Raw genomic sequence first — 134,129 nt, forward strand, 5'->3', positions numbered from 1 at the left:
TGCCGCTTAAGTCACTGACTAATAAACTCGTCAGTGTGTATTTTTAGAATGTATAAGTAGTGATAAATGGACGCACATGCATCTTCTTTGTGAAGTTTGTGACATTTCTGAAAATTTCTGTAAAAAGAACCGACGCGAGGCGTTGAACTTGGCTACGTCTCTTGAGGAAATTTACCAGGGCAATTGACTATATATGTGACTAGAAAGTCACTAATACGGCAGAACTCCAAAAAAGGCAATGTTGCCGTTACGACGAGTACGTCCCGGGCCGCGTATGCTTGGGTCATGAATGACTCAAGCATACAATTTTAGCTAATTACACTTCATTAAGCGATCCGGAAAAAGCGTTCCTCCCAATCGCCCGCTTCGTTTCTTGCACAGTTTTCTTCCGTATATATAAGTATATTGTAGTGTCGAAAGCTTTTGACTCGGGACGAAATGCTAGGTTTTGAGTTTTATGTTTCTTCTTTTGGCCAAGGAACGCCTTGTGTATTTCTTGACATTAAAGATAATCGCTTTAGGCACCAATTAATTTATCATTTAAAATTTAGCTTCACCACATTTCCTACATCTTAAGAATAATTAGAAGCGTGCCGCCGTGGACCGGATTAATAATGTTCAGTTCTTCGGCGACTTTTCTCAAAGTTTCAGAATGTGGACTCCATGCGAGGACAGCGCAAAATAATACATGGACGTGGCAGACAAGACAGGCGTACTCGCCTACGTCTTATTTTGCGTTATTCTTAAGCACGATTCATTCATGGACCAACTAGCACAGCATCACGTATTTGTTCATTCGATAACTGTCTTCTGGAACGTCATAAACGCGAACATAAACTATTTCCTGCCTAGCGTTCCTATATACTAGCACCTATCCAGCAACCTGAGCAATATTCATGATGTAAAACACTGCCAAAATATTGGCAGTTTCGCCCGAAAGCTAGGCATAGAAAACAGTAGCGTAATGTTTAGCGTTGCGCTGAAGGCGTCTCGCAAAGCTTGCGTGATCAGAGCGCCGCCAACGGCGGTGCACAAGGCAAGACCGACGGAAAGCCATCGGCTTTCGTAAGCGCCCTAAGAAAAGATTGGATAAATTCACCTTGACGTTTACTGTCCGCAGTCCGTTCCCGGACACACCAGTGTATACACCACGGTGTAGTTGCACACAGCTGTTCATCATCATCATCATCATCATCATCATCATCATCATCATCATTATTATTATTATTATTATTATTATTATTATTATTATTATTATTATTATTATTATCGTCATCAACATCATCATCCTATTTTTATGTCCGCTGCAGAACGAAGGCCTCTCACAGTGATCTCCAATTACCGCTTTCTTGCACTAGTTTTTTCCAATTTGCCCCTGCAAATTTCCTATGTTCATCACCCCACCTGGTCGGGTGGTACGCTAATGTGTCACAACCTTCATGCCAGCAAAGGAATCGGCTACGGCAGAGCCGACTGAGCGCAGCGTGACGGTGCGACCACTTGGCTTCGTCGCTTTTGCAGACAAACGCACCGCCTGTCTCCGAAGACCTTCTGACGCTGCGCGCTGGGGCCGCGCTTGCGCGCCGATTTATACGGCGACAGCGCGACAACGCTGATGGTGAAGGGGCAAACGCGCTTCGAGCCAACAACTTCGAGCATCCGTATAACTGCTGTCGCAATAAAAGACATGTCATCGTCAACACGCTGCATGACGTCATACTGTGACACCGAGAGCAAACACCCAGCCCTCTACCATCAAACTTCCAACTCGCTTTACTAAACACTTTGCACGTGTCATTCAAACTTGCTAGTCCAATCATAAATTTTTCACGATGTAACACGATGACATGTTTCAAGTATCGCAATTTTCGTCAGTGCATGCTTCTGCTTTTGATTCACTATCTTGGAGTGTTCATTTGTGCATGTAGTGTCTGAAGAGGCTAAAGAAGACGCTGTGAAAACTACCCTTGGGGTAATGTGAGGGTTACGCGCGGAAGCCAGGATTTATTTGCTAAGCCGCTTTTATCTGGTTTCCCTCTGCAGGAAATACAGGGTGATGCGTCTGTAAGTAAACATTGTTAATTAATTTTCTACCTATTAATAAGTGCAGCCGAATGACAACGCTTCTGTCTTTGTCACATTTGCTAAGAAACTTGTTAGGTTTGCGCTTACGCTGTGCTATACATGCGCTTTTCTTCATCTGTGCATGCACCCGACAACACGTGGCCTGTGTGCACCGCGTCAACCGCTCTTCTGTATTTACACTGTGTTTCTACGGCGCACAAATTCTCAGAAATTAAATGCAAATTGTAGGATCAGTTCGAGAAATTGCGAACAGACATTTATAAAAGAATATATTGGTATAAGCATAGTGAATACGAGTGATGTAGATCGGTACTATAGGGCTCTCTTGCCCACTGCTTAAAAAAAAAACTATTTAACGTTTTATGTAAATTAGCTTAAAAGCGCACGCTGTCGCCATTAGCTTGTCTCAAGTGATTTCACTTTCCGTTTTTCCTGGACTGCAGGAAAAGGATGGCCAGAGAACCCGACGCTGTTTTGAAAGAGTGAGTGCGTTTTAAGCGTCCCTAAAAGGTCGCGCATCTCATTATAAAATACTTGCTTCGGTAAAAACGCACTTTTCTGGGGAGTCTATGAGCAACTCGCCGCTCCATGAAGGTTACTGCGCGGATATGTTTGAATAATGTTTTTGTTTAAGCAACTTAGCGTAATGCACCATCTTTTACGGTGCTTAAAAAATTTAACAGAAAGAGAGCAGACAGAGAAAGATGCTGCAGGCAGCTTTCTTTCTTTCTTTTTTCATTCTCTCTTCCTTTTTTGGTTAGTTTCTTTTACAACCAGGAAACATGGCGCATTATGCGGTATATACCAAATAGCCCGTCTGTCAGCTTTAAGCAAGCCAGAATATTCTAGAACAATTTATTGGTTGTTTCTGAGCCCAGTAGGATTCTCTGGAGAGTTGGCAGCAAGTGATCAAATCAAGGCTGCGACTGCGTTGCTATCGTTAGTAAGCAGCCAGCATAAAATAGTACGACTTTCTCTCACAGAGAAAGAAAAAGAAGGAAGAAAAACATGACCTTTGTTTGACATTTCGTATCCTTGACGGCCGGTCGGAAATATTTTCTTTCCGAGAAAAGTAGCACAGCAAGAGGACCAATGAAATACGAAACAACAAAGCCGCTAACGCTCTTGTAGGCTCTTCTTGTAACTCTTGTATGTCTTGTAGCTTCTGCTTGTATTATTCATACTACCTTGCAACGCACTATTGTAGATGATTACTTTCACTATTCAGTATGTGAACTAACAACAACAGTACTCACTACTGGGGGCACACCCCTTTCTGTGTTATCGCTCTCGCCACAGGACTATTGAAGAAAACTTGACAATTTTCCAACCGCTATTTACTCTAAATATGCCAGTGTGGGTCGAAGGTTGCTCACGCGCCAGTTATCTTCTAACTTCTGTTGTCACGCTGTCAATGGGACCTTGGATGAACCCCTAACAACAAGCGCACGCTATTACACTAATATTGGCATATTTTTCAAAACACCATGCAGATGGGTAGAGTAGATATCGATTGCTATTTTTTATGCAAATATTCATTGTCATCTTTACGAAGGACCGACGCCCTGGACTTTTTCACTGCATTAAGAAATTTAGCGGAATCATTGGACAGGTTATAGATGTGTGCATAAAGTCACTTTAAGGTATACTCATCCGCACACTTTCCTGGCATAACTTATAAGTTGTCAGTATATAAGGCCTTGTTCAAAGACATAAACATCCTGTGAATCTAAGGTTCGTCTAGAAAAAAAATATGTATTTCGAAAAGCAGAGGATATTTTGTTAGACTAGTATGTGTTTGCGTTAGTTGGTGTGGAGTATACAACACAGCGTGAACACACAATCACGAAGAAAACAATAAACCGTTGCCGTAATTTGTCTCACTATGGTCTTGTATAGCGGCTATAAATCAGCCCAGTATCCGTTCACATGATATCTGATGCGTGTGCCAACACCGCCAAAAAGTCAGTTGGCTAAATAAGTTTGACCAGCGCTAGCGAGTTCGCCCTGTGGACCGCGGTAATACAGAGCTAAAGACAAACACAAGCAAGACGTAGAAGTCGATGCAGCGTCCGTTCTGTCGTATGTTCCTTCCGTCTCGTTTTCGAGGTGGCAGTGAAGGAGTTAAATACATTTGAAAACTTGTTTGGAGTGACGTTTCTTGAAGGCACATATCAGTGCATTCGAGTTTTAGCCGACTTCTTTCTTTCAACGTTTGTTGAAGGCACATATCAGTGCATTGAAGTTTTAGCTGACTTCTTTCTTTCTTTCTTTCTTTCTTTCTTTCTTTCTTTCTTTCTTTCTTTCTTTCTTTCTTTCTTTCTTTCTTTCTTTCTTTCTTTCTTTCTTTCTTTCTTTCTTTCTTTCTTTCTTTCTTTCTTTCTTCCTTTCTTTCTTTCTTTCTTTCATGCGCGCGTAGTATCAGCCCCGCCATGATGCAGTCGCCGCTGTCCCTGAGCGATACGCAGCCGGCCAGCGTTCCCACAGACAAGAGCTCCTCCGTACAGCCCGGCTTGCAGCAGTCCCCGGCTAACGCGGGTCCTGCGGTAACGCAGTCGAGCCAAGCCAAGCCGGCGGTCGTGAGACACTCCGCATTGCGAGTGCACAGCGACGAACTGGCGCCCGAGTTCCGATAGACGCCCCACCGCCCAACTTGAACATACGCCCCAACTTGAACATAACGCTATTTCTCAATAACCTCAGCGCAGGTTACTTTTCTTACCTTTCTTAGCGAACAATTTCACTATTCGTACTAAATATTGCACGTTCAATTTCGGTTAGTATTAATCCTGAGGCCTTTTTTTTTTGTGTGTGTGTGTCCTTGCCTTTACTTCACAGAGACCCTTGACGCCCTCTACTGACTTAACGAAGTTACATTGCATAATATGGCCGCGTCAGCAAGGTATTTTTTTTTCTTAGAGTATAGTATTTTACTATACGTATTCAGGCTGGTGCATTTGCTGGTGACTCCGACATTCTCTGTCAGAGGTCCTGTAACATGTATATTCGCGACTGTGTTCATACCTGCCAACTTTTATCACTGTATCGTAGGATGCCCAATTTTTAGGACTCATTTTGGATTGACGCATTTGTACGAATATGTTTTACTACTTTTCACTTCCGTCCGAGTTCAGGGCAAGAAGTTATTTCTATAAAATACGAAACAATGTCACCTACCGATTTCTCTGGCCGTTCTTTTGGAACCATTCTGGAATATTCACATCTACCTACAGCAACGCGGTCTAAACGGTCTGTAACAGCAACCTTATTTTCATCCGTTGTTGCGTGAATGTTTCATGAATAAACTTCATTAGCATTTCAGTTTGCCTTTAGTGCAAATCATTCTTGCGGCGACTTTAAGGAGTACTCACATCACATTTTGCGACTTTATTTATTATTATTTGGTTATTTTTTACGTTAAATGAATGCCTCGGACCTGGAAACACTGAATAACTTACTAAATAGATTTGAGACGAACCTGTATCGGTTATCTTTTCCATATGTGTCGTGATATCGTGACAGTGAAGGCGGTCGTGTGGGAGCAGTGCATCGTGATGTGTTCAAAACAAAGTGGTTTCTTCGAAAATATAATATAGTAAATTGATAAGGCGCTCAGAGGCGTGACAGCATTCTTTATTAGTAATATTATTTGGTGTTAGGAAGGCCAGAAGCTTCATTTAACGCAAGAAGTCGAAAATGTCACGCACCAGTCCTTTAAAGCAGCGTGTCTGTTCACAGCGTTTCTAGAACACTCATCGATTTTTTTAAACAGTCGGCATCTTTATTGTAGCTTTTTTTTTCTCACTCAAATTTTACTTTTTAACACGAAAGTGTTTTATGCCGGGGTCCACGAAGACTTCACTGACGTATTTCCGTCACGGATATGACGTTCTTACAATGTACACGAACATAATACAAAGAAAGAAACCAGAAGAAAAAGTTCCACAAACATGCAAAATTTGGAAATCGAACCCACGACCTCTCGGTCCGCGACGATAGATCGCCGAGCGTTTAACCCATTGCGCCACAAACGCATTTGCAGAGAGCTACACAGACGCGCCTTATATATCTAACACTCCTCCGTGTACCCGCGCTCTTGCTCGGGGCGGTGCCGCCGCCTACGAGCAGAAAAGAGAAGTACTGCATTATGACACTAACGCGCACCGACAGTGAACGCTTCGGTGGTCTCAGCACTACGACGCCTCGATGCCAGCATTCGAAGGGACGCTGGCATCAAGAAGCACTACCAACGCCACCTAGGTGGCGTTCACCGTACTCAGCACAGCGGAGCGTGGCCTCCGCAATTAGCTCTGAAAATGTTTCTGAAGTTGATCGCGGAGGCTGCAATTACGACGCGCTGTACGAGCTGATTTGACTCGGTGACGATTCAGTTACGTGCTTTGTCTTGCGCGTTGTATTAGTGTGTCAGTTACGTGCTTCGTCTTTCGCGTTGTGCTAGCGTGTGCAGCGTAGTGCAGCTTCAATATGCACGACGGTTGCTCATGGTCATCGACGTTGGTAGTCGTGATGGAGGAGACGTGCCACCAGGCGTCAGCGTGGGTGCATCAACGCCTAAGGGCGCTTTAGCCACAAAACACCAATAGACATTATATATCAATGTGCAATAAACATTACACTACTTCTGTGAAGACACGTTTCACTTTCGTGTTCTATACCGATTCCTATATAAGAGGGATCAACCACATTTTTTTTTTACTTCGACCGCACTATTTTTCAACTATTCAGGTTGCCAGGTTTGTCAATGTGTGACACATTAGAGACCGAATATAGCTTTTCACTCATGTTCCTTCTTTTTTTTTCCTTTGGCTGGTTGCCTTCACTAATAATATGTATGTCCAATATTACAATTGGCTGACATTTTTCTATTAGGAAGAATTATAGCGCAATATCTTTCTGCGAATAGGGGCCTAGACTTCTGCGATGAGCAAACTGGACGGCGCGGCAGACGGAAACGTATACATAACGAGGGTATCAGCCGTGGACCGGAACGCATTTGCATCATCGTGCGAGATTCGAGAGTGGGGGATCTTTCTTCGCGAAAACGGACCGCCATTAAATGCGAAGCCATGCACGTTGCCTTCTCCGCGCGCGGCTTGCATGCCGCTCGGCAATCTAAAGAAGCGGCACGATTCGGTGAAGGCGCTCGTGTGTTCGTGTGTTCTCTTGCGAGGGGGGGGGGGGGGGGGGGGGGGGGGAGCGCATCTCCCGTGATTGCCTTCCTCTGCCAAATGGGGAACGACAGTTGGAGGAGCTAGCAGCAGCAGCAACTGCGACGCGACGTGATGCGCGCCCGGCGCCCGTGACTTGAACGGGGGAGCCTGAGTCAACACAACAGCTAGGACAGCGCGGCGAGCACAAAACTCTGAGGGACGGACCCCTTGGTGCAAACATGCGCTGAATCCGGCTCAGACAGAAAAGGGAGCCCCGTTTCAGGTCCAAGGACATTCGCGAAATAGCGAGTTAGGGGTTAAAGTGTTCTTGCCTTTGAACGTTGCCGGCGCTCGACGCTGTTTGTCCCCTGTTGCTGCCGAAAAAAATGATCTCGGTGACGATCTAAACCTCTGCAAATTGGGTTACGGGCGTGTGTCTGTCGTCTTTCGGTTATAATTTATATTTTATATGTATTCCTAACAACTACATACAGCAGGCACTTTGAGAGTTCACAAGCAGGGTAAACACCAAAAGCAAAACAAAATATTTGGACAAGTCTACCTGTATATACGTACGTTGAAGATATCCTACGAATTTGAAAAGTTGTACTCTGTTGATTTAGGAAGACCCGATATTTATCCACTTCGGCGACGATACCATGTCGGCGAAGGCGTTTTCTTTTAGGGGCGAAGCTCCTTAGGGTCTAGCCTTGTCCCTCGTCGTGCCGTCGTAGCCACGCTAGTACTCGCCGCTCCCGCTAGAGGCTTAGCTGTGCTCTCGTTCTCTTTCCCTCTTGTTCCCGACGCGCTCTCTTTCTCTCTCTCTCGTCCGTAGCTAGGGGCGCTGCGGTGCACAAGGGCGTAGGGAGCCTACATGCAAGCGCCGTTTTAGGGTGGTGACAACCTTTGTAAGCGTACTTGCCGCCGCCAGCTAAATTTGCGGGTAAAATTTTCCTGCCATATATAGCATGTGGGAATCAAAATGGCGAAAAGACCCGCCGACAGACCACGTTTCCCGCAACCGTTGGTGCCATGAAACTAATGCAATTTTTAAAATAAACTTTGGCATTAGCAGCCAGAGACCCATAGCGTGCCTGAGAGCAGTGCATGACACGTCTACGTTTTAGTTAAACAGGCTTTTAAGCACAGTTATTATTACAGCACACTTCGAAAAACACCCTTTATATCATGTGTACAACTGGAAGGCAACGACAATGTTTATTGCAGTTCACATTCTTGGCGTGAGAAAATACTACCACGAGCACGCCACCGTGCCTTATAACTTGTTGCTTTTTTATGCTGTGGAAAAAAATAAGTTGATGTGTTAAAATAAAAGGAAAAGGCAACTAGTATATTAAAGATATATGCAGGTTTCGTGTGCGCATTGGGGATACTAAATCAAAGAAATTGAATAGATCGCGTGCCAAAATGGGTACACCAGAGCATGACAAAAAGAAAGCAGGAATGCGCCGCGTCTTCTAGCGAAATTGGGAATCAAAATGGCTACTCACCAAATTTGGCGGTAAATAGCGCTCAAAATTTCGGAGTTGTCACCACCCTAAAACGGCGCTTGCGTGTAGGCTCCCTACAAGGGCGTTCGTTCCCGACGCGCTATCTCTCTCTCATCCGTAGCTAGGGGCGCTGCGGTGCACAAGGGAGTTCATTCCCGACGCGCGCGCTCTCTCGTCCGGCTCAGCGCCAAACCGTGCTCCCTCAAGGGCTGCAGAAGATAGCGCCAACCTTTCCCTTTCCCTCAGAGAACCACTTATCGATCTCTCTCGTCCGTAGCTAGGGGCGCTGCGGTGCACAAGAGCGTTCGTTCCCGACGCGCGCTCTTTCTCTCTCGTCCGTAGCTGGTTTACCCGAATACGTTCGTTTCTCTTTCTCTCTCGTTCCCGACGCGCTCTCTCTCTCTCGTCCGTAGTTATATGGATGGAGAAAACTTTATTTCGTCAAAAAGCATGTGCGGACGATTCCGTGTTAGATGGCCATCAACCCATGGTTGACGGCGACCTGGGTGGCCCACTCCACGACGCTGGTCTGTACGACCGGGTCTGAGCTGGCCAACACGGCCTCCCACTGCTCGAGAGAAGGATCAGGCATAATATCCACCGGTGGCGACAATATGCTACATTCCCATATGATGTGGTCATAGGTTGCCAGTTCCTGGCACCATCTGCATTCCGGCTTAATCTCCTCCGGGTATATTTTGCTCAACACGTATGGATTGGGAAAAGACCTAGTCTGAAACCTTCTCCATATGCATTCCTGCGCCTTAGTCATCTTCTTGTCTGGGGGTGGGTAAATCCTCCGCTCCAGCTTATAGTGGTTTGTAATGTCGTGAAAGGACACCAGCCCATCTCTCGTGGACCTCCCTGGAACGACCAGCCCACCTGCTCGGCTGACGAAACCTCGAGCATTTATGTGAGCCGCCTCGTTCCCAGGATTCCCAGAGTGTGCTGGCACCCAGACAATTTCCACCTCCCTAGTCTCTCGTCTCGTGGCCCTATTCAGCAAATGTGCCGCCGTGACAGATATTCTGCCCCTTGCCAAATTTCGGATGGCTGTTTTTGAATCGCTGAGAATCAGGTCAGATTCAGTATTAGCTATAGCTAGCGCTATTGCCGCTTCCTCTGCAGTTTCTGAGGAGCGGGTTTTGACCAATCCAGAGGCGATCGAGCGTCCCCGTCCGTCCACCACCGCAATCACAAATGCGTCCTTGTCCTTGTACTCCGCAACGTCTACATAGACTGCCCCGTTGTACTTCCCGTACTTAGCATGTAAAGCTCTAGCTCTTGCCTTCCTGCGTTCCTCATGATGTATCGGATGCATATTTTTGGGCAAAGGCTTTATGTATAAGGTCTTGTGGAGTTCCCGCCGCACCTGAGTTTTCATGTCCCCGACAGGAGCCTTAACCCCAATACCGATCCTCTCCAATATGTCCCTGCCCGATTTAGTTTTCGAAAGCCTAGCGAGCTGCATCACCAAGTGTGCCTCCCGTAGTTCTTCCAGGGTGTTATGCACCCCTAATCTCAGCAGCCTTTCGGTAGGCGCATTGTTAGACAGCCCAAGGGCCGCCTTATACGCCTGCCTAATCATAGCATCCACCTTGCCTTTTTCCGTCGCGTCCAACTTCATATAAGGCGTCGCATAAACTATCCTACTGAGCACAAACGCCTGTACTAGCCTACACAATTCCTTTTCCTTCACCCCTCTTTTGCGATTGGCGATTCTCCTGATTAGTCTCACGGTGGCGTTGACCGTATTTTTAAGCCTTGCCAAAGCCTCCCTATTCTTCCTGTTAGTCTGCAGATACAGACCTAGAATCCTAATCGTTTGGGCCTCAGGGGCGCCGCGGTGCGCAAGGGCGTTCGTTCCCGACGCACGCTCTCTCTCTCTCATCCGTAGCTAGGGGCGCTGCGGTGCACAATAGCGTTCGTTCCCGACGCGCGCTCTTTCTCTCTCGTCCGTAGCTGGTTTACCCGAATACGTTCGTTTCTCTTTCTCTCTCGTTCCCGACGCGCTCTCTCTCTCTCGTCCGTAGTTATAGGGGCGCCGCGGTGCGCAAGGGCGTTCGTTCCCGACGCACGCGCTCTCTCTCTCATCCGTAGCTAGGGGCGCTGCGGTGCACAATAGCGTTCGTTCCCGACGCGCGCTCTTTCTCTCTCGTCCGTAGCTGGTTTACCCGAATACGTTCGTTTCTCTTTCTCTCTCGTTCCCGACGCGCTCTCTCTCTCTCGTCCGTAGTTATAGGGGCGCCGCGGTGCGCAAGGGCGTTCGTTCCCGACGCACGCGCTCTCTCTCTCATCCGTAGCTAGGGGCGCTGCGGTGCACAATAGCGTTCGTTCCCGACGCGCGCTCTTTCTCTCTCGTCCGTAGCTGGTTTACCCGAATACGTTCGTTTCTCTTTCTCTCTCGTTCCCGACGCGCTCTCTCTCTCTCGTCCGTAGTTATAGGGGCGCCGCGGTGCGCAAGGGCGTTCGTTCCCGACGCACGCGCTCTCTCTCTCATCCGTAGCTAGGGGCGCTGCGGTGCACAATAGCGTTCGTTCCCGACGCGCGCTCTTTCTCTCTCGTCCGTAGCTGGTTTACCCGAATACGTTCGTTTCTCTTTCTCTCTCGTTCCCGACGCGCTCTCTCTCTCTCGTCCGTAGTTATAGGGGCGCCGCGGTGCGCAAGGGCGTTCGTTCCCGACGCACGCGCTCTCTCTCTCATCCGTAGCTAGGGGCGCTGCGGTGCACAATAGCGTTCGTTCCCGACGCGCGCTCTTTCTCTCTCGTCCGTAGCTGGTTTACCCGAATACGTTCGTTTCTCTTTCTCTCTCGTTCCCGACGCGCTCTCTCTCTCTCGTCCGTAGTTATAGGGGCGCCGCGGTGCGCAAGGGCGTTCGTTCCCGACGCACGCGCTCTCTCTCTCATCCGTAGCTAGGGGCGCTGCGGTGCACAATAGCGTTCGTTCCCGACGCGCGCTCTTTCTCTCTCGTCCGTAGCTGGTTTACCCGAATACGTTCGTTTCTCTTTCTCTCTCGTTCCCGACGCGCGCTCTCTCTCTCGTCCGTAGTTATAGGGGCGCCGCGGTGCGCAAGGGCGTTCGTTCCCGACGCACGCGCTCTCTCTCTCATCCGTAGCTAGGGGCGCTGCGGTGCACAATAGCGTTCGTTCCCGACGCGCGCTCTTTCTCTCTCGTCCGTAGCTGGTTTACCCGAATACGTTCGTTTCTCTTTCTCTCTCGTTCCCGACGCGCTCTCTCTCTCGCGTCCGTAGTTATAGGGGCGCGCCGCGGTGCGCAAGGGCGTTGATGATAAGTGGTTCTTGAGGGAAAGGGAAAGGTTGGCGCTATCTTCTGCAGCCCTTGCGCAAGGGCGTTCGTTCCCGACGCACGCGCTCTCTCTCTCTCATCCGTAGCTAGGGGCGCTGCGGTGCACAATAGCGTTCGTTCCCAACGCGCGCTCGCTTTCTCTCTCGTCCGTAGCTCTGGTTTACCCGAATGATCCCCCGGTGCTTCTCCCACTCATAATCATTCACGTCGAGGTTATGCGGTGATCTTTTTTTACGCTTTGGCCATGTCTAGTCGTTGTAGCAATAAATATATTATTCAGAAGTGGTAGTGTGGTGCTGCGAAATAGGGACCATAAAAGTGAAATTTTGGTTTCTCCACATTTTGCGAGCCGCTCAAAACCATCAGCTCTGATTAGTATCAGCTCATAAGATTTGTATGTGAAGTTCTGAAATATATCTAATCTTGAGAAGGGCTCAAACGCCATCATCCAGTCATTTACAAAACTTCCGGTGGTTTTAGATCTTAAAGGATCCGTGGATAGCGCAACAGTCAGATGTGCTGTGCGCGCCATTTGAAGAATAGAACCTGATGTGGCATCAATCGTGAATGTGGATTTCTCGTTTGATTGTTCTGTGTATGACACTTGTCATGGCGTCATGTGGTCCGTGATGTAATTTTTTGCCATTAAACTAAGTTTGGGAATTCTTTCAGAAATTTTGTATATTTATTTTCAAGCCACAAGTGCAAAGAGCTTCAATTGCGTCGAAAGGCGCGTTGACACCGCGACCTTGGTTTCTCGTCTCGCTAATTAAAGTTTTCGTTAGCTATAGCGACAACCTCAGTGCATATTAGTTCTCGCGGATATGAATGTAAGACGTGCAAGCGCTCGTGGGCTCCTGTGCATCAGGACAAGCACGTGCAGACACAGCACTGCGCGATTGTCATGGCGCACGAAAATGTTTTCCTGCTCTGGGAATCTCGTCGATTTCTCTTTCGAAGAGCAGACGGCAGCAAGAAAGCACGAAGTGGGGGCCATATTTAGCTGGAAGAAGAGTTTCGGACTTCGTTGCGTTCAGAAAGAGAAACGAAGCGAGACATAGCCCGCGCGATGCGAATTCATGACAATGGCGAAGAAGCTCGACAAGCGGGAATTTCCGGCAGAAAAACGGAAACAAACGGCAGAGTGGCGGGAGCTCGGGCTCGAGCTCGACAAAGCTTCGCCGAACGAGGAACCGAGAGAGAACAGAAGGTGGTGGAGATGGTGGGGAGGAATGGGAAGGGAGGAAAGGCAGTGAGTCCCGTGGTTTGGATTCGCAGCGTGCCTTGCGGCTCTTTGATCGTCACCGCTGCGTTGTCGTCGCGTCCGTGGGCGAAGCCAGAGAGCCGCTTTTCGGCTACGTTTGCGGCGCGCAGCTCTCGCCGCCGCGCCTCTAATTTGTTCCGCGAGCGCGCGTGCGGAAGAATGGCTCCTCACTCGCGATGCCTTCTTTCTTGCTTGTTTTCTTTCCTTATTTCTTTCTTTCTCTCTTTCTTTCTTTCGATAAGGGACGCATTGTTGTTTTGTATGTCTTATTCAGGGAGGGAAAGCCGCCAGCTTGAGACGTCTGCGTTTACGCCCGCGTACGGTGAACCGTCATTATTCAAAAGGCTGCGTGTTCTTACTGTTTGCTGACGCCGCTGTTTTAGGAGATTATAGCATTCTGCCGGTGGGGAAAGATAGCTTTGTTCGGGCCCTCGCTGCAGATGTGGTGGGCTTGAGGCGGCAATATGTGTGCGTCTTTCCAATTCTGCAGGTTGGGGCAGGGTAAGCGCCGTTCTGAATCTATCGCGAGAATCTCAAAGTTTACTTTCTAGAACGCGTGCAACGTGTACGTTACTCATTGCTGGAATTACGGTGTGATTGACATATAGAGCCTTATTAATTGCAGCGCTCCATCGGAACAACAGCGGCGTTCACGTGATTGCGATATAAGTGCATCGCAACGATCGTTTTGGCACATTGCACTCACGTCTACCGCGTCGTTATAATGGCGAGAACGAGACGCTTCGCTAAAACGTGGATGAACTTGTTTCGGACGCCGTCGCACATGAATATATGCGCTGACTAGTTTCACTGTGATGGTGAGTTAGGGACTATGATATCGTAATGACTAACAAAGCGGGCCTTTTAACAGCGGAGCTGTTTAAGCTCTTGGTTAGGCCGCTTATAGTGCGAACAAAAACACTGCGCCTGGCGATGACGTCACCGCGCGTTGCCTAGCAACGCCTCGGACAGCTGGCGTGAGGCGTTGCTAGGCGACGCACGTGACGTCATCGCTCGGCGAGGTTACGACCCTCTCCCAGGTTACCCTCGCCACAGCGCAAGGCGCGGCCGACGTATCCGGCGTTCGTCGGCGCGCCCCAGCTGCAGCCGGCATCGAGATGCGGCATTTCGCGCGGGCCTCGGCACCCAGAATGGACCGCATCCGCGTCTCGTCGAGCAAGATGGGCTGGTGGAGTGCTGCGCATTCGCTGGACGTGGCGTCCCCGTGCCGAGCGCGCTCGCGCGTCAGCGCTACGTCGGACTATAAAGTGGCCTTTAGAAGAGTGCGCGCCGACGGCTAAGTTTGGCTAAGAACCAGCGAAGCCAAACCAAGTTAAGCAAAGGAAAGTTAAAGCTAGGGAAGGGCCACCAGCTTCGCTGTTTGCTCTGTCTACGCACCACTTAGTGCGAAGCTGCCCATTATTTATCAAACCCGGTGCTGTTGCACGAACGTTTCGCACTCTTCGCCTTTTACACCCAACTATAAAAAAACATTCACGTTCACCACAGCGTTGTCGCAGAGTTCCTGCGAAGCGCGGGACTCGTCCACCTAGCGCAGTACGTACATGCCATGAACTTAATACGCGCGTATAAATTAACGCTTGACTTATTCTTTGAGGCGCTACTCATGGATAGCAGCATAAATAGACCAAAAGACAGAGCTCACTCGGGCGAAATATAAATTAACAAGCCTGCTAATCAGCCTAATTGTGTCAACTTACCTGTCTTACTTTAGGATGAGGAAAAAATTGTTGTATAGTTTTTCGTGCACGCTAATGTCCATGACACTTGTACGGAAACCCCGAACTTAGTCCACCGGCTCGCTGATGGGTCCTTTATCCAGCAGGTGTATGGCATCATGCCCGACATAATCAGCTTTAACACATTCTTACGGTCACACATGTGTGCACCTACGTCACGGAAATATTTCTCGCCGCCACCGACTTGTCTTCAGTGACCCATACATGCCCGCCGCATGCACTTGCATCGTTGGTCAGGTTTGGCGTACGAGATTTGGTCGCTTCATCTAATCCTATATACACTAACCTAGCTTGATCCGACATGACAGAGGTACCGCGCCTCGCAAGAGCATAAAAGAGGGAAGACCAACCCGCTAAATCTAACAAAGCTTGAGTGCAAAAATACGATTTCAATATAAGCACAATGTTTAGGACGCGATGTAGTGAAATAGACAATGCCTGATTAGGTGCCGACTAGCAAATTAATTCGTCTCGGGCGTTCGAGTGGAGTAAGAAAACTACGATGGAATGAAGGGACGACCTGGCAAAGATTAGCTCGTGCGCCTTTTAAGGCATTAAAAAGAAAATATAGAGAGATGCACACGAACAGGAATTTAAGGCAAGAAACACGACCACATATTTAAATTCGTTGGAGCGGAAGTGTAATTACTGCCTAATGTTGCGAGCGGGCGAACGACCTTCGGAACAGATTTGTTCTCCGTGAAAGATTAAGAATGCAAATGGTTTTCCGCTGCCGAGAACAACTGGGGTGTGGTCTAAGCGTGTGCAATGATAAAAAAACACACACACACCCACACATCCTAATAAAGCCAAAACATTGCAAGCAAACAGCAGCGCATAAGAAATGCTCGAATGCCCAGCGGACTGCGCGCGACAGAGGGACCATTTCGCGTTTTAGTAGGATAAAAAAAAACGAAAAAAAAAAATAAACACGAAAAGGTTCCCGCTGAGACCATCTGAGCGTTACTTTGATATCGTGCCTAGCGAAGCGTCCTGGATACGACTGCGCTGTTTCTGTCATCTCCAGTGTACGTCCTGCCTTAATGCTGGCAAAAAGGACGGAAGAGACACTCACGCATATATATACGCAGAATTCGGCTTCTCAAAATGCGTATATAGCGGTGACTATAGTACAGCGTGCCGGAATAGTATAGGCCCGCAATAGCGTCTCTGAAAGATTCAACAAACGAGCTCGCCAGATGCGAAGCATATATATCTGCGACGGTCGTCTCGCGTATGCATATACGCCGAGCGCAGCGGAAACGGGGTATACAGCTCTGCGAATCGAAATGCGCGGGGGAAAACGAAATTTAACTCTGTTGTGCGCTCGGGCCTACTTTTATACGAGGGCGCGTTTTGCGCTAGCGCTTTATGACCTCGTTCATTGCTTCTTTTGACTCGCGTCTTGTCTGCTGCAATGCCGCTTTCGTGCGGCCCTCTTTTGGCTCATTTCGTGCCGGAGACGCTGGTATAGGCCGAAGTGGGCTGCTACTGATTCTGGCGACATGAGTTTTCGGCATGCGTTTTCTTCTTGCCAGAATATTCTTTCCCGCTTCATAACAGAACGACAAGGATCTCTGGTGCGTGCTAAAGCCATAGAAAGCCACTCACAGCGAATGAAAAGTCGCACACCCAGATCAAAGTAGATCTTCCTTGTAGGAACAGAACACACATGTAGACAGCTCTCAGTATTGCTTCTTAAATAATGACTCTCAGGTGACTAATAAAACAGGGCTGTGCGACGCGGGCTGATAGTTCACAGGGGAGGGTCCGCACTCTTTGTCAGCGTACAGCGATTACGCTGACCTTTTGCATTATTCTGCACTGTGATGTGCACGAAATTTTGTGAATATGGCGTGTAATTGGTGTCGCGCAAACGGTAGTCACGGGATCAATCTCGTGATTATAATCTCGTGCTCGTGATTTCGCAGACGACATTCGTACACGACGTGGTTATACACGTGCAATCGAATTGTCACGCTGATCGGCTTACTGCAGGCTGCACCTTCGACTTCAGTGCAATGCTGCGAAGCAGAAGTATAGGAGATTACCGACGCCTTTTAACGCGGACCCCGTGTCGCAGAAAATCCGGCGTCCGCAAACAATTAATAAAACAATGAAAAAAGGTCCTAGGGCCGTTACATTGAAAGACGACTTATATTGCCCCTGGAAAAATGTCTTCCCTGCAATGAATTTTTGTTTAAAAGTGAAGCTGACTTTAAGGGGATCGGTGTAAGCTTGGTCTTTGTAAGCTGGCTTTCCCACGTTTTGTGTTGCTGTGAATGAAGCCTACTTGCCGGATGCGAACGATGCGATGCGAACGGGTCCCGATAGCCGCTATGGCGTTCTACTCCTAAAGGGGAACCTTAAGCGCCCTGCAAGTTTTTTCTCCGGCCGAACATTCACCACTTTTCAAGCTGAAAACACGCAAGGAAAGTTGGCGGTGCATGCAAATACCACCTGCTTTCTTTTTTTACTTCGGGCAAACTTTTAAAAAGTCGTCTGCGACAGGTAGCGCTGTTCCACATTTTCAAGTGAACTTGTGGAAGAGCCGAAAGTTACGTGCCTAACAAACTCAATGTCCTCGTGGATAAATGAAGATGTTCACCATTAACGTTTTAATTATACAATTTAAGGGCCGTGTCGAAATTGCGCCATTGGGACTAGTGATGTCACTCTCGCTTAGCAGAAAGCTTAAGGCTAGCAGCACTTTCAAAATGTGTGGCCTTGAAATGCGTTGCAATATAGATTGGCGTTCCAGTAAACATTACCAAAAGCATGCGTCGAGTAGTTCCGGGCGGTCGTAACTGTAACGCGAATGTACTTTTGCGAAGATATTGGGAATCGATGTCGTGATAGTGGCGCTAGTCATGTCCTCACTACTTCCCAGCTTCAACTTCGCGATTGAATCGTTTTTCCCGAACTGAATGAAATTTTAATTAGTAAATTATTAGTAAGTTTATTAGCCACCTGGAACTTGCTATTTTCCCTGCCAGCATTGTCCGCGAGTTGAGGTAATCTGCCTAAGTGGACCGAATTTCGCTATTTGCTTCAAACGAATAAAAAAAATTGTTGAAACTGAAAAAAAAAGATTACATGATATACCGGGTGTTCAAAATTAAGCTTTACAGAATTTGTCAAAACCGCCTGTGGCAGCTAGCATAATTCTTATCGTTGAGCTTATTGTAGCACGAGAAATCTAAACACATGTTCAACTAATCGACACATAACCGATATTGGACCATTTGTTTTGCATAGTTTGTGCGACAGCGTGTTACATGCCATAGTTCCGGATTACGGGTGTCATAGGTGACTGTTTTTTTCTGAGATTGGCAAGACTTTGCAGGCAGTGTCTTCTTTACACGTATCTTATACCAGCGAAAAAGCCTAAATTCATAAAGTGAAGGAACTTCAACTATGTCTAATTTCGGAAATAATTTGGCTATACGAGACAAATAAGGCATTTTGCAAACTAATCTAATAATTCGCTTTTTAATAGCAATAGCTTCGTAATACTAACATTTGTAGTTTCCCAAACAAGAGCACCCTAATTAAGAATAGAAGATAATGAGTTATATAGTAGTAGATTAACAAGTACCGGGAACGTTGCACAATTCCGCTGCAAGAAACTAATAGTGCGTGAAAGCTTGCCAACTAAGAAGTCAACGTTTGCATCCCATGACATAGTTTCAGAAAAATAGATGCCAAGAGTTCTGAAACACTGAACGTGTTCAACTTATCTGCCATTGATATGTGGACCACAGTTCTAGAGTAATGTTGGCATGATTTGCTAAATCAGCGGTGGAGTGACCAGACAAGAGGCTCGTATCATTAGCGTAAGTGATGTACTTCACCGTCTCATCAATGGTAATGATATCGTTGATATATAAAATAAACTTCGTCTGTGAAAGTTATTCCCGCTTAAACACATTTTGTCTCTGTAAAACCCTAGCCTGATAAGGGCTTTTACCATATAGGTCTTAAAGAAGCTCCAACACCACCTACTGCAAACGTCATCACTAGTGGCAGGTTTTCGACCCGCTGACAGGCGATCGAATTGGTTGACGCCATCGCAAAAAACAACGAAAGAACAAAGAGGTCGGTGCATGCCCACCTATAGGCAGCAACCTATCCTTAAATACAGCTAAAAAAATAAAAAAAAGGAAAGAAAGGGTCACTGCTCCGGGTTGCTCGCTATAACGATCAAGCCTTGCCTTTGGTGCCGCACAATAAAGGGGCAATTAATAGCTGGCCTGATCGCGCGTGCGCCCCCCTTCTCCATCGGTCCCTTGCCGCTGTTGATCAATCTTAATAGTAACAGCCTGGCATCGCTGCTGGGTTCGGTAAATGCCTCGCGAACGGTGGCGCTAACGGCCCCGCAGAAGATGTGAGTTACGGCCAGGCTAACGGTTTACTCGCAGAAAAAAAAAAAACTAATAGACAGGGAGGTTAGTATAGAGCGCAAGCCTACAAAGACGGCAGCGTGTTTTATAAGTGGAAAGCCACGCAGGGAGCTAACAGGCGGACACTATAAGGGGAGGAGACCGTGTAGGGTGAGAGAGAGAAGCGGGTTTTGGCTGCCCGTTCGCCGCTGCGCTGCCGCCGCCACCGCCGCAGCCTGGCCTGACTGGGCCGGCGCGATCGAAATCCCGCAGGCGAGCGAACGGGCATTCGCGCTCGCTGAGCGATTTATCTGGATCAACTTGACACCTCGCGATTTCTCACGGGAAATGGCGTTATTCCGCCGCCGCCGACGCCCCGCGCCCTCTGGCGACAACAGCGTTTTTTTTTTTTTTTTGGGGGGGGGGGGGGGGGGGAGGGGGAGGCGTAGAAGGGAGAACATCGGGCTTTCTTTCCTTGTACGTGTGCGTTTTTGTGGGCTCGTGTTTGGTGTACAAGCGTGGGAGCGCATGTTTCCATCATCACCGTGTTCGTGCTTTTTGTGCGAGGGAAAAGGTCACATTTCCCTGCCTGGCGAAAAAAAAAAAAAAACGAAGAGGGAGAAAGAGCGTTGAGCCCTAATGGCACGGAAATGTGCGGCTCTATTTGCGATATAAAGAGGACAACAGTTGCCTGACGCTGTGTTAAGTTATGAATCATATGTGGGACAAAGGTCACAGTGATAAGCGTTTTTTTTATTTTTATTTTTTGCTCTTTCTGGAGATCGCCATACTTTATTCTATTGAAGGAAAGGACACTATTGGCATTCATTCGTAAGTAGCACGAATCTATATAAGATGAAAAAGTATACAAATTTCTCAAAATTAAGGCTTCGCTCTTGAAAAAAAAAGAGTAATTGGTGGCGTATCCTCCCTTTAGAGATGATTTACGACCTTGTAACGCTACTAGCAATCAGTTTGATGGTTAGTGTGTAATTTTTGATGATATGTTTTATATAATGATTGTTATAAAAGTCGGTATATATCCAGTGAAACGTACCCAGTCACCCAAGTTGGCATCAAATAGATTTATAGATAATGGCACGTACGTACTGACCAAAGTTGGCGTCTAAAATGTTCAATAAAGAACAGCACATACCCATGTATCAAATAACCAGTGACCCAAGTTGGCGTGAAAGACATAACCAGTTGCACATATCCAGTGACCCAGGTTGGCCCAACGGTTGGTTTTGAACCCGGTTCCTTCAGCACAGCAGCCCAATGCGCAAACCATTTGACGTAATTACCCAAGTTCGCGAGGAAAATCTTATAGGCGTGGACAGACATAATTACCGCAAACTGGGAGAAGTTCGTAAGGAATGCCAGTAGCATTAATATTCGTACTGGTCCCGGGTTCAAGCACGAAATCAGTCTTTCCGGGGTGACCGCTTTATCGCCAGGACTAACCAGGGGAGGTATTCTGTAAGGGTCCACCTAGAGGACATGTCCATTTCGTCTGCTGCTGAAGTGCTGGTTGGCTGTAGTGCCTGGCGCCTGCGGACGCCCACCTCAGCCCAGCCAACCAGAACTTCAACTGCAGACGAAATGGACATGGCCTCCAGGTGGACCCTTACAGAATACCTCCCCAGGAGGCTAGCAGATGGCAGCGAGAGGCCGAATTAATCGACAACTCGAAGCGTAGGAGCATTGGATCAGCAAATGAGGGATCATATTCACGAAGGAATTCTTGCGTTAAAGTTGTTCTTAACGGCTGCCGGCGCGGAAGAATAGGTTGGCTGACGATGCGACCCGGCAGCGCAGACTTGCTCGCACGTCAAGGGCGCAGACTCCGGAGGTGGCGGACGAGCGAAAGGCGAAGCGTCAGTGACCTCTTCATGGATAACTTGGCGTATGACTGGGGCCAGATGTTGTGCCTGTGCTGACTCGGGCGTGCTCGATAAAATAGAGAGTTGTCCGGCGACCTCATCACGCACGAAATGCTTGATCTGAATCAACAGTGCATTCTGGTCTCCTAGAGTCAACGCCGCGATCAGGTCGTTCTGTTCCAGAGGGCGTCGAGTTTGGGCGCGTTGCTTGCGCTATTCGTCGAAACTCTGGCACAAGCTGACAACATCTGCGACGGTTTGTGGGTCTTTGGCCAATAACATTTGAAATGCGTCATCGGTTATTCCTTTCAGGGTTTGCTTGATCTTATCCGACTCGTGCATCGACGGGTTGATACGCTTACACAAGTCGACGACGTCTTCAATATAACTGGTGAAGTTCTCACCGGGTTGTTGAGCGCGTTCACGAAGTCGCTGTTCTGCGCGGAGCTTGCGTACCGCGGGGCGGCCGAAGATTTCTGAAAAAGTGGTCTTGAACGAGGCCCAGTTATGAATCTCCGCTTCGTGATTGCGGAACCAGAGACTGGCGACGCCGGTCAAGTAAAATATGACATTGGTCTGCCTAGTCGCATCGTCCCATTTGTTGACTGCGCTCACCTTCTGGTAAGTTGCCAACCAGTCCTCGACGTCTTGGTTGTCAGTCCCGCTGAATATCGGTGGATGACGCTGAGGCAGCACGTCGGGACAGACGGTGGGTTGAGTCTGAGAGGGACATTGGGTGGTGGTTTCTTCCGCCATCGCTGGCGCTGGAGGCAGGGTACGGCTTCGTAGTTCCAGGTTGCGAGACTAGGAGACGACCCAGCACCTCCACCAAACTGTAAAGGGGTGTATTTACAAGCAGGGGCTACGTAACAAAGGCCTTGGCCCAAGAGCGCTGGTCGCTGTCTCGCGCTCTCCGGACTGCCGGACGTCATCGTCCTCTCTCAATAGTTCGTGACCCTCTTCCCCACTACATTAAGATCAGATGCCAGCCAATTGTGAAGTTGGAATTATTATTAGGCGGCCAGTCAATGGCAAACAGCACTAACGAACGAAAATCTTTGTGAATTATGCTCCTTTATGTTCGCATATTATCTCCCTATATATAAAAAAAGGTTGAAAATCTGCTGTAGAAAAAATGTAGTTAGGAGGAATACCGTCGGTGTAGCCGTACATATCCACTTAGGAGAGAGCTATGATTTCATTACACTTGTTTACTTGAGGTGGATAGGAGTGCGTGACTCAATACTGTGCAGAAAATGTATCAGGACCCGTATTCACAAAAAGCTCTTACGCTGGAATACCGTATAGACTCGTGTAAGGGCCGCAGCCGTGTAAGAGCCGCACCTCCAACTTGGCAGCCCAAAATTTGGAGAAAAAAGGAAATAATTCTAACGGAGAAGCAATCGCGTTCGATGCCCCGACGCCGCGCGCGCGCGCATCGGCGAATTTTTGCACGCTGCGTACTTCCGCGTGCCGTTACTATATGGGGAGAGCCAATTAGTAGTGGCATCTAGTATATAGAGCTATCTAGTTACGGCTCGTACAGGGGACCGAACCAATAGGTTCGGTCCCGTGTAAGGGCCGCACCTTGTCAGAGTTGTGAAAAAAAAGTGCGGTATACGATAATTACCAAGTGCAAACCTCAGCTAATTCTGGTGGTGGACATATTAGCGAAAGTGGCCGGCCAGCCGTAAAGAACACTTGCGAACTAAAAGCTGCGTGAATTCGTCCCCAGCGCCCGTATTCACGAAGAGCTGTTGCGCCAGAATTGTTCGTAAGAGAAAATTACAGCCAATCCTGGTAACGTTAGCGAAGGTGACTTGGAGCCCGCAACTGTAAAAGTTGCGGGCGCCAAAGGCAAAATTTAAAAGTGAGAAGCGCGTTGTCTTAGCTATACGCGTAATGACACCGGGACGAGGTTTGTCTCAGTCGTAACCTGCCTCAGTACGTAGGTTTAAGGCAAGAAGAGGAAAAGAAATAAACGAAATACACGCTAAAGAAGCAACGGCAAGGCTTCTCGAAGCCAATTAAGTCTCTCAGTATACCGAGTGTTCAAAATTAAGCTTTATTGTTTTCTTAAAATTAGGCACTGGGAGGCACGCGAAGACCATCTGTGCAAATAACTTATGTGGCCAGAGGAACACAAAGTGAGGTGTTAATTATCGCTGTCAGCAGCCGAATTAATTAAATTGAATAAACTTCTTATTGACTGCAGTAAGTGTGTATGTTTGTATTCAAAAGTTAGAGGCACTCGTGTTTCTACACAGTTTCACTTGGAAGAATTTTTCTAGCATGTTTGTGCTCCGAGATATCCGACTCCAAATTTCAATCGTTGTTCGCATGATTACGCATGCAAGAGAGTGAGGATCGGCGCAAAGCTCCTTCCTGATGTGACGCGGCGTTTTGTCTGACAACAGGGCGGAGGCACAGGCAAAGGCGATAACTGTTCCCCTTCCCCTCTCGGCTGGCGAAATCAAGATATGACAGCGCGGTGTCAGCATTACGCACGCGCACTGCCCTCCGGCTTCTCCGCTCGCGCCATTATCTCGGCATGGCAGCTGCCGCCATCGTTACAGGCTGCGCGGTCGCGTGTTACGACAGCGGTTCAGGGTTCTTCGATTTTTTATTTCGCCAGCCGAGAGGGGAAGGGGTGCAGTTATCATCTTTGCCAATGCCTCCGCCCAGTTGTCAGAGAAAACGCCGCACGCAACAGCCGCGTCACATCAGAGAGGAGCTTTGCGCCGATCTAACTCTCTTGCATGCGTAATCATGCGAACGACAAATAAAATTCGGAGTCGTATATCTCGGAGCACAGACACGCCATAAGAATTCTTCCAACTGATACTGTGTAGAAACACAACTGCCTCTAACATTTCAATACAAGCATACCCACTTACTACAGTCAGTCAAGAAAAAGTTAATTCTTCAATTTTATTTAATTGGTCCTCACAAGGCTGACCAACTACCTCGAGGACCGCGACCTGCTCCCCCACACTATGTTGGGGTTCAGGAGAAACCTCTCTACGCAGGACGCGATGCTACAAATCAAACATCAGGTCATAAACAGCCCGACCAGGTCCACTAAGGCCATACTCGGCCTGGACCTGAAGAAGGCCTTTGACAACGTAACGCACGCAACCGTACTGGCCAAACTGCAGGAACTCGGCCTTGGCGAACGAACGTACAATTACGTTCGAGACTTTCGAACGAGTTTCTGACGAATAGAAAGGCCAAGCTTACTCTCGGGGAGCTTACTACCGAACAAATAGAGTTGGGTAGCGCCGGCACCCCGCAGGGATCGGTGATATCGCCCATGCTTTTCAACCTAGCTCTCGTGGGGTTGCCGCCCAAGCTAAACGAAATCGAAGGGCTCAATCACACCCTCTACGCCGACGACATTACGTTGTGGGTTACCGAGGGGTGCGACGGCCAGATAGAACACACGTTGCAACGTGCTATCGAGACGGTCGAACAATACTTGGAGAACACCGGACTGACCTGCTCCGCAGAAAAGTCTGAACTGTTAGTTTACAGACCTACGCGAAGAGGCCGCAAGCCGAACGGCGAGACGAACGACGAGAATCCCGGTAGGGACATACGACTAACGACGTCCGACGGGCGCCCCGTATCCAGGGTAGATAGCATGCGGGTTCTGGGCTTACACATCGCGGCCAACGGACATAATGGCGAGACCATCAGGAGACTGGAAGGCGCGGTTGCACAGACCGTCAGGTTACTCAGACGCATATCCAACAGACACAGCGGGATGAAAGAAGGTAGCATGATCAGACTAGTTCAGGCCTTCGTAATTAGCCGAATAACGTACGTGGCACCATACCTCAATTGGCACGTTGCGGAGAAGACAAAGATGGAATGCTTAATCAGAAAGGCTTACAAGCAGGCAATAGGGCTACCGATCAACACAAGCACGAACAGGTTACTGGATCTAGGTCTACATAATACGTTGGGGGAATTGATAGAGGCACAGAACATAGCGCAATACGAACGTCTTTCCAAGAGCAGGACGGGCAGATACATATTAGAAAAGTTAGGCATCGGGTATCACGCTCAACACGGCATCAAAGTCGACGTACCCAGCAGCCTCAGGGACAAGTTGGTCGTCCCTCCGCTACCAAAGAACATGCACCCGGAATATCACAGGGGTAGAAGAGAAAAGAGAGCGCAGGACGTACAGAGGAAGTACGGCAAATGTGAAGACGCGGTGTTCGTGGACGCGGCCAGGTACGCGCGCAGGCGCGCCTTCACGGCCGCGGTGGTAGATCACGAGAACACTTGCAAAACTAGTGTCACGGTACGCACGGTGCACGCGGAAACAGCGGAGGAGGTAGCCATCGCGCTAGCGGTGGCCACCACCGAGGCCGAAGTGATCATCAGCGACTCCCAGACGGCAATTCGCAACTACGCCAACGGCCGCATCTCCCCCGAGGCGTTACGAATACTACTCGCGGGCAAAACCGGGAATAAAGAAGTTTACATCGTATGGGCACCCGCCCACACCACATCACTCGCCGGCAACGAGGCGGCGCACGGGGCGGCTTGAGGGCTTACGGACCGAGCCGCCAACCACACTACCGCCGCCTCGGACACGACGTCTGGTGAGGGGTGGGAGTGGGAGGATCGCCTGACGAGTTTTAGAGATATAACGCAACACTACAGACTGGCGAGGTGCAAATTTCCGCCACCACACCAGAAACTGAACAAGAGACAGGCGGTCGCATGGCGACAGCTGCAGACAAGAACGTTTGTAAACCCGGTGATCTTGAATCTCTGTTACCCAGAGCTTTATTCGTCCAACCAATGCAAGTTTTGTGAGGCCAGGGCAACCCTGGAACACATGTTATGGGAGTGCAAACGAGGGGGGGGGGGGGGGGGGGGGGGGGGGGGGGGGGTTCCAGACGGGGACGCAGCCTCGAGCCGAACGCGCTGGGAGACTACGTTGCTCAGCTCCGCCCTCGAAGACCAACTCTGGGCCGTCCAGCGGGCCGAGGAAGCCGCCAGAGCTCAAGGGATCCTGGCCGACACCTAGGCAGGGGTATTCGCCCAAATCCCCGAATAACTCGCCGGATTATAAATAAAGTTATCATTCATTCATTCATTTTGGGCTGCTGACAGCGATAATTATCTCACTTTGTGGCCCCCTGACCACATAACTTATTTGCACAGGTGGCTTTCGCGTGCCTCCCAGTGCCTAATCTTAAGAAAACTATAAAGCTTAATTTTGACCACCCTGTATAATGGGTAACTGGCAGGACAAAATTCATAAAAAAAAGAAGGGACACACACGGCCCTCTTACATGTTACGTCCCTCGTTTTAAGCGTTGCTTATCATACATGATTCTGAATGACCAATTAGGCCCTGATTTCAGCTTTAGTGTAGTTTTAAAATTGCCCCTAGCTCCCGGAACAATACAGCGTTTAATTCATTAACCACTGTTCACTTGTTTTCACTCTGTCTACCTTAGCAAAGCTGGAAATGCGGTTTGTTAAATTTAGGGATTTGACGTCCCTAAACAGCTTACGTGCTGTATGGGAAACGCAGCAGTGGGTGGAGCCTCAGGATTATTTTCGGTCACCTAGGTTTCCTTATAATTAACGTCCACCCAAAACATGGTAAACGAGCATATTTGCGTTCAGCTTGTCGGGATTTGCGATAGCACCGTCAGCATCTCATGCACTGCACATGCCGACGGCTTCCACCGCGTGATCGTGGCGCTGCAACAAGTATGGCCAATCGCGCTGTCAACAGTCGGTGCAACATCACGCATGCGCAGCATTGCATTCACATTACAGCGAAGGCAGCAACAAGCGGGAGAACTGTGGATGGCCAGTGAGGAGTGTGCCATGCCTAGGTGAAGGCTAGTTGCCTATGTGTTTGAACATTTGCCCGAATATTGTTCCGAGTTCATCTAATTTCAAAGTGTAGTGACTAAATGTCGTTTCGTTGTGGCTAGGCCTCCTAATGCTTGCTATTGCGGCTACCAAAGTACGGCTCCGGTAACCCGATTGGAAGAGCGAAGACGCTTCAAGCTCCTTGGAGGAATCGAATACACGACCTCGTACGCAGCAGCGCAACGCCACTGATTGCCACCCTGGCGGGTGCGGGACCTTAGGCTCCAAGCATGCTCTGCTATTCATTGCGGAAACAAAAACATGTTAGGATGCCACAGAACTGTGTTGGCGCGCCTTCTCTACCCTTCTGTAATGACTCGCCATTCAGTGTAACCAAGGACGCGAGACTCGGGTGCACAAGCTCGAAAAGCCGGAATAATCGCAATTCTATTTTTATCGTATGTTTTCGACAATCTCACTACATAAATTTCCGGAACCCGAGCGGGGCTGTCAGGCAGAAGCACGCGCCGATGATCGCACGTGCGTGCATTAAAACACGCGAGAAAAAAAAACACGTCTCTCTCTCTCCCTAAATCAAGAAAGGAGGTGGTTATCTTCTGATTTCTTGTTATACAAGAAGGGGCTTGTCATCATCTTTGAGACGAAATTCGTTTACATGTGATACTGCACGGCTGCTTACCTCATCGGCGCTGTCTTTGTCAGCGTGTCATCCGCTCAGGTGGATTAGATTCGGGCAGCGAGAGGCCGAAATCTGGGTCACACTTCGGCCGCGTCGTCCTCCGACGACGAGGGGAGCCGCACACGCGCGCTCGAGTTTACCTTCCCAGCTGGGAGCAGCTCTCCCTCAGCTTCCCTGAAAATGGCGCCTATAGAGCTGGCGGCGCCGGCTGTGGCGCCATCTAGCCTTTGCAGATGGAAACGCTCCCGTTTACCGATGTGCAAACCCAGCGCTGTCACACCCGCCTGCTCTTCGCCGTACTCGAAGTTCTTTTCATTCGATTGCGTTTTCGGGCATGCCTGCCTGAAATCTTCGTCTTTATAAGGCTACCCTGGCGTCCTTCCCTACGTTCCGATTTTGTGTTGGCGCTTACACGATTGATCAGTTCCTTCTGGTTCTTCGAGACAGCCTGGCTTGTCTCGAAGTGCCGAGAAGGGAAGGCCTTGCGCGGTTCCAGGTTTTTTTTTTCTTTCAATTTTATTCCACCAAATACAGCACAAATATATAGTTCCCGAAACGTACAGAAGTCACCATTGCCGCGGTCAAGGTGCCTGCGCGGTAATGGGAGGAGGACAGGCTTTGCCTCGGCAGAGGGTGCACACGCGTTCCCTGTTGGGCGCTGAGTATGCCCTCCGGTGGGATCGTGGGCACTTGCCGACCTCCTGTTGCACGCAGGAGAGGCTAGGTCGCAGATTGGGACTGAACCGTGCAGCCAGGCTGTCTCGAAGTACCGGGAAGGGAAGGCCTTCCACGGTTCCACTTTTTTTATCGCGATAGCAATTATATGGACATTTCAAGCAGATTTCTGCCGTCGCCGTCGCCGTGAGGTTCCGTATAAAGTCCAAGCGCGATAAAATCGTCGCCGCGCGCCGTATGCGCGAGTGAAAGCGCGCGGGGGAAGCGCGCGGGGGCAGCTTCTACTCTGCCAACAACTGCGCTTGTACTTTGCCCGGCTACGGCGGCCGCCCGCACCGTCTATTAAAAGCGATCTCCGCACGGCTCTGACCTTTGTATGCGCTGTGCATTCGCCGCTCAGTTTCCGTTGAAGCGATAGACCGCACGAACCTTCGCTCACTGCGGCGGCTGCACTTGCTGCCAGCGTTTTGACAGTGGTTGTCTGCGGTCATCAAGTGTGATCTATTCATGTTTGCTTGTGCGCGCTGACACCACGCTTGTTAATTGAGTTAGTAAGCGAATGTGGCCATGTTTATGCAGCCGATAGAACTACCATCCCTACTCCGAATAGCTCTCTACTAATTTGCTATCGCAATTGATGCTTCGCCTTTCGGACGAAACTGCGACATTTTTTTTCTTTCAATTTCATTCCACCAAATACAGCACAAATATATAGTTCCGTACAGAAGTCACCATTGCCGCGGTCAAGGTGCTTCCGCGGGGATGCGAGGAGAACAGGCTTTGCCTGGGCAGAGGATGCTCCCGCGTTCAACCACGGCACTCTTTAATAGCACTAAAAGGTTTCAATCCGAAGAAGATAATCCTCTGAGTGCGTCAAATGCATTACAATTCTCAAGAACACCGGATAAATATTTGAACAAAAATTGCGTAACTATCTTGAGCAAGAATGACTACTCTGACAGACATAGTGAGAACAAAGCAAGCAAATTATCAGCTGTGAGGCATTGGTGCTCGGGCTCAGGTATTAGTAACTCTAGGCGTGTAGCACTGTAACGCAAGTGCTTTTATTACAGTAGCAAACATATACCGGGTGTTTCAGCGAACACTTTCAAAAATTTGTAAAGGTTGGCTGTGGCAGGTAGCACAATCTAGTTCATGAGCTGGTCTACTCGAAGAGGCGGACATTACTTGCACAAGAAATTGAAATGCATAATCGACTAAGTAACAAAAAGTAACTAATTAAGTTTCTAACTGATTACCTTATGGCCCATATTGCAATTTACAAATTCTAGCCGTGGAGTTCGCAAGGCGGATCCACTTGGAACGAATTCTCTGGATGACACCAATTTCGAGATATTAATTCCCGATCTTTGCGGAGAAATACATTGGCGTTTCAGTTATTTTCTAATGAAAACGTCCTTTTATGCACTACAGCACATAAGTAATTGGAATGCCAATGCATTTCTTCGCAAAGTTCGGGAATTAATATATCCAAACTGGTGTGATGGAATTAGGATTGGCTGAAACTTTATCTCACGAACAATTCTGGCCTACGAAAGCCCAATCTGTAACACTAACAGGCCACCGGTTATCTATCCTACTCATTACATGGCTTGCGCAACTCTATCCCTCGTAATGTCAATTAGAATATTGGCTAGCCCCGTTTGCTCTCTACTCAACACTGCTGCCTTCCAAATTTTTATTCGTATACGCCTAACATTTTTCGTTCCATCGCTCGTTTCGCGGTTAGCTTTTTCTGGAGCTTCTCCACTGAACTTTGAACACTGAAGTTTCGGCTCCTTATGTTAGTACCGGTTGAATGCAACGACAGTACATTATTCTTTTAAAATATAGCGGTAAGCTGCCGGTCATGATTTTGTAACGCCTGCCCTACGCGCTCCAACCTATATTTATTCTTTTGTAGACTTTAATTCTCGTGACCGGGTCCCCCGTAGCTAATTGACCTAAATAAACGTACTCTTGTAATAACTCTTGACTGACTGGCCGTTTAGGTATCCCCAGTTTCCATAACACACCTCTCTGTTGTTTGCGTGACGTAGAATATAGCCACATGGTAGAAGAAGGAGAAGTGTTAATCTTGGGCCATTTGACGTTTCCACGAAGCGAGCGCTCTCAACTTCGTACATCTCGCGCAGCTAGAAAAACTACGCGGTGTCAGGGGGTTTCCACGCAGCCCTTTCAGAGAAAGCTCTGCGCCGTTCTTGTATCGAGCTTTCATTGGGCGCAGTACATTGCTCGACGGCCGCGCATAATTCATGGCTGCCGCCGGCTGGTATCACGTTTAGGCGCCAGCTGTTCGATTTTGATTTGCTCGGCTGACTTAATGCCGACGCTGTCGCTTTTGCTTTTCAACGCGCCGCTTTTGGCGTTCTTTTTTTTTTTTTTTTTGGGGGGGGGGGGGGGGGGCTTTGAGAAGAAACTGTATGGGACGTTGTCTGGCACGATAAAGAACTGTTCCGCGACACTTGTCGTGCAAGGGCATGAACTTAATGGCCCGTAAAGGTTGCCTTCGTTCAAACTTGAAGTTCGGTGCGCTTTCAAGAAGGCAGAGTAAGAATGCCGGCGCCGCCGTCTCAGCTGTTTATTTTTTTTTCTTAGGTTATGCAATACCCTGGAGAGGGTGCGAGAAGTTGCATATTGGGAATTTCCGCTCCAATAATCGAGAAAGCAACGTAAGTGAACACATCTGTCAAACTGAAATGGTAGCAGAAGATTTGGGTTTTTTTATTTCCCCTCTCTTCGAAACAACGTAACAGATCATTGCACATTTGGGAAAGACAAATCGCTGACATCGGTATTGCAGTCATAACCAAACATCTTACCTTTTTGTGCTTGGGTTATATGCATGCAGCGCCGTCTTTATTTTGCTGCGTTCATTCAGAGCCGATCGAAGCCTGGCAGGACCCGGAGAAGGATGCCGTAGTTGCAGGCATTTATATTCTCGCGGATTTTGAAAACTCGTGAAATAAATTGAGAATTCCAAGCTGAACTCCCAGGATAATTTATTCACAAATTAAATTGTACACCGCGCGAAATGACGAGAAAGGTGTCATGGACAGATTTGTGAGAGGCAATGACGCTTTGTAAGCACCCTGGTGAACTGACACAAACACTGATAGAACGACGACGCTGTCGCTTTTTTTTTTCTCGTGCAATTATATTTAAGCGCCAGCGTGAAACATCTCGCAAAAGCAACTCCGCAGCAGAGGACTACTTTGCTGCTAAATCCGCTTAATGGCTCAATAACGCCCTCCCACTATCGGCAATAATTTCCCTGCCCCAGTTTTACAACCAAGCGCCATGTCATCTACAATGAAAGGAAAAAAAAAACTATAAAATAAATGTTTAGAACGAGTGCAGGTACAGCTGGGGCACATGAACAGCAGATACATGTTCAGCGTCAACCACAAATAGATTAGTAGATAGCTTATTCTGTCGATACATTCAACAACATGTGTAATAGATAAAGGGCAGAATCATGCGCGCATCAAATGCATCACCCCTGCTTACGTCTGGCACAGGCTTCGTTTCCATCCATCCGATGGCGCTTTGATGAATACCACGGCTGTAGTATAATGAGATGGATAAAAGGTACATTAAAGCCTGTACAACAATCCTTATTTTGGTCCAACCTTACGTACACATTCAAAAGGGAAAACTATAGATGTTATGAATGTTTGCTCCGGGTGTGTAATATTTTTACGGATTAGTACGCAAGGGTGTTGCCAGTCACTGTGCCCTACATTTCCCCTTCCTTTGCCACGATGGGGCTATAGTTAGCTGCTTGCTTTCATGCGTAACAGCAATTTGATAGCCAAACAAGCTTTGCTTTTCGTATATTTAGCGCGTACGTCTGAACTGCAGCAATATAAAGAAACGGCGGAAGCGAAAGGCAAGGCGCGTCTGTGCATTCCTAATATAGACGATAGAATAAATGCAATATATCTCCTTTTTCTTGCAAAAATACTTTGGCAGGCCAAGACTAAGTGGCTGGTCGGTTTGTACAAGCTTGGCGCAGCGTCTAAGCTAAAAACAGTAAGACTCCGACGGCCCATGATCATCATCACGAAGGGAATGTTTTCAGGCACACAAATCCGCGTTTTCAACTACGAGCGAGTTCATCGTCACTTTGAATGTCAACTGCGATGTTCTTGAAGGGGTCCTGCGACAATCTTGTTCGCACTTTCCTGCGGTTCGATCGTTCGTGATCTCTTTCGTGGATGAAATTTGGAATGGGTCGACGAAACCGCGAGTGTTGACACACGTCAAGTGTTTCTACATGTTGCTAACAGCTCTCACTTATCATTTCCCTCTGCCGCTTCTGCAAAGAGGCTTTCAAGGTAATTTATTCTCTTCGATGCCAAACAGGCGCACATACAAACAGGCTCGTCGTTGAAAATGAAGATGAAAACGTTACGATATAGTTGTATATGACTAGATAAGCGTTATTTCGGGAATTGCACGTCCTGATCCAAGTTCCCTACATATAGAGAGCAGCTGTGTCGGCGAAAAGTGTTGCAGAGCCTATTTCAGCATTTAACGTATAGGAGCTTAGTGGTGCATGCTCAAACAACTTTACCCTCGCAGCAAGAAGGAAAAAAAAATAAAGCCCCATCTCAGAACTATTGCGCATCACAAAACAAATAAGGATTTGTAGAAAGAATGATAAAGCTGTTCACTCATTGTCTTTCACCCACGGAGTTTGCTCAAGATTGCGAGGGCACTCCAGGTATTGCACACATTGCTTCACGCATTACTCTTAATTAATACGAGGGGGAATCAGGTCACCGAGAATGTTTGGAGACGCGGGCTAGATGATTTTTACCTCAGGTCGGACCCGAATTCACAAAAGCTTCTTACGCTAGAATTGTTCGTAAGAAAGAATTTCAGCCAATCCGGATGCAGGCCATTAATATCTAAGGCGGCCGGCCAATGGCAAAGAGCACTTACGAAAGAAAAGCTTTGTGAATCTGGCCCTTGTTTCTTTTTAAATAAGTTTTTGATATATCCTGCACGTTTATGCTCAAGCAGAGAATAGTCAGTTCAATACACTTATAATTTTTCTTTCTTGGCCACTATTGATCAGCAGCGCGTTCCTTGTAACTTCGGCTCGGAAAGCTCGGAAATACTTTTCTATCTTAGAAATACTAGAATCACTGGACCCTTTCAAGTGCTGAGTTTGACGAAGATTAACGCTCGCAAGTGGAGAGAACATCAGTGCGAAATTCCTGGCTCCCGCATGACATTTTGCCAGCGTATTCACGGCACACATTAAACAATTAAAAAAATATTCACCTCCCGTGTTCTAAGGAGTGGCAGATGTCAATTGTTACCTGGAGCGCCACGGCATGGTTTAGCATGCCGTAGTAGCACCGAAGTGCGTTTAAATCAACATTAGACGAACAAGAAATAACTGAGCCGGGTTTCAACGTTTCGGCAAAGGGCCTGACGATGACCAGGCCCGTTGTAAAAATGTTGCCTTCAAGCTTAGGGCTTTCGCTGTGCGCCAGACTGTGGATGTATTCCTGCGACCCTTTTGAGAATGCGTATAACTGCTCCTTCGTCTTCACTTCAGCGTTTGCGGGTACTGTCATTGGCTGGGCGAAGGTACAACGTGGCGAAGCCAGCTTTACAGGAAAGGAAGGCCGTAATTTAACCGAACCGCAAAAGATAGGGCAGGCTCGATGACGACAATGAGTAGAGGAGCAGCTCGCAATGATTATCCATCAGTTCATTTCCAATCGCAGAATCCAGCAGTTCGTTCGCGCGCACTGATGCTAACGTTAGCGAGGTTGGACCAGATCTCACCACTTCAAAGCCAAATTTTGTGCTTTAACCACGAACTTCCGCTCACTCTGGCTTGCAACCAAAGCAGATATTGCGAATGCACCTGGTAAGTCTTCAGACTCCCATTGGCCTCGTAACGCAGCTTTGACTTTGCGTTTGATTTTAGAATAGGTTCATGGAAGCTTATCTAAACATTTAGATATCGCTTGCTTCTTGTACCGAATGCTTAGTGAGACATCGACCTCTTGTTTGTGAGAATCTGTGCGTACATAGCTGGCAACGAAGCGCACTTATCTAAGCTCAACGGCTAGCTAACTAATTATGTAGGACAATGTAGCGGTGACGTCGTTAGTAAATGAGGTAAGCTTGCGGCAGTGGATTTATACCTGGACTTCACCCTCACATAGAGAAAAATGCACCTCCTCAACTTCGATATCATAAACCCTTTTGAATCATGATTAAACATTTGTGCTGGGATAGATTACATGTTGTTATCAACAGCTTTAGTGTCACAGTCATGCAAGTACACTAGTGAACCTGTAAGCTAGGAGCAACATGAACTAAATTATGCGAAATAAGGGGGCGGGGAGGGAGGTGTTAGGAAGGAATGTGACAAATGCCATTCGCTGGCTGTACGGTTTTTTTTTTCTCGTACATGAAAGACTCACCGAGGAATGTTTCGGAATGTAATATGTGAGGTTTATCATAGCTGTTTATCACGGTCAGCGGTTGACGTCTCCAGCTCACAACATATACAATGCTGACGGAAACAAGTTCCTTGAAGCAGAAGCAATATCGACACCTCTGATGATTCCGCACTAACGCTGAGAATTTTGAGCGTGCACGTCTAAAGATAGCGTGTGGTGACCAAGTCTGACCACAGTGACAGCAATTTTGAACCGGTTGTTTTCAAGAAACATCGACATATATTTTTTTTAAGTTTCTCATTTGGGAGCGCTCGTGAAGGCATACGGTGCCGGCTTTTGTTGCACACTTTAGTAACCAACAGACCAGTTATTCTGGTTAATTTCTCTGCATTTTATATCGTATTTCCACCCTTTATTTTTTCGCGTCTTCAGTAATTAACGATTTCATAGTCATTTAAGGGGAAAATGTTGAAATATAAACAAGAGTCAACTAGTCATTTCAGTATACCGCACGTCTTCGTATGTGAATGAGAGATAACAATACCGGATATACCATTTTCTAGATTTCCTGAGGCAAATACACCGGCTGTTTTAATGATATTTTTTTATGCCAGGTGAGTGGCGATGGCCTTGTTCGGCAACGCACTGTTAGCAGCGGCTGACATAAGCTAAAGTGTGAGACTCGTTAACAAGTTAAACAACAAGTTTTCACCAGTTTACATCCAATATAATTGCTCTAGGTTACATGTGTTGCGATTTTGCTATTTAATCCGGTTGATGCTCAAGACATGCCCGCTTAATTAGGATTCTACGAACAGTTTTGAGATTTCCGCTCCCGAAATCAGTTGCAATGTGCATTAACGTCCCCCGTTGCTTTATGCCTCATTGCGGAAGGAAGGAAATTTTTGTGGTAGAATAATTCACTGCGTGTCAATAGCCTTTTCTCTGCAAATTTAGGCACCCGAGCCGAACAGTAAGACTATGTGTTGCGCTTTCACGAAAACTTCAATGCTAAAAAATTAAGAACGTTCGCTTATGTCCGGTGTTTCAGGCAGATAATACGCTTTCCGCTCGGATGAGCAAACAATGGATTTGACTAAACTTCGCATTTTGTTTCAGAAACCACCTTGCAAGGCAGCGTTACGCCGTGATGTAACTATAAATAAGTTAATAAATCGGTGTATATACGACAACATATTCTACTGCTGAAAATATAGGAACCGATAACTTCTAAGGGAAGCGCATAATATAAAGGAAGTTTTGGGCATGTTCATTAATTTTGCCTTCTCGAACTCCGAAGGCAGAGACGCAGGTTGATTAGCCGACTCTAAAAAATATCTCAGGTTACTTTTACGCCACACAGATTCTGCGTTGTTACAAGCCCTACATTTAGAGACATCCCAGAGATGTCGACATATACTCCTAATCCCCATGGATTTAATGCTAAGTCTTCTTGGTCCCGGAAGATTAAACGCAGTCGGTTTTCTATTTTGTTCTTAATAAAACCCGGCTCGTACGACTTCCCACACATACCGGACACGTCTGCATCAAACACTATTCAGGAATGAAACATAGGAATTCAATGTCGTGCAGCTTAGGTTAGCTCGGTTTTCTCGCTTCGGGAGATTTTCTGGTCTTTCACATGCAGTTGGCAGGTTTTAAGACACCGAAGACGTTTCATGGCTTCGTTTTCTTTCCTTTTTTTCTGCTTCCTTTTTTCTGCTTTCGTGCGTTAAGCTTCCAAAGGAAACTTCGTTGTGATTAGTTTTCTCTACAATGTAGACAGTGATGTTCTACGCGGAAAAAAAAAACACATTCGGATTACACAGGCACACTCGAACATTCAGAAGCTGAAGGAAGAGATAATGATGTTTGCCTGAGCTCGCTGGATGCACATTGCGAGAAAGGAATCGAGTTATGACGAAGAACCGGCATCTGTTGTCTGTGCATTAGAGCAGGCCATTATAAATGGCACACTCTGCACTTTGTTACTTCTTTAGGATTACGAGCTGGACAAATTTGTTTTGTCAGACAAAAGGTACTTGTTATCAATATGAGTGAAATACTCCGCAGGAAAACGGTTATATCGAGAAAAAAAAACGGACTTGTATTTCAGGTAAATCAACTCAGGGAAGCCTTCAGTATCATTTTTTTCCTGATTTCTTCGTACGAGTGCTGCTGTCCTCAATTTAACCTACGTTTTACAGATTGCCAAACGAGATAATACTTTGCCTCACGCGCTTAGAACGGTGCTAAGGAAACGGTCCAGTGGAAAGTTATGTTCTCTTCCTTTCACCCAGGCACAGACCTACATAAGTTATATGCAAATGAGACCACAAGGACGCACTGATTGACACATTATAAGTGCTTAAATGACTGCGGGTAAGACGCAAGCACACCTAATTTGCCATTACTCCGTCGTATTAGATTGCGTCTAGAAGCCATGCCTGAAAATTAGTAGGACGGATTCCTCGAACAACATTGCACACACCGAACAATAACCAAAGTGCAGTAGCAAGCGCTGTTTTTTTTAACGCGATTAGCATTAGCCTACTACCCCTACTTTGCGGTATGTATCATGTGTCCTGGCATTTTACTCCGGTGGTCTTTCTAATATATCAATCTTAACTCTAAATAATATTTTGCATCCATTGAAAGGAAAATAATAAAAATTATTATAATAAAAGTATTAAAAAGAAAGACTTGAAAAGCTTTGGTACTGATCGGTATTGAACCTGGATCCTCGAGCACAAAGGCCCGATGGGTTTGCCGCTCAGCCGTGACTACGGGTAGTGCAACGAGGGATTAATCCTCAGTGGTGCGCGCCTAATCCTCCGAGATTAGGCGCACACCGGCGCCTAATCTCGGAGGCCACTCAGAAGGAGGGGGACTTCGCTCGCACGCTGCCAGATGCCGCAGCGTGTCCAAAGGAGCCCGGGTGCAGTGCACGGCGCATACATGACGCGCTTCGGCGGCGGCTCTTTCAGTTCTCTATATCAACCTTTAAGCCGGATCACGCGATAAAAAAACAATGGCGATGATGCTTGACGATGTGCACCAACAGTTGAATGCTAATCGCATTAACGACGATGAACGTCCGAGAAAGGTGGGTTAATTCTGCCTGAATATTTTTCGTACTTGCCTTCGGACACCCCGCATCCCCCCTCTCTCTCACGCCACACTTGTATTCGGAACATCTAGGAACATTATTGGCTTTGATCATACAGTATGTGCACGGAAATGACCAGGTGGACCCCGATGAACCCAAGTATGGTGATCAAACAATATTGTACATGAAGCACGTCAGAGCGCAGCGCTGTTTTTTTTTTGTATTTTTTGCAAGCGAAAGCAAGAATTGCGTGGACATACATTGTGATTTACCATCTTGGAGACAATGCTACACGGGGCGTACAAAAGAATTTCGAGAATTCGTCTCAGAATCCTTAGATGTTACTTCTTGAGACCGGGAGTTTCCACCAACGTACGAGGTAGTTCTCTTTTAAAGGAAACAACTCACCAGCGCTCAAGTGCTAATATCAGCCTAAATTTGGAGTGAATACCTACATAATCATCTGCAATTGACAGTTGTCTACGTTAGGATTCGTACTGGCTACTCTATTAACTTAGTTTATACAAACGAAGTTATATCGAATTGAATTGCGAATAAGGCAAGAATAATAAATCTCTCCTTGTTGGCAGTCGTTTGAATTATAAGTTTACTGACACCCAGTGGCGTTGTCCTGATTCTCATTTGGCAGTCACCTAGTTACGACACTTCGTCAATGCCAATGAGGTGTTTTTCTTGAAGGTGGCATGTCCTGTACCACTTTCTTCCACGAAGCGCTGGACGTTGTTCTCTTTTTTAGCACAAGAAGCACTTTGTGGCAACAAAACACAGCTAGCCTAAACGTAAGCGTTTTCACAGCTATGGGCCACCTCTTAATGGGGCGAAACTACTTGCACTTTATGAATCGCGGCAACCTGATGGCAAGTATATCGAGCTTTCAGGACAACAGGGCAGTGGTCAAGGCATCCTTGCGGGCGTTATTCACACCTCGCCCGTGAGAGGCCAATGGTCGATTGATTTTCCGGAAGGAACGCCCACGTCGCCTCGTGGTCATCCGTGCCGAGTCCGAACTCCTTCACACAGAGGACTGCAGTTGCGGAAAAGAAAAACACACCACCAAAAAGTTGAAATTTCTTATTTTCTCGTGGCTAACTATGGAGCTATGTGAACGAAATAGAATTTTATATCCGCATTTTTTAATTACGCTACAAATGAATTGCACTAAAAATTGTACTGCATTACATTCGGGGTTGAAATCTTGCCGCACCTGACCTCCAGATCCAGATTGCCAAAATCACGTTCGCAAAAATCGGCACGATAACTATAGTTTGGAAAGTATTTGAAAGCACGAACTGAGGATGCACAGTGAATTTGTAAGTAGAGTCGAGATCAGTACTAATTATTCCTGATTGGTGGACTCGAATCTTGCATGCTAATTAAATTTAGCAAGTACCTTTTTCATTGAACATGTCTCACTAAAGACTCCACCACGGCTTGGGGTATCCCAAATCAGTTTGGGGCATCCCTTTCATATCGCTTGATGTGGTACTTACATGTGCACCAAAAGATCACGCTACTCAAGGTGAACAATTGCTGATGGTGATGATTACACTGCTGTGGCACCTGGAAAAAAGTTAGCGCCCATTAGATATAGTTTGTGGCTACTGCATCAAATAGCTATACTGCCATTCCAATTTTTCTTATTATTTGAAACTTTATGCCACTTTTAGAATTGAGCTTTAATAAGAAGGAAAATAAAAACTATACTCTCGACCGCATTGCGAAGCAGTGACAGTAATAGCCTCTGAGTTATTCCACGCAGTAAGACTCGCACTGTTTCGCGTAGTATTACTTGTACAAAAACATTCCCAGCTGTAATCCTTTTCGTGAGTTCTTAGTGGGACACGTGTACTTATCACATCCCTTCATTTCAAGTTGAAATCAGTGAAACGAACTTTGCATGACGCATCCAGCGTTCATTAAAAGATGTCGACGGCATTTTCTTTTTCTGCAATAAGATTGTTAGCCATTGCCACCGTTCGCAAGTTCTTCTTAAGACACTGTTTGTCACTTAGTTCAGGGACTACACCAGATGTGCCGCCTGTACCATTGCTCGTCTAACGTCAGATGATTCAAGGATCTCCTGAATTCCTTTCAGCAACACTTATATACTATCGCATAAAAATGTACAATAAAACTAATAATATTTCTCGCAGTAACTCGTTCAACCGCGCCTAATTAGCGACTCATGCCTCCTATGACGAAGAAGTTTACCCCTTATTGCTGTAGACCACCGTTTCGACGCGGTATAGGGACCACGTCAGGACTTACGATGGGCTCTCAATGCACTGAGCAAATAGGTGTATCGATCGGTGTCAAAGTTCATGTAATAATTGCGCTTTTCCTTAGAACCTCAGTTTGCGAACATTCACGGCCATTATTCGAGCCACGCCCAGATTTCGTTGTATTAGGTTCGCGTGTTTACATGCGGCTTTGTAATGAGCATTGAGCAGATTTCCTTGTTGACACATGTCATTCACTCGAAGCTGGCCTTCCAAGATCTTTCGCACATGATTATAGTGTTTCAGGAAAAAAAAAGATGACATTTCGTGCGTCGCTGCATTAGTAATTAAGGACGAGGAATTGGCGTACCTTTGGAATGGGAATCCAAAATGGGGCTGCCGTTCATCGAGGCCAACGGCGCATATTTCTTCTTGTTCGCCGGAGAATCCACAGGCACCGTCTCCATGACGAGCTCCTCAGATTTGTCTGCGATCAGGGCGAAATTTGAAATTTAATCTGTCAGATTTAGAGCAGTGTAAAACGTTAAGTGCACGCGTATAATATAAGAAATAATGTTAGTGAACAAAGCGAAACATAACAAATTGAAACAAGAGACAACGAGATTATCTACAAGGCTAAGGCTGAATACAGAGCCGAATTCAAAAAGCTTTGGGTTCCTAAGAGGTGTTTCTTATTGGCCGGCTGCCCTGGCAAAAATATTTGCTATCATGACTGGCTATAGTGTCAAAGATTACGGATAAGTTTATGCACGCTAGCCTTGCTTAGCGATGAAAACTGGGCTTTTGAGACGGACTTCCGCGCATATAGCCGACTTGCTGCATTCTTTGCAGGCTCCGTGCGCTCTTAAAACCAGCTGATCATCTGAAATTATGGCTGTAGCCGCTGTACAACCTATTCTCAAGCGAACATTACTGCACTAATCGGCCGAGCTTTGCATGGTCACGTAGGTATACAGTTCCAGAACGTGCATTCGATGTAGCGAATGTTCGACCGCGCACTGCAAGCTGTAAACGCTGACAAGCAAGTGCGCAAAACGCGACAACTCGGTTAACCCTTTCAGACACCGATAAATTATGTTGACTGAAAACTTACTTTCACCGCATTTATTGCATATTCAGAATCATAAAAAGCATACAGCTGCAGAAGACACAAAGAATTTTCAATTCTGTGGTGAGTTTTGTCAAAAGTTTACAGAGCATAGACTCCATGAGAAAAATCACTGCAGGAACATTACATATGAGAAATCAACTATTTCATGTCTAGCAGGTTTGAAAAGCACCCATCCGGGCACTTGAATATTATGCCTGATGCAACACATTACGAAACACGATGAAAGGAGTGCACCCACTACATGCAACGACATACTCGCACCGAGCAAGTTCACACAACCGTCTACCTCCCCACTCGCTTTAGTACAACATTTTGAACCTGTTATACAAACTTGTAACACGATTCCCATCGCAACAATTTCAAGATGTATGCGACACATTATAAAGTACCATTACGTTCACCAATGCTACTGCTGCTGACGCACTTTCTTGGCGCACATAATTGGCGTACACTCTTGGCTTACACAGCGTCTTCAAGGGCTAAGGGGGCCCCCAACAACAGACAAATATATTAATATTACTCGACAATATTATTAGCGATACTTTCGAAACTTACGATTTGGAATGTCGTGGTCGTATCGGGATCTGCACGCGTTGTACAGCGGGCACCGCGACCAGAAGCAGCAGACGATCACCAGTATGGTGAGCGCGAAGCAGGTGAGCGTCACCGACACCGCAATGGCCGTCGCCAAGCTGAAACGAGAATGCAAGTTCGCTGAAAGTCGGGCTCTTGAACTCATGTGGTAGGGAATTGAGATGGCTGCATCACACAGGTAAGTCGGTCAGCTTTTAAGACATGTCCGCTCGTTATGCGACCCGTGAGACTGGACCCAGAAGAGGGATGTAGAACATCTGCAAACCCGACTAGCAATGCACTGGTGTTCAGAGCCTACCTTACGCACCGTGGCGCACGATTCTGTGGAAAACCAATACTTTTCGTGGAAGACTATAGGGGAAAGAATGCCTTGAATTTGGGTGGTTAAGTGTATAAATTAAATATAAAGCTGCGCAGTGCCCTGAGCCTAGGCAGCTTTATTTGTGCAATTACGACATGTGCCCTGGAGTAAGAGTTAGGAGTTAATAAGTGAATATTGTTTACAAGCTAGCTGATTAGTCATTATCCACCCGCCGCGGTGGCTTAGCGGCTATGGTGGTGCACTGCTATAAGCACGAGGTCACGGGATCAAATTCCGGCCGCGGCGGCCGCAATTCGATGGGGGCGAAATGCAAAAAGGTCCGCGTCCCGTGCAATCGCGGCACGTTAAGTATCTCCTGGTGGTCAAATTAATCCACTACGGCGTGCCTCATAACCAAATCTGGGTTTTGGCCCGTTAAAACCCAGAATTCAGTTCAATTAGTCATTATCGTGTTGTTAAGAAAAAATGTTTTTGTGCGTGAATAATATATGCGCCCGAAACAGTGAATTCCTTATTTATTATACCGCAGCGTTTTAATGTATAAATTGGCATATTCGCTGAAGCGCCGGAGTATTACGCGTCACTCACGTGTTGTCGATCTCATAGAACCACTTGTCGGGCGGGCAGCACTTGGAGGCCTCCGGGCCGCAGCACTCGGTGTAGTCCTCCGGAAAGTAGATGCCCGGGCAGTGGTAGTAGTAGCGCTTCCAGGTACCGTTGCGGACGCCAGTGCTGTCCGTGACCGTCTCTTGCTCCAAGTGGCTCACGCATGTCCTTGCAGCTGCGCGGCCAGACGACGCTTTCACTCAGCAGGACGGCAGTGGTTGTTGCAAGCTCTCAGTTCGTTTCATTTCTAATGAACCACACCAGCGGAAAAGCGAGGAACGATTAATTTTTAGTACCGGGGGTATGACTACAATTTCCTGATTTACTAATAAGTTGAACGTTGCCTATCATGGGAGCTAGTACCGTGCTTTCACTGTTACTTCGGTGGCTGCTGCTTATGGCGCGGCCGCGCGAGCCCTAACGTCACTAACTTCTTTTACTTGCGTTGGATCTGCATCATTTTATTGCGATATCAATCATATGGACACTCAAAGCGGATTTCTGCCGTCGGCGTCGCCGTCACCGTGAGGTTCCGTAATCTTCGCCGCGCGCCGTATGTGCGAGTTAAAGCGCGCGAGGGACGCTCGCTCCCTCCCTCCCTCCCTCACTCACTCACTCACTCACTCACTCACTCACTCACTCACTCACTCACTCACTCACTCACTCACTCACTCATCACTCACTCACTCACTCACCACTCACTCACTCACTCACTCACTCACTCACTCACTCACTCACTCACTCACTCACTCACTCACTCACTCACTCACTCACTCACTCACTCACTCACTCACTCACTCACTCACTCACTCACTCACTCACTCACTCACTCACTCACTCACTCCACTCACTCACTCACTCACTCACTCACTCACTCATCAATAATCACTCACCACTCACCACTCACTCACTCAATCACTCCTACTCACCACTCACTCAATCACTCACTCACTCACTCACTCAACTCAATCACTCACCTCACTCACTCACTCACTCACTCACTCACTCACTCACTCTTTTTAGGTTTTAGAGCAGGCTTCGCCGTTTAAACGCTAACTTAAAGGCGATGCACGCTTTACAGGAGCCAAAATCGGTTGCAGTTCGAAGCGAGCACTTTTATGAGTACTCATGATATCCATGCCGAAATAAAGAGGCAGAGTTGAGTTGGCATGGGCATGCCATAAAAAAGGTGAAGAAAATATCCCCCCCCCCCCCCTTCCCAGCACAAATGCCACTAAACATAACAAGACAAAAAAAAAGAAAAGAAAAGAAAAAAAACATGAATGAAAGATACAGAGGGTGATGTAGAGAGGTAAATGATACGTCAGCAAGCCGGTATAAGTTTCAATTAAGTGTAGAGGTTTGAAGGGTGACTGAATGGAACGATGTGCAAGAAGTGCTGGTAACCTAGTTGCAGCTGTTTATATGCCTCACATGTAAATCGTTTTTATAAAAGAACATCAACTATGCTACCAACTCTTACAGCGTCTGTTGCTTTAAATATCGTATTGCTTTTGAGAAAGGCAGGAGCGTCGCAGGCCCGTACCAAACGAAGGCATCTCAATGCTCGAACGATAACATCTCACGACGAACAAAACTTCGGCTCCGTTTCCTCCGAGACATTCGCGCTCCAGTTATCTGCAGCTACACATGTATAAGGGCAAAAGAACACGAACAAGACGGCGCTATTCTCTCTGGTCTTTATTATTTATTTTTTCTGTGAAGGGAGGGTGATCTCGTGTCGACCGCGGCTGTCCATTCTTGTCGTTGCGTGAGCGACTGAAGCGCAAACGAAAACATTTGGCCGATACTCCCTATTCAGTGGAGCGTCACGGACGCTATTGACCGAAAGCGACACAGTGATGGGGCGACCTCGCTCCGCAGGACGACGATGGAAACAGAAAATGGGACGTTGCCAGGAGAGAAATAGGGATACGAGCTTTCTCGCACTCCCTTTTCGACTTGCTTGTTTTGTTTCTATCTCTCTCTCTCTCTTTCTTTTTTTTTTTTGCGCATTGATGGGATTGACGCACGCAAGGACTGGGAGAAAAAAAAATGAAAGCAGAAATCCGCTCCCAAGAGAGTTAGGCCAGCGTCCACCAGTTGGCGCCACGGCACGCAACCGGCGCGCCCTCTGGAGATTGCTTGCTTAGTTAGACGCGGCCGTTGCAGGGGATTCCGCTCGAGTTGCTCTTATTTGTAGCGATGCGCATTTTTCTCCAAGCCGCCCATGCAAACAGAAATTGATTTCGTCGCGCATGTGTCTTTCCGGGTTGACTTTAGCGAAGAATTGGGAAGGAGAGGAGTTGTTATTCGGGCGATATTCTCTCTTCTTTAGCTGCAGACGGCAGTGGGAACATCGAGAGCCTTGGAGGTTCGAAACAAAACAAAACATTATAGAAAACGTTAGCGCTGGATATCATCAGCGTTTTCGCAGATGTCCGCTAGAACCACAAACTGGTCCATACCATACGCCATGTGTACAATTCCTGCTAGTGGACATCCGAAATTAAAGTTTACGCGTGTTCTGCATGAAATTTGTGGTCGGGTAGCGTATTACTGAAACATTGTTTGTCCATCACGCGCCTTATGCATTACCGCGTCTCTTGCACTTACGGTGATACGTTCATTCGGGTTAGTTTGAATGTGGCGTTCTTCTGTCTTTCTTGCTCTCTGTCATTTTCGATATTATTTGTCGTTTTATACTCCCTGTAAAATAGATACCAGAAAATATGCTATGCATTCTTCTCTGTTAATAATTGGTCGTCAAAAATTTCGCAGGTGTTCTTTCTTTTTTTCCGCAAATACGAAGCACGGGAGTGCGGCCGACGTTGCCTGACAGCATTTGTAACGTGCTGTTAATAACTTCATAGACAAAGTGATTTCTCGGATCCGTTCAAAGTACCACATAAACACTTTTTTTTCCCCCGCAGAGCAAGCGCGTGTTCCTACTGATTGGCTATATATGTATAACTGCAAATTTTAGTGACTTGGTCTGTTCAATATCTTTGGAAGCATGAGTGTCATGCCCGAGCTCCTGGTGTGCGCGCTGAACTGCGGTTATTTATAGTATCTGATGCTTGTTCTGGTACCGTCGAGACAAGCGCCCTATCGCCAGATATCGATTGCAAAAAAAGTCAATTATATGGGTTCTTAACCTGGCGGCTTCAAAGTACGTGATCTATAAGTTTCGTCGGAGACTGATAAGTGCTTACTACTTAGAGACAGAGAGCGGTGACCTGCTTACGACAGCATTACCGTACCAGAACAGTTGCCATGGGCACTTCGTCGAGGCTGGATGGAAAGAAGACGTTTTGTTCTTCAAACCTTCTCACTCCTTACCGCAGACTTTTGCAGGTAAGAGTGTTTTCAAATATATTTGGACTATGGCAACAAAGGACTGTCTTCTTTCAAATTTGATACCTATACAAAGAAAAAAAAAAGGGGGGGGGGGGGGGGAGCACGGAACACCACTTTAACCTCTCAATTTCACTTTATCGGTTTATCGCTTAAAAGTCGGTTTCAGTTAAGACCTCCCACCCGCAGAAGCTACGCTTAACAAATGCACAATCGCAAAATCCCAGTCGACAGTTCATGGACTGTTAGAGAAGCGCCCATTGAAGTTGTAAGAACGTCGGAAATGTAGTCTTGTAAACGCCCCATGCGAGAAAAAGAACCTCCGCTCCTACCGAAGAAGGCTTAAATCGAACAAAATTCCTCTGATACAAACGCTTAATCCCTGCACGTGCGCGCGTTTAAAGCTCTTAAGACACTGACTTCTCGCCCTTCGCTTCGAAGCAATCACTCGATAGTTTCCCGCAGTTCAAAGCGCGGCCTTAAACCGAGGCAGCGGCGGCTTTCGTCATCCTCCTCCTCTGTCTCTCTCTCTCTCTCTTATGCACTTTCTCGTCGCCGTCGAGCCAGGCTTGTCTGCCCTTCTCATGAATCAATAAATCGTCGCACGCGGGTTGACCCCGCGTTGACGACTGGCGAGACATCGACAGCGCAAGGAAAGGGCAGCGAGAAAAAGAATACATAAAAACATAAAATGAAGCGTCCCGCGTACGGCGCGCGTCCCGTCGCAGTTGTGTCGGCAGAGTGCGGCCCGTCCCGTCCCACGAGCCGCGCCGCGCAAGACCACGCCCCTGACAGAGCGGCCCACAGCGGCCCCCGGCGACAGTGCCTCCGCCGCAGCGACGCGGCGTCGATGCGGCTGGCGCCGGCCCGGCGCCAGGTGAACCACAGAAGGCCAGCCATCGATTCTTAGGGTTGCAACCCCCCCTTTCCCACTCCCCCACGAACCCACTACACGCTTCCTTCTTTCCATCTGTGTCTTTCTCTCTCTATCTCTTACTGTGAGTTCTATTCTATTCTGGGGCTGGTCCGCCCCTCTACAAACTTCCTGGGGAAGTTACGTGCATTGTCGTGCAAGACATTCCTGTGGTTATCGCGGAGTAAGAGAGGAAGCAGTTGACTGCCGGAATCGCCGTGCAACTTTGCTGCGCGACCTTTTCCCTGAATGGCGGCGTGCGTCAGTTTTGTTGTGGAGACTGCTTGTTTCCTGACGATGTTTCGAACTCGCATGTGTGCAGTGGCGGTAGACAAAATGAATGAATGAATGAATGAATGAATGAATGAATGAATGAATGAATGAATGAATGAATGCTTGTTTGTTTGTTTTTTCAAAGCGATGTATCAATGGCGCAAATAGGAAAAAGGGAGCAGTGCTTTGAAAATTAAAATACAATGTAAGGCGTGGTCACACAGGAGCAGAGCTTCATGTTTGCTTTTGTACTCTGGAAAAAAAAGAAAGAACGGCGAGCACAGTGGCAGAAGAGGAGAGAGAGAAAAAGAAAATTAGACTTACGCGAACACGCGGAACTAATCGCTCCACACAAAGGCGGTCGCTCAGGTCAATCGAACGACAAAAGATTTAGGATGTATTCACCGCTTGGAATGGGTCCTGTCTTTTCTGGCCAATCAATGAAAGCAATTGTGCAAAGAATTGGCGGGGCAGAGTCGGCGAACTTCTGTGTTTTTTTTTTCTCCTGCTTCCGCTTTGCCCCGCAGGTTTACACCAACTTCCAGGCCTATCTGTGACGTGACGTGACGTAATTTACGACGACGGAGGCAGCCGTCGGAAATTACGGCTTGCTATACAAGCTTCTATGGTGACCCACATTGAATGTATGCGCTCTCGGCCTTCCCCGATGACTCATGTCACGTGACACGCGGTCCTGCTGCTTACGCAGAAATGGCTCGAAGATTGCCTGGCGGATATTGACTGCGGACGCCGCCACTACGGAGATTAAGCTAACGTGCGAATTATTGTTGGTGCCTGGGGTCTGTCGAATCCGCGTCTTCTAGGCTTCGAGCGTTTCCTCTGTCTTCTCCATTAACCTTCTTATAGGGCAATGATTATTGTTTAGCTTCAATGAAGTGTTATTCGACTGCTTTCGGAACAGCGAGGAGAGAAAAGGCTTGTTTTCAATTTAAAGATAACTCACTCCTATTGACCGTTACTCCGCGAATATCTCTTAAATTCAGCAAAAGGTACACTATAAAGCGTAGTGATTTACTCATGTGCCAACTGTTACGCGACAGAATGAATTGTTGACTATTGGCGCATGACTGCTCTGATAAACTTTCCACGGAAAGCGCGAAACACAATCGAACAAAGTCCTATTCCTCATTAAAGAATGAAGAAACGATAAACAATTCGCCTTGGTGGTATCTGAAAGGGTATGTGTCAGATCAGAAAGAAAGTTTGCGACAAGTTTGTGACTTCCGTGGTGTTTGAAAGCTTTTCTCGATCGTAAAAGGGGGGAAAATCTATTTTTTAAAGCAAAGAATATTTTTTTTATTATTAAGAACAGCAGGTTCTTGATGGCGAATAAGGCGCCCACGTCTGATGAATCCTTTTCATGGCGACTGCTTATGGTAGTGCGTCATCGTCGTGTCATTTAACACAGTTCGCTGTGCCTTTCTAAAGCTACATCTTGTAGTTTACGGATTACGGGGTAACAGCAGCACGATTCTTTCCATCAATGCGGCGCGTTATTTTCAATCTGCGCCATGATGTTATGGCACGCCCTGAGCAGTTGTCGGCGTTTCGGAATTTTTCTGGTATGGTTGATGACGCTTCTAGGATTTCAAGTCCCAGAAACAAAAAGAAAAGAAAAGAAAAAGCAGAAGAAAGGTATGCTGGCGCCGTCACCTCCAGAGTTCCGTATTAGTTATCCATGACGTGATTAATTCTGACGTGTCATAGAGAGCAGGTAATTTATTTCCAATAATAAATGTATAACTGCAGTGTATAGGAAAATAAACGAATACTCAACTTCACAACTTCTGTCTACTTGCCGGTGCAAAAAAACAAAAAAAAAAAGAATTACCAAAATGTGCAACAGCGCCGTGAAAAAGTGACGTCAGGGGGGCGTAAACGTCTCGCAAGTTTTTGAAGCGAAATTTAAGACGGCACTCAATTTTGCTGAAAACTTGCGCAGATAGCGTGATGAACCAGTGATCTACCATCCCAATTTAATTTAGCATTCTTCTTTACCGTACTTTTCAAGTGGATTTAGCTCGCTCCATTCTCTAAGTACGTTGGCTCGAGAGATATAAAATGTGGGCGCAAAAAAAAAAAAAAAAAAAAAACTTCGAAAGACGACGCGTCGCATAGGATGTCGTGGGCGTCATTCATTAATGAAAACTGAGCACTCTGCTTTCTTTTGTTCCGCGCGCTCGCTTTTAGGTATTGCGTTTCCTGACCTCCTTCCTTCTCCACCTACCTTCCCATTCTTGACGTCTATGTTTTAGTTTTCACTATGGTGCAAGCCCGTAATTAATGCGTAATATTATATGCCGGTGGCTCGCTCATTTCAGCGCTCCGCCCTGATTTTGATTGTGGACATGTTCGCGATATGAAAGTAAGCAGAGCTTGAGAAAGGCCTAATTGGTGTAGCTTCATCTTTATACTACTTCGTGTGAGCTACCACTACTTTTCTGCTAACCTTTCGTGTCTCACCGTGCCGGCCACAGCGCAAAAAAGCGATGACGTTCAAAATGTTCACTTGATTCATACCTGCAGCAACTGTCTACTGCTTGCAGCAATCGTCCTCGACTGCTGTCTTTATGCGTCAGCGGTGGTGTTGATGTTTCGGGCCTGTGAACTCCACGTAAGCATAATGTTAAAATCAAATTAAGGTAAGTCAGTGCGGACTTCTGCTCACAACACAGACGGTCGAGGTATCAGCTACTGCTATAGTTTTGAACTGCGTAACTGCGCTCAGCTGATAGATAGATAGATAGATAGATAGATAGATAGATAGATAGATAGATAGATAGATAGATAGATAGATAGATAGATAGATAGATAGATAGATAGATAGATAGATAGATAGATAGATAGATAGATAGATAGATAGATAGATAGATAGATAGATAGATAGATAGATAGATAGATAGATAGATAGATAGATAGATAGATAGATAGATAGATAGATAGATAGATAGATAGATAGATAGATAGATAGATAGATAGATAGATAGATAGATAGATAGATAGATAGATAGATAGATAGATAGATAGATAGATAGATAGATAGATAGATAGATAGATAGATAGATAGATAGATAGATAGATAGATAGATAGATAGATAGATAGATAGATAGATAGATTCGTGAGGTTTAACTTCCAAAAGCAACGCTAGGACTATGACAGACACTGTAGGGGAGGTTTCCGGATTCATTTTGACCATCTGTAGATCTTTAACGTGCACTAAAATCTAAGTACACGAGTGTTTTTTGCATTTAATCTCCATCTAAATGTGGCCGCTGTGGCTTGGAATCGAACCCAAAACCTCGTTTTGAGTTCGGAAACGCCATAGCTAGTGTACCATCGCTGTGGGTGCTGGATTTTCTCGTTCATTTAAAAATGGAGATGGAAATACAATCTGGCGTTTGGGACGATTCCTAAGAGAGAAAACGAAAAAAAAAAAAGTGAGGTGTATAGAAACAGAAAAATAAAAATGCGTCAAAGCAAGTCAGAGCCATTTTCTATACAACCATTGCTTTGGAAACAGCAGAGGATTCAGGTATCAGAACGAAGGAAATCGGGTACGTCGTTTTCAAGAACTTTTCATAATAGAACTTCAATTTTCTTGAGCCGAGCAAGCTTTTATTAGTGCCTTTAATAGTGCGCGTCTCCCGGTATACCATTAGCTCAAGGCTCTTTTTGTTACGGACCGAAGTTCGCAAATGGAAACATTCTTTGCCTTTTAGCTGAACTTCCTGCTCTCGTATATCGCTATATACGAAGACCCAAGGTTTTCAATTTCCGAGCTGTCAATATCCCAGCTTTCTTCTTGCCTTTCCGAACTTTGGTAACCTAGTATGATAGTAAGAAAGAGTGATACAGAGATGTTCGGAGCTAGCTTTCTGGCCAAAATATCAGTACTTTTGTTATTACTTTCTTTAGCAATGTTTTGCAGGGATGGTGACCACGCGTGCTATGTGTGGTCGTCTAAATATTTATATAAGCACTCCTGGTCGAGCGAAATGAAAACTCCGCTGCATTCGCTTCCATCGTGACACCAGTATTCCGCGTTAGCGCTTACAAACGCCAAATTTTAAATTATGATTTGGCCGCGAGACCGTGCAAAACGCTCAGAGATACAATTTCGATGAGACTGTTGCAGATAAGGGGCCAGTATATATTCCCGAACCTTTTCTGACGTACGAGTAATGGCCACGTGATATATTGGCCTGCGGCATCTGATTTGTTACCCTGCACTGGGGAGGGGGGGGGGGATGGAGAAGCGGGAAGGAAAAGATTAGAAATAAGAAAAAAAATTATGCGCGAGCATACAAAACAGCGTTCACTGTGCATTCAAAAGTAGTCGTGAAGCCCTTTCATTTTTACAATGTGCAGTGGAGCCGTGGTAGCTCTTTTTGCGGATAATGGTTGAATCCATAGTTTAAGTCCCTTTCCCTACGGTGAACGCTTTGTCGTGCAGTCGGCTTAATGCAGCACGCAGACTGTCTTTCGTCATCAAAAGAAGGGCTGAAGATGGGGATGTGTACTGCGTTATAACATTAAAGTTCAATGGAATGTGCCAACTTGCGGCTCCACTATCTTGACCTTTTATTGAGCCTTCAAGCGACTAGCGTCTCGCAGCATCTACCTGCTGGTTTGAACACCCTTATATATGGCTAAAACAGCAATGCGAGTAATGCAGGCTGTGAAGACACGGCTGAGGACCGCTCTTGATTAGTGTAAAGCATTGCTACGGCATTTGTTTGCCATCATGAATTTGTTTCATAATCTTCATCTTTTTCCTTCATGAACAACTTCTGTCCCTATCTGTCCCACTTCCGTCTGAAGAGGAGTAAGTCAGAAGCATGTCTTTCACGCTGACCACTAAACCTTTCGAACATTGAACGTCTCTTTCTCTGTCTTCGACTACCGCTTAGTTTCTCTCCATGCGACGCCCCCTTTACTGGATCGCATGCGGCCGGCCGTGGCTTTTACAAACGCCTGCTGTTCTCGCACTGGCATGACGGACAGTGCCTCTTGCAAGTTTTGTGATTTAGACGAGACCACATAGTACATATTATGTTGGAAATTTCAATAGACACGAGGCGGTAGTGGTTGTCGTGAATTTTCTTTTTTTTTTATTTAATGAAGCAGCTTTCCGGGAAGTTGTCTGTTTAGTCTAGCAATTCAATTAAGTTCCTCTGGGGGGAAAAGGGGCGCGTCGGCACAAACCTGTCGTCCTCGGAGCTGTCGGTGGGTCCCAGGTGCGTGGTGGTGGAATGTCAGCAATTTGTTTATCCGTATACGTCGCGTTATTTCAGCAGCTCGTCGTCAGCGGTACCGTGTTTCTCGCGCAGCCGCTACGGGTCACCTGTGTTGACATTTCGTGTGTATATATAAGGTGCGACTTGCGGCCGCTGATGGGCTGCCGTTCGCCTGCCGGCGACCGGTCAGTTTTCTGCGGAAGCTTTGTTTACACAGGCCCTCACCGTCATTGCGTCGTTTGCCATCGGATGCGGCGCGGGCCCGGAGGACAGGTTTTGCCTTCGAAGGCTTGATCGATGTGAAAACAAACGATCGTTCGGCAAGAAACAAGCAAGTATAAGAGGAAGCATTAACAGTATAACAAGGAAATAGAGGTGAGAGGATGACAGAGAGAGAACGTTGCGCCATAATTACGTTAGAAGAGCGCCCCGACGATGCTGAAAAGCAAAACAACATACTTAAATTAAACTCGTGTAGAAGGGAGTGAGCAGGAGGAGGAGAAGGAGAGAAAGAGAGAAGGCAGGGATGTTAACCAGAGATGCGTCTGATTGGCTACCCTTCTCTGGGGGACGGGAAAGAGGGAATAAAGATGGGATAGAGAGAGGAGGGGGGAGGAAGGACACGGTGAGCTTGCGCACGCAAAATAAATAAATAAATAAATAAATAAATAAATAAATAAATAAATAAATAAATAAATAAATAAATAAATAAAGTGTGTTGCACAGGTCTGTGCATTTCGTGAAAGCGCGCTGACACTACACGTAACATGAAGTTAACAGAGCGCGAAGTCAAGAAAGCCATAATGGAAGTTAACTGTCGTTTTAATTCGTGGTGTAACTAATAAAAACTCGAGTCACTCGGTTACCTTTATTTGTCTTGCTCTAAACGCAGAATTAGGTGTAGTTTTGTGTGCTGTGCGAGCCTTGTCTGACATCTTTTTTTATGCGCAAGCGCATAGAAAAACTCATCTTCATCTCGTCTGTGGTCTTGTAAGTCTACAGCTGGACCTCACGGTTTTCTTTCTTTTTTTTTTTTTTTTTTTTTAGGTCGTATCAGTGCTTGCTTCACTGAAGTATCGCTGTGTGTTGGACATGTTGCGTTCTTGTATATTATGGACACTGGGGTACATAAGTGCTGAAATTTCCAGTTAGTAAACTGTTGATGTTTGCGCACTGTCTACGTCTTCTACTTGTCCTTGTCTGCTTAAGGTAAAATGTATTCCATGTTTCAGCGAACCTGTTACGTGTCTTCTTATTGCTTGTCCCCTCTATATCTCGGATCAAATTGGGAGCTTATGTGCTGTGTTAAGTTCTATATATATTAATGCTTCTCCACTCGTTTCGTGACGTTGCGTCCCGTACGTCATTATTCGCTCCCCTGATTTATTGAGTGAGAATGAATTTCGCACTGTGCGTGGAAAAGGCGTGAGTATCCTGTTTACGTCATAATGTGCGATGCGTGCATTATGCATCATAGAGGGCGAAAGAAACGCGATAGCCTACTTTTCGAAACGTTTTCGAAACGGCTTCAAAATACTGAACGAACTTGAATATCGATAGCATAGTTTTTTGATGGCTAGGAAGCCGCATCGAATTTGGCAAGAGCAGGTGATCGTTTGCACGGCTCCAATTTCTTGCATGCTAATGTTTAGCTTATTTTGTTACAGTACATTCTGTCGTCTTACTGCCTGACCGTATACTGAGCAGTGGTAGCACACTGGCTATCAATACATCCATCTTCAACACACCTGGCTAACACGTGTGGCATGAATGGACTTACATAACCCGCATTTAACCCATAGGGCTTCTTAGAAGTAAGCTATGACAGCTTGTTTGCTTACAGGGCAAGGAATTTTCAGGCAACTCCGGCAACTGAACCTACTAAGACAGTGGGGCAATGTTCAGCGCGCAGCCCTGGATCGATTCTTTCTGCAACCTTGCGTGTGGGTTTCTCCGTGGCATTGTGACACATACAGGTCGCTATTGATTAACAAACCAGCGATCCTGACTAGTGTAGCTGTTTGAATGGACGCAACCTGCGCGACCTCGTAGTCGTGCACGAACTAGCCGACATCACAGCTTGGCAAGTACTGCAATAAATAAAGACTGTATTGCCAAAGATTTCGGTTGCACTATCAAAGCGATGGATCACATTTAGAATTTCTGTTCATCGCATTAGATTCAAGATGAGTGAAAGCGATGGACTTGTAATAATTTAGAGTTAGCCCGTAGCAACAGAATAAGGAACGCGGACATGGTTTTTAACCCGGGGCAATCTTGAAGCCAAATCATTTCTTATGCGAAAAATCGGCGACGCGCTGCCCATTAACTGCCGCTGTCCCTATCTTCGGTTTATTCAGCCACTCAGTGGAGGTTTACGTTTCATGTAACCATGGAGACTGCAATATATTATTTTTCAAGTTTCCCACCGACGTCATGGATATGGAAGCGCACTGACACAGCAAAAATAAAAAAAAGGGGAGGGGGGGGGGACATTAAAGAGGAAGAAGGACACGTCAACACATATCACTCGGCGCTGTTTTCGATCGAGCTGAAGTTCAACGTTCTGTGTCGTGTCTTATTCTCTTTTTTTATTTTTTGTCCTATTTCGCCGCCCCACTACATCCACTTAAGAAGACTTCACTTACGTGGGTGTAAAGCTACTCCTAATCCAGTTGCCGGAAAATCTGCATCCGTACACGCTTTATTTTCAATGTCCTGCTTTTGGCGCTCTCGAAAACGAACTCTCAAAATGTGAATGAGAGCGCGCACACAGAAAGAAGGAAAGAAAGAAACAAATAAAGGTCACAGCCCTGGAGTGGATGGTGTTGGGAACAAGTTAACATGTTGAGAAAAAAAGCCAGAAAAAAGATTAAACTTGCCGTTGCACACAGAAACAAAAAAAGAAAGAAAGAAAGAAAGAAAAGGCAATACGAAAACTGCGAGGAGCCATAAAACGTCACATGGGTGAGAGGCGACTGAAGAAGTAAAGAAACACGCTATATAGGCTTGTTCGTTTGCGGAAGCATCTAGCCACCAGAGCGCGCGTCGCACGCCGGTCACGTCGGGAAGCGAGCGGCCACATATCGAACTCCGCCCCGGGTTCGTTCCTCTTTTCGATGCAAATGACGGACATGTTCCTGTCTCCGATGTGTCCAATGAGCCTTCCGCCCGCACGCGCCCCTCCTATCAGAGCGTGCTCGCGTGGCCGCGTGTCTTGTCCCTCGCAGGCTTCCGCCCTCGTTATCAGTGAGCGCCACGCTTGGCCTGCCAACGCGAAAGCCGCTTACATATACAGGCAGATCGTAACCCGAACGGAGACAGAGCCAACGGTAATAACGATTACGCGCGAGTCATTTGGAGGTGGTATTGCGTGCATTAAGACAGACGGCACAAACCCATAAGTTTACTGCATGGTGTGGAAGGTAAAAGGAATAAATGGTGCGTGTATACATGGGAGGAAGGGGCGATCAGTGTGAAAGAAAAGAAACTTGTTAGAAACAGCTAACCCCATCACAAATGGGAAGATATTTCGAAGAGAAATAAATAGATACTTCAGTCTCTGCAGGTATCACATTATTTGAATGTGTGGGTTTTTTTTTTTCATGACGCCGTTATATTCGACTCGCTTTTGTTGTCCTTATGTCACTAACAAACCTGTTTAAAGGCAACTTAGACTGCGTGAATGAAATTTTGAAAGGCGTCTTGCGCTACTATTCGGTTTACATTCGTACCGGCCATCCTTCGCGCGTAGACGATAGAATAAGGTAGGTACAATTGAGCAATCTTTTTCTCTCTTGCTCCACCCAAAATACTGAGTGAAACATTCAATATCTCCACCGGTTTAATGCTTCGTGGATACGAAGCGCGGATGTCGGTGCTTTACACCTTTGTTGATGATTGTAGAGGCCCGTGTGTGCGTTTTTGAAAGTGTTGTTTTTGTACCATTGTTTTTGTAGAATTAAAGATGGCCATCGACCAGCAAGCTCCTCTTCAACAGTAAACTAATGGCTTCTTCCATGCTATTCAGTTAGCTTATGAAAGGCACCCACCCTACACATCTTGGTTGATGATGGAAAAAGTCTAAGCACCAGAGCAACACCCGTCGTCACAAAAAAAAAAAAAAAAATAATAATAATAATAATAATAATAATAATAATAATAATAATAATAATAATAATAATAATAATAATAATAATAATAATAATAATAATAATAAGTCTTTGGCTTGCTGATGATTTCGGGGTAAGATCACTTGCAGTGGGCAATTTGGTATGTGCACCTGGCCTAGGACACTATAGGTAAATGTACATTCTTTGGCTAATCCTCAAGAACGGTGGCGCGCGCTTGCTGTCGAGAGCGCCCGTGAACGCTGTATTCGAGACGCGGCCGCTGAGCGGGCAAGAAATCGAACACGGAGTGAATGCCCGCGTTAGAAAGTTTTTTTTTTTTTTTTTTTTTTTGCGCGTTTTAATCATGGGAGACCTTTCCATCGAGAGTAAAGCAGACCGCAAAGTAAAAACTAAAAAGGAAAGGCATAATTCTGGATGTGGCGCCCTTGTCTGCGAGCGTAGACAAAGGCGCTGGACTACTGTAAAACTGAAAAAAAAAAGCGAATTCGAATTGAAGAGGAGGGTCCAACCTAGGGCACTTTTATTAATTATTTTTGGTCTTAAAATAAAATAGCGCGTTCTGAAATATTTCAGCTCACTTTTCTCAGTTTGCACTTTTTAGCCGAACAAAACCTTAGGAAAACCTACCATTGCCAAACTGCTTCGCCAGAACGTGCTTTCAAAGTAGTTTATGGGCTAAAATTTTCTCAGGAATAAGATGAAGTGCTTATTATATTTCGAAATATTTATTAACACAAGAAATTATGACATATCTGACATATAATGACAACGCAAATAATTGAACAGCCTCAAGTTAGTGACATTGTTACCGAAATGTAAAGAAGAACGTACACGTCATTGTCCTGCACTATAAGCCCCCTAGAAGGCATCTAACAAAAACAATGAGTGTGTCTTCCTTATTTCTGAAATGATAGTTTTCCTAAGGTGGCATGCCTAATTGGTTCGTATGACAGCCATCACTTATGTTCTATTTGATCTCTTTTAATAAAATTTAGAATGTGCACTTAAAAAAAAGGAGGTACCATAAACCTCTAATTTTTTTCAAATATCCATGGAACGGTTCAAAAGTTAATTTTCAGCCCCGCATCCCCCGTTAAGCTACAGAGAAGTGAAGAAGATGCCGGTAACAGAGAACTGAAGAAGTCGGCTACACAGAAGTGAAATATCTAGCGATACAGCGTGTGGCTACAAGGCTTCAATGCTAATAGCATTAACGTCGACATTCATAGTGAGATGGGTACTGTCGGAAGTTTTTCTCAAACACGGGAATCATCTAAAATTATGTTGCGCTTGATTTGTTAGTCGTTTCAGCGCCGATAAGTTGAGTTGCATTTCATGTATTTCTTTAACGTTTATAAACAAATTTTACTAATGAGACCCATTGCAATGTCAGCCGGACATTCATAGAATGTCCGGCGTGCCGTGGTATAGAACAACGCAGCTAACCTATTCAAACCTTTTTCAAACTTTATTTTCCGTGTGAAGATACTTGGGCTATGAAAGAAAGAAAGCTCAGTCGCCTCAAAGAACAAATTTAAAAAAAGGGGAGAGAACATTATTTTACAATGTTTGTACATATATGTCTGCGTTTCGAAACGGGCTAATCTAATTACCTTGCGGCCGAGACTTATCCAGATAAGACCAGGGTAAGGCGCTCGTAAAAGAAATACTCATGATAAAGTGCGAGACTGAATGAGTAAATCTTTACGCCATGATAGGACTACTGCGCGGCCAAAGCGGGGTGAAAAAAATTCATAATCTAATTTTCTTTCTCAATATTCTAGTGACCTCGTCAGTTCCACTTAATATCTTGGTTCTCGCTTCGTGCTTCGTGTATCACTTACGTTCAGGAGTGGCCGAGTCACATTAATTTTCAAATTTATATTCGAAAGCCTTGCGTTGCCCCGCGCGAAATAAGTGTTTTTTAATCCACTGAAATGCTTTGAAAAGTAAAGCAAAATATCGGAAGATGAGGGCATATTATGAACATTAAATATTCGTTAAAACAGCCTGATCACTCAGGCTGCTAAGTTTCTTTCCAGCGACTTCAGTATAGATTATAAATTTAAATGGCCATCATATTGACTAAAAGGGCTCAACAAGGAAAGCGGCGCAAATACGGAAAACGCGTTCGCGCCGTGGGCATAGCTTTATCCAGAGATTATACATATTAAACGTCCGTACAGCACCGTGGCAAAACTTGCTGTTATAATTGGAGGCCCCCTTACTTGAATAAATCCTTAAGCGACTCAAAAAACATGACATTACCGTGTTTTCTTATCGTTTAGAATAAGTGATATGAAATAACACTTCGCAAAATGTGCTGACAGTCCGAAAGCAAGAAAGATGTTTTGTTTATGTGCGGAAAGGCTTGGGCTCGTCCGAGAGCCGGCGAGAATACAGCAATTCCAAAGCCAACATGCATCTTGAAATAATGGAAATTGGAAAAGATAAAAGCAACAGCGAGAGATCATGGAAATAAAGTCTTCATTTGCGCATTACGCATTGCATATGAAAATAGGCTGATGATGATAAGATGTACACTTATCAACACTGCGTACAGTATCGCGTGCGGGTGAAACATAAGAATGCAAGGAAAGTCCGTATGCATCTTACGCGCGTTCTGGAAACTATGGTCGGGGAACTGGAAACTATAGTCGGCGTTCTGGAAACTATAGTGAAGTGACGAAGTTTTATGAAGTGACGAAGTAAACTTTGTCACTTCAAAATCGGACGCTAGAATGCCGCAGTACCAAAACGCAGGATACCGGAAAACGAATCCCGTCACCGGCACGCAAAATGCCGAAGGTAGACGAACACTAAACAGTGTATACAGATTTGGCATTTTTACGGTATAACATTAATTCGGTACAGTGCACAGCCTATAGCTTATAACTGATACGCGCCATAAGTGAATTTTATGCGTTCGCGTTCATGCGCTGCACCTAATACACGCGCAGTCCGTCTACAAAAGTACTCAGCACCAAACTCGAACATATCCCGAAGCGGACCTTTCGACGACTGAACATCAAGTACTCATCGGCTTTCCTTAACATTAAGTACGCTGAACGACGAAGACCCGCGTTGAGGCAGAATCCGAGCGATTCCACTCGCGAAGCCAAACGACCGTTCACGTGTCTCGTTTGACTCGGTGACACGTGACGCCAACGTCCGCGGTAAGGGTTGGTGTGTGTGTGTGTTTTTTTCCTTCGTACCGACGAGTTGCGGAAAAACGAAACCGAAGATAATAAATATAGGGGCAGAACGGTACGTCACTGTCTCGCCTGCGGATATATATTGTATGTCCTCTGTCCGTTTGCTCCCTCGACGCATTGCCCCTCCCTTATCGCCGCCGGGCGGTCGATGGTCTGAAAAGAACGTCTCTCGGCGTTTGTCGAAGCCCGTCGTGCGCGCGGAGGGGACCGCCGATGGCGTGATCGGCGCGGTCACGGAGAAACACGAAAGGCACTGAAGTCGCGAGCGTTGTCCTTTTCGGAGGCGATGACCCGGGTCTGTGCGCAAACGTAAAAAGGATTTTTATTTATTTATTATTATTTTTTTTTCGAATCGTTGCGGCTAGTTCTAAATGTACGTCGGCGCAAGACCGTTGACGACGTACGAACGGCTTTTCGAAATTATTCGTCTATGGGATTTCACTTACGTATCTGCGCTATACAGAGAGGCGACCGTGTACTTTGAGAAGCGTGGATTGCGTTTATAGCAGTGTCCAAACAGCGAATGTGGACCTCCATAACTTTTAACTGCGGGGTACCTGCGTGTTCGCAGTGATCGTGACGCGTCGCTTGCGAATCGGGAGGTTGGGTTTAATGGGTCGGATTGGCAGTGTGCATGGGTCAGATTGGCAGTGTGCTGGGTGGCGCATTGTTAAACAGCTAGCTGCGATTATAACAGCTACGTCATACCAACACCACCTCGATAGCACAAGGCCTGTTCAATCCGATAAATGACGTCATGGTATACCTGGCCCGAAATTGCCATTTCCAAGGCTGGTGTGACGAAAGCGGTGGCGTCAAAATCACCATGGCGTACTCGGGAGCATCGCCATTAGATTCTATACCAGTCGAACCAGTCAGCATGACGTCATGGATCGGAGTTAACAGGCCTTGTGCTATCTATGTGGTGTTGGTCACACCCGAGCCACGGTAGCGCTGCGCTGCTGAGTTAGAGGACGCGGGTTCGATCCCTGCCACGGTGGCCCCGCATTCCGACAGAGGCCGGACACGTACAAAAACGCTCGTGCATACCATGCATTTGGTGCACGGTAAAGAATCCCCGGTGTTCAACAGGTGGTCAACTTTGCTGTCAAAAATGCAATGTCACGCTTGTAACAGGCACGCCGTTCGTGACCAGAAAGTACCGGACGCGCAGAGTTAAGAGAATTAAAAACACGCAAGGTTGGATAGAGGATTATTGTTTGAGTGCAATGTGGTATAGGAGTTACATAGACGGGGATAAGTTGCCTCAGAAAGACTGGCCAACGTTTCGATAGGTGGACATATTGAAACGCTGGCGAGCCTTTCTGAGCCATCTAATCTCCGTGTGAAAACTGTGTAGCACAATGTGCTACTCCAGCTGTCTGCCCCCCTTCTTGAGTGTGGGGTCAAGGTAAGCTCCAAAGGGCGCAAACTGCTCTCGATATTGGCTTTTTTATACCCTGCAATTCTCAACGTATAATTGTTGCTACGCTGTGCTTGACACCTCTAAATTCTGACTTAAGCGCAGGACACCTAACACGCATCCCATAGTAGCGTTTTTGATACGCCGGCTGCAATATCGTAAGTTACGTATAACTCATAAAACAATGGCTAATTATTATTTAATTAATAATTAGGTTTTCACTCAGAACACATTTTTTTTACAAATGTTCTCTTTATGGCCAGAAATAAAGGCGAACAAGTTGCTGTAATTTTCCTTGATGCGGAACTATCTTTGGGTTTTAGAAACATAAACAACGTTTGCGGGAACTATACGTCTTTCAAAGCTTCGGACGTGACATTGTCGATGGCGCCCAGAACCCAAGTGCCTCGAATGGGCAATCATTGGTCATTTCTGCAGTTTCCTGTTTGTCAGGACGTCTGTAACGTGAATAAAACGGCACGTTTACAGCGCTCGGAGTAGACAAAGTGTGACTATAAGCTAGAAGGTTTTAAACATGCATGACATGCCGGAATGATCAAGGTGGAGCTCACGCGAAAGGATTGGGAGGCTTTCGAACCAGCTTTGAAACACCCGTTTCTAATCTTGCGGCAAGAGAAGAATTGGGTTTGAACGCGTCATTTAATTTTTTTACAAAGCCTTCACTATACCGTGCTTAACAAAGCTACCACGCTGAACACCAGTATAGTATGCAATTCCTAGCAGACTTCGGGACGATTATTGACCGTATTCAGTACCACAATTGTTACATGTTGTCTTAAGCAAGAAATTTAAAAGAAAATGCAGCTGGTTCTCAGTTCTTTAACATGAAAATTACGGATTATAGCACAATGTTTCTTTGTACGTCTGTGCGAGTAGTGTGTTACCAAGACAACTAGCCTCTTCATTTCGAATGCACTGTTCCTTAAGGAAGAGCTTCACATCGCGAGTTCCCATATAAATACAGTCAAATGACTTTATAACGAAGTGCTTCGGGCCTTCTAAACCATTCGTTATACAAGTCACTTCGTTGTGATTGTCGCGCACCACACAGCTCACAGTGGAACCGGGATTGATTTATTCCTTCGTTATACAGGTTATTTCGTTGTAGAGGCGCTCGATTTTGTTGTGTACATAAGAATAAAAAATTAAAACACACCGAATACTTTGAGCCGAGTTTTCATTTCGACCTTCAGTTTAAAATAACTCGTGTAAAATTTTAAAATTTACTGAACGTGGAGCAACAAAAGCACAAATCTTGAGCATTCGATAATGAAAACTTGTGTCTCAGCATATTATCAATCCCATCAATTAAGACATCCAAAGCGGACGAAATTTACATGCTTTCGCGAAATTTAGCATTAATTTGTGAGCAATGCTCTTGCAAAGCTTGTCCAATTTAACGATTTCCTATGTAACGATTTTAGTAACCTGAAAACCAACTCGTCGTATTTGTCCACTCTAGACACCATATAGTCTGTACATCTTACAGATTGCAATATCTATTTTTCGGAGCGGGGTTATGGAGTTGTACAATTAAGGCCTCATTTTTTTTTACAAATTGTCTGCAACATTGAAAAAATATTTCGGCTCAATATCAAGCATTTGCTTCGAACAGTCGATTACACTTAACGCTTTTTTTTTTTTTTGAGTGCTAGAAATTTCACTGAAATTGGCTCAGTTGTGTTGTAGCGAGTGAATTTCGGTACTTCATATGTACAGTCGCGAGCAAAAGTTTAAAGATCAAATGATGTCGCGAATTATTTCTTTCTTTTTTTTTACTTTGCAGGCCCGGGCATGCCGACTAAAATCAAATTATACAATCTACATGCACCTGTTAGATCAATGAATCGTATTGAATCAATTGTACATAGCGGAGCTGTACTGGAAGACATTGTTTATCTTTTTTTTTTTTTTTGCTCTTGCCATGGTGTCAGCACTTTTGCTCACGACATACTTGAACACAGATACCACAGGTGAACCCATGCCGACTGAAAGCAAGTGGTACAACCCACGTGCACGTTTTCTACCAATGCAACTAGAATATATATATATATATATATATATATATATATATATATATATATATATATATATATATATATATATATAAACAACAAAAGGCAGGTGAAACCGAGCGAAAGCTCAATTCTTTTCTAATTACTTGGTCTCAGCTAAGAACACCTGGCATTTGTGGCACACAAGTAAAAATAAATAATTGAAGTGACTCCGTAGACGTTTAGTCAGGTCATCGCCTGCAGAAGAGGCTGTAGGACCCGGCTCTCCAGAGTACTCCGGACACCTTATCAGGCGCACGCCGGCCAGTCCTTGTGTGGAGAGCGTGCGAACATAATTGGCTCTAACGAAGGTGCGGGGAATCCGCTTTGCGGCTGCATATTTGTTCTGGCTGCTCGCTTCCGGCTCGCTCAGCTCCACTCGAGCAGCAACCCTGCCGCCAGTTCTTACCGCGCTAACATATTGCGTTCTGCGCGCATGAGTGAAGACATCTGGCGTCATTCGCGCCACGTGCTGGAGCATGTCGGCTCTTCGGTCTTGCTGCAGCAGCTGCTGCTGACGCTCAGCCCGCAGAAATAAAGAAACAAAAGTAGATTCAATGAACGGTGTTTAGCGCGTACCGAGGTCTGTATAGTTCGGCAGTTTTCATACAAGCTTTCTTTATTTGTGGCTGGCATGTATACGTTAAGCACGAGGTCGCGGGATCAAATCCCGGCCGCGGCGGCCACATTTCGATGGGGGTGAAATGCAGAAACGCGCGTGTCCTGAGAATTGGAGGCGCACTAAAAATCCCCCCTCGTGGTCAAAATTAATCCGGAGTCCCCCACTATAGGGCGCGCCTCATAATCAAATCGTGGTTTTGGCACGTAAAACCCCAGAATTCAATTCAACGTTCATCTCGGCGTGTCTGTAGACGGTAGTGTTCGCAAATGGGATCCTTGAACGCAGTGAGCACTGTGATGTGTCGCGGTCATAGAGATGCAAAATTTCCGGAAATTTTGAGCCAATCGGAAAAAAAAACTGTTTTTTTTTCACGTTTTTTTTCCCGAAATTTTGGAAAAAAATGGAAAAGAACCAATTTTCTTGAGCATACGGTCAATAGTTTATTACCAAATGTCAAAAGCCATAACTCTCATTATGTAAATAACAGAAGTGAAATGCTTTCTGCCTTTTCACAAACGAATGCAGGGTTTAACAAATCGAAGACAAGCCAGAAGCATCACCGCGAACGCGTTCAGTTCTCTGTGAACGGGTGCGGCTTCTTAGAATTGTTACGGCAGTTAGAACAAAGAACACTGAAATGTCTCTTCTGTGGCTATTTCGTCGTGGCTTCGACTATGGAAACATGGATCAAGATGTCTCCGCGACCGTGAAGTGCATCCACTCTTCGGAAATTGGCCGTACCATTGCAGAATCTGCTTCCACACGGCTTCATATGTGGACTTCCGCCACAGGTTGCACAAGTGCACGAGGGAAAGTCAAAATTGAACAATAACGGGCACCAAAAGGGCACCAAAACATGAGAAACCACACCCGAATGACGAAGCCACGCTGACGCTGAGCTGACATTATGTGATATGGCGAGTGGTCAGCCGTCGTTTGGTGTTTCGGTATCATGTGCGACGTTTCGGTTTCGCGTTCTGCGTTTCGCTTTCACGTTCAACGCTGGGTGTTGCCTAAGTTTTATTTCTGCACGTTTTTCCCCGCGGAAATTTTGGCCAATTTTTCCAACTGCGCCGAAAAAAAACGAAAAAAAAACTGTTTTTTTCCCGGAATTTTCCCGTTTTTTTTCCGCACTACGCATCTCTAGTCGCGGATAGGGTCACAATATGCCCCTGAGGAGGAAGACGAAGAAGAAGTTGATAATAAACATGGAGTATCGCCTTAACCTCTGTCTAAGGCTATAACTTTACAAGCATATATTTGAGAGGCAAGATCATCGTCTGAAAGCGACACGCGGGCTAACATAGGCGGGCGTAGTTGAAAGGGTTAGTTTTGACGACACAGAGTTCTGAACCGTACCCATCAGTCCCAGCGCAGAAGCATTCTTGCATCGATCGCGCTCCCATAACTTATGTGGCCGGCTATCGGACCATGCTCTTCCTCCCCAGCAACAGAACGTCGTAGTCAGCGAGCCGCCACGATGGATGCGAAATTAAGGAAACACTTCACTAATGAACCTATTCACAGACTCGAGCCTAAACCCGCGCTATGTAAAAAGACAAGCAACGTCCTCACGGCCTTCGCCTTTCGTTTAGAGTATCGCCGAAGGTCTTTTACTGTTCTTGATCTGGCGCAGTATGTCTTGCTAGGGCAATTATCATCAGAGCGACGTCTGTAATTAAGCGAGCTCTCTCATTGACTGCGCTCATGTCTGTTACTTCACGCTTAACATGAAATGAAAGGATAGCGGCCAGTCACCAAGGCTAATCGGCGCGAACGAAACGCTCTGATTCAATTAACACTGATAAACAGGTAAGGCAGCCTTAATGACGTTTCTTTCCTCGGCTTATGTCTGCTTCTCTAGACACACAAGAAAAGAAAGAAATAAAAGTAACACTGCTATTCTAAACCATAGCCAACTCCTTGCTTGGCATAATAAAAACGTTGCCAGAAGACATTTCGAAAGTTCGTTTCTATGTAAATGTTTTTCGCCAGCTCGAGGACAGGCTTAGATAAAATCACAGCTTACGCTTGAGATTTGTTTGAAGATACGTGTTCTTTTTTTTCTGCTCATGATTGCCACGATGAACAGCAGACACAACGTTGACGGAAAGAAATTATAGATTCAGAAGTATGCTGTTATCGGTCCGAGCTGCGGAAGTCGACATTTGTGTCGAACGCAAGAATAATTGGTCATGACAGGAACTAAAACGCTGACGCACCTTGTGCTGCGGCTGAATCACTCCATCAACTTATTCGTATTCTCGTATTCATAAAAAAGCTATATTCTAGCATTGTTAGTAAGATCAAATGCCAGTCAGTCCTCATGCTGAACATATTAGCGAAAACAGCCAGCCAATGTCAAACAGTACTTACGAACTAAAAGCATAGTGACGTCAGCCCTAAATTCACACATGGAACTTTGTGAACGGCGAGTAATTTCGCAAATGTGCAGAATGGTGTGCCACTGGCGTATTCCTAACCAGCTACGCGAGGACTTAAGTGACTGAACAGACAGCACCTAGCGTTAGACCTCGCAAATCTACCAACCTCGCACGTCTACGTTCATTCATAATTAACCGTGTTTGGCCGGCTTGAGGAACACGGTGGGCGTGGCGTCGTAATAGTATAGATCACACGCCAATTGCAACCTCGTTTCACAGAACAGCCGCCCTCGGAACGAGCAACTAATTACTCGTGACGTCATTGCGATCGCGAACTCGCGATTGGATGAAACGTTTCAAGCTGTCGCGCGCACGGATCGTTCGCGGGGGCCGCGCTTTCGCGAAAAGCGCCCGTTTCGGCCGCGCGCGCTCGCTCGTGTCACAGTTAGCTCACCTTACCCCACATTCCGGACAAGTTCTTCCAGCGCGTTGGCGGGCGGCGTTTTCGGCGCGACCAGCCGCGCGACCAAATAACGGTTTCGTGCGCGAGTGTTACTCACCAGCAACTTGCAGGTAGCAGGCGGGAACGACGAGGTGCCTGAGAACGGCGCTTCCCTGCCGCGCGGTCCAGGCAGACATCTTGAACGCACTGTCGGGCGGCGCCACTCGGTCGCACATGTTGAGCCATCTGGTGGGGGGAAAGGGAAACTTCCCCTCCCCGCCCACGTCCCTTCCTTCCTCTCCACTCCCCCCCCTTTCTCACTGCAGGCCACGCGCTCCCCCAACTGACCCCTCCGCCTTTCCCGATTCTTTTTCTCTCTCACGGGATAGCGGCAAGTTTTCCTTTGTTCTCGCCCTTCCTGACTTCCTCCCTGTCTGCCTTCCCATCTCGACACTTGGGGAGCATTTGAGATCTGCGGCGGGGATCGGGGGCAACATTTGAGAGGGGGAGCTCCGATTTGCATCGGGAGCTGTCGGCCTGTAAAAATAAACATCTAGGTTAACGTATGAGGCGGTCTGCGACGCGGGTGGGGAAACTCTCATCAAGCGGCGGCAAACGATGCTGCCGGGATTTTGGGGGGAACTCGCTCGCCACCGCACCGACTGCTATCGGTCAAAGTTCACTCGGTGGAAGGAAGTCGTTACTTCGGATTCTCGCGTCGTGTGTTGCTTTGTTGCGTTATTTATCGCTTTCGTTTACGATCTCGCGGACGCTTGTTTGCTTTTCTTCTCGGATTTCGGTGGAGGTATTAAAGTTCACGAAGTGCTTGCGCGTCCTTGAAGAAAACTTTGTTTGTTGGAAACATTAAGTTGTTTATTTATTTATTCTCTTAACGCTCTCGTGAGGGTAGACAAGAAAATCAGAAAATATGGAGGGATCTCTGTATAGCGAAGTAACTACGAAGGAAACCTCTTATGTGATTGCCACTTATGTCAAAAAAGAGCTGCACAGTGCAAGGTCATATACCATGGATGGTAATAACTTTATTGAATTGTCCTGCAGTTTTGACGACCCGGGCTCAGGTCTCCCACGACGGGACGTCGAGATCTTGTCTCAGCGCCGCCTCGCGGGCCTGCTGGACAGCCCAGAGTTGGTCGCCGCGGTCGGAGCTGCGCAGAGCGGCGGCCCACCTCAGCGATAGGGTCTCGGAGTTTAATTCGTTTCTGTGTTGGGCGTTACATTCACATAGCATGCGTTTGAGTGTAGCTGTTTCCTGTTTGCATATCTTGCATGTGTGTTCTTTGTGTACTGCGGGGAATATCCGTTTGAGGTGAAACGGGTTCAGGAAGGTTTTTGTTTACAGTTGACGTAGGGCCACTGCTTGTGCCCTGTTTAGGTCTTTGTGTGGTGGTGGGAATGCTCTTCTGGCTTGTTGGTACATCTTTGTAATGGCGTTGTATGTGGTCAGTCTGTCTCGTTCGGTTCGGGGGTCTTCCCCAGAGGTCGGCCGGGTGTGGTCCGTCAGCTCTCGCGCTCTGCGGTGGGCTACCTCATTGAGGTTCGGGGGTGCCTGGTCAACCGTGTTGACGTGGGCGGGGAACCATACGATACAACTCAGGTGGTCCTTGGGGGTGCGTATTCTCTTAAGAATGTTGATGGATTTAGGGAAAATGCGTCCTTTGGCAAAGTTTCTCACCGCCGCCTTGGAGTCACTCAGGACGGTGTTGCAATCAACAATTTATCTATTTTTTCGTACCGCTGAGTTTAAGTGCAGAAGCAATGGACATCAATTGCAGACTCCGTTTTCAGAACGGATGCTCTAACGTTATAAATTTTATTGGTATTATGCTAACTCATGTAGTACTTTATACAGAAAACCTTCTTTAAGTACAGTGATTTTTTATGCGACGGTGCGTTTGTGCCTGGCATTGAAAGTGACTTGAGAAATTTGGAAAATACCGTATATGTTGATCGTAGTCATCTGTAAAAGCCGTTTTAGTGAGTCACCATTATCTATGATAAGAACAGCAGCAGTCAATGTAGTAGAAGGCGCCGCCAAAGTTTGCTAAATATTGACACGTGGTTTACACTTATCACTTCCCTCGCGGAATGGTAGAGGAGACTGTGTGGCTTGCGCTTACAGCTAGATTTGTGTGCGAACAAGTGTTGCCGTATTACGGGTACTCCAGAAGAAGCCCTACAAGTCAATACACTCGAACACCGAAACATTCGCTTTTGTAGTTGGATAGTCCACCTCGTCGGTTACCAAATGGTCTATCTCAAATGTAAATGCAACGCAAACTCTGCCAGAGCTTGTCTTTGATGTATCAGTTGCTGAGATTGGAATACATCGGCCAAATATTAAGCGAAGCTTTATAGGCTCACTTGGGTCGGGGTCGGTGTACGCGGTGTACGCGGTATGAGCATTCGCTCGAGCGTCGTCGTCTTCTTCCGCAGCTGGCTTGTTGGCGCCCCTAAGGTGGCTCTCGTGCTCGTGCTCGGCACGCGCTCGTGCCATTGCTTCCGCGTTCGTCAGCGTCTGGTGCCGTTGCCGCTCATCACAAGGTCGTTTCACACCTTGCTCATCATTCCAGCGTTCACTTCTCTTCTGTCGTCGTAATGGAAAGACCGCGTTTACGGGAGTATGAGATATTGCTTAAGAGAGATAAGCCATTCATTGTCTTATGTGTCGGACAGATTTAATTTTGAAGCAATTTAATTTCGAAGAATCGCAAGCGGCAATGGCGGGCGAATGCTGCTAACCACGCCGCCGAGCAAACTCGAGACATCGAATGCAAGCGACAAAAGCGATGAGCAGAGAATCGTACAACGCAACGGAAGGAAAAGCTGCACGAAAAGGAAGTTAAAGTAGAAGGAAAGGAAAGGACAAGTAGGACGAAAGGGAAGGAAAAGTGGTAGGTCAGGTACACACACGACAAGCTTCGCTTACCGCCATTTTCTCGACAGGGGAAGGGCTGGTGAATTTTTTTTAAGGCGTTTAGCTTTCTTTGGGAACCAACCACGACTTTCTTGCGTGTCTATAACCGTTTCCATTGGCCGATCCCGAAAGGCAGCGCCCAAGTGGAGTGTTTTCGCTTTGTACCCTCGTGACAACTAGTGTTTTGAGAAGCTGCCGTTGACGCGCTGTGGCTGCGGTCGAAGACGCGCAGACGCTGTCGTTTCAGACGCTGCGTCACTGGTTGCAGACACTGCACGGGGTGGCGCTCGACTGTACCGGTTAGCTCCCGCATAAGAGTAAGGCACGGTGATCCATAAGGGGAGCGTCCATGTAGCGCCACCGATAACACATGTATAGTACAGAATTGCGCCACCTTCCTGAGCATGCTAAACACATGCCTGGATAGCTACCGGGGTTGATTCTTCGCCATTTCTTAATGTGCAACAAACGACTACCTGTTGCAGCTGTTCCAACTATCGACCCTCCTTTCCCAGTGCTGTCTGCATATTAATCCACGAATAATTCCGTAGTATTTCTAGACATTGACACAACTTTATCTGATTTGCAGTAACTGCGGCGAAAAAACGCAGTATAGAAAACTTTTCATTTGCAGCTAATGTTGCTTAAACTGATATATATATAACAAAGAAAAGAAATGAACGACATATGATTTCTTTTATTTGTCGTCGTCAAAGAGATTCTGCGAAGAAGGGCTGGCCCGCGATTCATCTGTTCTCTTTTGACTGTTCTACGTTCCACCGTAATACTGCAGCTTTGTGCCTTCGACACTATGTTGTCTCAGGCTCTCTATTATCTGAATTAAATAGGTGCATATTGAAATGTGGCATGTATTGGCAATAGCCGAGTGGGAATTCCCGCTATTCCTCTAATAAATGCGACTGCGCAATCATTTTACAATGTAATAACGTCATTTAGAATCTATCGATACCATAATGCTCATTCACTGACATTTCCTCTGAAAACTGTTTTGGTTTTATTATTCATCACACAATGAGTCAGTCTGCTCGCACAGAATTTTTATTGTCGCGTTCTCCGTTTAAACTGCCACCCACAGCGTTTCAGTGCTTGCAACAATTTATCCCGTATGCACGAAAAACCTCATGTGCTATAGAAGCGTTCGTAAAAGCAAAGGCCAGCCAATCTGCTGAAGGCGGCTGGCCACTAACAAAAAGCATTTACGCGCGAAAACCATCGTGGATTCGACTCCCACCGAATGGCTATCCTCTTTAAAATGGGAAAAAAAGAATGGAGTTCGGCTCTTGTGTGTCGAAGCAGTTGAAACTAGTTCAGCAACACGCAGAATGACTCCTGAAAACCGTACATGGATAAGCGAATGTTGAAGCAATTCAGTACAGGATTTACAAGGAGGGTATTAGGGACTCGGCAATATCGATGGGCTCATCGCGTCGTGAATACTTTGCATGGCGACTCACACCACAATCAGAGGTTGGTGTATAGGGTACCATGGCCCTCGTGAACCGTGGCTCTTCGATCGTTTGCAAAACTTTATGCTATCCCCAAAGCTTCAAAATTTGCCACTGATCGACCAAAGTAGTGGAGGACTCTTTTCTATCGTGCTATACATACGCAGAAGCGATGATAGAGGGAGAGAAAATGTTTATTTATAGCAAAAAGCATAGAGGTATACCTGATGTGCATTCCTCCAGCTCCTCTGTACAAGGTAGCCAGTCTGACTTTATAGTGGCTAACATCCCTGTCTCCCCATCCCTATTTTTTTTTCTTTATATGCAGGGGGAACTGAAGAGATTAGTTTGAAGTGCAATTACGTGGGAAGATAGGAATTTGGAATGTAGCAGATAGCAGTGACCCTGCGCAGCCCCAAACGCCGTTATGTTATCACGCACGCTCAGGAACGACGACAAATTTCCTTGGGACCTGCCCAAAGCATTCGGGGCCCTTATTCTTAAACTCTCAATAAATTTGCGTTAGCGTGGCGTGCTGCGCACTGCACGTAAGCTGTGCTGGGGCTGTTGCGGGCATACGCTATATATTCGGGATGGTTGTTGAACGCTGTATGGCTCGTAAGATAAGCCTTGAGATGGGGAACATGGTTGCGCTTCATTCGGAGGAAGGAGCGCTTGGATTTAAAGCGAACGGGAAGCATCAACCGGTCAGCATTCGAAATAAGCAAGAGACGTTTATAGTATTGGTGGAAACAAAGCAGGGAAGAGATTGACACGGCCGGATCCGTTACAGACATTGGTAGCGGTACAAGGTAGAGAAGTTTTGAGGAAGAGAAAGAAGATTAAAGAGATGTATACGAACATTCTAGATTGAAAAGCATGTATGGCATACCTGAGTAACTCGAACAGGCTAGGTGACTATTTGTCACCGCCCCGTTTTTTTTTTTTTTTTTTAAGTGCAAGTGCTTTATTCTTTCTTCACATGAACATGATTACACAGATATCTGGACCGATAGCCAGGGAAGGCTAGTTTCCGGTCCAGTGTCAAAATACAACAGACAGGTCAGGTGCAGAATTTATGAGCAGAATTCCGGAACATGTTTTGATTTATAACAGACAAGAAACATTGAGAAATATTCCTAGTTAGTTGATGCAAGTATGTTAGAGATTCTGGTTGTCAAGAAAAAAGAATTTGCTACACAGCTTGACATTACGTGCGGTTTTAACCTCTAGGGGTAAAATATTCCAGATTTTTGTGCCACTGAATTCAATTACCCTTTCGCCGTATACATTATAACAATTTGGTAAATTGAGGTTACCTTTCAGAGCATGTCGAGTACGGCGAGTTGGAAAAGAAAAGATGTTTCGAGGAATAGGAAAGTTAGTGCACAAATTATTATTAACTGAAATTGAGATCTTATGATTACATAGTGCCTTAACCGATAACACATGTTTTGTTTGGAAAATATCGTTAAAAGTATCACTGTTGTAGGTTGAAGTGCTAATTATTTTCAGAGCCCTTTTCTGTAGTTTATGTAAAGGTTGTAAGTACGTCATGTGAGTCACGCCCCATTATTCCGAACAATAACTGATATGGATATGGCAAAACGCATATGAGTACTTCACGAGAGAAATATTGTTTTGCTTTTATTAAGGAGTAACAACCGTATGCGACCTTCTTGCATAGACTATGAATATGGGCTTCCCAATGTACATGTAGGTCAAATATGACGCCCAGATATTTAAACGAATCAACTTCTTGGATGGGGTTATTATTTAACCTAATATTTATTTGAATGGTGTCAACATTGTTTCTCCTCGACCGAAAAACTACATATTTTGTCTTATTGCTATTTAAAGTTAACTTGTTCTCTAAAAACCACGAGTAAATTCTTGATAACTTGGCCATCACATCCGTTTGCAGTGCAGGGAGTGTGTCTCCTGTAAATAATAAAGCTATGTCATCTGCATACATTAGGACGTTTGAGTTCTGTAGAGAATTAGGGAGGTCATTAATGTACAATGAGATTAATATGGGACCGAGCACAGAACCTTGTGGGACTCCACTGGTGACTGTGCTGTATTTAGAATAATAATCACCCATTACTACCATTTGTTTCCGTGAGGATAAATAGCTGGAAAAAAATTCGAGGGAGTTATTTGTAACTCCATAACTTTCTAGTTTTTGCAATAGTATATAGTGGGAAACCGTATCAAATGCCATTTTAATATCCAAAAATATTCCTATAATTAGTTTATTTTGTTGAAGTGCAGAATTTATTAATTGCGTAAGTGTCAAGACTGCAGTTGATGTCGATCTGGAGGGAACAAAGCCGTGCTGCTGCGGACAAATTACATTGTTTTCGCTTAGAAATCGTTTCAATTGGTTGGAGATTAGTTTTTAAAAAACTGTTTATCACACTCAGAACTCAAATTGGCCTATAATTCTCTGGTTGGTTCGAATCTCCGGACTTGTATACGGGAACGACTTTTTCTCTTTTTAATATATCTGGATACGAGCAAGAAGCAAACACTACATTGAATACATGGCACATGGGACTGCAGATTAATACCCTAATGGGTATACCATCATGACCAGCCGCTTTCTTTAGTGGCATTTTATTTATCGTTGATATACGTTCGTTATGAGTTATTTCTTCTAGGTGAAAGTGGTTTTCAACTATCCTAGGCAGGACAAGTGCGGGCTTGCTGGATAAAAACTGATTAGCTAGATTAATTCCTATGTTGGCAAAATAATAATTAAAATCATTAGCTACTTGCGTCGATGGTTTCTCAGGTTGAATGCTCTGTATTTTGCCTTTGCCTATAACTTCTGTTATGATTTCCCATATCATTTTTGTGTTACCGCTCTCGTTCTTAATAAGGTTAGTATAGTATTGTTTTTTTCGATTTTCTAATCATACTAACTGAGCTATTTCTAAAGTATTTAAAGCTCTCCCTATAATATGAGTTTAATTTATTACGTTTCCATTTACGGTAAAAAGAGTCTTTCTGTTTTAATGTTTCCAGTATAGTATTGGTTATCCAAGGACATACTGGTCGTTCGTAATTGTGGGGCACATATACTCTTGTAGATTGCTTAAATTGATGCCAATAGATCATCATCATCATCATCATCATCATCATTACAAGGCGCCCGCCTCAGACCTTTCGAGTCGTCATTTGTGCACCTGTTATAGGTTCTTCAATTTCCTATACTTAGGCCTGTCAGGTTTGTGTCGTGATGCTTCGACGGCGAAGTAAATTGGCGGCAACTCGGGGCTGTTCTCGACATCCGTTCAGTTTTCGGTGTCACAGTGTCACAGACAGTTCTCAGTGTCACAGCGAGATAGTGGCGCATGAACTCAGCAACATGCGAATCAGTGCCATGCAATTCAGTAACATGCGAATCCGATGTGAATTCCTGCGGAAAAGTGCTAGGCGTACAGTGCGCCCCCGTCGGGCCTCCGTCTTCCTGTGTACTTCTGTGTCGTTTAGCCATAAAATGGCTTTTGAGTTGAAGATAAAGTACCCATGTCGTTAGTACCTGCGAAGGGCCTTTATTAATTGCGTTACGTCGCTTATGGGCAAGGAACACAGTTGAAAAGAAGAAACGCTCAATTGGGGTGCCTTTCGCCAGGCTTGGAATGATGAGGGTGTCCGTGCTTCGGATGGTGGACCGCTTGATGATGAAGAGGTTGGGGATGATTGTGGTGATGCCTTCCGAAGCTTGCTCTAACTTCTTCCGGCACCGGTCCTGGGGTGTACATATAAGGTTAAAAAAAGGGCAGATTGTGCAGTGGCCACGGTGTAAGATAGCATAGCATCTGCTTCAAATGGGATGAGCCAAAATTTTTGATACAGCGCTGCAGATACAACAATTTGTTCCTGTTTCGGCTGAGCCCTACTAGCTGTGGCGGACGTCAGTAAAGTTGTGATAACAATTAATTTTCATTTTTGGTAACTATTATTGAATAATTTAGTTAATCAGTGATTATCTTGCAATTACTTACGTCCGCCACCGCTAGTAACGCGATGCTCCCCCCTTCCCCAAAATAAATAAATAAATAAATATTATTTTCACTGCACTCCTTTTAAAAGGTTTTTTTCTGCGCGCTCGAGCAATAAAGTTTCACTTATTGCGGCCTGCGGCTATGCTTCGTGTTATCTGGCATCATTTTCAAGCAAAATAATTGGCAACATTAAAGCATGGAGTGACTTATGCAGTTGATTTGAACGTGGCCGTGGTGCTTGTTCATGTGAACGCCATGTGCTTACCGCGTGTACAGAGGTGAGCAGCCTTGTCTAGAACGCGGGAACGGCGGCTTCCGGGGCTCTCCGGAGCCAGCCAGTGACGTCTAGTGGTAGTTCTGGCCCACACGTGCCAAGCACCTAGCGTTAGACGTCGCTGGCTGGCTCCGGAGAGCCCCGAAAGCTAGGGTGCCTACATGCAACGCCATTTTTTTTTTTTTGTGAATGATTTTTTTTTTTTTTGTGAGTGTCACCACGCATATATAGGCGAGAATAATGGGCTCCTCACTTTCTTTTCCCTCCATCTTTAGCTTACTTCATTTATTTTACCAGCCCTTTATTTAAAAGAACCTTGTATCGAAACATTAAGCGAGATTAAACTTTGTATGCACTCCAACGGCGCGCAAAGCTCGAATGTTAGTCGAAATAATGAAGCCCTTATTGAAATTTCTGAACTTCACGGCCGTTCCTCTGCGTTTATTGCAGGCGCATGACGTCAGAAATATCCCAAAATATTTTTTTTGCATGACAATTTCGTGCAATTGAACTTTCCGAAAATAGTCCTATTGAGTTTGCTTTCTTTCGCCTTGAATGCTATCCTTCTCTGAAAAACAACTAATTAGCCCTGATCACATGGGGCCGAAATCAGTCATAGTGAGGTGGCGAGGCAAGATCGAGGTGCCATCGCTATCTGTCCTACACCTTGTCATCCTTTATAATTAACCGAGCTTCAGCTCACGGCAGGTCTGCCGCATCCTGTATTACAGAGTGGCTGTTTATCAGTTTTGATTAACTGTGCAATTTTAGTCACTGCCCATTTAAAGTTAGGACCCAAGGTTAGCAGAAAACTGAAAGACCGTATGTGACAGACATTAACGAACCATTTTCAGCAAGCACTAAGGAGTTTCTTTAAGTGTGTAGACCTAAGCATCCCGTTCAGAGGCTTGTACATGCTTTAAAAGGGTTGACGGCTGGGCGAGTTGCTATATGAATAATAGAGCACGAGCGTTCGCTTTCGGGAGCGTCCGAGATTACACTTGCCAGCGAACTGCCGAGATCGTGGGTGCAAGAACGGGTCCGTGCTCACGAAAAAGCTCTTACGCTAGAACCATTAGTAAGACCAGATGTCATGCGATCGTAATGTTGGGCATATTGAAAGGGAATGCGGCTGGCCAATGGTAAACAGCACTTATACGAACTAAAAGCTTCGCGAATTTAGACCCCGATCTCCAGAATGCAGTTGTCTCACGGCAGAGGAGACTCGTATAGGGAGTAGGATTACAGAGGGATGTCCTAACAGTAGGAGGATAGAAGAGTGCGTTGGCCGCCCTTCACTGAACCTTTCATACAACGAAAGTGTATACTTAGGTTTCACTTGCAATACAAGAAAGTGAATCATGGTGTTTTGCGTTCAACCTGCATCTTTGAGCACTGCGTGCAACATGACACTCTTTGTGTTTATTCAGCACTTTTTGTTGTAAGTAAGCTCAGTTGTACTCAAAAAATTGCAAAACCCTTTGTGACTTGGGTTGTTCCCAAACTATTATTATCTATGTGGCGTACATCGTTTGTTTGTTTGTTTGTTTGTTTGTTTGTTTGTTTGTTTGTTTGTTTGTTTGTTTCTTTGTTTCTTTGTTTAATGATATGCGCTGGCTAATTTCATGTCCGAAACGATATGCCTCGTTGGAACGCGCAGACCATTCGTGACCTGAAAGTACTCGGAGTGCAGCATTAAAGAACGCAAATGGACTTAAGATAGATGTCGATGCTATAGCATTCGGATAGGCTGTCTCAAAGTGTGCGAATTTTTCTTAGTGAGTAAGTCTGTGCTAGTTCGTCTCTCTCTTTTTCCCTGTGTGCCGTTTTACCGCACCGTTCGTAGCAATGGGTTGTACATACTTTTTTGGTATACCTACATTGACTTTCTTTTACGTAGCTTTTAACCTGTTACCAGACGACCTATAGTTTTTATATGCCTTATATGACTTTCTGCGTTTCTTCAGTGGTGTTTACATCTCAGGCAAGCGGCTACGAAACTTCGGTGATTTTTCGCTACCAAGGCAATATCTTAGCTTCCCACGTTAATTATTACAGGGAACTGCAGCGCTAATGTCTATAGGAGATGCAAGCATGGTGGTTTAGCCAGAAGTGCTATTTTGGACATTGTCGAATTCCGCCATATTGTAAGCTCCGATTGGCCCAGAGGCCAGCTACGGCTTCTCCGCGATTGGCTCAAAATGCCACCATTGCAGAGTTTGACAATGTGGCCGAATCGGACAAAGTCCACAATGGTGCCCCGCTATGGGAATGATGGTTATAGTACACGAATTTTCCTACAATTCGTCCTTCTGGATTCAAACGGCTTTGTGACTTCGCAATTTGATCATTTTCAACAAAATATCGCGCTATGAACGCACCAATTCGCAATGATAATGCCCGTGAGCAAAGAATTGTTGCCTTCTGCGTTAAGGGGAAAAAAAACGAATACTTCAAAATTCAGGTCAATGAAGGCAGATAAAGCGTCGTAAACGAAGCCATAAGAACGTCTCAAGCCACAAGCACGAAGATCAGACAAAGCCAAGTTCTAATTACCATTCCCATAGTGGCAGAGTGATCGCCGCGCCAGAAGTTCCGTCTCGTAATTATAGTATAGGAAACTCTATGGGTTTAGTATATACACACCGTGAATGCCTCGAGCGTGCTCGACGCGGCTGAGGAGTTCTTGCAGCTCCATGCTGCGGTGCTGCAGTCGCAGCAGGGTGTCCCGGAAGTCGTCGAAGTCGGCCACCATACGGTGCAGCGTGTGCTCCGAACAGAACGACGCGAACACGTCAGCAAGCTGCTCCCGGCCTGCGCAAGGCGACCACAGGCGCCAGGAAACGGGGCCATCATTTACGGCGCGCCGTTTTGCCCCGAAACGCGTTACGAATGCGAACTCATCCCTGGAGACTTGCGACATTCTAGAGCCTCTCAGCACTCTTAGGAGAGCAGCTTGGTTTCGCGCGTGACACTAGTGGGAAGCGACAAAGGATTGCCGGTGAACTAACCCCGTCAGGTTCAGCAGAGCTAAAAGGTGTCCGAAAGGTAACTGTGCAGTAAAAAAAAAATAAACAAGAAATATCATGATTGTTTATGACATCGCTGTTTCACTTTTTGCGATATGATAGAGCAAGACCTGTAGTTCGCCTGATAACGTCTTTTGGGTGCCCTCAAAATACCGGCTCCAGGAAAACAATCGTCTGAACACGGAGCCGGAGCTAAAAGCAGCCATAACGCAGCACAATGCACAGATAATTAACTCTGGCAACTCCACCGAGTCATTAACAATATGCAGCGTCATGAGCAGACAATGTCTCCAAGCCGGTGGTGAACATTTACAGCATCTTCTGTAGTGATTACTGAATCGCTGTACGTAAAACTTTTAAGAACACCATTTCCACTACACAGTTACTTTTCGTACAGCCAGCATAAGTTGGGCTTGCTTGAAATTTGCGGTCAGCGCAAGCGCGCAAAAAAAAAAAAGAAAGAGAGAGAGAGAGAGAGAAAGAAAGAAATAGAGGCGCCGTTCGAGGCACGATCAAAACACGCTCTGGTTGGTTTACTTTCAGGGTAGGCTGTCGAAAGTATAAAGCGAAACTAGAGTGATTTAAGGTGTTCGAAGTTGTGCGGGGAGCTACATTTGCTGCGAACATAGCCTTCGTAAGTGAGGAAAATCACGCAAGTATGGGAGACATTTGGCGCTGCCACTGTGAAAATACGGTACAATCTTTCGCAACGCATAATATCACGTCCGGAATGGAAGCAATTAACTGACGATAGATAAGTTAATCACCTTACATTTCAACAGACATAAATCTTTTAGCGATTCTGCTGGATATTTCTAATGTCAGACACTATGACGTGTTAATTTCCCCCACCGCTCTCTTGACGCTGTTTACAGTGGCACGGTGCTCTTTCTAGTAAGCTTGCTGGCTCGAAGCACCAGCTGAGCATAAGTTCCGAGATCGCTGATGCTTCGTAGTGTTTCTACTTAAATAAGCCCGTTCGTCGCGGGCATCTTTATTTGCGGAACAAGTGGGCAGCCCCTCGAGTCATGATTTTTTTCTGCATCTGAAATCATATCAAACGTCGGTATAAATAAATAAATAAATAAATAAATATATATATATATATATATATATATATATATATATATATATATGCGATGTAAACGAACGCAGGGAGGTTAACCAGAACTAAGCCTTGTTGGCTACGCTACACTGGGGAGGGGAATATGGCAAAGAAAAAAAAAAGGAATAAAAGAGGGAGACAGGAAATGCGAGTTCAACCAGGCTAGAGACGGACGCAAGCTGCAATGTCGAGCGTTGCCGCCACTGGCGGTCATTCTAAGCGTTGAACTTCGAACAAGGTCTTGGAAGCATGGTCAAGCTCATCGCAGCGGCAGGGAGAAACCAGAGCGGTGCTTCCCGAACGTATCAGGATGCGAACAACTCTTACGGATGTGTGGGGCGCAGAGGCACTGCTGGCACTTGCTGGCATCGGTGAAGTACGGCTGGCAGCCTGCTCCGCACACCATATCGGGGCACACGTCCGGGCACTCGCACACCAGGCAGCCGTGCTCGGCCTGACGGTACTTGCAGTACGGCTCGCACACCGGGACCACGCACTGAACGGCCGTGTGCACAGCTGCGTAACGCGTGCACGCGGTAAACAGTGTAGTCGTTACGATCAAGTGGGCCGTGCCAAGCCAGTTCTTAGCTGAAAATGACTTTAGCCGTCACGTGATGGTAGAGTTCCTTGTTTATTATTACGTACACGTGGAACGCCCATGGTGCGTTTCCCTCACGTTTTGCTTGTACCATGTCTTAAAGAAAGATTAACAGTTGGGGAAGAAAAGAGGCTGCAGTCTGGAGTTCTAGGTTTAGGCTCTTCTTCATTTGTTGCTCATCAACTGAAGCTTCCATCTTCCTGTCCAGTCCATTCTATTCTTTGTACTTAGGAAAGGGCTTACACCTGGTACGTTAGAATAAGGGGGACTCTGATGAAGGTGGTCATCAACCGACCCTGACTTCTTGACCAAGAACGGTGCGCACAAATCGAATAAAGGGCATGCGCAGTGTCTTCCATGACGTCGGCAACACTACATGCTCATGTCTGTGGACTGGACACCTTTCTTGGAAATAAATCAATGTGTGCTAAGCTCAGCCTGTGGCCCACGTGCTACTTCTTGTCTCGCGCATTTCCTCTGGTTTCACCTAACATATGCGAGATGCCTCATTAGACGCATCGTTTCACGAACTCACGAAGTGCTTGTCTGGGCTCCGTGACGTTCGCGTGGGTCGCCGTGTGGTTGGCATGCTTGTGACCGTTCTTGTGTCCATCCTTGTGGCCGGCCCTGCTGTGGTCCCTTCTGCCTCGGGAAGATCGGCTCTGGTGGCTCTCTTCGCTGCCTGCGCGTATAGCGAAAATATGTCACAGCATTATCTCGAACGAACGAAAGTTCGCCAGACGCAAATAGGGGACTGCCACTTTTTAGCAGAGCGTTTCCTGTTCAGCGTTCTGCTTGCGCTCACTAACTCGCCCAGACTGGAGCGGCGGCGTGAAATTCAGGGCTGGTATTCACGAGGAAGTCCTCACACTAGAACTGTTCAGAAGAGCAAATACCAACCAATCGTTATGTCGCTCACATTAATAACGATGGTACGCTGCACTTAAAGAACAAAAAGCTTTGTGAACTCGTCATCTGTTATTAGCTGAGCGTTTGGAGCGCACATTAGGGGCGCAATCTTGTACGCGTTCCAAAATGGAACGGAGGCGGTCCGTTCCATCGAGCCACACACGATTGGTCAATTTGAACTGTGACGATCAAATTGACCAATCGTGTGCGGCTCGATGCAACGGACCACCTCCGTTCCATTTTGGAACGCGTACAAGATCGCGCCCTAGGTGTGCAACCCTGGCATCCTAGATAAGAAGTTTCAAGATAGCGTCATTCTTTCATCTAGCCGCCGTCCTTCTCATTCTCGCGCTCTCCCGTCATTGATCCTGCGTGATTGTACTCGTGCAGTCACGTGGCATTTCGGCTGGTTAGCGGTGGTGGTTAATTGACCTTCTTTAAAGTTCCAATGTTTTTTCACGTAGCATGGTCAACTCCAACATGCGCGTGAATAAGGATTTACTGCACAGAACACATTTTCAAAACGAGTATTGACAATAAACGTAGTACGACACAAACTAGATGCTATTTGTTTTTGCACGCTTGTCGAAAGTTTTGGAACATTTGGAAGAAGGAGAGCGGGAAAGGTAAAATGGCTCTACCTTGAAACTTATCTAGCAATCTTAGCGTGCGCAATCGCTTAGGGCACGACCTGGCGGAAATAAATCCCAAATGCTGTAAGAGGTGCACAAAACGTTTAGTAGCATAGTACACAAAATGACTGTACATACGCGTATATAGTATATATAGTTCTTTTGTGGGTTTTACGTGCCAAAACTACAATCTGATTATGAGGCGCGCCGTAGTGTGAGACTCCGGATTAATGTTAACCATCTGGGGTTCCTTAACGTGCCCGCAGTGCACAGGACACGGGCGTTTTTGCATTTCTCCCCCGTCGAAATGCTGCCCCCGTGACCGGGATTGATCCCGCGACCTCGTGCTTAGCAGCGCAACACTATATAGCCTTTAAGCCATATCACTGCGGGTACATATATAGCTTCATATTAACACCGCTTAGACAAAGTGATATCGAATGGTGCAAGGCTCTGAACGTACTGTGTCAAACCGTTTTCACGTGCCTGGGTAATAATATCAACATAGGTATCATGCAGGTTCTTACTGGACTCGTTGCTTTCCTCCGAGCTCTCCTTGCGATGTGAATTATTCCTCTTGTTGACGACGTGCGCCTTGGAAGCTTTCGTCTTGTTGCCCTTCTTCTTGTGTCCAGACTCTGCGCGAAGAAATAGTTAAGAAAAATGAAATAAGGTTCGCTGGGCCTCGACGAAAACTCCATCACTGATCTGCCTTGTTCTGCAGAAACCGTAGACTTGCTTAGCGCTAAGCAAAGAGGAGAGAGAGAGAAGAGAGAGAGTTTAATTATATCTGGAGAGGGTTATCCTAGCGTGAGGCTTGGCATGCGCCACTGCAGGCGAGATGGTGAGGGATTATAGAAAGTGAGAAAGAATGATCAAAAAGCAGACAAACGTTAATAAAAAAAACTTTTCACACACACACACACACACACACACACACACACACACACACACACGCACGCACACGCACACACACGCACACAGCACACACACCACACGCACACGCACGCACTCACGCACGCACACACACACACCACACACCACACACACACACACACACACACACCACACACACACACACACACACACACACACACACACACACACACACACACACACCACACACACACACACACACACACACAACACACACACACACACACACACACACACACACACACACACACACACACACACACACACACACACACACACACACACACACACACACACACACACACACACACACACACACACACACACACACACACACACACACACACACACACACACACACACACACCACACACACACACACACCACACACACACACACACACACACACACACACCACACACACACACACACACACACACACACACACACCACACACACACACACACACACACACACACACACACACACACACACACACACACACACACCACACACACACACACCACACACACCACACACACACACACACACACACACACACACACCACACACACCACACACACACACACACACACACACACACACACACACCACACACACACACACACACCACACACGCAAACGTTATTACACACGCGCCCACGCGCCCGCGAAATGCAATGCCACAAAAAGCTATTTACAGAGCTATTTACAAAGCTATTTACAAAAACGCTATTTACAGGAGGCTGGCTCCGAGAACGTCCTCTAGCTCAAGTCGCGCGTGTATCCCTTGAGGCTGTAACGCGTCTTGCAAATACAAGTTGAATTGTCCTAGTCCTTGTCAACACCGCAGGTGGGGCACAATGGCAAGCGCTAAGCAAAACAGCTTTTCATAAGCTGTTCGCTCAATGGAACATCATTTTAGGTTCATTGGCCGATCAACGTGCCTGTTTCTACGCTCGCGGACCGAATACGTTCGGTGACGGTTCAGTGACGATTCTCCGGGTGCTGACAACATGGCCTAGTACGTCGTCGTTGTTGTCACTTACTAAAAGACGAAAGCGACAGGATATAGCCAAAAGCCAATCGGCATAGCCTCGACGTTCCCTTAGTGTGTTTCGTTGAAACATTCCTCTCGATTTCATGTGGAGCAATATATATCTGGGAGCGCATTCCACGACCAAGCTATGGTTGGGCGGGCTTGTCCAAAAAAGAAAAAAACAAGAAGGAGAACGAAAGCTGTTGTATCTATTCATACGACTGTGACCGTTTACAAAAACAACTCCTTTACAAGGTTTTCAAGACAGCCTAAGCATCATCGCGAATGGACCTTCGGGAAGTCAAAACTCGTTCAGATCGTGGGTGCTTCATTCTGATCCCCGGATGCTTTGATCCACTGCAGTTTTGAGGAAAACAATATTCTAAACAATGGTATTACTTCTGTAAACGCAAACTAGGCCAGCTAGCCTTGCTACAGAGACATAGTGATTGAGGAAGAGCTCATGCTTGGAGTGATTAAGTAGCGTAGCTGTGACCTGTCCGGTGCTCGCAATTAAGATATGCATGAGTGCAGATGATATAGACTGTGCATGACTGGCTCGCTAATGTGTAGAGTTTGTACTATCTAAAGTGACACTCATTGGACGGGAAGCTTTCGGTCCTCGCGGCCCCATCGGCGTTCTTCTTCGTTTGACGCAATTGCGAAACTCCGTCTAAAAGAACGGCGGTCCACTGAAACAAACATTCGGATGCATCAACCATATATCCTGCTCCTGTGAGCGTGAAAGAGGCCAATATTTGCTTCAGACGTGCCACAACTTATTGTATGTATCCTTCTCTTAGTTGACCATGCATAGCTAACGCGACAGTATGTATCCCAGGTTTGAACTAATAACTGCTTGGACTTTTGAACAAAGGCGTCTACAGCGTACATCGCGAATGGCATGAGTGAATTTCTACGTAGCCCTGCTAAGTGATTCCGTCAAACATGAAGGGGTCAGTCGTAAGCGTGCCTTTAGCTTGGTGTCGTGCTGACATGCGCGGGAGAGGTCAGGTCAATCAAAGAGTACGTCACCTGGAGTGCAGACGCAGCTGGGACACCCGTGGTCTCCTGGCACCAGCTTGCAACCCTTGCCCTCACACTTGGGGGGGACACACTCTGGCTTGGGAGGCTGCTGCTCTCCGGGCTTACCGATGGTTGCGACTGCCCAGAAATCATGCAAAAGTTCAATGAAATTCTTTGCGTTGCGCACGGCCACCAGAATTGCAACACAACTAGCGTATGTCACTTACAGGCCTGAAATGAGAACGTGCAGCATGTGACAGTGGTAAAGAATAATAGAACACACGCATTTCTCGCATCGCGGGATAACTCGATCGTATCAAAAACGCACAAAGAAAGATACAAGACTTGCGCAAATGGACAAAAACTACACCAAACACGTGTAAGCTGAGTAGTTTGTCGGCACTAATGCAAGTTCCAAGTATCCTGAAAAGTATGTTCTTCCGATCGGTGATACAGTTTTTGCGGAAGAACATACTTTTCAGGATACTTGGAACTTGCATTAGTGCCGACAAACTACTCAGCTTACACGTGTTTGGTGTAGTTTTTGTCCGTTTGCGCAAGTCTTGTATCTTTCTTTGTGCGTTTTTGATACGATCGAGTTATCCCGCGATGCGAGAAATGCGTGTGTTCTATTATTCTTTACCACTGTCACATTATGCATCTTTCTTATGCACCTTGTCACATTTTTTTAAATTATTATTATTACTGTTTTTGCGTGGAATGACTGATGTGATTCGCTAACACAAAAAAAAATGCTTGCGGGCGTCAGCGTAGTCCGTTTTGCTTCTTCCTAATGATGGTTCTTCGTTTGGCTGAATGCGCCAAGATGAACGTCCTGCTTTTCTTAAAACTTAAAAAAAATCGTTAGTCCGCTGTTAAATAAGTTGTTCGCGAACGCTGCAGCGAATTTAAGATTGTCTTTTTATAGTTGACGTGTGCGCGCATTATAAATTAGCGCTTTTGCATTACCAGTGGCCCGTGTGAGCCGAGAAAGAAGTTTTGTGTTGTCTCCTCCCCGTTTCTTTTTGTAAGGGTTTCAATTAAATATGCTCATATGCTGGAACATTGGGCCGGTTTCCAAGACCATCTTTTTTATCCGGCGTTCATTTGAGGCGTAACGTGGGGACGTTTATGGGACTGGTACGCTGCTGAATCAAAAATAATAAAGTTTGAATGGAATTGGATTCTGGGATAATCTTATTTTGTCCGGAGGGGGGGGGGGGGGTGCTCACATAGAATTTGTCGAGGGGTCAAATACATGATTAATAACTGCATTGCCACTGCCAATGCCATTGTATATTAGATGCTGCAAACGAATTATTTAACGCTACGCACTGTCAAATAAAATATGTATTTTTTCATAAAAGAATATATTCGTATGTCCCAGAAATTGTGGCAGAAATAACTGATATCAATGCTTCCGCGTTTTTTTTTTGTCTGTTTAATAAGTAAAGAAAATATCACGCGAATTTTAGAACTATATCATTTCGAAACCAGCAAAGCAGTGCATGCAGCTGATATGAAAAACCTAAAGGCCAGGAAATGAACAAGTTCAGGACAAATATTTTGATGAATCTTTGTCATTCAAGAACCTTGTTTATATTTTTGTACATATGCAACGGCCAGGGAAAAACCTCAATGACACTCTCCTTCATTGCAATAGATTGCGCAGAAGCAGCTGTTTCCGGTCGTGTATTGTAATTACACCGATATTATAGTCGCAACAGTGAGTACACATAAAAAGCAGGAGTTCTGCAAAATATACATTAGAAATGTGAAGATAGAATGGAATATACAAATGCGAAGATGCAACTTGATAAAGGGCAAAAAAGTGTCGCTGGAAACAAAGTTCACTGCTTGTATACACAAAACCTCGCAACAGGATGTTTAAATATACGCGTAACTCTCCAATAAATCTACGTATTTAAGCAAACGTAACTGTATATAATGCGCCAAACAAGACAAATAAACACGTTGCGCAGTCACAGATGTTAAACTTTACGCATGGAAAGACAGACGATACAGGCAAGAGCAAAACTATGATCGTTGAAATCCTGATATGTACTTGAGTCATGTGGCGGTCGCGACAGCACCACATGGGTAGAATAATAGAAGAATAATGCAGAAATCAATACGAAAATGTGTAATTTAACTGCCTGCAGAGCGGCAACAAATATTCTGCAGCCAAAATTAGAGGGGTATTGCTTCTATTAAAAAAAGAAGTAAAAGCAGGTAGCTAAAAAGGAAAGAAAAGGAAAGAAAAGGCCAAACGAAAGCCACAGATGATGCGGCAAGTCGAACTACCCAATATCCGAGTGTGTTTGTTGGGAAACGCCGCGTGGGCCGGGCTTTTAATGAGCAAGGTCGGTCAAAATTGGTTATTGATGTCCTCGTAATTTTCGTATTTGCATGATAATTTTATCATGATGCGAACTGCTAGAATGAACGGCGCAAACTGCTGCGGTTTTAAAAGCAAATTAACAGTCATACGTTTTCATAATTACGAGTTTATGGACCTGAAGGAACAGAGATTTTTACTTGCATTAATTTTTGTTGCTTCGCTATCTGAGGGACAAACTTCACTCGGCGGGGAAGTTTAGCGAAGCGGACAATGACTTCGGACACGTTGATGCCGACGTCTCTGCTAAAACCTAAAAACACTCCTTCGATGTCGTTGGCATCCTTGTTTAGGTACCTTGCACAAACAGTAAGCTGTTCGATTCCAGCAATATCCGTCGTTTCGTCAGCAAGTATGGAGAAGCAGCCTGCAGCATTTACTTTTGCATCTAGGCTTTCTTTGATAATTTCACCACAAATTTCTATAATTTGGTTTTGTACATCTGGGCTTAAATACGAGGCATTACTGGGGCAACTTTCCAAATGGTTCTTCAGATATGTATCTCCACAATCAGCTCGCATGCAAACAAGCGCTTTTAAAATGCCAGTATTTTCAGCGGGGGTTTCGCTTAAGTCCATAGGACCACAGTTCCTATGGTCACGGAGATCCAGACCTTTTCGTCCGCAAAAAAGTTCTGCCTCAATAATAGGCCACTTTCTTCTGCCCCCCCCCCCCCCCTCCCCCAGGTGCAAGGGCGTTGCCACGAAATCCAGCCCGAGTTCGGAATGTTCGTGCCGTAATGTCTTTTTTTCGAGCGTAAAAAAGACATCGTAGACCAAATCCATAATGATTCCCGGCGCCGGTTGTTGTTTTGGTCGGCGGTGCATGCCAGCACTAAAATATTTAGGTGGGGGGGGGGGGGGGGCTGTAACCCATTACCCCCCCCCCCCCCCCTGGGTACGCCCCAACTGATTATAAGGCAGGCCTCAGTGGCAGACTCCGGGTTAATTTTGACAATCCGGGGTTCTTTAACGTGCTCCCAGTGCACGGGAGTTCTTAAATTTCGCCCCCACTGAAATGAGACCGCCACGGCCGGGATTTGATCCCGCGATCTCGGGCTTAGCAGCTCAACGCCACAGCTGCTAAACCATCACGGTGGGTAAGGATAAAGATATGCACGACCCGAACAAAAGCTCGCCGCGCACCTGTTTTGTTGTTTATGAGCCAAATGTCTGAGCTAATAACTTTGCCACGCTGAGAGCTGGCTAATTCGTAATTTCGGGCTGGAAATGAGCGTTGTATAATGTAACAACGTGCCTTAAAAAGTTAGCGTCACTTGTGCACTGCTGTAACATCCACAACTTACATAGGTATATACAGTAATAAGGCTTCTTGATGATCACATTTAGACGACTTATACGTTATATGTAATTTGTCTCGAAAACAAAGTGGTACCCTTTACCCTCGTACACAAAGGTTCTTGCTACGAATGCGCGCGTTCATGAACTTCTCACTTACATTGGCTATACATTCAATTCCAAAGCAGAACTGGCAGACACCGCGAGATGTACAGAATTCGTTGGGATTCCTAGCACCGATACAATACAAAATCGCGCTGAATCAATCATTCAGTCGTCATAGAGCATAAGTGAGCAACAGCTGACATAGAAGCGCGTAAGTCATACGAACTGAACAGATGGTTCCGATAAATGTAATCGAAATACGGCACTCAGCAGGGCTGCCACTATCGTTTGTTATGATCGGTGCTGGGCGCTCATTTTTTGTATCCCTGCGTTGCTTTTGGGATTCTCGCATTCTTGCATTTATTTTCTTTTTGGGGAGGAGAGATTCTCGGCTGAATATGGTAATTTGATGAGTTCCTGCCATTTTAAGTGAATTCGTACAGTGGCTTATTTTATGACCTGAAAAGGCACTCTGTTTAGCATTCATTTGCATTCACATGTCCCGCCCTAAAAGCAGGTACCACCGACAATATATGACGCGCAGTTTTGGTGACGTGCTAATCAATGGCAGCAATCCATACTGGCAATGTTTGCCAATTTTTTGAGCTTTTTGAATTTGATGTTATGTGGTGCAAGGGCCAAGTATGACAAAGAGCGCCAGGATTTTTGTACTTGAAGTAAGGAAGGCGTTTTATTATATTGCGCAGATTACACGTTCTGCTTGTATTGGCCTTTTGAAACAGCTATCAGATTGCTAACATAAGGAACTGTCAACTGTAGCCATCTGCGCATACAGTTAGCCGAAAGACCGAAGCAAAAGAGCCCTTATCGTAAAGTTTTGTTCAAGGAGGGCTTGCACGTGATCTTGCATTCTAGACAGTTCACCGTTGTGAGGTGCCGCCACGTTTTTTTCCCTGAGTGGGCAGGAAGGGTGACTTTTTCTCTTATTCGTATAGAGCAAGAAAAATTATTAAAAAAACTGAATTTGACAGCTGAAAAATGATTAGAATACCACTGTAGTTTGGGAATAATGACATGTACATCGAGTTTTCTTCACTGAGTCCTTTATGCCATCTTGAATCTGCTTTCTTAAAACAAATGTGGAATCTCTTATTTGCTATATAAAGTTCATTCGAACTTCCCAGAGTTCTCATTCGACTGCTTTCAGGCCGCGAAAAAAAAATGAAGAGAGCGATCAGTGGCAATCTCAATAGCGATTTGTCCACGGTGAATCTCTGTCCTCATATTGCCCCATCATTAAGGGCATACATGCATAAATAGTGTTTATTCATTAAATTCACTGATCCTTCTGCGCTTAGCTTAGATCAGTGAATTTATTATTCGTGAATTTAATATGAGTGAACAAGGCATAAACCAGCGTAGACATAAAAACTTTATATCAGAGTGTCAGAGGGTTAAATAAAACGTTAACTATAGTGTCAGCGCGTCAATAAACGAATCCACAGAATACTCCTTCAAAGAACCCATATGACCAAGCGGGAGACAAATGCACTGCACCACAGATATGGTGACACCGTGCTGGAGGATCTGCAAATCTTCTCGCCACTCGGGCTTTTGTTGATCTGCACCTAAATGCAAGTGCATGCACGTTTTAAAGGAACGCTCCGTGATCGAACGAAACCAGCTTCAGGTGTCCTCATCGCGCAATAATTGTGTGCACATACGTACTACAGACAGGCGCGCTGAGGATAGCCGCAGTGTCGGAGAATTTGTATATGAAAGCGCTAATGGCGCGTTCACTCACGAAGGTGCTGGACGGCGCCGTCCTGGTGGCGGACTTGTTCCTGGAAATGGAGCACGTGCCTGGCGAGAGGGTCGGCCTGCCGGAACACCATGTTCAGCAGCGCTCGAGGACAGTGGCGCTCCCCGTACTTCACCAGGGTCTGCTTGGCTACAAAAGTGGAAGTTTGCGGCGTATACGAAGCGAGGTTATGTATTATGCCGTGGGATATGGCGCTTTCTTGAAGGCTATAGCCTGGATGATCGCGTTTGCTTTTCAGATGTGGCCGCCGCGACGGAGTCGAAAGTCCGACCTCTTGTTCAACGACGGCACCACTTAACCACCCAGACCTAACGACAGGTTAATCACAAGAAAATTCGTGCCGCGACTTCGAGGTTTGTTGACACCAAGCGCACGAACAGAGCAGGCAAGCATATACCACGACGGACCAGCTCGCGCGATAGCATTCTCTGTCCATACGTTGCGTGACGCGGTTGATTGATTGATTGATTGATTGATTGATTGATTGATTGATTGACATGCAACTGGTCATTGAACACGCAAATGATTATTCGCTGATTATAATTGATATCGTAGCAGGCTGGCCGGTAACCGGAATCACTGTGACCTCCATGGTTTCCCTAACGCGCATCAAGATTAAAGCGCGACGGATTTCTCCTTTTCTTTTTTTTTCCAAATGGTGATTAACTGGGCTTGTTGGTATACAACATACTAGTTGTTTGCAATAGGAATTTTTAAATTTCATTTTTTTTGTTCTTCCCTCATTAGAACGCGCCCACCGGGGTCACACGCGAGCGTAGCATCTGTGACCTTGCGTCCATTCGTAGGAACCTTAGATCACACTAACTGCTCCAAGCGACTGCAGCTTAGTAGTATTTTGCCTTTTTGTTCTTGCTTACCGGTGATAGCAGGGCACAGGCACCACTGGCAACGATGAGTGGGCTTCGCCGTCTCCTTCTCGCACTCGGACGGGCACGTCAGCTCGGGGCAGTGGAGCTTCTGGGGAGCCTGAACCCCCGACCTCGGGTCACCTGGGCCAACAGAGGACAAACGCGGCGCGTTAGTGTGCATGGAAGCTCAGCATGGCAGCCCACACGCACATCATTAAAATATATATATGTATATATATATATATATATATATATATATATATATATATATATATATATCAGGAGCAGGAAATGTGTCGGCATTTTCAAGGTCTTCATTATAGTTGCGGGATTATTATAGTACGTATACGTGAAGCTTGAGCAGGCGCACGTGTTCAAATTTGCAAATTTCGCCGCTAGGTAATAGCTAGACACCTTAATTATGTTTTGAAAACAAGACGACAGCAACACCCCTAGAAGCATATAATTATCTTTTCTATGTGATGTTTGCCTTCGCCGATGTATATTCGCCACCTGAGATTTTCGCCAAAAAAGAAATGCGGGATGTAATCCGCTGCTCGGCCATAACAAAGAAGAGGGCATTGCACGGAGTATCACTCCACGCTGCAGGTTATGGGGACGCTCGACTCTCACGCGTCCCCTGATGTTGTTTTCCCCGCATAGCTCTCCCGTCTCCTGTAATCCGGCTTCTCCGTGTAGCTAAGCGCCGGCGGCGGTCGGTGTGGTTGCAGCATATTACGAGAGATGTCGCGAGTGTTACGCTGCTAATAAGGTCCCTGCATGTTCCTTAGCTGCTAACGCCACCTAACGGAGGGATTACTGGGGCACGAAAGGAGAAAGGAAGCAGGTTCTCCCTCTTTGGCTTGGGGTCGGCTAGCTGCGTGGACGTTTCACGCGCTCGCCGGTCGTTCGCGGGACCGTCCTGCGAAAGGCTTACGAAGAGGACGCCGGAATGGACGAACACGATCGTTCGAACGCGCCACCGTTCGCGTGACCGTACACGCGAATGATCATGCGTTGGTGCCCAGCATGGGGGCGAACATATCGCTCGCCATCCGGTCGCGGTGAGTCTGAGGTCCTCGATTTGTCGCGCGCCCATCGGCATGTTCTGTGGGTAGTGATTCGGCTAGCAGGCATTAGTGTATGAAAGGTTCAATAAATGCCCTTTTGATTGTTTGCACCACTGTGTTGTCGTTCCTTTGTCCCAAGAGCACGTGTGAGACCCCACAAAATACTGGGGCTCTATACAAGTCTATGATAAAGACGTTCGAGTAGTGCTAAAATTAAGGTGGACCTTCACAGGGGCTATAAAAAAAGCCGGCGACGAAAATTGTTTGTCCGGCAGCTGCAGTGTCAGCTCTCAGCCGCACTACACTGTAAGTTTACACCCTTAAAAGTGAATAATGGTGTAAATTTGTTTAAAACTCACACCCTTATATCCAAAATCGTATACGAGTGTGATTTATAGGCACATTTGACCCTTATTCATATTTAAGGGTGCTTACAGTGTACCCTGCTCAAGCGCACGTGTGGCATAGTGCTGCCCAGCGATTCATTTGACCGGCACGTGATCCGACAGCGCAGAAGACGCTGCAACTTGGAGAATTGATCGGTGAGGTCAACCGCGAAATCATGTGCACAGCCAAACATGGTATTATTGTGAATGCGGCCTTTCAAAACAGAGAAACAGGGGCCGAATTCACAAAGCTTATAGTTCGTAAGTGCTCTTTGCCATTGGTCAGCCGTCTTCGCTAATGATGTGTCCTGCGTCATGATTGGCTGAAATTTTCTCTTACGAACAATTCTAGCGTAAGAGGTTTTTGTGAACACAAGGGGGGGGGGGGGGGGGGGGGTCTGGTAACGAGCAATACGTACCGGTCTTTGCTCGCTAGCGGACGTGCTGAACACGTAAGTTCTCCAACTTTTCCATGTATAAATTAATGCATTAGGCATATACTTGGCGTCCTGTATTACTAGCCTTTTGCTTACAATCTCTTAGACCGCGGTTTGATCTTCATTTGAAACAAATCAAGCAACAAATTAATTAAGGAAGACAGTTATTCGCTCAGTCATTCATCTCTAGCCACTTAAAGTGTCAATTATTAAAACTATCGCGCTGTCGATTAGCACAATCTGGTCGAGCACAGCCTTCGTTGTTGTCGTTTTTTGTCACCTTGCACAGTGGTGGCTCACGGTCTTCGCTTTTTTCTACTTATTTTTCATCCGATTGGTTCAAGGCCCTGATGGATGTGGCAATAAACAGTGAAAAAAAATTTGTACTCAAGCAGCTCAGCAGTGCTTCGATAAAAACAACCGATAAGTGAGTATAGTTTCAGTGTATAATGGCGTCCTTCCTTTCACGCTCGTTCAAGGGCGAAGACTGATACCGAAGCGGCAACAAGCGCCACTTACGTTTTACTTTTTAGCAAGCGAAGGCATACCCTCGCGGCTTTCTTTTTTATTATTATCTTTCATTGCGAAACTAGGAAGTAACTTTCTATCGCTGGACTATCGTGTGACACCGTTTCCGCGCGCTCTTCGCCGAGTGCGATCTTCCAACATGCTATACACCGCCTAATGTGAAAACGGTCGTGTTACCCCCGTTCAAAGCCCGTCCCCTTGCTTGTTGAGTTTTTGCAGCATCGTCACCTCGCCGCTCTACCCGGTTATCTTTTTAGTAATATATTCAATTCTATCCTCTCACGCTTCCGCTCAAATAACGATCCCTGAATCGGGTCACTTCCATAATGCCGCTGATCCTGTCTCCATCGCTGGAGCAGTTTTGAAAGCCGGTCGCGGCTTTGGTGACGCCCGTTGCTCGTTTTTCTTTTTTTTTTTTTTTTTTTTTTTTTTATCTCGTCTCTTCGGCGCAAACTCTATCGTTAAGTGGCTATGGAGTTTTTTTTTTTTTCTCTTTTTTTCTATTACTGTGCGATGTGTTTCTCTCTTTGCATGTTAAAGTGCTGTCGCTGCCTTGGTTAGTCATAAAATGGCTATTTTGTTTTCAAGCCTTGACTGATTGTGCCACGACTGTCCCCGTAAAGATGAGACGCATCTTCTTCCGGAACTGCTTCAGTTCTGTTGAGACAAGCTGCGCTTCTTGAATTTCTTTTATTCAAAGCATAGAACAGAACCTCGTTCTACAGACCACGCTCGCATTTTCACAGGCACGCGCATAATGAAACAGATTGATTGATTGATTGATTGATTGATTGATTGATTGATTGATTGATTGATTGATTGATTGATTGATTGTGGAGTATTAGTAAGGAGGCGGAGCAGTATATGTTTGGGAATTGTCTTAGTGCTCTAAGAATGAAAGGATATAAGAGAATGGAAACATAGGTATCTCGTAACTCAAGATTACACTGACCCAGGGTGTGCATCTCAGTGACTGGCACCGGTTTCAGGATATCCTCCCACTAACTAGCGGTGGAAATCATTGGCGTTCCAATTATTATTCTCCCAGAAGGCCTTCCTTATGCGTTGCGGGAAAAAGCTTTGTGAAACACCACTGCACTCGTATTTATTGGCAAACTTAGAGAAGTGGATTTGGTCTCAGGACGCCTACTAATTGAACATACGTTGGCAACTATCATGCTTCAATTTCACACTTGTAATTCGTGATCTAAGGTGATTGAATAATAAATATATTGCCAAATTTTAGTCGACTGTAAGCTTAATCGCTCGTTTATCACTATGGCGTTATAATTTCTTATGTCCACCAGAGCGAATAAAGCGCCACCAAAAGTAGCCCCTTGTGTGTACCGCACTGTTTTTTTTTGTTTTTTTTTTAATTGGAGGGCTTCGTATCGGATTAGTAGTTAGCTTATGTTGAGTCGGATATCACACCACGATTACCCTTTAAATGATATTGTTCGAACTGGACACCCACCATTAGTCGTTTAACAAGAATGGAAGAAAAGAAAGGATGACCGTTCCTCACACTTTAAAGCACTCGTCTCGCAGGTGAGAAGTGATAAGCTCGAATTCGTCTCCTAGTCAAAGCGTGCTATCGGTACACTTGCCTTGATATAGAAGGGCTAGTAGTAGTAGTAGAATTTATTTACGGAAAGGGCAATGAGGTCGGCCCGAGCTTGTGCTCTCTTACCTGCTAATCTGCGCCGGGGAAGGCGAAAAGGGGAACGAAACAGGATGGATGATTGTGACGATAAGAGTATTGGTGCGGCGGTGCCAGTCGTTAACACAGCAGCATATTCAAAGTCCTGAGGCTACTGCCGTGTGGTCTAAAAATTGTGACATGGCCCGTATACTGTTACTGTAATATATCTCGCGTGGAGTCAAGGACCAAGAACAAAGTCAATTGGAAGGGCACTGCGTCGATGTTTGCCAGAGAAGAGACCAAAGCCCGTCTCTCCTGTCTGTGTGTTGGACAGGCGCAAAATGTATGCGTTAGCGTCTCTGGTACCCGGCATGTTACGTGGCTTGACATAGTTCGCAAACAGCGCCATGGAAAACGTAGCACAGTCTCCTGTGGCTGTGAAATTCTTAGTTTCTTTTCTTTAACTCCCTGGCGCCGTCTGCGTGCTCGTCTTCGAGCTAGTCACTCGTTCTTCGTAGCAGCCTTCGTTTAAAGATGCATCTTTGCTCGAAACGTCGGGTATCGGCTAACGAAGCTTCGTTTCCGATCTTTGCTCGTGCTGGCCGTGACATCGTCTGATTAATCGTCTCGGGTTGGAAGTGGCGTATACAGGTAGCTTTCTATATTGTATACGTCGTTCAGCTATGCCTTGTTGCACGTGCGACCATTACAGAACGTAGAGCACACGCTTGCTGCTCAAACCTATGACAGCTTATGAGGACGTAGAACGCATTCTCATAAGCTGTCTTATAGTTGGAGCAGCAAGGATCGGCTTGGAGCTCAGCAATGAATCACCTTGATGATCGTCCTTTCAATGTAAGAACATTACTTGAGCTGTGGAGTAACTGCTCATTAATGCTCTAAAAGCCTTGTAAAAATTTCTAAATAAGTGTTCGAAAGCTTTATATGCGGCCAAGGTTTCCAAAAGACAAGTCGTATACGGCAAAATTTTGAAGTATGAGGGCATTTAATTACAGGCAACTGAAATTCTTAAATTAATAGCCTAATTTAAGTACTGTAGCTGCTTATTCACACTTAGCAACGTCCTTGTGTGTGCAGTTTTAGTTTGCAATATTCGATTGACTTGACTGATTCATTGATTTGTGTTTAATTGCGGAAACTGCAGAACTTGCCCTTTTGTTGCTGTTTTATTTTCATTATTTTTCAACATTAGCTGTTTAAGCACGTTGGCGAAATGTGCCTTATTGCCGGAACGTTTTCCATATGACCTCGTGTTATCATCATTTGATCACTGAGCCGAAATAGTTCTATTTTCATATAAGTAAATCACTTACTCACTTATTTCTAAAACAGTACACGAACAAATCTTACAATAGTGGTATCTCAAGACAAACAAGAGAGCGAGAGAGAGAGAGAGAGCGGAGACACGCGGCACTACAAAAAAAAAAAAAAATGCGCAAGACAAATGCTTTATTACTTACGCAGCTTCTAGGACAGCTCTAATTTCTCCTTCCCTCTCCCCTTCCTATTCCACATAATAGGCCTTCGAGCCATCCTACAATAAATACATTTTTATCATCATCATCATTACTTTTTTGTTTTATGTTGTTCCGAATTACACCCCGTAATGGTCCGCAGCTACCACCCGACGCATTGATCTTCCCCGTCTGATTTCCTCCCATTATTTGGAATAAAAGTACCGTGTAACAAAGATGTGTGCAGTACGAAGCTATTCCGGTATACGACAACAATTGCACGTTCCCGCTATGCCGAAACTGTCAATTATCTCTCTCCGGATGTCGCTTGTTATCTGAGCAACACGTTCTTAGATTTACAGCTTCCAACGGGCACACAAATAACTATACACTAACGCTCTACTGCCTGCCTTCATCGTCCTCTCTAATACCTTTATTCTTTCCTCTTCCTTTGCCTCTTAGCAGGGTATCACGCTGGATGACTTCTATCTCTCTATTACTTAAGTCCCTGAAAGCAATTATGACGACGTGTTAGCCACGACCATAGAGGTTACTACAAAAGCTACTAGAGGGTATACTGCTACTCTGACACTTTAGTGTCCATGGAAGCTGCAATTATGGCTATTCATTAATCATGGCAATGCTTACTAGTACGTTGATTCGCCCAAACTTCATTCTATTGTATCGAAACGACTTTGCAAACTGAGTAACTTAAACAAAACTTTGCGCTATAGATGCATCGATTAGCAATGGTTATGCATGTGCTTAGAGCCTTATTGCCTTCATGCGTACAGAAAAGTATGACCGCTTGGAAATAGGGCCAATAAAGGCAGATAAAGTGCCATATAGTTATATAAGGAAGCCAGGGATGTTAACCAGTCAAAAGTCCGGTTGGCTACCCTACGCTCGGGGAAGGTATAATGGGAAGAGAAAGAAGGGAGAGAGAGAGAGAGAGGCTGGGGGGTATAGAGACCTGCACGGACCGTACTACAGAGTCAAAGGCGCTCGTACAAACCAGACCCTCTCAGAAAGCACAAAAGTGCCTTCACTGCCTTCTGAGCTGATGATCGGTGGGGACGGTGTTCTAGTATAATCTGTTCACTGTATGTCTGGTTTGTACGAGCGCCTTTGACTCTGTAGTACTGTCCGCGCACGTCTCTATACCCCCTCTATCTCTATCCCTTCTTTCTCTTCCCCCAGCGTAAGGTAGCCAACCGGACTCTTGAATGTTTAACATCCCTGCCTTCCTTATATCCCTCTCTCTCTCATCTCTCTCTCTCTCTATGCGCACCATGCTGGCATGACGGATGAGGAAAGATGCTAGCCCTTTTCATTCACTCACCATTGCAAACGCATTCGGGACATTTGGCGGTTGTGTTCTTTTCCTCGTGGCATCCGGGTCCGCACACCAGCAGAGGGCAGTCGCCGTTGCAGTCGCACACCAGGCAGCCGTCGTCCCCCACCTTGGTCTTGCAGTCCTTGTTGGCGCACAGCGGTTCCGGGCAGTCCAGGGGACCCTTGGTAGTTTTCTCTGTCGTCGAGGTGGGCAGATGCACGTTAGAGGGTTCGGTCATGCGTTGCTTCATCGTGGAGAAGGTAAGACGCACAGACACAGACACAAGAGAAGAGAACCAGACAACGCAAACGCTGGCGTTTGTGTTGTCTGGTTTTCTTCTCTTGTGTCTGTGTCTGCCCCGCGCCTTACCTTCTTTACGATGAATTCATACCAACTAGCTCAGCATTCGGTAGTTTTACGCTTTGCTAAAACCCCGCATACCAGGAAGTGAGAAAGAAAGAGAAGAACTAGAGGATAACTATGGAATAACTGTATTTAGCTATATTTGCGGTAGGGGAGGCGGTATAAAAGTTGAGAAAGGAAACGAGACTATGAAAAAGAAAACGAACTGTTCACGAGATATGCTTTAAGACGGTCGCGATGCCTTAGAAAAGTAAGGAAAGGAAGAAAGAAAAAAGAAAAGAAGGAAGGAAGGAAGAACACCCGAGGAATTTTAATGTCACTGAGGCTGACTTCGTGTCGGGACCAGGGTCCAAGAATTCTTTTTTGTCGTGAGGGGGCAATTATCGAGTGTGCCAAGTGTGATGCAAAGCGCTGTTCTTGTGCAATAAGGCGAAAACACTGCTAGAGAAGGTGCGCAATTGCCTCTTTGCACTCACAAACTTCACATTCGGGACCACCGGCTATTCCAATGATGAAGGAGGGGGCATTCGTGAACGCTACTCCAAGCCCTACACGACATACGCGCATGTAAGGGGACCATGTTTATAGCGAACGGGAGCGTTGGTCTTCAAGTTCCACGGCAAGAAACCTTGACACTGTAACCAGCCGCACCTGATGAGCCTATGATAAGCAACAACTCGGTAGTGTCAGTGATGCCGAGAAACACACCTCCTCTAAGTGGTCTTTCGGCCACCGAGGGTATATATGTGCCTATAGAGGCCCTTGGCGTTTGCGATCGATGAAATAACGCACAACGTGGCCGTGTTTTTCAGCAGTTCACTTGATCTGTTGTCGGTTACATGTTGCGCTGTTATTTCAGCTCTAATACAGAGCTTGAGTGAGCGCGTAATCCCTGCTTCGCGCTCTCGTGGAAAGCAGGAACGCGTGACCTTTTCTCAATGGGCGAATCCAGCGAAATTTGAAATATTGCCTTCCACTGGAACGTTCATGAAGACGTTAGAGAGCACTCGACGTGGGTGGCTCAATGGCTATATGGCGTTCTGCTGCTCAGCACGAGGTCACAAGTTCGATTCGATCCCGACCACGGTGGCCTCACTTCGATGGCGGCGAGACACAATAACATTCGTGTACCTTAGATTTAGGAGCACGTTAATGAGCCCGAGGTGGCTGCAGCTAGCAACACTTCTTCACTTCCTTCTCCTCCTCCCAGGGGTTCAAAATTAATCTGGAGGCCTTCATTATATGACATCCCTCATAGCTCACTGTGAGGTTTCGGGACGTTGAACTCCGCAGAATAAGTAAGAGAGCGTTTCAACACGACTTTAATTGAGTCGTCAATTCTGACGCACATGCCGTTCAGTGAGTGCGACAAAAGCATGAAGCGTTTGCAAACAAATGGCTATAGGAAAAAATAAAGTCAAGTGAGTTGTCTGCCGAGCACTGTGCATCGCCATTTTAATCAGGTACGACATAAGTGTATAGAACTTTATTTATTACTTAGAGCAAGTGCAAACTTTTTCTTTCACCGTAAAGCGCCAGCCTGGGACTCCTTGTCGAAAGAAATATGATGCCCGTTATCGCAAAGAAAGCGCCAGCATAGTATATGCTGCTGTTTTATGCCTACATCCGATGATATATCGCACGTTTAGGGACGACAACCTATATACGCTACCTCAAACAAGACGCCGTCACAAATTTGAAGGTCATGAGATAATTCAGAAAATACCCGCAAAAAAAATCACGAACTATTTGGCACAATGTATTTAAAAACAAGTGCCACAATAAGGTTATACAACACATCATACAGAAGAGGGGCAGACATGGTTTTCTGATTAACATTCACTTCTGGCACTTGCGTTCGCCACATCAGTCATTATTTGGGGAAGAAAAGTAGCTCCGTGGCGCACGCTCACAAGATGTATAGCTTAAAGCGCTTCGGATATTGTTCATTTATCCTACGCATTTTCTTAAAAGTTATTTTGAGAATGCTGCTTTCTCAACAGGACAAGTGGCAACTTGGCAGGCTGCCTGCTTGATGAATCATTGTCCACTGGCTAACATTTAACGCTAAACTGCATCAGTGCGTTGCCATCGTTTTGACTATTGCTATTTCTTCTTCCTGCGGTTACTCGCCGGGGCGGCTCTGTTAGCACGAGGTCACTGGTTCGATTACCGACCACGATGGCCGCATTATCGTCGAATGGAATACGCAATCTCTGGCGTAGTTGGAGTTTGTTTGCACGTTAAACAACCTCAGGTTGTCAGCATAAACCTTGAGCACCCCGCCCTACAGAGTCTCTCATGTCCATGGTGTGGCCTTGGAAGGTTAAATTTCATCGATCATCATACATTCTGCGTGTCTATATCTTCAACTCGCTTCCTCGACACAAACTGTCCGGAAGTCATGCATTCTCTCTTACTTTCCTTTCTTTCTTTTCAGCAGAAAGAGACTGGCAATATGATGCCGGCAAAACTCACCGTCCACGCAAGAGATGAAGGTCGCCGTCGCCGCCAAGAAGAGCAGCAGAAGCGTCCTGTCGGCTCCCATGGCAGCAGATGCTCTACGGCGTGCGCTCACACAAAAAAACAAGGGGACTCCTCTCCGTCGCGTGGTGGGGCCACGACACGCGGTCGTGTCGTCGATGCCAACGCTGGCGTCGCGTCGTTCACTCGGCCCCCCAAGGCGGCGCCGCCTTATCGCGCCGGTCAGACTGCAGCGGCGTCAGAATTCTGCGGCCGCGAGACGCTGTTGACCTTTGGGCGCGCGCGCTTGATGCGACCGCACTCCACAAGATGGTGGGGCGGAGGGGGGGATCTCTTGTCGTGATCTTACGTACGGCTGTCCCTTTTCTTTCTCCGCACTCTCTCCTCTCTCTCTCTCTCATTTCTCGCTGGCCATGATTAGGATGTATATCATCGCCTTCGTAGCTATCGATGGTGCTGCACTAGGCGCAGATTTGGGAATATGCAATCACGCTGTGGGCTGGTTCTTATGCGACGGGTACTATGTTGCGATTTCTTCTTTGCGTTGGCCTCAGTGACAATTGATTGATGAGCCCGCAATTTCTTTTTCGTTTCTTGCTGCCTTAGTGCCATGTCGATGTTTCTTCTGAAACTTATCTCATCCTGCCCTTTCTTTCGTATTCACCCCGTTTCTTTCGTAAACCCTTTCTTCTCGCTGTTTGTGCAAAAGCCAGTACTCGCCCAGCAAACCATCCCTCTGACCTTATACAAAGGTGTGTTGGGCACCTACTGGCACAGCTGCTGTCTGTTGTTAGCCAGCTTCATTCGCACCAATGCGTTTGTACGTTTCACCACTGGTCGAAGAACATGCTATACATTTTGCAATGACAAGAAGCGGTCGTATCATAGCCCGTCCACCATCTCGAGGACTCCGCAACGAAACAATGCCGCTCGAGTATAAATCGAAAAGCGGACGAGGAAAGATAAGCGCAAACATACATGCAGTTTCTCAAGAGTGTGATGTGGCGTCGCTTCGTAAATGGTCACTGCATCCGCTGCAGAGCAAAAAAAAGTCCTGTCCTGACTTGAATCACGACACTGTCGCCCCTTTTGAAGTTCATCGGACTTCGGCTTTTCTAGTGAATTCGCTTGTTCTTCTGGGGAGCAATAATTAAAGTATCCTTTGAGTTTACTTGATAAAAATTGCTTTCCGTCATTCTGGGGATTGCTTCAGAAAACTCGGTCTCGTCGCGTTCAACGAATCTCCAAGACACGTATAGAAAAGATTGCGGCATTTCGCAGCCGCTCATAAAGTTTCTGTCAATAACGAGTAATTATATCGCTCCTTAGAGGAATCGAAAAAACAAAAAACGTGTTTTCAGATAACACGCCCATCAGTCAACAGACCCAAGAAGACAATCAACATTTCGTCAACAAGAGTTTCTACTTCCACCTACACAAGAACAGACATAAAACTTCGGACATGTTTAAGTTTAGCTGATTCGCGCCAAATTGTGACACGAGAGGTATGGCAGCGCTTGAACTCAAGTGCAGGTATGGATGTCGGAAAATGTTAGATGAGAAGCCGACGCAAGCGTCCTTCTTTTTGTCCTTCTCGTTCTGTGAATATACATGTGTTTGAGGTCGCCATTGGCAACTGATTTAAAAGCAAGCCTCGAGAGTGAGCCTTTTAGTGCCTGGCATATGTCGGCGGACTCATTCATTTGTCGATCCACTCAAGCTCACTCAAACTCGGAGCCACCCGCGAGTCTGAGCCCTGGTGATACCAGTGGGAGTCTGTGTGGGCCTATGTCTGAGTCTGAAGGCGTCGAGGTGAGTCCGCGCGCACTCATGGACGCACGTACTAAATCAAACAAATCAGCTGCTCCTGAAGCAGGCAAGCGCAACGTGACCATTGTTGCGCCCTTACGTATAGATCTGACTTTTAATTGAGTAGTTACCCTTACTGCGATCTGATGATTTTGAGTCCGGGTGGGTTGTGAACCTGAGAATCTAAATGGAGAAAGACTGAGTGTGCGAGCCTGAGTGAGTCTGTGAATTCATGGGTCGGAGCCCATGACTTCCTGAGCCTGAGTGACTCAGCTTGAACAGGATGTTGGTCACGCTAAGCCGGAATGAGCCAGGTTGGCTGTTATTTGTAGTGTGCTTAAGTTCGAGTGAGACCTAAGTTCCTTTGCTCGCGGTAATGCCAAACCCTTACCGACAAGCGATAATTAAATCACAATCGCGTTTGTTGCAGGAGTGGTGGAAGCTTCTGTGTAAGAAAAGTCTCGTCTGAGATGAGGTATATATTTTCTATTGAAAGAATAAATTACTCAGATTGTGAACATGGTATAACAAAAAGACTGTGACATTTCAGGGCTACTGCACAGCAAATTAATCTTTTATGTTATTTTCACATCCATTACTGGGACGTTCGCAATGCAAAAATGAACTGAACAAGATGGCAAAAGTGAACTGGCTTTGTCACAACAAACGTGTTCTTGCAGGGAAGCTTTCTTAACTATGAAAAATTAGACTCTTGTCGCACGATGTCGACAATGGCAGCTGACACGTATCTAAACCGTTAATAATATAGTAACTAGCCCATAGTTTCGAATTAAGTAAGTCGTGTATCTAAACCGTTAATAATATAGTAACTAGCCCATAGTTTCGGATTAAGTAAGTTGCGCGTACGTTTAGTCAAGTGTTCACCTTGTACATCAATTAAAAAATTTGTCCACAGCACAATTTTTCTCCGCATTCGTAAAATCTCTAGATTTTCTTTTTTGTCTTCAGGTACACACACCTTCAGTTCTACAGGTGTGCAAGATAGTTAAGCAAACGTACATATACATTTCGAGTGTTCCCAGGTAAGAAATTTTACTATAGTCGAACTGCATATACAACTCATTCTTATCAAGCGATTAGAGTCCTCGACGGTGAAAACAGCGGACAGACGAGAAAACAACACGTTGTTCGGATGGCCTAACGCCCACGACGCAAAGTTAAACCGTTTGCCGAGCTAGTGCTTCGGCGATATCGCGCGACGACCGCAGTAATGGTGCTGATTGCCATAAGCGTCAGCATTTTTAAACATCTTTATCGGCATTTCATTCTTTTATGCAACTGAAGCAGACACTTCAGCGAACGAGAGCTGGGCTTCTTAAGATGTCTTCTTTAGGGCAAATTATTTCTTTCGTCGGAAACTTGACCATGATCTTTGAACAGAAGGTGCTAATGGGTTAAATAAACTAGTTGGTTGGTGCATGAACGGCAGCAAGATTTGGTGATGTTATAGTCTCGATCGATTTTTGTGAAGCTTTACGACAACAACTTATTTAATAACCTTCCTTGGCCTACTTGGCGTTCCACGGTCTAGGCATTTCTGGCAATGCTCTCAATCTGTCAATATATAGCCGTCAACCAAGTTGCTCTCAAGAAATTTGCGAAGAAAGTATCGGACCGAAACTGGGAACTTGCTTCGTGACAGGAAGATTGCTGCAGATTGCATGATAGAGTGTTGATTACCGGGTACACGAAAAACCACTTTCGGCTTAGGGCTGGATTTCGCGGGTGGCAAAAGTACGCCTAGATACGGTAATGCTTCCTCTCGAACTAGTGACAGACGAAAAGATTAAAGATAAATAAAACCTAACCCGCCTCTTTCGTAATTAACTGGTGTTGCAGGGCAGTAGCTGAACGACAAGAGTGATCAGTCGAGGTTAGGTAGAGACAGCTCGTAGCAAGGTGGTCGCGGACACCCACCGATGCTTTCAAAAGATGGACGTGAGCGCAGCCCCGACTGTTGCGTCTGCTGCATCCCAGAGGCGTTATCGCTCGACGGAGAGCTCGTTAAATGGCGATCTTAGGCTCCCACCCATTATCATATAAGAATATTTTTAGCTCGTTGACGGCCATCGAGAATGGCCGATGCACGATAAGGCAGTACTAGAGTTACTGTATCAAATGGACTTGGGCAAACAACCTCTGCTCAGGTATCCCGTAAGTGTACTACGTATGTTAACACGCAGACGTATAGTTTGTGTGCGGTGTATATGTGAGTGCATTTAGGTCGTGCGAGGACGCGTTGAACAATTGCACTTACTGGATGTAGCACGTAGGGCTCAGCGTATATAGATCGTTGTGTTAATGCATCGTCACCTCGCATCTTATCTCTTCACTCTCATGTTGTCACCGTCCCCTTTGCACTAGTGTGAAGTGGTAAGCTATATGCGCGCTCTGGCCTAGTGCCCCCAACCACTTCTCTTTTCCTATCATCAAGATACCTGTGTATCTCTGTAATCAAACAGCGACATCTAGGAACATCAGTGCGGTGTGCAGTCGGTCTAGCTTGGAAAGTAGAAGTAAATTACCCAACATTGCAGTTACATTTATGAAGCTAATTTTATTATTTCTTTCTTTTAGGAGTGCATTCATATGTCGTCACAACGCCACAAGATCTTCTCGTTAGGTTTAGTCGTCTTTGCTTGCTTATCTTGCTGTTGTTGTTCTTGTTATTCTTGTTTACCCGTCGTCGTGGCGTAGAGTCTTTGCTGTTGCGCTGCTAAGCGAGGTCGCGGGGTCAAATCCCGGCCGCGGCGGCCGCATTTCGATGGAGGCGAAATGCAGAAACACCTGTGCGCCGTGCATTGGGTGCACGTTAAAGAACCCCAGGTAGTCAAAATTAACCCGGAGTCCCTCACTACGGCGTGCCTCATAATCATATCATGGTTTTGGCACGTAAAACCCCAGAATCTAATGTTTAATTCAGCTGCTGCTGGTGTTGTTGCTGCATGATGTCGTCGTCGTCGTCGTCGTCGTCGTCGTTGTTGTTGTTGTGGTCGTCGTCGTTTTCGAATATTTCATAGCAACATGTAGTACTTCGCCTTGCCTTTAAAAAAAAAATCTTGATGTTGATGTGCATCTGCTCCTAAAAACTTTCTCGAAACGTGGTCGCCACGAAACAGTTTCCTGCGTAACTATGCAGCCACAAATAGAAGGTTGCACATTGCGGGTCCATGTGACACCTACGCATTACGTGATTCGATTTTAAGCTATGGGATCAGTCAGCTTTCTTTCTTTCCTTCTTTTTATTATCGCACTCCCAGTGATTTTGTGGGGTACGTGTGGGCGTATGTCAAGAACGCCGTAGACAGAAAGCTTTTCAAGCATGTGATCGCTGCCAGTAGGTTCCTTTCCGAAGTTGCTTACTCAATAATATCGAGCACGTGTCGTCCCTGCCATGGTACTTACACTATAGACCCTAAAAAGAACACTTCAGGCAAGAACGGCAGCTTGAAGGGCTTGACCGAAACTCGGAGCAATACGTTGACTCCGTTGATGCAGCGAAGTTTATGCGAGCACGTGTTAGCGTGGGCAGCGTCTACTTTAATCTACAACGGTGTCTCACACGTGCTTGGAAGATACCAAGTTAGCTGACGCTGTCGGCGTATGTGGTTCGTCGTGTTCGCCATGTAACGCAAGGCATATCTCCACAGCAAGATAGAGAAAGAGCGTTACGAGACTTTCGCACCGTTTACAAAACTCTCGAGTTGTTTTTTTCGACCGCGGTTCCGTCTTCCAGCAGATATATTATTCAAGAATATCTAGATGCTGAGAAAGTGTGCTACCTGTGTATTTTTTATCGTGAAGCAGTGTCTACGTGCTTCGTTTGCGGGAAACGGGTGAAGAGCGAGAAAAAGAAATAATGCGCGGGAAACGGGCGGAGATGCTGTTGGGGTGTCTGTATTATTTCTTCCCTTCGTGAATAAACTGCACGGGGCTCTTGCCAGACCGAGTGTTTTCCGGGTCGAGTCAGCGGAGGCAACTCAGATAAAGTATGAAACTCGAGAACCACGTAATGGCTCGAGCTGGCGTGAGAGGCGACTGCAGGAACTTTTCTACGCCGTTTATGGTCTGCGCGGTTTTTTTTTTTCTTTATTTCTTTTTTTTTTCTCGTGAGACTCGGTGATAGCGCTGAAGTGAAGGTGCAGAGAACAGAAACGCGAATGTAGAGTATGCGTCTCAGCCTAGTCTAGCGCCACGTTTTTGCTCACAACACCCAAACAATTCAGAGGGGGAAAAGCGCGAACTCGCGTATCTCTCACCGGATACGACTCGCCTACTTCGACGAGTGCTCTTAAAGCGAACCATTGCTCGCGCCACTCGAACAAGGAGTGGTCAACAAGTGTGACACACTGCGATTCGAATGTCAAGTGGCGCAGTGTGTTCCTGCTGGCGGGGACAACCACGCACATCCCAAAAGGAATCACACTTTCATTTATTACTGAGGCTTCGAATACATGAGTCAGAGCGATTCAAACGCGAAACTCGGTGGGCTCTGGGGTCGCCTATCTGGTGCATTATGGCACCAGATCGCACCAGATTAAAGCGAGAGCCTTTGTGACGCATTGCGATTGCACTTGAGTCCCCAGCGCTCACCCGACGCTCACCAGTGGCGCACGAAGCGTCGGCGGCCATGCGCTCCCAGTATCGAGTTTCAATAGCTGAGCACTGTACACCAGAACATGGATATGACAGCTGTCGAATCAACTGTTGTTAATCGATGCGATCAGACTGAATTACGAGCAATTTCTTTTTGCAGGACTGAAAACAACGACGAATGAATCTTGCGTAGCACAGAAATATATTTATTACTTACAGATAGATACGATATTACGTTGAGAACTAGACACATGCCAACAGTAAACAAAAAATATACTTTAGTACGCGAGTTTGTACGAAAACTTACGTATTCGATTTCATTTATGTTTAAATAAAATTAGGTATACACCGGTTTGGTTGGAAAGTAACGTACCCAACATTTGAAAACTGACACTAACCGCTGGGCTTGCACAGCATGTGCACCTCTCCTTATTAAACGAGCAAATGTACCACAATATTCGTATCGTATGCTACCGAGACAAGAGCAGGAGATACGACATATGTTAAACTAACGCAGCGTCACCTATAATTGAGGCAAGCAAACGTTGCTAATATGTAGAAAAATCATTATTCGTCCCTTCATCGTCTTCTTCGCTCGTAGAAGTTATTGGGCAAAAAGATACACGTATCGTCGCTGACAACTTTGGTGAGCCTGACGAGACGTTAGACAACGACAACAACAACAACAACAAAGCCCCAGCCTCGCATAAGACCTTAACCAACCTATATCAGGTGCACTTCCTCAAGAGTTTTAAAGATTAGTTTTTCAAGCCAATTTACAATTTTTAAGTCCGTCTGATCTTCACCACCCGTAAATGTTATGAAGGAACAAACGACATGGCGACCTTCGTGTCGTCCACGCTTCCTTAGCTTTTGAGCGCTTTGCGAAACTAAGGCGATCCGGGTAAACTTGGCACGATGCGTAACACCTTTGTTACACCGGGCATACGCGGAAAACAAAATGTGACTTTTTTGCGTCGTTCGTACAATAAGCGAATGATGCATTGCAAGATTTGCATTCAGTCAAAATGAGGTAATATAAAAAGTGAGGCATCGAATCAGCCTCTTGGGCGCTCCGCGCTCGCTCCCGCCTGCCCATCACCGCCTAGTTCAAGCAGACGCCTTTCACTCGCTCTCAAAGTCGCTGAACGGCTGCATGATGTCGCGCAGGATTCGCCGAGCGGCCTTGCTGCTCAGCTGCGGCAGCTTGTCCACTTTCTCGACCACGCAACAGGCGACCCGGGGCCCAGAATCTCCGGACGACACGCTCGCGGGGTTGTCCGTGTTCCTGCCGAGATCGTCCATGCTAGCGTGAATCTGCACGAAACAAGATCGATTGATTGATTGATCGATTGATTGATTGATTGATTGATTGAGTGAGTGAGTGAGTGAGTGAGTGAGTGAGTGAGTGAGTGAGTGAGTGAGTGAGTGAGTGAGTGAGTGAGTGAGTGAGTGAGTGAGTGAGTGAGTGAGTGAGTGAGTGAGTGAGTGAGTGAGTGAGTGAGTGAGTGAGTGAGCTAGTTAGTGGCCAACATCTGTTTGTCCTTCCAGCTACTAATTCATTCAACCGCATGCATTATAAAATTGATAGTTGGACGACATCTCGTAACGACGGGAAGCAGATTTATATTAAGCAACACTGCAGCACTCCGACCAAAGTGGTGTGGTTAAGGGGTTAAAAGAAGTTTGGTGAACAATGCCTCCCCTTCGGTGGGCGTTCTGCTCTTTCTTTAATTAATGCATAGTTTTTTGCTGGCGCAAATAAATGCGCGCCGACTGTAAGAAAATAGTGACACTTTGAACAAAACAGAAAATGAGGAAAGCAGTGGCCCTTACGTTGATGGAACGACCCACAATGGAGTGAGGGCCAGTGAGAGATGCTACCGTGTCAGTGAAAATGACGTTGCTCTCGCCATGCTTGTCACAGGCAATGTTCCCGAAATCCCCAACGTGCCTGCGAACAAAGAGAAAATGGGAAGCGTTGAGCTCATGAGAGTTCACGCCTGAGCATATTTTTCACGTGGAGCTCAGCGGCACCTACCTCACGGTCGATCTGCGATCGCCGTGCGTGGTGTTGGTCGGGTTGAAGTGAGGCCCGGTTGACTGACAGCTGTCGCTCAGGTTTCCCAGCTGATGCACATGCATGCCGTGCATGAAGGCTCGGTGATCGCGTGCGCTGTCATTCACCTTGAGCCCCATCACGTGCACGTGCACGTTCAGATCACGGCCACCTTTCTGCACGGAACATTCGAAGTGTGGTTTATTGGTGATTGTACAGACGGGAGACAAATCTGTACAAATAAAATGCATGCAAATGACTCAGTGAACTCGTTAACAGTGACTGAAATATTGATGCGGTGAGTTGTAACCGGCTCTTTTTTTTTTCTTTCTTTTTTTAACTGTTGATGAACGGGAAGGTAATTATGACGTTGTTTGCACAGGAAGGCACTAAAAATAAAAAAAGGTAATATTCGTGCGCTGGTTGCAACAAACAATTTGAGTTCTTCGCCATAAAATAATTTCTAACCTTCTCTTATAGCTGAATTTAAATATATCATTTATAAAGGAAAATAAGTAGAGGAGTCTTCGTCGGCTATGCCGACGGCAACTAGTTTTTCCTCATTAGTCTCGTAGTTCCGTATTCCATTTCTTAAAATTGAAATTTCCTAAGAAATAAATTTCCAAATCGTGCCGCCTACTGCCACTGACTGAGGAAGTACAAGCGAAGCGTACTCCTTTTCCTTTCCTCCGTCCATACCAGAGTTCATTCATCATAAATGTAGGGAAATTTTATGCTTGCCATGCAAGACAGATGTTCTCAAGAAGAAGGCACTTGAAGAGATGAACAATAGGCCCAACAAGAGAACCCTCAGCCTGAAGCCAACGTTTCGACAAAGGGACTTGTCTTCGACGAAGCACTGACGAATGCTAGTCCCCTTGTTGACAACTTTTAAAGTGGCGATGAGTTTAAACTTCATACATTGGGAAATAACCAAAGTTTCTAACACCTCTTACAACTGCGATCATGTTCCTGAGCTGTTGACACCTGATAGACAATCGCCTTGCTGTTGCTTTATAAAAAAAAAAAAAAAGAAGAAGTCAGGGCATTGATCAACCTATATCTTCAAACTCACTCTCATGTTCATACATGAGATCAGGGATAGAACAATGAAGACACTCTGTTTAAAAGTAACATCTCTCTAAGTCGTGTTTATCTATGGATGGCCCAATGGCACTTGTGCTGGGTCTTGTTGACGGGATTCTTTAGATGTCCTTTAATCAGTGGGCCACTGGATTGAGCATACGGTTCCCGAAGTGGAGTACTATACTTCACGTCTCCCATCATTAGGAAAAAGAGTGCAGGAGTCCGAGTTCGGGGCAAGGGTGCAGGAGTAAGCAGCGCGTAGGGTGCAGAGTGCGTCGTCGTTGTTTATCAGTCTGAGTCTCCGTGACCCTGATTGAGCCTCAGCGAGCGTCAGTGATCCTGAGTGAGCCACTTAGTTCACATGTTCTAGTGTGCCCGCGCTTCTGAGCAAGACAAACAAACGTGATTACAGGCGAGTCCGAAAAACTTTGTGTGGTTTTTCAAATTGCTAGTTAGGGTGAACCATAAAGACGGCGAGCCCTGATAAGCGGGAATTGTTTAGCTGTTCTAAAGTGACTCACTCGTTCACTCTCTGTGAATGGTACCGAAGACGTGAGTCAAATATTTTATTTCTCTCTGCCTTCATTCACAAGCAATAAATGACGTCATCGTGTTTAGAGTTAGGCCAGACTATAGGCTAAATATCAAATTTCCCGGTAAGCCATGGTAAATTTTATTTCTTTCATCGAGCTCCAACTGTATCGTACTCGAAAATCTATCAAGAATGGTGGCACAATTCCTTCTTTTTTTTTCTCTCTACATTACCTGTTGCCAGAGGCTGATCAGTCCGTGCACTGGCTGCTGAAGCTCCTTCGCGATGGCTGTATTTGGCTGTAGCCGGCAGATAGCAAAGTCGTACTGGGTGGCCGAAACTGCGTTTGATAAAGAACATAAGTTCGTAACTCAGAGACCGTATTCCGAACGCCGCTACTCGTTCAGTTGCAGGCACAATATACCTGATTTAACCATCACATTGATTGATACTGGCACTCTCCCTCCATTTTCTTCTCATTCATAAGTTTTCCGAGCATAGATGTTTGTGAAAAAAACCATTTGGTTCCCAGAAACAACAACAGGGTAAATTATATAGTGAGTTCTGGCGCTTGCTAGTATTTTTTCTGAAATTTAAAGAGCTTAAACATTTGTTTAAAGCAAAAAAAATCTGGCAAGTCGAAACTGTCCTGTCGTTACTCCTTTAAGAGTTTCGTCAACCTTGGACCACTCTCTGTATACACGTGTTACGTACGCTTCAATTCCTTGGCATCTTCCCGATGCAGTAGCCGGTTCTGCTCTCCGTGTCGTGGGCCGTGATGCGCCGCCTCGGAGTCGTGGTGCAGGCTGGGCTCCTTGCCGTGGTGCTGGTGGTGGCTACGGTTGTGGCTTCGTTGACTTCCTTCCTGGTCGTTCCCGCCAACCTCGTCGCTATCATAGTCCTCGCCGTGAAGCTTAGACTCGAGGGTGTTGCTCAGTACGCGGCCAGACTTTCTCTCCTTTGTGTGTCTGTCGACACCTGATTCGCCACCTTCATCCTCAGAATCGTCGTCATTGGTCGTGGCTGTTCCACGAAGGAGTGAAATGTATCCAGGTTAACACTTCTAGGCCCGAATCGCGCGATGCTGCTCAAGCAGAATCGCTACAGAAATAAAAGCGTCTTTTTTTCCGGCACTATAGAAAGAGCGATATCTTGTTAGGGTCGCAATAAAATGGCGATATCATAACTTGGATTTCATTTGCTTTCCATAGATGTTAACAAAGAAGTACTCGTAATTTTAGACCCTTCTCCGTGGAATATCTAGCGAGTCCAATGGTAAAACATTACTTGCAAATCGGGCAACTTATGGCACCAACAACATAAAAAGCTATGTTCAACAACAAAAAAATGCACTACAAACAAACAAGTACAAAATTCATTTCACAGATCATGATAGGTGTTAAGACAACGCTATGTAAGTGTTTCATTAGCTCTAGCGAAGTGTTTCTTCACTTCTGAAGTGATTCTATTTGTGTTTCATGTACATGAATTTTAGGACATGTAGCTTCTGTCGTATAAATACTACAGCACTCGAAATAACCAGCCCTGAATCTTGGATATTCTTAAGAAATAATGGCTACGATTGATATTATTTCTTTTTAAATGGTAACACCGAAGCTTGACATGTCACTTCGCTTGGTGTCTTTCGAGACTCCAGAACAATGTTATTCTGTATACGAAGGATAACAATTGGCGGTGTTTAAAGGGCCAGAACAACACCGTGGTCGAATATGAATAAGATATTGGCGTGCTTAGGAACATTTCCATCCTCTGTGTACGCCCGATTGACAAGTGCAATGTGGACGAAGCAGACGAAGTACGAAAGAAGAAATTCCGACAAAAGAACAAATTCAAAAGAACAAAAGAACAAATATTGCTGTCTCATTCAACCATTGATTGGTATTGTAAGAAAAAAAACATCATCTTACTTTTAAATAGCCCTAAGAACATTTATAATCCTATGTCACCTCGGCGTCGTGACGACGGATGGTACAACTTGTCAGGTGTGAGAACAAAACAAAGAAGAAACGGCAAAGAGGTCCTAAATGTGTTCCGCATGCGGGGGTCGTGAACATGCAGAAGAAGAAAAAAAATACTTTGCTGAAAAGTATTAACTCGCAGCGGAAAACCAACCAATTAACTGACCAATCAACACCAACATAAAAATCTATACAGAGATTCGAAGCAGCGTTGGCCAGTCATGCCAAGACGTCATTCAGGTGTGTACGAGGACATAGCTGCACTACATAGTGGGTTAGTGAACAATATAATTATCCGGGGCAGCGCCTAGGAACAGCAGCGATATTGTACGGCTAGGAATGAGCTCAGAGAGCAGAGCTAATCGATTGATCCGTGGCTGCATGCTGCCACCTACCACAACCTGATGAGCACATGCGCGTCCCCGTGTGCTATCCTTGTTCCAGGCCATGCACCAGATACGACGTGTTAATAGCGACATCATGCAACAGTAAATGTGGGTGTGGTATCTTGAGAGGGACAGAAAAGTACCACAGCTGGCTCAGATCGACGAAAAATGCCGGTGCTTCCTTAACATTCTCCCCAAACTACAAGTGAGGATTCACTCGTACAGAGTGAATCCTCACTCACTACAAGTGAATGAATCCTCACTCAGGCCGACGTCAAGTTGTGTATGTTTCGCAACTTCGCTTAGTTATTAAATCCGAATACCGCTATTGCTCTTTACGTGTTCTTTTGTACATGAATTTGGAGTTTATCTACAACTCCCGTTCTGAGTCATGGAAGAGTTCATCCCCATCACCCTAGCACGTCTAACAACGCTGGATGGATTGCTCAAAGATGACAAACAGAGGCACTGGCCACGGCCAGCGTATCAACATCTGGCAGTCCGTCTTCCGAGACGAGATCCGCACCATCGAGGTGCTCGTCGAACTCTTCCTGGCAGAAAGTAAGCTCGAAGCCATGCTATAACAACACAGCCTGAGCCCATTCCTTGGGCACAGCCTGGACAGCCTCAGCCGCGTCAGCAAGCTCATCGGACTAAGCAGGGCTCAATCCTCCAAGAGAAGCAAGGTAAGCGCAGTCTGGACTTTCGCATCAGTACCAGGCAGTTCTCACGAGACAAGATCTGCACTACATACAAGCTCGTGGAGCTCTGCCCGGTAGAGTACTCGAAGAAAAGTAACAGCAGCACAGCGTGGACCGCGGCATCGCGCCAGGCTGCCTTCCTCATGAATGTGCTCTGAACCGTCAGCAAGCACGTCTACCTATACGCCGGACGGAGCGCTCCCAGATGAGCAAGAGAAGTACACTGTGGACTTCCGCATCAACGGCAGGCAGTCCTTCGTCAGGTGCTTGGTCAGCATCATCGGCTACTGCAGAGCCCAGCTCCAGGCAAACACAAAGAAACGGTGCCCCTATAGTTCCCCTTCAGGTCCGTTTATTTATACTTACAGGTGGAGCATTGACATTCAAACGCAACAAGATGCGTTGTAGAGAAGGGTAAAACTGTATATCAGGTGGCTGTCTGCAAGTGGGAGGTTTCACAAGCAACTTGGGGACTCTCTGGGAATGGCGCACGGTGTATACGTGAAGGCTGCGTGGCTGGTAATGCGCACTAATAGTCACCATGGTAGCAGATTCCACGTACTGGTGACTTGGCTGCACGCAGCAGCATTTTGAACAGACTACAGCACTTTTACATAATCACGGGCTCTAGAATTAATTTGTTATGCTAGTCCTCCGCACAGCTTTCCAAGCTTGGAAATGCTCTGTCATGGTCACGTTCGAACCTCGCAACCTCCCCAAGATAGGCCATCGCTCTTTTCCGCATCACTCTGGGTATCCTTTTCCTTGCTATTGTTCAGTGCAGAGATTTAATTTAACTTAGTCGCTCTCTTGGAGATCTTGCTAGCAGGAAACTCAGAGTACTTCATGCTAGTACTGTCCTGCTTTCTGACATTTCCATAGCACTGTTTTGTTATCCTAAATATTTGTAACTATTCCTGCCGATTCAAGCAATCTCTCGGGATAGCTGCGGAACCTCCACTACCAAAACACGACGCTCAGGGTGTTTACTTCAAATATTCATTCACTTCTGTTCCATTGGAGGTGTGAGTGAAGGCTACATAAGTTCGTACACTTGTCCATAATTTTGGTCAGCCAACGTCGAGTTGTGCGTGTTTCGCAACATTACTGTTTACGCGTTCCTTTGTACATGAATTTTAGTTTTTCTATAACTCTCGTACACGCAGAAACAAGACTTTCAGTTGCATGCCTATTTTTTGTTGCTAATATATGATTTTACTACTAACTTGCACTCTTGCCATTTTTTGTGTCGCGTCTGGCGTTTTTCAAACGTTATCGCTATAAATTTTGTTGAGAATTTATTCCGCTTAAGCTTACCGTAATATCTACGCCGTTATTATGAAGCAGCAACTTTTTCAAATATTTTGTTAATAATGTTTAGTTTAAAAATTAGTGGGCAATTTAGTGCTCAACTAATAAATTTATTGTCGCCTCAGTTTTCTAAGTCATGGTTATCTACGTGATACTACAATTATAAACATTGATATAAGTGATTTCCGGCCGACCAACCTGTTCGTCTTCGTTATAACTTGTCAGTGTAGAATGGAGTATAATTCTACATGTATTGGATCGTTGGCCTTACACTTTAAAACTTTTCACTCTTCCCTCCAGCAGATGCCATTCATTGTGCGGCATTTGTTTCTTTTCATGTATAAAACTTGAATAAAAAAACTTACGGCTCAAAGCAGGTGACAAAGGCACTCTGAAAGTGACGAGATGAGCGGAAGAAAGCATTCCAGCGCATTAAACAGCAGCTACTGCAGTTCTCGCACATTATGTTCACCAAAAAAACCACTGGTTCTCCTTTGTGAAGCCTATAGCGTTGGAGCTGTCCTTGCACACAGAGAAAAGCGTGGAATCGAGCAGCCAATTGCATTTGCTTCTCGAAGCTTAGCCCAACGTGACTACAGTAGAACCTCGTTGGAACCTCAAGGAACTGGAGAAATGTGTTCGGATTAACAGGAGCTCTGTTTACTCAGAAATATATGCAAAGGTACAGCACCATGTGTCATACACCTTCTTAACACTTTAGATATGTTAAGCATAAAGAAGTGAGTGTACGTAGGGGTCAGTTTGTCCCGTGGTTTGGGCATGGTCGACGGCGACAATGCTTCGCTAATTCCAGTTTCGAGGAGACGCCGGCGGACGTACCAAAAACAACAACATAGCTCTTACTGCTCCAGCCGGTGACCGAATAATACGTGGTCGTTCACATGGAGTCCGAATCATCAAACGCCACTCTGTAAGGCGTCCGAAATTTCGGTTGTCCTTATTTTGGTCGTCTATGGGGCGAGTGGCGGCTGCTGACCAGGCCTGCACATCTTATGCATTAAAAATCTATAAATGATTGTCTGTTTGAGTCTTTTCCGTAGCTTTTTAAGGATGGCTTTCTGGATAGAACACAGGTGTCGCAAAAATATATTTCAAGATCCTGGCTCGTTCAGAAAAAAATTCCTTAGAGCTTGCTTCTGTGGTTCCGTATACCGCGAGTTGCGAATATTTTGGTTCCGAATAACGAAAGTCTCTTGCATTACCCAAATACAAAACGAACCAATTTAGAAGTTGTGCGGCAATCCCGTTTCAGCGATTTCCATTTACCGAAATTCTACTGTACTGCTACTTGGACAAGGAAGTCCTGGCCGCCGTTATAGTTAGTGCGAATAAATTTCGTAAGCACCTGTGAAGGTGCCACCTCGATGGAATCGCCTATCACAAGTCCGTGCTTGGCTTACTAGCGGTTGAAATTCAATATTAGAGGCTTACTCGCCCTCATGCCTTTCATTGGCCACTGAAATGGTCTGCGTAAAAAAAACCGGCTGAAGCGCAGGCCGAGTGTAATCACTGCCAGTACTAATGCCTTGAGCTGGTTACTGGTATTCGTGCTGATATCCCTGAAACCCTCGGAGATAGGGCAGCTAAAGTTTTCGCCCTATTGGGGGAAATATGCGTACAATCGCCGTCATACCTAATCCGCAAACGCTTTGAGCGTGCCTTTTTGCTTCTACTGCGAAGGGAGCTAAATATTTCTGGTTCAGCAACATTAGAAGTGCTAACGTAGAGCATGTTCCATCCAAAGCCTTCTTTGTTGGCTCTTTACAGACCGCGTTTGTTAAAGTTAAGCCGCTATATATGTGCCTTCACAGTTCGCGTTAAGTTTGACGGAGGCTGTACATTCGTGTGTAATAGTCTCCCATTATGACTGAAGCTACCATCAAGAATACATTAGCCAGTCTAGGAGTAGAGGCTGCTTACGGTCTATAGAATGAACGCACTCAAACCCTTCAGTCTAAGACAGTACGTCTCAGGGGCAGGAACAGCAAAAATGACGCGCAACGGCGACTGCAATGAAGTCGAGAAAAGTGATGCATGCGGGTTCACTGGTGCATGAACAAACACGCTGGTTCAGTTTAAAACCGATTTACGCGCACCAAACTTCACCGCTTATTATACTTACGTGCCCAAAAAAATGTCACGTTTGTGGATATCTTCAGCAATGAGACACATCGTAGGTGATATAATGAAGAACCTCTCAAACTCAAGAGAAGTTGAGAATTGAAGCAGAAAATGTAGTGAGCTATCTTTTCGTCGTACTAGTGATATACCCCACAGTAATACATATATATACACTTCCCCACCCTTGCAACCAGATGCCTTTCTCAAATACGTGTCACTCGCCGCATTAGTTTAGCGGAAATGGTGCTGCGTTGCTAAGTACGAGGTCGCTGGATCAAATCCCGGCCATAGCGGTCGCATTTCGATGGGGGTGAAACGAAAAAAAAAAAAAAAAAAAGACGGGGGCAGCTTGCACTAGTGGTGCAAGACTGGAGTAAACAGCGGAGCTGGTGATCGACCTAGCCTCCAGGTTTTACTAGACTTGGCTAAGTTTTGCTAGGAAATGCTAAGTGCTGCTGCACGCTATTCCGATTCGGATCGCCGCCGACGCGCAGATTCTCGCTTGACCGCGCGACGCGCTTCAAGATGAGCGGCTTCTTCTTCGGGTGTCCGGATCTTCTTTGGTCGTCCAATATCAAGGGTACATCTACTCGCCACAGAGTCAACGAGAGTTCTGCCGCCGTCGCGGCGGCTCCGAGCTTTAGCTCGCCGGTGACGTCACGGCCAAGTTGCGCCTCCACACTTGCCCAGACGTGGCTGGTCGAAACCTGCTGAGCCGGCGCCAGAGGCGCCTGCTGCAGTCACGGACACCGCGCGCGTTCGGCGCGAACGCGGGGAAACGGGGAAACGTGAACGGCGTCTGCAGGAGCTCTGTGCGTTGCCTCGTTGGTTCTGCTACAATTTCTCTCTCTCTCACTCTCGCTCACATTTTCTCTTTCTCTCTCCCGAGCATATCACGCGCCCCGCGCGTGCTCTCCTTCCCTTTCCATGTCAAGGCAACATGTGCACGGCACGGAGAGGAGGCGAAGCACACGCTGCTCCGCGAGGTGGTTGCTAGGCAACCCAGGTGACTCATCGCTCTGCGATGTTTTTTTCGATCGACGAGTACGGTTTTACGGATAGCTTAAACAGCTTCGCTGTTAAAAGGCCCGTATCCCGTGCATTGCGGGCACGTTAAAGATTCCGTGGCGGTCAAAATTTATCTGGAGTCAGTTACTACGGCGTACCTCATAATCAAATCGTGGTTTTGGCATGTAAAACCCCAAACTTCAATTCAAACACAGATCGTGCTTGGGCAGTGACTGTGAGCCACGTGGTGTAGCAACTACGAGGGGAAAAAAGAAGACGTAGCTGACCGTTCAGTATCTGAATGGTCAGCTGCAATCAAAGGCTCGTCAAGGATGATATGATACTAAAGAAGTCGACGTTGCACACAGTCTCTTCATGGGTCAGCTGAAGAAGTTGTCATCCAGAAGAACAGTCACCAAATACAGCATCTGAGCGTAGTACATTTCTTTCGCGATTAAATTTGCACCGATAGCGTCGTCTAGACAAGTGGTTAGATAAAGCCAAGCGAAGCAGCGCGAGTGGTAGTAGAGTTTATTGGCAACGTTATGCAAGTGGCGCATGCGGCAGGACAGCACTTCTGTGCTGTTTTTTTCTTGTTTCAAACGCCATGCTTCATCGCGGTAGCAAGGAGTCATGCTCGCACTTCAGCATTTGTGTTAGTCACAGTGTCAAGCGGTGCTGTTCGCATGCTGCGCATCGCCGCCAGCTGGCACTGCGGGGGCAGGCTGGGGCAGGGCTTCCGGGTTACCGGCGTGTGGCGGTGCCGGATGGTGAGGCTGGTGGTGGTGCGGCTGGTGATGCGGATGGTGCTCGGCAGGGGGCAGGAGCCTGTGCAGCCTCATCCCGTTCTCTTGGGTCAGGTGTCGCAGCTGGTGCAGCTGCTCCTCAACTTCGGCCAGGCGTCGCAAGGCCTCTCGCAGCAGGGGCGTGAAACAGGGCACGTCCACCTCGCGGTTGCTGTACGTCGGCGCAGCTGTGGACGAAACGAACAAACAAGAAATTGCCGGTTCACTAGCACTGGCTTGGAAACTTCACGATACCATCTACACGTTGGCGTGCAAGAAAAATATTTTGCGTTGTATGCACGGAGTTCAACGAGCCTTGTAACTTGAATGAGTCATTTCGGCATAGATTAAAAGGATACCGTTAGGTTAGTAGTGCAAAGGCGAGCTGGTTGGTGAACGATCGTTATATAAAAACGAAAACAGCACGAAAAACAGGACAGACAGCTCTGCGTCCGTGTCCTTCCAACTGTCCTGTTTATCACGCGTGTTTGTTTGTTTGTTTGTTTGTTTTTTTTTTTTTTTTTTCATGACTACCGTTAGCACACTTTTTCAGAAATTAGGCAAAGAACATTCTGTATGCAACCTCCTCTGTCTTTCTTTTTGTTCACTAAAGCAAGAAAACTCAGTCGCAAAGATAATATATGATATTTCGAACGCGGTGCCACAGACCGAAAAAGCATATGTACTCCTTAACCATTCAGTAATACGTCATAGCAGGACAAGTGCCCACGGCGTGTCCCCAGTCGCAATATACGCGCCAGCACTGCATAGTCAGCGCCTTTTCCGTCGCTGCATTCACATGACACATTTGATATTTGCGTGCTCTCTCCACTCCGATCGGAGTGCGAATTTCTGCGGAGTGCGAAAAGCCACGAAAGAAAAAAGAACAAATTAGCGGTGATTTAGCGGTAAATGCGAGGAATGCGTTATCATTGCATTGCACCTCTTTGAGGTCCCGGGTGTACGAGTTAAACCTCGTACGTAAGTAATATTGCAAAGTGTTGTTTAGGAGCTCATTCGACACACGTCCTGCGTGTGTCGGTTACGATAATACTGTGAGCATCACACTTACGCTTCATCGTCGCGACTTAAGGCCTTCGTTGGGGAGTTTTAGCTCAGGACTATAAAAAGGAGTCTTGCGACCTAACCATTGTCGCACAAGAGGTGGAGGTGCTGGAAAACTAAGCAGTATATATATAAACAATATATCTGCTCCAGAACACCGTCAGTTGCACTTCGCTCCTCGAAGAGGCAGGACGCGTGTCGAATGAACTCCTAAACAACACTTCAACGAAGGCCTTCAGTCGCGACGATGAAGCGTAAGCGTAAGTGTAATGCTCACTATATATATATATATATATATATATATATATATATATATATATATATATATATATATATATAACCAGTGGACCATTAGAGTTACAGAGTGGATACCAAGAGAAGGGAAGCGCAGTCGAGGACGGCAGAAAACTAGGTGGGGTGAGGAAGTTAGGAAATTTGCAGGCGCACGTTGGAATCAGCTAGCGCAAAAGACAGGAGTAATTATAGATCGCAGGGAGACGCCTTTGTGCTGCAGTGGACATAAATATAGGCTGATAGTGATATATATATATATATATATATATAACATCCACGTGACCAACTTCCCACACTTCACCAGATACTTTTTTTTTTCACTTTGACACTTCTCATGCTAACACAATAAAGGTGCGTTTAATCGCTTCGCAGCCTTGAAATTGCGCTCGCCGGCTTTCGCGCTTAGCGCTAGCGGCAAGCCGCGTGCGCGTTCTTCCCACTATATTGTACGCGTTACCTCCACGAAGCTTGAATGCGGTGCTCACCATTGCAGACGCAGGTGGGACATCGTCCTTCCGGAGCGGTCTCTTCGGCCCTGCATCCTGGAGCGCATTGCACGACGGGGCACTGTTCAGGCCCGTCGCAGTCGCACACCTGGCAACCGTTTGGGCCCAACTTGGTGCCCCGGCACCTGGGTCCCGAACACAGTGGCGTCGGGCAGGGCTCGGACGTCGTCGCCGATGGCTCGGTCGGGACACCTGCGTGCGTCATCGGTGCCATTGTCTTATGGCACGTCCAGGACACCGCTCCTAACATATTTCGCGTGTACACAGTTTCCCTGGTTATGACGTCACTGCTGGCTATATAGCTGTACCAATGAAAAACGCTATGGTCTCATTCACGTCTGATCCTTTGGTCATATGTCGTCAGTGCAGCTGTGTTGGGCGTGTTGGTAAGCATATTCGGCTACCCCCCCCCCCCCCCCCCATTTTAGTACTAACATAAGCGCAAAGACGAAAGGAAAACGTAGACACCAGAATGCACAACTGCTAAAACTTAAGACGCAATGGCACGTAAATGTTAAACAGTTGAAGTTGGCACAGCGTAGTAATTACATCGCCCTCTATTAACTAGTCTACAGGCGCTAAAAAGTATCAATACTTGTTGCTGGGCTTATTGGTCCATCTTATTCCGTAAAGTTAAGACGTTATCCAAGGACGGAAAAAAGCTTCAGGACAGGAAAGAGCTAAAACGCTCACCAAGTATGTCGTCATACCGTTACGTTCCTGCTAAATGCACCGTGAATTTAGCTACAGGAGAAAAAAAAAAACCATTACCAACTGCGATTTTCTTTCGCCAACGTACGTTGCTAATATGCAACGAAGTTACATAAGACTGAGACGGCATGGTCATTGCCGTCATTGAAGAATGTAATAAATCTTGACCAAACCACGAAATGTTTTTTTTTTTTTTCGACCTAGTGTTGCCACCTACATGGTTTAGTTCGCAAAACTGCTACCTCGATGTTTAGCCAGTGCAGCGGGCTCGATTTCTGAATCGACATAGATTGCTTTCGACTACTAAATTTTGTTTCTTGAGGAACACGTCTGGAGATTTTTTTGTAGCACTATACCACAACCAAGTTGCTGACGATTTTCTAAATGATGTATGCAAGTGGGAAAATGTTTTTTGCATAAAAGTGTCGTGTTGGTTCAGACACTGTGCGCTCATTTGCCGATTTCTTTGAGTCACCACGTTACCTGGCATCTACACCGCGTCGTGTACCTCTGAGAAAAGGACTGCCTGGGAACCGTGTGTTGGCGCTTAAGTTAAGTTTGGGGGTTAACTTCCCGAAACTGTGCAACGGGTTATGAGGACGCCGAATATAGCGGAGAGCTCCGGATTGATTTTGGCCACCTGAAGTTTTCTTAACGTGCACCCAAAACCCGGTACAAGGCGGCCGCCATGGTTGGGAATAGAACCCGCGACATTGTGCCCAGTGGCAGAACGCTATAGTCACTGAGGAACTGCGGTGCGTGGAAGAGTTCAGGTGTCCGCTTTGAAAGAGATAGAGCTGCGGTACCCAGGACAAGAGAAAGAAAAAGTAATAAACGCTTTGGTTAAGCCGAAAAAGGGTCATAACTCCATGACTTAACGGTTGTTAAAAGCTAGCTCATAAAGTCCTGACGGCTCCGATTATTTGCGCGACAGTTGACTACTCTCTCTCGAAATCCATGCTGGTCGGCTACGGGTATGGTTTCCTGCAGAAGATATAGGAACTTTAATGTCTCAGCCTATGTATTAAGCACATATATATGAACTATGAACGAAGTAGGATGACTAATGCAAGATCTTATAAGTATACGTATGATAGCGTACGTATGATATTGTATGAAGCGGTGATAAGCGAAAGGGGTCTAAAGCCAGAAGTGATGTTTCTGTCGCCTACGCGATGAATTGGTGTTTCTCTCTCTGGGTGTAAATTTAGAGATAGGAAGCAAGCCAAGGTTCGATTAAAGAAACGCAAGATGCTGTTCGCTGAGATCTGAATTTGCTAAATTTCACTGAGACAGCAGTGTATTTGCGGAGCTCAGCATTGGATAACGTATGGCAGTGGGTTCCCTTCGTACTGCCTACATAGGAGCACCGTCGCTATAGCAACTGTCTGAGCAGGAAAACCGTAGCAAGCGCTCATTCAGGACATTTACACGAGCCTGATTTAAATGGGTAGAATTGACTTGCCCGGCTAAGATTTACATCTCGCGTTCATGTAAACGCTATAGTCGATCGGACTGAGCGACCGTCGATACAGGCTACTCCTGCTTGATTGCACAGGTGTAGGTTGACTCAGCCCGACACACATGCAACGCACATGTGAACGTGGACGGCTCGAGTCGGTCCGGTTAGCAGCGCGATGAACGGGATACGCTGTGTTCTCTCGCCTCGCCGCAAGCTGCCGCAGCGATCTGAACTCGTTACGTGTAAATGTTGTCGCGTCGGGCTGTCCGCGTGATTTGCTGAGCTGGTTAAGGCCGTGCCGGTTCAAGTGACTAGTGGAACAAGCTGACGCCAGGAAAAGCATGATGATGACGAAATTTTCATTCAAGAAAACGTTCCTCAAAATGCAGCACTCCATTCGTCTCACCACACGAGAGTACGATCGAAAGAATGTTCGCTCCGGAGAACCAAAAAAAAAAAAAAAAAAGTATGACTTGCGGTGCTTGAGTACGATCGTAATAATATTCGCTGAACAAAGTCGAACAAAGTAATCGGCAGTCCACAAGAAGTCACATCTAATAAGAGGGCCGAAGACTACCGGTCAACCCTGCATAGTGAGACAGCGTGAACTCCATTGTACCACAAGTTCGTTTACTTTGGTTAAAGTACTTTTTCACTCTTTCGCAAAGGCAAAAAAGACAAAAAGCTAAAGGGGATGAACTGTTTTGTCTACGGAGCATGTCTTTTAACCAAATATATTTATTAAGAACAGCCAAAATGTGTAAAAACGGGATCAGCGCTTCAAATTACGAGCTGCTGTTGTTGAGGGATAACGTGAAGGGCGCCATATGCGCGATGGCACGATGACCCTGGCACACTTAGAATGATGGCCTCTGAGATCTGGCAGCGCGCCCATTCTCAGAGTCTAGGCCAATTAAAACGCTCACCCTTTGGCACCCTGCAGGAAAGAAATCAGCGCACCACGTGGTGGCCCAGCATCACTTCTGCGCGCACGCGCTGGCCACCGTTACTGATGATCTACTCGGAAAGTGAGCAGAAACGTGACTTTACACTGCGGCGTAAATATCTGGCTCGTCGTACTCTCAACAAATCGCTTTAGAGTGTATCAATTTCGTTACAGTTCGATTGGCTAAGCCGCCGACAGGATATGCCGGTTTCGCTCCTGTGCATGAGTCGTGCGTTGAGCATTTCATCTCTCAGCAGTGAAATCATCCCTGAAAGTGGTAATCCAAGAAGGACGGAGCGTGTAGGTTTCAAATATATTTATTTGCTCATCTTTATATCCCGCAATGTAAACAACTACCGATATGTGTACAAATCTGCAGATGTGGTCACTGACCTGTCGTCTCTGTAAGGAACAGCGCCGCGACGAGGACACCCAGAGCGACACAACTTGTCCGTGGCTTCATCTTGAGATCGCGATGACTGGAAGTCGCGGGTCCGGCCTTTTCGTTTCGTTCGCGCTAAAGAGTGCCGACTATATCGCCGCTTCCCGTACGGTGCGGCTTTGACCACTCTCTTCTACACGCAAGGAGTGTGCGCGACTGGTGGCAGCAGGCGCCTGCCTATCGCCGCCCTCCGCGACGATAACACGTAATCGGGAAAGAAAGAACGCGATCCGCTTACGACGCGGCGCCAAGATTCTGTCTCCTTCATTTTGCGCTCTGTCTCTCCCTCTTGTTCTCCCTGTATTTCTCTCGGCTGCTGTCGACCTCTACGTCCCGACAGAGTCGTGATTAAGCTTAAAACAACGCTATGCTTCCTCTCTTCCTGGACTTTGAACTTAAAAAGAAACGGGGGGGGGGGGGGGGGGGGGGGGGGGGGTGACACTGAGAGTGCACAGTAGCGAGAGTCCTGCCGGAAGTGTTTATCGAGGGATGAACTAATGCAGTTGAAACTCGGCATCAGGAAAGAGCGATATATCGACTTATCCGATGTAACGAAGTAGGTGTATTTATTTCACGGTCACATTTTATTTCAGTAACTGCTTGCACTTCCACAACGCCAAGGACAGGTACCCAAGATCCGACGCGGTGTTTTAACGCTCGCAACCGCGGTCGGGAAACTATATAAGCGCGGGCTGCTGATGCGAACCGCAGATCAAGACGACAGCTGTACTTCCGAGGCTTCATGGCTACAGGTCAAGGAACGCGAGCGCATGAAGGCATCGGCCACGACGCTTCAAGTCGGCAAGAGGCAGGGCCCCTAAATGACGCTTAGAGACGTCTACCCCTTCTCTCTTAACGGTTTTTCTCCCCCGATGCAATATTTTCATTTCTACTTCAGATTTCGTCCTCTGACAGTCCCTTTGGTTTATTTTACTTTCTTGTACGTAGACTCTCGTCAGCTCAGACCTACCCTCTTTATAACCCGCGCTGTTATCCCCGAGATGACGTCCAAAGAGGATCTTTTTCCAACGCAGTATCACGACTGGGCAGTCAACTGCTGTCCGTTCATAAGATATTGTCCGCACTTCGGTGTTGCCATCTTTCTTTATCTCAGTGAAACTTCTAATGCTTAGTAAAGACATTAGATTATTATATTATGATACTACACACATAGGGTTCCAGTTTCTTACACGGATGTTTTACAGCGACAACAACTATGTAGAGTTGAAAGTCGATCTCGTGTATGCGGCGTGCTCACGGCTCAAGCGCGATATTATAGCTGTAGTAATATCAGCGTAAATGACAGAGCTTATACCGACAGTAGGTACCCCTTCCGTCTTTCATTTCCCCTTACCCTTCCCCCTAGTGCAGGGTAGCAAACCAGAATCTCTTCCGGTTAACCCCCCTACCTTTCCCACCCCGTTCATCTCTCTCTCTCTCATGACCGGGTGCCCCGGACCATAGAGTTAGTATAACGACCTCGGACCGTGCCTATATGGCGTGCCCAGGATTGCGCAAAAGACTCAAAAGCCCGTGGAGAGGCTGATTGGGTTTGGAAACGGTGAGAAAAGCTTAGAAATCTCAGATAGCTCACAAGAAGAGAAGAGTCCAAGATTTGGAAGTGAGACAACAGAAGTGCGGGACAACAGAGGCATGCAGCGCCTGACGCATCCAACACCAGTGAGAACTTAGCAGACCTTAGATTTCGCTCGAGCACTGTATTCCACATAAGCTGCTGTAGCATTGCCACTCGATGGAAAGACACACGGTGTGCCTTTTCATCGAGCAGCCGTGGCTGTGACATGACCTGCATGCGAATTCCATGGACTTAGCAGGTCTACAAGATTTTTATAATGGCAGCATTTGTCGCGTCGGTGTGTTTTTCGTTCGTACCAGGTTGCATATAGTACTTTTCTGAGAACATAAGAGCTACCTGAGGAAAGCAAATGCCAATTCGTGCAAACGGAACAATACATAATTATACAGGATACTGATAAGATGCAAGGCCGTATTTACACGTGGCCTCTCTGAATTTTTTTGGCTTAGTAGGCAGCCTGCCCAGCTTTCCCTCCTCCCTTCACCTTCCCCGTCACGGGCCAAGAAGATGCCCCCCCCCCCCCCCCCCCGAAAAAAACTGGCTATGCCACTGGTCTCTGGATATGTGCCGCTGGGTGTGTGCTGCCATTCAATGACAAAAATATACAGTGCTGGGCGGAATCGATCCCGCGCCATATATAGTCAGACAAGTTGACAAACTTGCCTGAATATACATTCAGCCACGCGCCACGTGCGGACTTCGCGCCGCCGCCGCTAAATGGCCTATTCGCCGTAACCGCGTTAGTGTGGATAGGCGGTCGACGGTATGCATTGAAATGTACGCTGCGGCGTACCGCTGTGAGCGATATGGCCCAATTTCTGGTTATGAAACGCGCTGACTGCAGTGATCTGGTCCTATACATACTGCCCTCCAATGCCACATTCTTGCGCAAAATGCGCAAATTTCATATTCACTTGAAAGAAGCGCCAACTGTCATTCAACGGGGGACTTGCATTCAGCCACACAGTCTCTGTTTTGGCACTTTCTCGGGGCCTCTTTATTTTTTTTGGGGGGGGGGGGGGGGGGGGGGGGAGGGGGGTATGTCTCACTTGCGTTCCGCCTACTCTGTCAATATTATTGCGCCAGTTATTAATACCGCATTCTCTGCCAATCTTGTGCTGGTTTTAAAAAATCGCAGTTTCGCCCGCAAGGCGAAGCATCGAGTGCGATAGCAAATTAGTGGACAGCTATACAGTTATCGGCCGTCTAAACTTGTAAACATAGGCACAATAACTAAATTAACAAGCACGGTGTCACGCGCGCACAAGCAAACATGAACGCATCTCACTCGATGACCGCGGAAGCTCGCTGTCAAAACGCTGGAGTGAGTCAGTGCGGCAGCAGCAGCGAGCTAATTGAGCTTCGTGCCGGCACTCGCATCAACGCGATCTTAGCCGCGAAAACACAGGGAGGGCGGACTCTGCCCCCGCAGCAGATGGCTTTCAAGATACAGCCGCGCGGGCGTGTATCTTGAAAGACTGCAGTACGTGTCACACATGATCTTCGTATAATACCTTAATTTAACTTTTCCATTGTATATGCTGGCCTCGCGGATCGCACTTGACGGGATCAAAGCGTCCGCTATCCAGCTAGATAACGGGTCGAACGAAGTTGAATATTTAAAACAAACTTTAATAACATTGGGAAGGTCAAAAAAGCAAGTTAAAAACACACAAAACGTTCAGTTTTTAGTCCCCGTAAAAAAGTGGTCCTGTCTCTAGGGCTGGTGGGGCGAGTCTGGCGGTCCCGCGCTTCTTGAACCGCGGATTCCGTCCCCGTTGTCGTCCCCCAGGCCCGGGAAACACCACCCGACACTTGATGGGTCCTCGCACTGATAAGAACCTTCGCAAGGCATTAATGAAACTTGACGTGTCCAATGATTCAATCAGCTCAATGTGTACTGCGCGAATGCTTAAGCAAGTGAACATAACTGCCCAGCGCTTGCTGTTTGCAACACCACCTCTCGTTCGGCGAGAGGCATCCATCCAGGGACCGAAAACGTCAATTTCAACATTCGTGAAAGGAGGATATGTGCTGATTCTGTCTGCCGGAAGGTCAGCCATCTTCTGGTTGTGAAAGCGCCCTCGCAGCTTATTGCATGAAATGCATGCCTCCAACACGGATGAAATGCACCTTTTACCTCCGACGATCCAATAACCAGCCGCTCGTACGGCTCCTTCCGTGAAGTGCCGGCCCTGGTGTTGCACGCATTCATGGTGGTGGCGCACGAGAAGCGTCGTGACATGGTGCCGACCCGGCATTAAGAGAGGGTGTTTCTCATCGTCCGGAAGATCGCCTCTGTTCAAACGGCCGCCGACGCGAATCAAGCCATTGGCGTCTAAAAATGGGTCAAGCCTTCGAAGCGAGCTTGTCTTGTGGACTGGTTCTCCTCTCTGGATACAGCGTATCTCCTCAAAAAATGCGTCTTGCTGTACTGCGCGAATGATGACGAGTCTGGCTTTAGAGAGCGCCTCAACGGGAGCTATCTCTTCTTGTGACGTGCTCTTTGCGCGTCGGACAACCCCGATCAGATTTCCCACAGCACAAGCGAGAGATTTCCAGCTTGAGAACCTAAGAAAGCGTTCGGCTCCTAGTCGTTGTCTTTTGTTAACCTCAGTCGCGAGAGTGCGGACTTCAGAGAGAAAGAGAGAGAGAGAGAGAGAGAGAGAGATACAACTTTAATGGTGCCAGCAATTCACGAGGGCGGACGCAGCCTCCCTCCGCCTAGCAGACGGCCGAGATCCCTTGGGTCTCAGCGGCTGCCTCGGCTAGCTGGACGGCCCAGACCTGGTCTTGCTGGTCTGAGCTGAGCAGCAGGGTCTCCCACTGCTGCCGGTTTTGAATTTTGCGGCCCTCGAAAGGAGCCGCCTTCGAGCATGCCCATAGAATATGTGGCAGATCCGCCCTACATTTACATAATTTGCATTGATCGTTGTATTGCCCTGGATAGAATCTGCTGCAGGCCACCGCGTTTGGATACATGTTTGTTTGCAGGAGGCGCCAGGCCACCGTCTGCTTCCTGGTTAGCGCGGGATGAGCTGGTGGGTACCGGGCCCTTCCCAGCCGATAGTAATCGGTTATTTCTTTGTAGCTGACCATGCGGTCTCCTCTCGTTCCCGGCTGGGCGGGCTCACTTGCTCGGCGAGTAAGTCCTCGAGCTACGTTGTGAGCCGCCTCGTTGCCGGGGAGAGAGGAGTGCGCGGGTGCCCAAATAATTTGCGGACTTCAGGTCGTATTTCTCTGTCTTCATCAGGATTTAGGAGAGTGAAGCTTGACGACGGTGCTTCCTCTTCTCGTTGTGAGAGAAATTCAGGACCAGACAGCCAGTTCGTGCTCTCAAGCTGTGCCGCAGCAATCGCTCTAGTGGCGTGGTCTGCTGGATTTTCGGTGTGAACATATTTCTATTGTTCAGGCTGCGTGCTGCTACGTATGCGCTGTACTCGGTTGGCCACATACACGTAGAATCTTCTTGTTTCGTTGTGTATGTAACCCAAGACCACTTTGCTGTCCGTGTAGAACGTGACCGAGTTCGGCTGGAAGTCCAACTCCCGTAGTATGGAATCGGCCATTTCCACAGCAAGCACCGCTGCACACAACTCAAGCCTTGGGATAGTGTGCTCTGGTTGTGGAGCGAGCTTGGCCTTTCCCATGACAAATCCAACGTGTCTGTTTCCTTGCTTTTCGGTCACGCGTAGGTATGCCACCGCTGCGACGGCCCTTGTGGACGCGTCTGAAAATACATGTATGTCCCTACTTTCGGCTTCAAGCGTCGAGACTGGCGTATGTTCTTCGCACGTGAAGATGATGCAGTGCCTGGAGAGAGTTCTTCCACTCGTCCCAGATCTGCTTCTTTTCGTCCGAAAGCGGTGTGTCCCAGTCATAACCCTTCGTCACGAGATCACGGAGGAGGAACTTGCCTTGGACCGTTATTGGAGCCACAAAACCTAGTGGGTCATAAAGGCTGTTGACGGTCGACAACACTTCCTCGACGCGTATATGGCCTGTCTTGAAGAGGAGCCCTGAAGACGAAGCTGTCGTTTCCTATGTCCCACAGTAGCCCGAGACTTCTCTGCGTAAGCGACATGTCTTTGGCAAAGTCGAGGTTCTTGAGTCCCTGGGCGTGGTCTTCTGGAGAAAATGCATTCAGCACATTATGCCTATTCGAAGCTATTTTGTGCAGCCTTATATTAGCTGTTGCAAGCATTTTCTGCGTTCTTTGCAACAGACTAATGGCGTCTTCTTCTCTTGGGAGAGACTTCAGCGCATCATCGACGTAGAAGTCTCTTTCAACGAACTTTCTGGCATCTTCACCAAATTGTGGGGCAGCTTGTTGGGCAGTTCGTCGAAGGCCATACGTAGAAACAGCTGGTGATGGGCTGTTGCCGAAAACGTGAACCTTCATTCGACACTCTATAATTTCTCTAGAGATATCGTTGCCCTTAAACCAGAGGAACCTCAGGTAGTTTTGATGGTCCTCGCGAACCATGAAACTGTAGAACATCTGCTGGACGTCTGCTGTAAACGCCACTGGTTCTTGCCGGAAACGTATCAAGATCCCGACGAGGTTGTTTGTCAGGTCAGGGCCGGTCAGGAGAACGCTGTTCAGAGATACCCCTTCATGCTGAGCGCTAGAGTCGAATACGACTCGGATTTGATCAGGCTTCTGGGGGTGGTGAACGCCGAATATGGGTTAGATACCAGCATTCTTCGTCCGCGTGAAGTGGTGGAGCTTCCTCTGCGTGACCCTTGATGAAGAGCTCGTTCATGAAGCTGACGAAACGTTCCCTTGTCTCTGGGTTTTTTCGCAAGGTACATCGTAGCGAGAGCAGACGAGACAGAGCTTGTTCTCTGTTGTTGGAAAGCCGACTTCGCGGTGTGCGAAAGGGGAGAGGGGCAACCCAATTGTTCAACTTGTCTTGGGTGAATTCACTATTCATCATTTTGAGGAATGTCTTGTCTTCTATGGAGAAAGCACGCTGGTTGTCTTCTTCAGTCGTTTTGAAAAGATTCCGAGCCAAAGTGTCATCCAATGTTGCCAAATGTAAATATTTTGGGACCCTATCCGCAGCGTAGAGAATCGGTGCTTCCTTTACAAAGAAATGCCTCGAGCATGGCTCGAATAGAGATGGTCGTCCGTTGTCCAGTACATGGGTCTTGAACACATTGACGCTGCTTGTTTTCCGCGTGCGACCGACGCAAACATCGCCGACAATGACCCAACCGAGGTCGAGCTTCTGAGCATACGGAGCGTCGGGGGGTCCGTTAATTACTTTGCGAACCTTGTGCGCTCTCAGGATGTCTCGGCCAAGGAGGAGCAGTATTCCAGTCTCATCAAGAGGTGGTATCTGAGTTGCTACAGCCCTCAAGTGCGGGTAGTGCCGTGCAGCGTCAGGTGTTGGAATTTCACCTCTGTTTTCAGGGATTTCCTCGCACTCGAGGAGAGGCGGAAGAGGAAACTTGATTTCGCCTGACACGCTCTGCACGAAAAAGCCCTGAGCAACTCTTCCAACCACTTCAGTGCTGCCGGAGCAAGTGCGTAGCGTGTACTGCGTAGGGGTCCCCTTCACCTGGAACTCGTTGAGAAGTTCAGGCCTAACCAACGAGCGCGATTACTCTGATCGTCAAGGATCGCGTAGGCTCTGAGTGTCTTCTGAGGCTGAGTTTCATGGGTCACCCCTACGAGGCAGATTTTAGCGCAAGACCTAGTGTCGTTTCCAGCGTTTGCCACTTCGGTACGCCTAGATGTGCACTCGTCTTTCTGAGTTGTCTGCGGTACTCTCCTCAGACGCACTGCCCTTTGACGGCTCTGAGCTTGGCGATGCTGGGTGAAGCGGTGTGGCATGGTCACCACTGTCGCATATGCGGCACATCACAACTGCCTGACATTGCCACTGCATGTGGTTCTTAGATGAGCAGCATCGTAGGCAAATCCCTTGCTTCTTTAGGAAAGATAGCCGCTCTTCCAGGGTTTTGTTGCGGAATGCGCGACACCTTTCCAAAGGGTGAGGTTTTTTGTGATGTGGGCACCACCGTTCTAAGTCCTTATATAGATTCCACCACGTGCTCGTTAGTAGTGGCATCTTGATTAATCTTTGCAGAAGCAGGATCCACGTCTGTTTTTCTCGCTGACACAGATGATCTTTGCCGCGTGGTCTTCGGAACATTGCCTTCCTTTCTTGGATTGAATTCAGACGAGGCATTTTGTGGGGTGTAAGATGAAACTTGGGTCGTTTCCTCATGCTGGCCTGATCTCTGACAAATTTGCAGAAGACCAAAAAGGGTGGAAATGCAGTGTTTGTGTTCTTTCTTATATTTCGACCCTGCTGACATCCAATTCTCTTGAAGTCCAGATGGCAACTTCGAGACAATTTTGTTTACCCCTCTTGAAGTATCCAAATAGCTAAGACCGGCTAGAATACGGATCAGTTTTTCGCAGCCTCGAGTTCTAGTAGAAGGTCACCAAGCTCTTGGAGTCTGGTATTATCCCGGTAAGCTATTTTCGGGAAGTCTTCCAGCCGCTTAAGCAACGCATCCTCAATTGCCTCAGGGCGCCCAAATGTGTCGTCTAGCCGCTTCCACACGACGTTCAAGCCCGTTGAAAAGTCATCGGACGTGCACTGATTTCAACCTCCGAGCCTGATGTGACGATTCAGGACCAAGCCATTTGATGAGAAGGTCGAGCTCTTCCTGGGCAGAAAGACCTAGATCTCTGACGACGCCTTTGAACGATGACTTCCAAGGCGCGAAAGTTCTCAGGTCGATCATAAACCTTGGTAAGACCGCTTGAAACAAGGTCTTTGCGGCACAGGAATTTAAGAACATCGGCTAGCTCTAAGCTTGAGCTGTTGTGTGTCGGCGCATACACAGGCGGCTGCGGATCAACTTGTAAATCCATAGGACGACTCGTAGCTCCAGCATGCTTTGAACTTGGGTTGTTAGGGGCAGCATTATAGTCAAGTGGCCGTTTATCAGCTCTCAGGCTCATCGAATCATTCGTAGCTGTGGTGGCCCCCGACGACAGTGTGAGCATTGTTTACGTGGCCGCTAGAGTTGGCAACATCCACCTCAGGAAACACAAGCGCAGCGTCGCGTAGAACATCCTGTTCATTGATAAAGCTCCTAGTTAGCTGCGTTCGGTCTACAGAAGGGAGCGTGCGCACGCGCTCCCCGCCATCCTGCTCCGCGGCTTCCTCGAGCGCATTTGCCTGTGCGTCTGCAGCTGCCGCTTCTTTTCATGCTGCAAAATATACAATTCAGCCTCAATTCTTGCCTTCTCAATGCGCATCGCGGCCTCTCTGCGACCAAACTCTGCTCTGGCCCGGACGGCTTCTGCTTGCGCGCGTGCCTGTATGGCGGCTAGGCTGATTGTTGACGAGCCGATCGTCGTGACCTCGAAGAAGCGCTTGAGTAG

General features: G+C 46.4%; 3 protein-coding genes and 1 pseudogene across 7 annotated transcripts in view; all 4 read right to left on the reverse strand.

Annotated features, from left to right (window-relative positions):
• Window positions 1-37,182: 37,182 nt before the first annotated feature.
• On the reverse strand, window positions 37,183-67,387 carry LOC119462079 (uncharacterized; annotated as a pseudogene).
• A 7,698-nt stretch (window positions 67,388-75,085) lies between these two features.
• On the reverse strand, window positions 75,086-101,581 carry LOC119461034 (uncharacterized). Of its 3 annotated transcripts, XM_037722211.2 has the most exons (10): window positions 101,275-101,577; window positions 98,440-98,628; window positions 91,569-91,700; window positions 90,673-90,819; window positions 85,116-85,244; window positions 82,633-82,743; window positions 81,100-81,246; window positions 80,294-80,482; window positions 78,479-78,646; window positions 75,086-75,302 (listed from the first exon to the last, which is right to left on the reverse strand). In XM_037722211.2, exons 1-10 carry the CDS (start codon window positions 101,342-101,344, stop codon window positions 75,163-75,165), a joined length of 1,422 nt encoding a protein of 473 aa, XP_037578139.1. In that variant the 5' UTR covers window positions 101,345-101,577; the 3' UTR covers window positions 75,086-75,162. The 3 variants fall into 3 exon arrangements, with proteins under 3 accessions (XP_037578139.1, XP_049529069.1, XP_049529068.1); XM_049673112.1 differs by lacking the exon at window positions 90,673-90,819 and having other exon boundaries at window positions 101,275-101,581; XM_049673111.1 differs by lacking the exon at window positions 85,116-85,244 and having other exon boundaries at window positions 101,275-101,580.
• A 6,508-nt stretch (window positions 101,582-108,089) lies between these two features.
• LOC119462080 (extracellular superoxide dismutase [Cu-Zn]) lies at window positions 108,090-112,437 on the reverse strand (the record flags this gene model as incomplete). Its single annotated transcript, XM_037723428.2, has 5 exons — window positions 108,090-109,023; window positions 109,543-109,660; window positions 109,748-109,941; window positions 111,617-111,723; window positions 112,098-112,437. Coding segments are annotated over 5 exons (951 nt in total), but the record flags the coding sequence as incomplete, so codon positions are not given.
• Window positions 112,438-119,424: 6,987 nt separating this feature from the next.
• LOC119461035 (uncharacterized) overlaps window positions 119,425-134,129 on the reverse strand; it is a 26,982-nt gene continuing 12,277 nt past the window's right edge. The window contains exons 2-4 of one of the 3 annotated variants that reach the window (XM_049672455.1): window positions 125,073-125,230; window positions 121,540-121,752; window positions 119,425-119,883 (exon numbers count right to left, since the gene is read on the reverse strand). In XM_049672455.1, the coding sequence (XP_049528412.1) occupies window positions 119,579-119,883; window positions 121,540-121,752; window positions 125,073-125,142 (588 nt within the window). In that variant the 5' untranslated portion in view covers window positions 125,143-125,230 and the 3' untranslated portion in view covers window positions 119,425-119,578. Of the gene's footprint in view, window positions 119,884-121,539; window positions 121,753-125,072; window positions 125,296-134,129 lie in introns of those variants that run through there. The other 2 variants (XM_037722212.2, XM_049672454.1) reach the window with 2 other exon arrangements.

Source organism: Dermacentor silvarum, chromosome 8 (genome assembly GCF_013339745.2).
Source record: "Dermacentor silvarum isolate Dsil-2018 chromosome 8, BIME_Dsil_1.4, whole genome shotgun sequence".
In the NCBI taxonomy this organism is placed as follows: domain Eukaryota; kingdom Metazoa; phylum Arthropoda; class Arachnida; order Ixodida; family Ixodidae; genus Dermacentor; species Dermacentor silvarum.

What these genes read in the sequence shown, in the direction of transcription:
- LOC119461034 (XM_037722211.2), bottom strand. Translation starts at nt 101,344, where the DNA reads ATGGGAGCCGACAGGACGCTTCTGCTGCTCTTCTTGGCGGCGACGGCG. An exon ending in CAGCTGCGTCTGCACTCCAG is followed by an intron (nt 82,744 to 85,115) that starts GTGACGTACTCT and finishes TTCTTCGCGCAG; the next exon opens with AGTCTGGACACAAGAAGAAG. An exon ending in GCACGCTCGAGGCATTCACG is followed by an intron (nt 75,303 to 78,478) that starts GTGTGTATATAC and finishes TGTACACCCCAG; the next exon opens with GACCGGTGCCGGAAGAAGTT.